Raw genomic sequence first — 144,179 nt, 5'->3', positions numbered from 1 at the left:
TATTGGAATATTGATCAGGATGACTGGGGAAGAGCTATATGGGAAATACCTCAAAATAGTTACAGAATGTGAAATGCTCCTATGAATGCTCACTAGCTGGCATTCACTGTAGAAGAGGCTCTTGATAATCAGGTAGGGAAAAGAATACATTCTGTGGATATCAATCAGCCTCTTTTTCCAGCCATTCCAGTGCCTCATCAATAGGGGCATGGTGGCAGGATGAAGGCTATATGTAAACTGTCTCTTACCACGTAACTATCCACGGTCTTAACAATGTTAATTGTCTCTGACCAAGGCTACTCTGGCTGTTGCTACTGATGAATGCCTAACCTGCCAACAACAGAGAACAACAGTGAGCCCCTAATATGGCATCATTCCTTAGGGAAAGCAGCCAGCCACCTGTGGCTAGTTGATTTACTTGGATCCCATTGCATCATGGTGGGAGAAGATACGTGTCTTCACTGAAATAAACGCGTACTGTGGATGTGAATTTGTCTTCCTGACCTGTAACATTTCTGGCAGTGTCACCATCTGTGGACTCTACACCATATTTACCTTAATAGCATTCAGCACAACTACTTCTGATCAGGGAAATTATTTCACAGCAAGAAAATATATAGGATGATGAGGTCATGCCTGTGGAAATCACAGGTCTTACTACATATTCCTTCACTCAATCAGCCAATAAAATAACAAAATTGCCTTCTGAAAACTCGGTCACGGTGCCACATACGAGACCATACTCTGAAAGAACTGGTTTCTATCTTACAGGATGGAGTACAAAGTTTGAATCAGAAAATGATATTGTAATATCTCTCCTACAGCCAGAAAACACTTACCCAGGAGTCTTGAGGTGGTAGTGGAGAGAAAAGCCTCCCCTTAATACACTTAATGAGCCACTCAGATAGTTTTTCTTCTCATACCCACTACTGTGAGTTCTGCCGTTTTGAAGATCTTTATTTCCAGTGGAGGAAATTTTCTGCCGGAGGACACACTGATATTTCCATGGATGTGGCCATCTGGGACTCCTCATTCCACTAAGCCAGCAGGGAAAGAAAAAGTTTTATCTGCATGCTGGGGTGATTACCAAGGTGGAAATTGTGTTAACACTACCTAATGGGAGAAGGACTATGCCTAGAACATAAGAGAGTCTCTGAGACATCTCTTAATTCTTCCATGTCCAGTAGTAAATTCAATGAAAAGTACAGCATCAAAACCAAGGCAGAATAGCTAAGGATAAAGACTCTTCAGTATTGAGGGTTTGTTTTACCCCATCAGGTAAAGAACTCAGACTGGCTGAGGTCCTGACTGAGAGCAAAGGAATCACAGAATGGATGGTGGAGGAAGGAAGTGATAAATATCAATCTGCTGGGATGTCCAGTTACAGAAATGAGAGTCTAGCAGCTGTATATATTTCCTTCCTTTCTTAATAAGGGTATATATATATATATATGTGTGTGTGTATGTGTGTGTGTGTATACATACATATATTCAGATATATATTCATATGTATTAACTATATTCTTATTTTCTCCCTTTATTCTCACTATTTTAAACAACTTTTGTTGTTTTGTCATGATTTCAATTTATTCTTCAGGTAGCAGCATATTTAGATGGGGCTGTGACAGAATTTGAGGAGTAATTAATGCAACCCACAGATGGATGCAGTGTATCTCTTTATTTGGAGAATGGCTGAGAACATCTTCATGTGAATACTTGTATCTTGCTAGACAGGCTCATAGATTTGTTTTCTCGTAGCATGGAAAGACAAATATGCATGGAAGGAGGTCTATGGATGCTGAGTAGCCTAAAGGGTGGATTTTGGCAGTTATTAAATTTTTGTCTCTCAGGTCCAAACTCACCTCTTTATACTTGGTTGTGATGGGATTCTGCAAATGATGTTTCTGCTGTGCCAACTGGCTCTATGTTAGTTTCCAATAAGGGATGGTAGAAAGAGACTGTAAGGCTAATGAAGGAAAATGGAAATTACTACTTCCAGTTTATTCCTTTGGGCTTCCTATGTGATTCCTGTCCACTCACTCTTTCTGTGAACACCACTCAAGCAATCCTTCCTCATCCTGGCAGAATTTCCTTCCCATAGGAGCTGCTGAATCCAGTTTGCAGCTTTTCCAGCACTTTACTGCACCCTCCCTCAGACTACCAGCACCCACAGAAGCTGGCTGGCTCCCCCTCCTTAAACACAGCCCCAGCACAACCTTCCCCTCATGTTCAAGGGGCCATTTCTCTGGGATCAGAGACACACCACTAGCTGGACAATGTACTTTCTTTAAGGTCTGAATTTCAGCTCTATGGGACCCCTTTTCTAAGTTTCTAGGCTTTAATCATTTGAACCTCTTTCCTTTGTTTCTAACCCTAGGAATGAAGATGCTTCCTGCAGTTGCTGTCTCTGTCATATCATAGGATTCTCTTTTTCCTCTTTCAGTTATTTAATTAACAAATTTATACCTAGTTAACAATTCTTTATATTAAACTTTTCAAGAGACTGCCATAGCTTCTATCTCCTGATCAGACCCTGATTCATATGCTCATCCACTTAGATCTTAATTTTAAATATTGTATTTTTTTAGTTCTCAAATATTCATTTGTTATCCTTTTATAGATTCTATTCCCAAGCAAGAGAGTCTTGAACTCACTGTTATAATAAGCTCTTTAAATTGAGTTGCTTCCGCTTAATGATCTTTAAGAAGTTTAGTTCCTCTAGAGCTTGATTTGGCAAACTGTGACCCATGGGCTCTCACCTATTTTTGTAAATAAAGTTTCATTGAAACACAGGTATGTCTGTTAATTTATGTATTGTCTATGGCTGTTTTGAGTTATAGTGGCAGAATTGGGTAGTCACAACACAGACTGGAAGGCTTGGAAAACCTAAAATATTTCTTCTTTGACTCTTTACAGAAAAAAAATTGCTGACCCTTGTGCTAGAGAGCTCCAGTCAAGGCTAGTATAAGGTCTTATCTACCCGACATTTCTGTTTTGTGCACCAAACTGTGTTTTCTGTAACAGGATGAAGGAGAGTATTTCTTGGTGTTTTATCAGAGGCTCTAATATTGACTAAAATGTCCTAGAATATCTATGCTAAAAAATTACAAGTTTTGTAGTTTTGTTTGCCTTAGCACATCACCCTCATTGACATGGAGATTTATCAGAAGAAGCCAAAAGAGATCATTTATTTGAAGAGAACAATCCATATATTCTATATCTCTCATCATCCAAATGAAGAGAAAAGGGTCTATAGAAATTGACATGTGCCTCCTAGAGATTGGGGACACAGCAACTGGACTTGACTTATAGCTGAAAATTCTATAAGGTCAAACATGGTTGTAGAATGATTAGAGCAAAGAGGACCACTTAGGAATGGCTGCCCTTCCAGGATTCACTGGGCCGAGTTTCATGTTTCCCATGGGCCAGACATGGATACTATAAAGGAATTTGACATGCGCCATCTTAAAGGAAACTCCTACAGAGCACCTCATGGAAGGGGAAAGTAATCCCAGCAGATAATGTCTGGGTGCAGTACAGCATCTGAAACCAGGAGCATAATGATTTCTTAAGATTCAGTACCATGTAAGGAGGCAACACTCATATAAGGGAAATTCAGGTGGGAGGGCCCAGACGAAGAGATGTCAATAAAACTCACAAAGGTGCCCTGCAGTAAAGGGTTAACTCAGCAAGCTTGGGATGCTCATACCCTGCATATTCCTAAGAAAGGTCTGGCCCCTGACTGGCTCTTGGAATATCCTACCTTGTAATAGAGTCTTTGTACACCTGGGGCCTGGAGCCACATCAGAAGATTTCCACTAACAGTGTGATTTATGGTGAGCCATATTTTGTTCACATGGGCCCTAGAGCCATGCTGTATCAGTTTGACCTCTGAGACGGCTGGAGAATAAGTAGTTATGATCAATCACATGGGTGCTCCATGTCCATATGACTAATTCCCAATAAAAACCCCAGACATCAAGGCTCCAGTGAGTTTTTCTGGTTGGCAATACATCATACATGTTTTCATACATTATTACTGGTTGAACCAAGTGCTGTTCGTATGACTCCACTGGGAGAGGACAACTGAAAGTTTGTGCCTGTTTTCTCCTGGACACCATTTCATGCACCCTTAGCCTTTGCTGATTTTAATCTGTATCCTTTCAGTGGAATAAAGTGTAACTGTGACTAAAATCTTGCCTGAGTCCTCTGAGTATTTCTTGTGAGTCATCAAACTTGAGGGTGGCCTTAGAGACCACTGACATAGATGGCTATGGAAGAATGAGTCTGTATTAAAATATCTGCTATGATTGACAGCTTTCCACAGCCAAAAGAGAAGTATAGATGACATTAGCTACATATACAACCATAAAGGAACCAAAACCAGCTGAGATGAGGGGGAGAAGAACAAGTCTGCAGCAAAACAACCTTTCCTCTGTCAGGTTTTCAGGCTTCAATGGGGTCTGAAAACAGTGAGTGGGAGAAGTTTTACATTGAATGACAGAGTCAAGCTTTGTTTTTAGCCTGGACTGGACTTAACATGTGAGTGACGATAGAAACTATGACTTTTGGCTAAGGTTTTATACTTGAAAGGGAAGAATAACTCAACAAAACAGGGTTGTAGGGGCAGTGGTGAAAAAGAATAAATTTGCTTTTTGCTTTCATGCCACTAAGTCCAACTTTTTGAATATAAGGTGCATTTGTATCACACCTAGACAAAACATTTTTATTTTATACCATCTTAAAATGCAGGCATCCCATATCTACATTAAACTTCCCAAGGAGGGAATTAAAAGCAAGTGACCACTCACTTGGCGAAGTGGGATGATTCAGACAGAGAAAGACAAATTTGTATGATATCCCTTATATATGGAATCTAAAAAAGCTGAACTTGTAAAATGGAGTAGAATAGCAGTTACCAGGGGCTGGGGAATTGGAGGAATTGAGGGAGATCTTGCTTGAAGGTACAAACTTGCAACTAGTAAATAAATATGTTCTGGAGATCTAATGCACAGCATAGTGATTATAATCAACAGTACTGTGTTATAAACTTAAAAGTTGCTAGGAGACTAGATCTCAGTTGTTCTGAACACAAAAAAGAAATGTAGCAATCATGTTGCAATACATAAAAGTATCAAACCAACATGTTGTACATCTAACACTTACACATCGTTAATTCCGCCCCATTTGTTTTTCTATGATTTATCCTTTTATGGGCTTTAAAAAAAACATGTTTTCTGAAATAAATACATTTTTTGCAATATAGCAACAGAAAGTCACACAGCAATCTTAAATCTTGTTGCTTACAAACTAAAAAAGCTATGACAGAAAAAGGTGAAATAAATGAAGTAAAGTTTTATTTGCTGGAAAAAAAATGTAAACAAGTGACTACTGTCAAAACATGGGATTCCTGATAATCCAGACATAATGAGTAACACTTAGCACCCGACTAGGACTATACCTGGGGAATGAGAAAAATGTAAAACTATTCTGCATTGTAAGTGTTTTCTATATTTGTCCTTCAAAATAAACTATACTGTACACTTTACATTGAGCCTTGTATTTTCTAGGTCATGTGTTTTCTCTGTTATTCATTTACTTATTTGAGACGCTGTGTGGCATATGTTTAAGAAATAGTCTGGTTCTAATGGGTGCTGCAACGGGAGGACACCTAGACACCTGTTATGGGTGCACAGCCAAATATTTAACACACCAGTTCATTCTCTGTTCATTCTTTCCCAAATACAATTTTAAGTCATGCTAAGCCACCAGCCATAGGTAATGAGGTGTTAGAATTTTCAAATATTTATTTCATTATTCTGGAGTTTTTATGTCTCTGGACTTGCTATACTTAATCTTGACAGTTGTGATATAATCAGAAATCAAAATCTTTCTTTCCAAGCACTATTCTTGTATCTCAACAAAATTCCCATGGTCTTGGTGATATTTGGAACATATTTTGAATCCATTTGTTTACTCGTCCAGCAAATACTTGCTAAATATCAAGAACTGAGCAAAGTAGTCTCTCCTGGTGAGCAAGTCTGCATTTTAAGTATTATGTTCTTCTTGGTTTAAAATCATGCTAGACAATAGGCAACAATACCAATATGGGGAATCAGAACATGCTACATTATGAAAGAGAGAGGAGGAAGAGAGGAAAACTAATAAAGAATTAAAGAAAATATTTGAAAATTAAGTCTGACTGCATCAAAGAGACAGTCATGTTTTGAGGATCTACATTGTCTAAGATACTTTTCTGCATTTTAGCTTTAATTTTACTAATTTAATTTTCTATATTATTGCTTTTTAAAAATGTGTTTAACAGTCTTGCAAATTGATCAATTGCAGATCCTCTTAAGTATTAATAATCAAAACCTTTTCTTGCTTACATGCAATATCCTCTTTCTTTGAGAGTTTACCCCAGTTGTTAGCCAAAGTCATCTTGCTATTTAAAGCTCCTCTGGAATTGTATTTTCTCCTTTTGCTTCACCATGCATTACTTTTTTTTTTTTCTCTCTTTGATCCTTGGTTATATTGTTTTTTTTAGTGTACTCATTTTTTATTGAACTTAAATCTTGCACCTATGTGATTGCTCATGATTCTTTTGTCTTTCAGGAATTTATTTTCTTGCTAAGAGATTTTTATGAAACGCAATTTGCTGTACTGCTACTGCCATGTCCTAGAGTTCCTGATCTTTTCTGAAATACATCTTTGCTTTTCGCTTCTATTAATAACTGGACGAATGTTCCAAAGATTTACATTCCAAATTCGAAGGCTGCTAGTTAGGCTCTTGTTTTATGATTGAGGCACTTAATTGTTCCTTGATGCATTTTGTTTGAAATATTAACAAGTCATGACTTGTATTAGGAAATTACCACAAATGGCCTGAGAGTTTCAGATGACTTTATTTCTGTGTTCATATGAGCATTATTTATTTTTTATAAAGTTTTAACATTATTACTCAACATATTTACGGTTCTTATTTTCTTGCCCCTTTCTAGTTTTAAATGAATCTTACAATATTTACCCTTCATTATAAATTAAATCTATATGTATTTTTATGTGTATAAATATATCTATAGTAATACATATTCATAGATATTCTATAAGTATTTGTATATCAAATCAATATACTAGAAATTATATGAGATAACACTAAAATGCCTAGTATTTTGCCTAACATAAAATGCATTATCCATATATTCTAATTTTACTGTTAATTATATCTTCATTATTCTGATGGAAACAGCAAAGTCTTTTTCTTTTAACTTATTCCAGGCAGATATTTTCAATAAGGCTCAATGACCAATCACAAAACAGAATAAAAGAAGTTGGGATACACGAAGGAGATGTGCATGGAGTCCTATTTGTTGTCTTGGGAAAATCACAATCCTTTCAGGCATGTTTATGGGAACGTAGGTTTCCTTAGATTCAGGCAACACTTCAGCTTCCTCAGGACACTGAGAGAAGCCTGTTTCAGTTTGCTGTTCCATAAAATCAGAAGAAATGGGTGGCCAGATGGATAGAAAAACACGAGCACATTAGCAAGAATCTTTGCCACAAAACTGTCTAGAATGGCATAGGCTGAATTTATCATAATATGAGTCAAACAGTACAAGAAGAAGAGGAGTAGGAATGAAATCATACACTTCATGGCTCTCACATGGGCCTCTGTGCTAGAATCCCTAGAACCTGTGCCCTTCATCTGCCTGGTGTGGCTCCATAAGGACAGGATTAAAAGGAGTAGGGAGGCCAGTGGCACTACAAAGGGGATGATGAACATTATGTCAAAAAGCATCTGAGAAGTTAATAAATCATATTTTCTCACTGTGAAGTTCCAGGTCACATTTTGTTCAGTGTTTCCCTGGTTTTTGATCAGGCTCCTAACTACTGTCTCCTTAAAGAAAAGGTGCAAACAGAAAGAGAGGGCTTCCCCCAGCACAAGAGTGAGAAGCACCTTGTGAATTCTCCACTTCATCCAGAGGAAAATGGGATTAGAAAAGTTGGCTATCTTGAGGAAATAGAAGACACTGAGGCAGGTGGTACAGATCACACAGAAATGATTGGATCCTGTCCAGAGGATTTCCAAACTTCTCAGTACATTATTATTGTACCATATTTCCTCATTGATTGATTTTAAGCCTATAAATGAAACTATTGTGCACAGCAGAAATATTCTGGAAATAGCCAAGCAGGTGAGAATAAAGTCAATCAGGGAGAACTTCCAGCTCCTGATCCAGTCCATACAGTTAACCAATACAATGAATCCATTTCCCAAAATGCCCATCATGAATTCTCCAGCATAAAGGATCATAAATATCTTCTTCAATGTGCTTGCCATGTCTGCCGACAGGGAATCTCGGCCTTCAGTTCTCCACTGATTTATAAATGAGGTGTTACAGATTTGTGCATCTGAAGCTCTCATGTTCAATTTGCTTCTTTTTCCTGTATTTTGATGTCCACTGGCAAAGAAAAGAATGCCTCCGGTGTTCTCTGAAATCTTAAATTTCTTTGGGAAAATCACCTTTATTCTTCTCCAGATCTCAGACAATGATTGTTCTAGGCAGATATATTACCTGCTGCTGTGAGTTTGCTTATAATTTCCATGTAAAGCTGTGCATTAGAATTTGAATGCTGGTTTGTTAAAACACAAAATAGAGATACATATTTAAATAAATGAGAAAATATAGAGGTGAGAGCTAAAGGGTGTTGGGTTTCTTTGTGAGATGATGAAAATGTTTTAAAATTGAATATGTTGATGGTTGCACATATCTGTGAGTATATTAAAAACCATCAAATGGACCTTTAAATGGGTGGATTTTATGGTATGTGAATTATATCTCAATAAAACTGTTTAAGAAAACACCAAACATATAGCATTTTTTCCTCATGGACCCTGAGTATAATATCTGTATACCTTTTTCATAACTTTCTTTACATTGGAGTGATCCTATTTGCTTAGGCATCTTTAATTCTGATGAGATATAAATAAAACATAACCATCATTATTTCACTTTTGTTGGCTATTAATTATTGAGGAGCTTTTTAATTCTCATTGAAACATGACAGGATAGGTTACGCTGTAGCATCCAAAATGTCAGTTTCATAAAAGGTTCATTTCTTGGTTCACATTACATAACCAATTGAGTTTAAAAGTGCAGGGTGGGGCAGGGGCAGTTCTTCTCCGTGTAGTCTCTCAGAAATGCAGGCTAATGGAATATCTAACACCCAACATCTGGCCTTCAAAGTCCATCACTGGGGAAGAGATGGACATAGAGGTTCATGCTCAACCTCTTCAATAAATCAGCCCAAAAGTACACATAATTTTGCTTAAAGCCCCCATTGTCTTGAACAAATCACATACCCGAGCTAATTGCAAGGGTCTGGGAAATATAAGGTGCACATGGACATTTAGAGAGTGGCAAGTGTCTCTTCCACCGTCTGCACTTCTAGTCATAAAGTACAATTTTACTCCCTCTTCCTTCATGTAGAACATTCTCTCATCTCCCTAAGAAAGATAACCCAAGACAAAGCTGGATAAGTACAGCTCAGATTCTCAGATCTCTGGTCTGGACTTGGCTCCTCTTGACACAGACATTTACAAAGTAACATGATGAATTACCTGTTCCTATCCACCCTCGCCCACACATCCAGTATGCAATGGTGCAGCAGGGACAGGCCAACTGCAAATAAACAAGCATCTTTTTCTTAGTTCTCAGAAATGTTCACATCTCTGTTTTATTTTCCTCATAGATTCCTCTATATAATAGAGACCATCTTAATGCTGTCATGTTATGTGGGAATCTGACCTTTCTAGTGAATCATTTTTATCCAATTTAAAGATTTCACTGGAAAACACTCTTTTAGTTTTATTTTTACCCTGAAGCACTAATCAATTAAGAAATTTAAACAGAAAGTATGGAGTCCACATCCTTAAACTGATTTCTGCAGTTTTGGAATATTTTACTTGATGTCAGAACACTTAGTTTTATCTTTGTCCTGAACTGCTTTAATGAACTGAGAGTATGAACAATATAAGGGCCGTATGCTTTAACTGATATTTTCTCAAAGAGAGATTATTTTTAAGTTTTATTGACTTACGACTAACACAATAAATTGCATATTTTAAGTGTACAATTTGCTAAGTTTTTTTTTTTATAATTTTATTTATTTATTTATTTTTTCCCCCAAAGCCCCAGTAGATAGTTGTATGTCATAGCTACACATCCTTCTAGTTGCTGTATGTGGGACGCGGCCTCAGCATGGCTGGAGAAGAGGTGCATTTGTGTCTGCCCGTATCCGAACCTGGGCCGCCAGCGGAGGAGCTCGCGCACCTAACCGCTAAGCAGTGGGGCCTGCCTGCTAAGTTTTGACTTATGTACACGTTCAGGAAAACTTCACCAAAATCAAGGTAATGAACATATCTATCGTTCTCCAAACTTTTCTCACGCCCATTTGTAATCACTTTCTGCTGCCTCTTGCTGCTTCCACCATCCCCAGGCAAAAACTGCTATGCTTTGTGACACTGCTGATCAGTTTGCATTACCTAGACTTACAGTAGTAATATTTTTGTCTGGTTTCTTTCACTCAGAATTATTTTACATTCATCCAGGATGTTTCTTATATCAATAGTTCATTACTTTTTATTGCTGAGTAGTGTTTAATTGTATGTATACCAGACAAGATCTATTCACCTACTTATGGGCATTTGGATATTTTCCAGGTTTGGCTGTTACAAATAAGCTTCTGTGAACACTCATTTATAAGTCTTTGTAGGGACATAAGTTTTTATTTATTGTGGGTAAATACCTGGATGTAGAATGACTGGGTCATACAATAGATGTATATTGAACATTTTCAAAAGCTGCCAAACTGTTTTCCAAAGTGGTTGTACCATTTTATATTCCACTAGCAACGTATGAGAGTACCAGGTGCTCCATATCCACGCCAACACTTGGTGTGGTCAGTCTTTCCGAGCATCATTTTACATGCTTATGTGCTGTTCTGTTTTGGAAAAGCATCTATGCAAATCTCTGCCCATTTTCAACCCGGCTTTTTGTTTTCTTATTCTTGAGTTCTGAGAGTTCTTTATATATCCCAGATACCAGTGAGTTGCAAATACTTATTCTTGCTTTTGGCTTGCCTTTTTATTCTCTTAACAATGTCTTTATATTTTATTTATTTATTTTTTTAATTTCAGCTTATTTGAGGTATAATTCACAAATGATATTGTAAAATGTTTAAAGTGTTCATCATGGTGATTTGATATATGTATACTTTGTGAAAGTATTCTCCCCCATCTAGTTAATTAACATATCCATTACCTTACATACTCATCTTTTTTTTTTGGTGAGAACATTTAAGTTCTACTCATTTTGCAAATTTCAATTGTACAATATAGTGTTGTCATCTATAGTCACCATGTTTTACATTACACCCTCAGACCTTATTAATCTTATAGCTGAAAGTTTGTACCCTTTTACCAAACTCTGTTTCCCTGACCCTCTCACCTCCAGCAACCACTTTTCTTCTCTCTCTTTCTATGAGTTTGATTTTTTTTTTTAGATTCCACGTATAAGTGATACCGTGAAGTATTTGTCTTTTTCTGGCTTATTGTGCTTAACATAATGCCCTCAAATTCCATCCAAGTTGCTGCAATGGCAGGATTTTCTTCTTTCTCATGGCTGAATAATATTCTTTTGTGTGTGTATATATATATATATGTATACTACATCTTCTTTATCCATTCATTCATTGACAGACACTTAGGTTGTTTCCATATCTTAGTATTGTGAATAATGCTGCAATAAACATAGGGGTGTAGATATCACTTCAATATCCTTAACAGTGTCTTTTAAAGATCAGGAGTTCTTAATTTTGAAGTAGTTAAATTATTGCTTATTTAATGTATTTAAGAAATCATTTCCTAATCCAAGGTGACAAAGATTTTCCCTTACATATTCCTCTAGAAGCTTTACAATTTTAGGTTTTACTTGTAGGTCTATAATCTGTTTAGAGTACATTTTTGCATGTGGTGCAAGATATAAATTGAAGTTCTGTTTTTTCTTTTACATATGGATATCCAGTTATTGCAACATTGCTATGTGAAAATATTATCCTTTCTCCACTGAATTGCCTTTTCATATTTGTCAAAAATGAATTGTTGGGGCCGGCCCGATGGCATAGCAGTTAAACCCGGTGTGCTCCACTTCAGCAGCCTGGGTTCACAGGTTCAGATGCTGGGTGCTGACCTACACCACTCATCAAGCCATGTTGTGGTGGCAACCCACATACAAAATAGAGGAAGACTGACAACAGATCTTAGCTCAGGGCCAATCTTCCTCACAAAGAAATGAAGTGTTGACATGTGTAAGTCTATTTGTTAACTATCTATTCTGCTCTATAGTTCTATTTGTGTATTTTCGTGCCAATACCACACTGTTTCAATCTGTGTAGCTTTATAAGTCTTGAAATCGGGTGGAGTAAGTTCTCCAAATTTGTTTTTCTTTTTCAAAGTTTTTTATTTTATGTTTCTTTGTCTTTTTGCTATTCTGTTCCTTTGCATTCCCATAGATATTTTAGAATTATCATGTTAAATTTTACAAAATACTTCTTCTGGAACTTGATTAGGATTGCACTAAATCAATAGATAAATTTGAGGAGAAATGACACTTTAAAAAATACTGAGGGAGGGGCCGGCCCGGTGGTGTAGCAGTTAAATGTGTGCGCTCTGCTGTGGCGGACTGGGGTTCAGATCCCGGGCATGCACAACTCACCCCTTGTCAAGCGGTGCTGTGGCAGCATCCCATATTAAGTGGAGGAAGATGGGCACGGATGTTAGCCCAGGGTCAATCTCCCCAGCAAAAAGAGGAGGAGTGGCAACACACGTTAGCTCAGGGCTAATCTTCCTCACAAAAAAAAAAAATACTAACGGGGCTGGCCCTGTGGCCTAGTGCTTAAGTTCGGCGTGCTCCACTACAGTGCCCCAGGTTTGCAGGTTCAGATTCCCAGCACGGACCTACAACACTCATCAGCCATTCTGTGGTGGTGACCCACATACAAAATAGACGGAGGTTGGCACAGATGTTAGCTCAGGGCTAATCTTCCCCAGGCAAAAAAATGAGAGAGATTGGCAATGGATGTTAGCTCAGGGGGAATCTTCCTCAGAAAAAAAGAAATACTGAGTTTTCTAATGATAAATAATGTATAGCTTTTAATTACTTATGTTGTCTCTAATTTCTCTCAGCAATGTATTATAATTTTCAGTGTACAGATTTTGAACATTTTATTATATTTATCCCTAAGTATTTCATATTTTTATGCTATTGCAAATGATATATTTTTTTAAAATTTTTTTCTAATTGTTGCTGGTATAGAGAAATAAAATTATTTTTCTATATTTACTCTATATCCTACAACCTTGCCAAACTCACTTATTCTAGTATTTTTTTGTTTTAGGGTCTTTTTCTTTTTTAGATTCCATGGAATTTTCTACTCAGATGGTCATGTCATCTGTGAATAAAGATAGTTTATTTCTTCTTGTTAAATGTGGATGCTTTCTTTTTTTTCTTAACTTATTGCACTGGCTACAATCTCCAGTACAGTGTTAAACAGAATTGTTGGCAGTTGACTTCCTTGCCTTGTTCCTGATCTTAGGATAAAGAATTCAGTTTTTCTTTCTTAAGCACGATGTTGGTTCTAGCTTTTTCATAGGTTCCCTGTATCAAATTGAGGAATTTCTCTTCAAGTCATAGTGTGCTGGGAGGTTTTTATTTTTTTACTTCATATTTTTTGTTGAGCTACTTTTTTTTTTATCATGGTAATGTTGGTTTATAACATTATATAAATTTCAGGTGTATATCATATTTTGATTTCTGTGTAGATTAAATAATGTTCACCACCCCAAGACTAATTACAATCCATCACCATACACATGTGCTTACTCAACCCTTTCATCCTCCTCCCTCCCTCTTCCCCTCTGGTAACCACCAATCCAATCTCTGTGTCTATGTGTTTGTTTTCTGCTACTTTTCTCTTCTATTTATGAATGAGATCATATGGTATCTGACTTTCTCCTTCTTACTTATTTCGCTTAGCATAATACCCTCAAGGTCCATCCATGTTGTCACAAATGGCCAGACTGTATTCTTTTTTATGACTGAGTAGTATTCCATTGTGTATATATACTGCATCTTCTTTATCCATTCATCCCTTCATGGACACTTAGGTTGCTTCCAAGTCTTGGTTATTGTCAATAATGCAGTGATTGCAGTGAACATCTTTATGCAATCTTTATGCATTTGTTCTTGCACATTCTTTGGATAATACCTAGAAGTGGAATAGCTGGATCATAAGGTAGTTCTATTCTTAATTTTTTGAGGAATCTCCATACTGTTTTCCATAGTAGCTGCACGAGTTTGCACTGCCACCAGCAGTGTATGAGAGTTCCCTTTTCTCCACATCCACTCCAACACTTATTATTTCCTGTCTTGTTAATTATAGCCATTCTGATGGGAGCAAAGTTATCACTGTAGTTTTGACTTGCATTTCCCTAATAATTAGTGATGTTAACATCTTTTCATGTTCCTGTTGGCCATTGCTATATCTTCTTTGGAAAAATATCTGTTCAGATCTTTTGCCTACTTTTTAATTGGGTTGTTAGTTTTTTGTTGTTGAGATGTATGAGTTCTTTATACATTTTGGATATTAACCTCTTATCAGATATATGGTTTGCGAATATGTTCTCCCATGTGTTAGGATGTCTTTGTGTTTTGTTAATGGTTTCCTTTGCTATGCAGAATCTTTTAGTTTGATGTAGTCCCATTTGTTTATTTTTTCTATTGTTTCCCTTGCCCAGTTAGACCTGGTACTTGAAAATATGCTGCTAAGACTGATGTCAAAGAGCATACTGCCTATGTTTTCTCCTAGATGTTTGATGTTTTCAGGTCTTACATTCAAGTCTTTAACCAATTTTGAGTTAATTTTTATGTATGATGTAAAATAAGGGTCTACTTTCATTCTTTTGCATATAGCTGTCCAAATTTCCCAGCACCATTTATTGAAGAGACTTTCCTGTCTCTATTGCATGTTCTTGGTTCCCTTGTCGAAAATTACCTGTCCATAGATGTGTGGGTTTATTTTGGGCTCTTGATTCTGTTTCACTGATATATGTGTCTGTTTTTGTGCCAGTATCATGCTGTTTTGACTACTATAGCTTTGTAGTATATTTTGAAGTCAGGGAGTGTGATTCCTCCAGCTTTGTTCTTTTTCTTCAGGATTGCTTTGGCTATTTGAGGTGTTTTGTTGTTTCATATAAATTTTAGGATTCTTTGTTCTATTTTTGTGAAAAAAGTCATTGGAACTAAGATAGGAATTGCATTGAATCTGTAGAGTGCTTTAGGAAGCATGGGCATTTTAACTATGTTAGTTCTTCCAATCCAAGAGCATGGAATATCTTTCCATTTCTTTGTGTCTTCTTCTATGACTTTCAACAATGTTTTATAGTTTTCAGTGTACAGGTCTTTCACCTCTTTTGTTAAGTTTCTTCCTAGGTATTTTATTTTTTTTGTTGCAATTATGAATGGGACTGTATTCTTAATTTCTCTTTCTGCTACTTTGTTGTTAGTGTACAGAAGCAAAACTGATTTTTTGTATGTTGATTTGGTATCCTGCAACTTTATCGTATTCATTTACTATTTTTAAAAGTTTTTTGGTGGATTCTTTAGGGTTTTCTCTATATAAAATCATGTCATCTGTAAATAGTGACAGTTTCACTTCTTCCTTTCCAATTTGATTCCTTTTTATTTGTTTTTTTGCCTGATTGCTCTGACTAGGACCTCCAACACTATGTTAAATAAGAGTGGTGAAAGTGAGCAACTTTGTCTGTTTCCTGTTCTGAGAGGGATAGCTTTCAGTTTTTCTCCATTGACAATGATATTATCTGTGTGTTTGTCATATATGACCTTTATTATCTTGAGGTACTTTCCTTCTATACCCGTTTTATTCAGAGTTTTTATCATAAATGGATACTGTATCTTGTCAAATGTTTTCTCTGCATCTATTGAGATCATCATGTGATTTTTATTCTTCATTTTGTTACTGTGGTGTACCACATTGATTGGTTTGCAGATGTTGAACTATCCCTGCATCCCTGGAATAAATCCCACTTGATCATGGGGTACAATCTTTTTAACGTATTGTTGTATTCGATTTGCTAGTATTTTGTTGAGGATTTTTGCATCAATGTTCATCAGTGATATTGGCCTGTAATTTATCTTTTTTGTGTTATCCTTGTCTGGTTTTGTTATTAGGGTAATGTTGTCTTTGTTGAATGAGTTAGGAAGCTTCCCCTCCTCTTCAAGTTTTTAGAAGAGTTTGAGAAGTACAGGTATTAAGTCTTCTTTGAATGTTTGGTAGAATTCACCAGGGAAGCTGTCTGGTCCTGGACTGTTATTTTTTGGGAAGTTTTTGATTACAATTTCAATCTCCTTACTGGTGATTGGTCTATTCAAATTCTGTATTTCTTCTTGATTCAGTTTTGAAAGGTTGTATAATTCTAAGAATTTATCCATTTCTTCTAGATTATCCAGTTTGTTGCATATATCTTTTCGTAGTATTCTCTTATAATCTTTTGTATTTCTGAGTTGTCAGCTGTAATTTCTCCTCTTTCATTTCTGATTTTATTTGAGTCTTCTCTCTCTTTTTCTTGGTGAGTCTAGCTAAAGGCTTATCAATTTTGTTTACCATTTCAAAGAGCCAGTTGTTAGTTTCATTGATTTTTTTTCTATTGATTTTTAGTCTCCATTTCATTTATTTCTGCCCTAATTTTTATTATTTCCTTCCTTCAACTGATTTTGGACTTTGTTTCTTCTTCTTTTTCCATTTCCTTTAGGTACAGTCTTAGTTTGTTTATTTGAAATTTTTCTTGTTTGTTGAGGTAGGCCTGTATTGCTATAAATGTCCCTCTTAAAACTGCTTTTGCTCTATCCCATAAATTGTGGCATATCGTATAGTCATTTGTCTCCAGGTATTTTTTGATTTCTCCTTTGATTTCTTCATTGATCCAATCACTGTTCGGTAGCATTTTGTATAATCTCCACATATTTGTGGCTTTTCCAATTTTCTTCCTGTAGTTGATTTCCAGTTTCATACCTTTGAGGTCAGAAAATATGCTTGGTATTATTTCAATCTTCTTATATTTATTGAGACTTGTTTTGTAGCCTAATACAGGATCTACTCTGGAGAATGTGCCATGTGCACTTGAAAAGAATGTGTAATCTGTGGTTTTTGGAAGGAATGTTCTATATATATATACTAAGCCCAATTGGTCAAATGTGTCATTTAAGGCCAATGTTTCCTTATTGATCTTCTGTTTGGGTGACCTATTCATTGGTGTTGGGAGCTTTTTATTATGAATAGAAGTTAAATTTTATTGAATGATTTTTCTTCATCTATTGAGATAATCATGTGATTTCATTCTTCTTTAATCTGTTAATATGTTGAGATACATTGATTGTTCTTTAACGTTACACTAACCTGACATTCTTGTGATAAACTCTACTGTGTCTTGATATATTATCCTTTTAATATACTAGTACATTTGATTTACTAATATTCTGTTAAGGGTTTTTGCTTCTCTGCCTGTGAATAACTCTTGTCTATAGATTCTTTCTTGTGATATCTACACCTGATTTTGTTAATGGTAATGTTGGCCTCATGAAATGATTCAGGAAGTGTTTCCTTCTATTCCAATTTTAAGAAGATATTGTGTAGAATTATTGTTATTCTTTCTCAAATATTTGGTAGAATTTGTCATTGAAATCATCTGGGCTTGGAGTTTTCTCTTTAGGAAAATTTCAGATTATAAATTTAATTTCTTTAGTAAATTTCTATTCATGTTATCTATTTTTTCTTGAGTGAGTTTTCATATTTTGCATAGCTGAAGGAATTGGTCCATTTCATCTAGGTTGTCAAATTATGGGCAAGAGTTTTTTCATAATATTACTTTGCTTAATGTCAATAGTCTATAAGGATATGCTTTTTTTATTCCCGATATTCTTAATTTGTGTCTTCCATCTTTTATTCTTCATCAGTCTAGCTAGTATTTTATGATTGTATTGCTCTTTTTTTAAAAAAAAACCTAACTTTTAGTTATTTGTTTTCTCTATTGTTTTACTGTTTTCAATTTTATTGATTTCTTATCTATTTCTTTTATTATTTCCTATCATTGCTTCCTTGGCTTTAATTTGTTCCTTTTTTTACTTATTTCTTAAGCAGGAATCTTAGCATATTGATATAAGACCCTTCTTCTTTTCTAATACTGTCATGTGTCACATAACAATATTTCCATCACCAACAGACCACATGTATGATGTTGATCTCGTAAGACAGTAATGGAGCTGAAAAACTCCTGTCACCTAGCAACAACACAGCTGTAGTAACATCATAGCACAACACATTCCTCATGTGTTTTGGTAATGCTGGTGTAAACAAACAAGAGAATAGGAAACTGCGGGAGGAGAAAAAGAAGAAGAACCCTCAAGCAAATTCACAGTTAAGGGTTTAGCAGACACTTCTTCAGATCTTAGTGAGCTCCTTAAAAATTTTGAAAACATGGACCCCTTCATTAATAGAAAGGAATGTTCATGGTGCATTATCTGCTTACAAGCAAATCTATGATGAAAAAAAGAAACAACCAAGCAAACCACTACAGACGTATTTCTGAAAACAGTGACACCTCTTCAAGAAGAGCCTCAGGCAGATCCTTCAGGAGGTGTTCCAGAAGAAGACATTGTCATCATAGGAGATGACAGCTCCATGCATGAATACCTTTCAGTGGGACAAGATGTGGAGGTAGAAGGCAGTGCTATTGATGATCCTGACCCTGTGTAGGCCTAGGCTAATGTGTGTGTTTGTGTTTTAGTTTTTAACAAAAGTTTTAAAAAGTAAAAAAAAAAATTAATTTAAGTAGAAAAAAAGCTTATAGAATAAGAATATAAAGAAAATATTTTTGTATATTTTCTTGTATGTTTTCATGTATATTTGTATACATGTACAATGTATTTGTATTTTAAGATAATTGTATTACAAGAGCCAAAAAAGTTTTAAAAAACTAAAATTTTATAAAATAAAATAGTTACAGTAAGGTAAGGTTAACTTATTATTGAAGAAAGAAATTTTTTAATAAATTTAGTGTAGCCTATGTGTACAGTATTTATAAAGTCTACAGAAGTGTACAGTAGTGTCCTAGGCCTTCACATTTAGTCACCATTCTCTCAGTGACTCACCCAGAGCAAACTCTAGCCCTGCAAGCACCATTCTGGTAAGTACCCTATATGAGTGTACCATTTTTTGTCTTTTATACTATATTTTTAATATACCTTTTCTATATTTAGATATGCTTAGATATTGCCTACAGTACTCAGGATAGTAACATGCTGTATAGGTTTGTAGCCTAGGAGCAATAGGCTATAACATATAGCATAGGTGTGTAGTACACTATACTACCTAGGTCTGTGTAAGTACGCTCTATGATGTTTGCACAATGATGAAGTCACCTAACGCATTTCTCAGAATGTCTCCTTGTCGTTAAGTGACATGTGACTGTATAAGAATTTTATGCCATAAATTTCCCTCTAAGCACTGCTTTGACCACAACCTTCTGATTTTGATATGCAGTATTTTTATTTTTATTTTCATTTACTTCAAAATGTTTATAATTTCCTTTGAGACTTTCTCTTTGATGTATTTAGAAGTATGATGTTTAATTTTAAATATTTGCAGTACCTAGACTGTTTTTCTCTTGTTAATTTCTCATTTAAATCTCTTATGATCAGATAACATAGTTTGTATGATTTCAATTATTTTCACTGCTTTAAGGCTGATTTTATGGGCCAGAATACATCTCTCATGATAAATGGTCCATGTGCACTTGGAATATGCATTATGCTTCTGTGAGTGGAGTGTTCTATTAATGCCCATTAGGTCAAGTTGGTTGCTAGTGTTTGAGTCTCCTACGTCCTTACTGATTTTCTGTCTACCTGCTCTACTGATTACTGAATGAAGACAGTTGTAGTTTCCAAGTGGATAGTGGATTTGTGTTTTTCTCCTTTCAGTTCTATCAGGTCATACTTCATGTATTTTGGAACTCTCTTGCTGTGTGTGCATATTTAAGACTATTATGTCTTCTTAGGTATTGACTTTTCTGTCATTTTTTAAATGTTTTATCCCTATTAACTTTTCTTATTCTGAAGTCTGCATTGTGTGATATTAGTATAGTTTCTCCAGTTTACTTTTATTAATGGTACCATGGTATATCTTTTCTATGCTTTATTTTCATCCTCTCTATATAATTATATTAAAATGAATTTCTGTTACACTGCATATATTTGGGCCTTGTTTTTTATTGAATTAATCTGACAATCTCTGTTTCCCCCTTGGTTTGTTTAGACCATTTACATTAAATATGTTATTAAAATGTCGGGGGGCCAGCCCAGTGGCGCAAGTGGTTAAGTGCGTGCACTCTGCTGCTGCGGCCCAGGGTTCTCCAGTTCAGATCCTGGGCGCACACCTAGGCACTGCTTGTTGATCCATGCTGTCGTGGCGTCCCATATAAAGTAGAGGAAGATGGGCACGGATGTTAGCTCAGGGCCAATCTTCCCCACAAAAAAGAGGAGGATTGGCATCAGATGTTAGCTCAGGGCTGATCCTCCTCACAAAAAAAAAAAAAAAAAAAAGAATTAAAAAATAAAAAATAAAATAAAATGAAATGTTGGGACTTAGATCAATGAATGTATTATTTTTTTATGTTTTTTTCTCTCTGGGTTTTATTTTCCACTTGTCCTCATTTCCTGTCTTTTAAAATTTTTTAATTGTTTATAGTACTCCATTTTATCTATTAGCTTTTTGACTTTAAACTTCATATAATTACTTTAGTGGTTGACGTAGGGATATGATATTCCTAACCTGTCTCAGTCTATTGAGAGTTAATATTTTATCAGTTCAAGTAAAACATAGAACTCTTATCACCATATAGGACCCTGTGGCCTCCCTTTTATGTTATAGTTGCCATATGTGTTATATTTACATTCACTGAAAGCTCTCAGACACTATGATTTTTTTTTTGCTCTCTATATTCATGTATATTTAAAGAATTTATGAGAACTAAAATAGTCTATTCTATATGAACATATATTTACCAATTCCATTGCATTTTCCTTTACTGCTGAAGTTACAAGTTTCCCTGTGTTATCATTTCTTTCTGTTCAGCCTTAAGATGCTCTTTTAGCATTTCTTTAAGAGCAGTTCTACTGGTGAATAATTCTCTTAAAATCCCTCCATTTGAAAATTTATCAATATCACCTTCATTCCTGAACGCTATTTTTTCTGGATGTAGACTTCTGGGTTGAAAGTTCTTTATTTTCAGCACCTTAAAGATACCACACTGTCCTTTCTTTGAATTTTTTTCTTTTGAATTCGTTTTCAGCAGTTTAATTATGATTTGTCCAGGTGTAGTTTTCTCTGAGTTTATTCTTTTTGGAATTTACTGAGCATCCTGAATCTGTAAATTTATGTCTATTACCAATTTTGGAAGTTTCATGCGTATTTTTTCAAATATATTTTCTACAATACACCTTTCTCCTCTTTCTTTGGCACTTCAGTGACGTCAGTGTTTGTCCATATCTAATCTGTGAGGTTACAGCGCTAGTGCACAGTATTTTTATCTCACTCTGGGCTTTCAATACCCTAAGGGAGAAACTTGAGTCTTGATCTCTGGACACTGCTCCCCAAGGCGGGAATGATTATTGGGGTTTGGAATGAAAGAAGGGCCTTGCCCTCGGTCAAATGCCTGGATCCGTGCTGTCACGTGATTCAGAGCTTGTGTCTGTTGGGGGTAGGCGTGAGGGAGGGACTGAGGTGCATCTGCAGAATATCCCTCCCAGCTCAAGTCACTTGCCAGAAACTGGTCTCATTCTGGAGGAAGTGGATGCAAAGGCTTTTGAATCTCCTTAATGCTGTCAGGAAACTTTTCATACTTTCTGCCAGGCCTACTTTTCAATGTTAATATAAAAATTAATTTAATATAATCAAATTAATACCACGTATTTTACAGGAGGGAAGGATAGGGAATTCTTTCTTCTATTCTAATCAGATCTAATATGTGATAGTTAGTTTTATTTTAGTTCTTTTTTAGAAGAGGTCTTAAGAGGTCTAAATAAGTGAGATCAGAGTAGTGACCAGGAGTCATCTAGTCATTCATTTATGAATTTATATATAATGTAAATATATAAAATATAATATTTATATATGATAAATAACAGCATCTCCTATGTGCTAGACTGTGCTAGGTGGGGGATAAATTTGAGGGAACAATTTTTGTTCTTCGAAATTTACCCCTTTCTTAGGATTGCAAAGAAATTAAATATAAAATGATAGTTGCTTCTGACATCTGAAGAGAGAAGAGGGACCTAATTTTCTACATATGACCCTCAAGAGTACAACTTGCACAAGCAGGTTGAAATTACAGGAAGGCATAATTTAGCTGCTGAAAAGAATAAGTGTCCCAACATGAGCTGTTCTTCTCCAGGTAGTGAGTTCCCCATCACTAGGGATGATAGACCAGTTGATAGTTGTGTCATATAAGAGAAAAATACCCTTATATTAAAAAAAAAGACCTTGAATGTATGACTGAGTTGAGTACCATTTAAAATACCTTCAACCATGAGAGTACATGATTCCATAACATCAGATAGCATATGTAAAAAGCAAAGTCAAAATATTACATTAACACAATAACAGAACTATAACACTTATTAATAAAAAACCATGCAATTATAGCTTTATAATTTTATGAGATCTCACCTTAATAGAGACCTGGTTCCTCTCTGAAACCCACTGTGTTAAGGACTGAACTATATTCAAGTGATGAGACAGAATAACTTATCTCCATGAAGTGAAACCAAATTGCTCTCATATGGTGACCAACATAGTGGTCACTGTGGTCATGGTGCCATGAGTCTTGGATGAACATCTAAAAGGGTGTCCATAAAGTTAGATGGTCAAAAACAAGTCAAAGCTTCTCGAGGAAGCAGGTCACTCCTGCCCCTTCAATACCTTCATAACTCTTGGTCCAGCTCTCTTCAAAGACTGTGGAAATTCAACTCAGTACGTTTAGAGGTCGATTCTAGTACTTTGCTGGGGTAGAAAAAATCTCGTATTGTGACTGAGGTGGATAAAATCTCCCTTCTTTCATGACTTACTGCATTATTGTCTCTTTTGAGTCCTACCGTTTGCTGGTGTTAATTGGCTGCAAGTTTTTCATGAGCTTCTCCCCAAGCTCCTGACTATTGTGTATGGGTTACATTTCATTGCACAGGACTTGCAACAGAAATTTAACTTCCAGAAAAAGAAAATGTTCTCCAGTGTGTGTGTGCATGTGTTTTCCCCCTGTGTTTAGGGTGAAGCTTATGCAGTGTCACACTTAACAGGACAAAGCTGGCAATGAGGAGATCAGGGAGATAACAGGGTGGGAGCGGGGGATAAACAATAGAGTGGTTGAGAGCATAGGCCCTAGCATCAGACTGCCCACTGGTTTGCTTCCTGATTCTATAACACTTGCTGTGTGTCCTTTCATAAGTTCCCTAACCTCTCTGTGCCATAGTTTCTTCATCAAAAAAAGAGAATAATAAGATTACCTTACATATGGTATTAGATTAAATTAATATATGCCTATGGCACATAGTTGAGCACTTGATAAATATTAGATGTTATTACTGAGAGGTTTCTCTCAGTATTGTCTGCTCTGTGGTTTCTGAGGAGCAGGAATTAGCTGTGACTTCTTAAGCGAAGAAAACTGAGACCTAAAGGCATCGTGAGAGTTTGACCCTGTCATGGCACTTGTGCATAAGAGATAAAGACCTGCTTTCCAGGTAGTGGTAGGACATTTAATTGAGCGCTGAGGTTGACTTCAGTGAGCTAGTCCCAAAACTTTGTATTTTCTCAGCCTATTTTACATCTATTGTGAGGTTTAAAGTCTGTGCTTCAGTGGACACATTGCAGGTTAATACTGCCCCCTAGAGGACTGGGAAGGTCACTAGCAGGAGTCCACACAGCCAAGAGGTACTCGCTGTTAATGGCATCCCTATAGCGTGAATACCTTCAGGGGAATCGGGAGTCATTTAATCTCTCGACTTCTAGGCTCCTCATCAGAAAAATGGGGATAATAATGACTCCCGCAGAGGATCATGGTGAGATTCAAATGAGGTAGTAGCCCATGTGAAATGTTGTAATATAATTTGGGATGTTTCTAGTAGTTATAGTAGTTAGAAGTACTAGCAGTAATTGTTATTAGTATCATCCACAGTTCTCTTTCAGGATCCTGCCGCGGTTACCATACCATTTGCAATTAGAGTCAAAGTAGCCAGTGGGCTCAAGTGGGCCTTTACGAAACTGAAAGCTTGGTTGGAGGTTCCTGGGCTAAAGCTTCATGACTCACCATGACACTTGATCTGAAACTCAGTCTCGCACTCTGACACAAAATAGCATTTCAGGGGCTGAGTAAAGCATGATTTGGCTTCAGCCCAGATGACAATCTTGCAATCTTGGGTCAGGAGGAAGTCACCTCAATGATCTAGTAGAACTAGAATTTCTCCCCTGTCCCTCTGAGAAGCAGATAAATGAACCTAATTTCGCAAAGGACCTTATCAGAGTTTTCCTCCAAACCTCCTCCTTGCTTCTCCTCCCCCAGTTCCTTCTTCTGGCATTCTCTCCAGGGGCATTCTCGTTGTGTGGACCAGGCCTTTTTTTACAACCACCTGGGAATGCCGCCTTCAGGGACTTGGGGCTAAGGGTTCTATAAAAGCCCAGCGGAGCTCTGGGCCCAGCAACCCCGGGACGTGCCACCTGCCTCCACACCTTTGAGAGCCTCCTGCACTCCCCGCTGGCACCATGCTCAGGACTGCCCTGGTCCTCTCTGCCTGGTTCGCCCTGGCTGTGGCTTACCCTGTCAAATTTGAGCGTAAGTGGGCTGTTTGGAGAAGAAATCTTTTTGTGGTATGTGCACATGTGTATGAGTACAGAGAGAGAGGCAGATAGACAGAGACAAAAAGAGATCTGCAACGAACATTGTAAAGTGAAATGGGTAACATTTATGTCAAGTTGGTCTCAAGGTGGGGATGGGCAACTGAGCTCTGAGGCCTTGAGTGGTTGAGTGGCTAAGCTAAGATATGGGTTGTGTGTTTGAATTGACTTCATAAAGGTAATAAGGCTGGGCCAGATGGGCTTAAGGTGGGTGATTACAGAACTACTGAGGGTTTTCTGTGGTCCTATTTACTACTGAGTGCTAAAGAAGCTTTATTCTATTTAATTCAGGTAAAGAGTCCTAGGGGTGCTCTCATGTGATAGTAGAGTAAGATTCCAAGTGCTTCAGCGGCTAGCTCAGTCACATGCAGATCAGTGGGTCTGGAATGGAAACTTGTGAGTCACATTGAGAAAGTAAAGAAACGGGTGTCCTCATAAACCAGAGAAAGGAAGCTTTCCCCCAAAAGGCTTTCTTTTTCTAGTCCTTCCTGAATTCAATTCATTTCTCAGGAGGATGCGTGTTCATTAATTTGCGTTAAAATGGTTACTTTTCCCCATCCCCTTCCTCCCAGTTTTCCTTCTGGTAGCTCTCAGTTTATCAAATGCTGGGTTTGGGGTTCTTTACCGCATATTAATGAATGATAAAGCAAAATGACTAAATTAGAGAGCTAACGATTTTGGCCTCATTGGCAGGGTGCCCATAACCTGCTGAAATAGGCAGCCACAGTAACTATGTATCTTTGACTATAGTCCAAGAAGACCCTGGTTGTATGCCCAGCAGGCTTATACAGTTATGATGCTTTTATGGTTAGCAAGCCCCAAAACATCTGGATTGTGCATTCTATGGGACAGACTGGAAAATGAAGTCCTAGACATAGCCCATTAAATGACAAAATAGCAGGAGTAGCCCATTTTAGAGTCAATGCCATTCTTGCTCGTGCACTTTGGAAATAGCTGTTTTCTTTGCTCTGACTCCCTTTTATTTTTGTTTAGTTTTCAGGAACTGGAAGGACTATAGAGGGGGAATCTTTGAAATTTTTATTTTGTACCGGTCTGACCAATTCACATTTAGAGGCACAATATCAAATGCTCCTTCCTAAACTGATACCCTCAAAGGAGTGTGGCGTAGGGGACACTGAGCATACTCCTGGGTGGCAATTAGTCTTCTGGATTTTCTAGCAGTTAGCAGAAGACAGACTTGTGGTGAGACCGCATTTGATTCAATATACCCTTTTAAGTTCCATGTTTTCCCCAGAAAAAGATCTAGCTTAGAATGGGAAGGGTACAGAGATAGTGGAAATATTCTTGCTAGAAAGTATTCGAGCTGTTTTCTTTTTTGGTTCCTCTAGAATTCATCACTGACCAAGTCATTATCATTGACCAGGAATCAACCTCTGACCTAGAATTGACTACTGCCATAGAGTCAACTATGGGCCTAGAGTCAACTACTGCCCTAAAGTCAACCATGGCTCTAGAGTCAACCACTGCTGTAGAGTCGGCCACTGCTCTAGAATCGACCACTGCCCTAGATTCTACCTCTGTCTTAGAAATGACCACTACCCTAGAGTCGACCACTGCCCTAGAGTCAGCCACAGCTCCAGTGTTGGCCACTGCCCTAGAGTTGACCACGGCCCTAGAGTCAACCACTGACCTACCAGACTCAACCACTAATCTAGAGTCGACCACTGCCCTAGAGTCTACCCCTGCCCTAGAGTCAACTACTGTCCTAGAGTTTACCAGTGCCCTAGAGTCGACCACTGCCCTAGAGTCAGCCACTGCTCTAGAATCGGCCACTGCCCTAGAGTCTACCTCTGCCCTAGAATTGACCACTACCTTAGAGTCGACCACTGCCCTAGAGTCAACCACTGACTTACCAGACTCAACCACTGCCCTAGAGTCGACCACTGCTCTAAAATCAGCCACTGCTTCAGAGTCGGCCACTGCTCTAGAGTTGACCACAGCCCTAGAGTCAACCACTGACTTACCAGACTTGACCACTGATCTAGAGTCAACCACTGCCCTAGAGTCAACCCCTGCCTTAGAGTCAGCCACTGCCCTAGTGTCAGTCACTGTCTTAGAGTCAACCACTGACCTAGAATCGACCTCTGCCCTAGAATTGACCACTACCCTAGAGTCAGCCACTGCCCTAGAGTTGACCCCTAGCCTACCAGACTTGACCACTGCCCTAGAGTCAACTACTGACCTACCAGATTCAACCACTGCCCTAGCTTCAACCACTGACCTACCAGATTCAACTACTGCCCTAGAGTCGACCACTGTGCTAGAGTCAGCCACTGCCATGCCAGACTCGACTACTGACCTGCTAGAGTCAACTACTGCCCTAGAGTCAGCCGTTGCCTTAGAGTCAACCACTGCTCTTGAGTCGACCACTGCACTCGAGTCAACCACTTCCCTAGAGCCAACCACTCGTGTTTATTTGAAGAACACACAGGCTTTTGGTAAGTGAGGGTTCTGGCTTCAGAGGAGGTCTGGGCAGGATTTGGTGGGCTCCCATCTTTTGCATTTCTGAGAGAAAGCCTGCTGTCCTCCAGAGTACTTGATTCCTAGCATAAGCTTGTGACCACACCCATCTTCCATTTTGTTTTCCTAGAAATGTCTACTGCTGTGGAATCAGACATCCTCAGCTTTGAGAAAGAAGCCACTGAGGCTACAGGTAAGGATTCTTGTCTTCAAAAACACAGAAATTTCTCCCTGCCTCCCTTTCTTTGTTTATAGCTCATTGCATAGGGATATCCTATGGTAACTTACACATTTGGGGATACTTTTGCTGCTTTGTTCTCTGAGGTGGAGTAAACTTTGCTGAAAGTTCTTTGAAACTTGAGGAAAACTGGAGCATTTTGCAAGAATGTCAGGAGATGAAACCAGTTGAACACCAGCATAGCTCCAGCCCAGAGCTCTGCCCCACCTGATCTCCAGGACCAGCCGTCTGGGCTTCTCTAGAGAGGACGAGCTCCTTGGTATCTCCAAGGGGTTGATGGATGTGGTGGAAAGAACAAGGTTAATAATTCCCTTTTCTTTTTCAGTTGATTACAATTCAATTCTCATGGGGAACTTTTTAGATCAAGATTATGATGTATAAATCTCATTTGAATTTAAGCTGAACAGAAGAAAAAGGAATTTAAGAGCTTCATTAATTAAGCAGTGTCTCTATCTCTGTACATCCCTCTCTCAAGTCTCCATCATTTTTCATTTTTCTGTCTAGCACTTAGCCAAGGGGTCATAAGATTTCAATGCCTTCCGTTTACAAAGAAACCCCAGTAGTTCGAGGGATGCCTGGGACTTTTGCTAAGAAAGACCCTTGGGCCTTACCTATAAAAACAAATTTCTAAAAAATCTGATTCTTGTATATACAAATAATAGCTAATATGTATTGAGATCTACTATATTCCAGCACTACTCTAAGTGTGTTGGAGGATTTTAAGTAGTAGTGGAGGAATCTAGGAATTGTATTTTAGTGGAAGTTGAAGGTCCTGTTAAAAAAGGTTTGGTTCTCTGGCTTTAAATTTGTGCTTTTCCACTAATTATCTAATTTGTAGAACTTATCTCCCTGGCAAAATGGTTCTCTGCCTCAGTGTTTGTTTTGTTCCAACAACCCAGCATGTAGTGGATGGTTATTAAGTTACCTATGTCTTCCTTCCTCTTACAACCCATGGGGCGTCAAGAAAACTTTCATGTTTGACTACAAGAGCAAGAAGCATTCTCATGGCCCAGATCCATCTAGTCATTTCTGCTAATATCCTGGACCCCACCTGTTTCCTAACTTGCCTATCAGGAGATGTTTTCTGATTGTGGCAATTACTAATAAACTGAGACCCTTTGGTTTTTAACAGAAAGAGAAAATCCATGGAGGTTTTAACCTTTTAAATTAAAACATTACTTCCTTACTTCTAGCAAATGTCACCAGTGTTTATTCGGAAGAGCCCATGACTAGAGTACCAGGTAAGGCCAAAAATCCTTGTCTTTTTTGCCTATTCTTGGTCTTTGAGGAATATTTAGTTGGGATGCTTTCCAGGACAGACTCAAGAAGTGAGTCTCTGGTAGGTACTCTGCCTCTGTTTACACCCTTCTCAACAAACTCTCACATTCACTTAGCTCAATGCACTTTTGGGGGAGAAGAGAGAGTATGGCTCTTGCACATGAGGATATGACCAATTTATGTGCTACTCTCAGGGCTTCCAAGTGTGAATGGAGACCAACCCTTTACCCAAATCCTTCTCATGGAGACCATTTGTGTTCCATTTCCACTGGTAAGATTCAGGCATGGCAGAGTGCCTTGGCAGTTAGGAGAAGGAAAGTTTCAGTGCCACAGACTCAGTGGAGTCCTACGTTAACTAGCGCTACTTGAGGCTGTTGGCTGAATGCTAGACACACTGAATGCTAGACACACATTACTGGAAATGAATAAAAACCTTTTCTTCACTTAATTGCAGATGAGCCCAGCACTTCCGTGGGAACCAATGAGTCTGTCTCAGTGCTTTTTTGTAAGTTTCTTCTCTTGCCCCTGATATTGTATTGGAGATCTGAAACCATTTTCAGTTCTGGTTTTAATCCACCGGGAAAGGATTCCAAATGTAATGGCTTTCCCAGATGTTGAGATAAGCTATAAAATCTAATGTAGAGGTTAAAGACAACCTCCTTTCTCTCTGAGATTTATCTTCCAAGTCTAATTATCAGGATTTTCAGTAACCAAATAGGAATAGGGTAAATAAGTCCTCTCCTTTTAGCTTTCCAAGATTCCTTTCTTCCTGACTCTCTAGGATATGGATCCTAGTCCAGTCCATGGAATCTTTTTAAGGCAGAGCCTGAAGAAAAGGCATCAGATTTTCTGATGCATAGAAGATATAATTTTGTTAAAAATTGCAAAGCCTTGTGCTTTGTATCAGGAGGTGCCAGTTTTAATACTTGGCCTCACTCTTGGCTATTTTGGAAGCCACTAAAATGATTTCTTCGTGAAGAAAAACAGATACCCAGACTGTGTAAATATCTCACTTAAGGCACAAGGAGAGGGAGGGAGGATAAGGAATTTACACCTTCAAAAATTAAGTCACCCAGTGACTTAAGCCCAAGGTCACAGTGGTAAATGGGAAAGATGAGGCTGATCTTTTGAGCACTAGGTAACTCCCATTTCATTTTTTCTTTCTTTTTTTCTCATTTTCAGAAAATGAATCAAATGCTCCATTAGCTGTCCACCCCCCTGCTACCCACTACTTTCTAAGAAGATTCTGAGCTTCAGAACAAGCCTACTACTATGAAATACAGAATTGCATAATCATAGCAACTAATGAAACATAGATCGGGCTTCCCAGCCCAGGAGAAACAGCAATACATTGACCTTGGGCTGGGTGGAAAGAATTTGACGTCATGGGAGGGACATTTCTTAAACATTTCTAATTTAATATGAGTTCAATAAATATTCATTTGAATTGAATTTTGAGAGTTGTTATTATTTCACAGGGGAACAGATTTCTTAGTTGCCTTGGATTAGTACCAATAATAATTTTATTCCCCTCTGGTAGATATTTTATAACAAGGCTCCATATCTTGACAGGGGTCACAGGAAAGCATCAAATGAACCTGTGGGAAGTATATTTATCTATTACTGCTATAGAAAATTGGCACAAATTTATTAGCTTAAAACAAAACAAATCTGTTACCTTGCAGTTCTATAGTTCAGATGTCAAAAATAGGTCTCACTGGGATAACATCAAGGCATCAGCAGGGCATCAGTGTTCCTTTCTAGAAGCTCTGAGGAAGAATTCGTTATTTGCCTTGTCATATCTAGAGGTTGTCCACACTCTGGCTCATTGCCTCCTTCCATCTTCAAAGACAGCAATGGCTGGTTAAGTCTTTCTCATATCATTTCACTCTGACACTGACTCTTCTGCCACTCTTTTCCACATTTAAGGACCCTGGTGGATTACATTGGTCCCACTTGGAAATACAGGATACGCTCTCTAATTGAAGTTCAACTGATCAGCAACTTAAGTTCTCCTTTGCCTTATAATTTAACATTTTCATAAATTCCAGGAAGTAGAGTTAGAATAAACTAGGATCTGGACATCTTTGAGAGGTCGATTCCTTCCTACCACAGACAGGATAGGAAATCTTACTTCTCTCAGCTTTGTTTCAGTGGGAGATGGAGACAGTTACCCATGCTTTGGTAATGTTTAAACTAGATTTTTGCAAAAGGATATGTATCAGTTTATGTAAAATTAGTTGGTATTGCAGGTATTTGTACTGTGCAGTGTGTTTACGCAATAGTGTAAATGACGCGCTAAAATGGTAGAAATATACTTTGAAGTTGCTCTACATATGTAAGTTGGAGCAATGAGTCCCTTGTAGTGACATGCAGACGTGGAAATGGGGAGATGTGGATTCTAGTTCTAGCTCACTACTTACTGAATCACATGCAAACCTCAGCTTCCTCTTGGAAAATGAGACAGTTATAGCAAGTCAATTTGCAAGTTTCTTTTACTCTTTAATATATTTCAACAAATAATGCCACAATTTTGGGAATCACTAACTTACAGAATTAACTAACTAGCTTATCTCAGAGAGAAATATTTCATGTTTACCAGTGATTTTAATACAATATGCAGTAAGAACCCTCACTCATACAAAAAATTTGTACCAGAGAACAGCAGACTTTAGGATTCCTTATCCTGGCTCCATTAAGCCCCTTGTCTCAGGGATTTTCTCCTTAACAGGAAAGTAGTTGCAAGGCCTCCACTTGATCTTTTATAAAACTGTAAAACTACATCTGTTCTGCTGGTCACTATTTTTCTAATTTTTCTTCCTGTTTTCTTGTTAATTTCCAGCAGATTTAGCATGGAAATTTATGAAAGATGATTAGAATGATTAACAAAGGTTAGCCAGGAAAAAGTGTTAGTGGATTCAAAGTAGGCACTCAGTGTCTATCCAGTATGGAAAAAAGCTTTTATTTCAAGTTCCAATGATCAATTAAGGGTAGATGCCTAGGGATGAAGGAGGTTGGTGCCAAACCTGGAGATTGATTGAACACAGAGGTATAGCATGTGTGCTGAGTATTTTCTGAGCCTGGTATAAGTGGTAGTTGAAGTTATTTACAGGTTTAGATGAGATCACTTAGGAATAGGGTATATGTTAGAAGAAATAAGGCAATTCTCTGTCTTTTCCTTTCTGCTATTGATCACACCCAGTAATTTTTTTTTTGTTTCAGATATTTTATTTTTAAGTTCTAAAATTTCTGTTTCATTCTTTTGTATAGTTTCTATTTCTCTACTGAGAAATTTTTTCTTTCCATTCATTTTGAGAGTGTACACTTTTACCACACGGAGGATAGCTATAACAGCTGCTGGATAAATTTAATATCTAAAGCATTTGAGGGTTGGCATTCATTGATTGTTTTATCTTTTGAGAATTGGCCAAGTTTTTCTGTTTTTAAAAAAATATGCAGAGTAATTTTTCATATTATCCTGGACACAGGGAATGGCTCTGTTTCCAAAGCCCAAAAAGTTCAATAAGGAAAATTTTGGACATCAGAGGGTAGAGTCACTCATGATAAATCTGGATCTACCCACCAGTAGCAAATGGCAGGAGAGTTTGTCCCACTAACACATTTTCTACCTGCAACTTTCAGTGGATGATTGTCTCTGGCACTTATGAGACAAAAGTATAAGTATTTAACATCATACTGCACATACAGATGTAAAAATAACAAAAAGGAGTGCATTGAATGATCCCCAAAGGCCTTATCCAACAAAGTCTAACTTTTTTTCTTTAATGCACTGTTTGTTCAAACTTTATCAGTTGAACTCAGTCACTTTTTTCTTTTTCCCTATAGAAACAGCAAAGTTAAAACATTTGCTTATTAGGGGCCATAGTAAGAGACTCCGCTGTCTTCTGGCTGTGATTTGTGGAATGCGGGAGAACCAGGCTAAGCTGAGAGGAATGGCTGGAGTATCCAGGGATGCTCTTTTCTCTTGACTTCTCACCACAGTGTCTCCCTCCTTTCCTGTGCATCTCCTGGGGTCTTGGGGGTCTGCAGGCTCAGGGTTTCTCTTTTTCTGCCAGCACACATGCCACTGTGGCTCCATCCTCAATTCCTCAACACCTGTTTTTATCTCTGTGCCCAGCACTTCTTCCCCCCACAGGACCAGCAGAATGGTGACTTAAGCACCTATATCCAACAGAGCTGTGCAAGTCTGAGTCCTTACCTTCCTCAATATTTTGCCACATATTTGGAAGGGTGCACAAGGTTTTTGTTCTCCACTAGGGGCAAAGAGATCTCAATCTCAGCCAGAATTCCTAAAGAAGCTGAGATCAGAGTAGAGGGGAAGAAGGAAGCAGACGGATACAGATACTTGGTATGGAAACTTATGGATACTTACGAGCACAGAGATACTGTGCCAGCAGGCAAAACACATTTACTTTCAAATTCAAGCCCTGCAGTGGCTGCTCATGGCTCAACTGAAAAAACATCCAATGTTTTAGGTCTACCAAAAGGTGTATACCAGCTTTTGGGAATCCTTAATACTTCCACCTCTTATTACCTGTAGTGGAGAACAAAAACTAAAAGTGCCATTTGGGATGCTTGTTTCCATTCTACCACCTTACTCAGTTTTTAACCACTTCTCAATCCTACTCATTGTTGAGCAACAAAATGGAAGACTATTTACTGACCAAATGACCATGAAGTTTGATCAACATGCCAGCTACCAATTCCCATGGACTTCCTCAAATCATATTAATCAGCCTGCAAAGCCTTCAACATTCCCTCCGGAAGGCCATGGCTTTGCCAGTGCTCCAACCTTATTGCCAAAATTGCTGTAAGCTAATAAGTCAGCCTGCCACTTTTGGTACAAAAGACACTAGAGTATTTATTATTCACGGCAGAAGCAGCAGCAGCCAGAGGAACATCATAGCACTGGTTCCCCGAGCTTCAGTCCTCTCAGGGAGACAAGATGAGGGCCAGATGTCACTTGTGCATGCAGTGGGGGCGCATCACAAGAGAGGAATCCTGAAGTTAGGAAATTCTTATCTTATAAACTCTGAACACTATGGGTGATCTGTCCATCTTCCCTTCTGAGGACAAAAAGAGACCTTATCTTGACACTGGAATGTAAGCAAATGTTTCTGGGGAAAGGAAGGAGCTCTATCTTTAAATGGATCTCCCCTCCGACCAAGAGGGACATGCTATTTCTAAATTCCAAGGCTCTGTGCCATGGCCAGGTCTAGAGTGAGGCAAAGGAGGCACCAATGGCAAAAAATTTAATAAGGCACTAAATCAAGTGCTGACTCCACACTTGAAGGGCCCTAAGACCAAGAAGCTCACTGAATTTTGCCCCTTAGGTGAGTGTCCCTTACACTCCTCACCCTAGTCCAGGTCCTGCTGTTTGTCAATCAAACATGCCCTTTATTCAGGAGATAAGACCTAGGCCATGCAGAAATGCAATAAACACAAAGAGAATGTCTCCCAACATCTACACCAAGACCAGGGTTACATAAGGTACCCAAGCTGGGTCTTCAGCTTGAAGACGGCAACCTCCATAATAGTGTGAGCCAATTCCTTATAACAACCATCATACATTTCTGGTGGGAATATAAAATGGTGTACCCACTTTGGAGAACTCTTTAGCAGTTTTTAATACAATCAAACATACACTTACCGTATGATATGAGTTTTTCTCTTGGGTATTTATCTAAGAGTAATGAAATCATGTATTCAGAAAAAGACACATATGTTGAATGTTGATAAGAGTTTATTCATAATGGCAAAAAATTGGGAACCATTCAAATGTTCATCAACAAGTAAAAGAATTTTTTTTCAAATGTGGTGTGTCCATGCTACTATACATCAAGAATACTACTCAGGAATAAAAATGGACAAATTACTGATAGACACAACAAAATAGGTGAACCTCAAAAGCCTTGCTTAAAGAAGCCTCACATTTAACAGTAAATATTGTGTGACTACATATATGTAAAATTCTAGAAATCAGAGTTCCTTTATAGTGACTAAAATCACATAAGTAGTTCCTTGTGGGGGCAGGGATGGTGAGGTGGAGGATGGACTGCAAAGGACAGAAAGAATCTCATTGTGGTGGTGGAAATGTTCTATATCTTTATTGATGTAGTAATCACACAGGCATATATATTCTCAAAACTCCAACAGAAATGTACACTAAAAATGTTGCGTTTTTATTTTATGCAAATTATACCCCAATAACGTTTATTTAAAAAGACAGAGGTGTTCCAGTCCAAGATGGTGACATAGGAGGCTCTTGAACTCCTCTCTTCCCACAGACACAGTGAATGAACAGCTACACATGGAGTAATTCCCTCTGAAAGAAATCCAGAAACTAGTTGAGTGACTCATACACATTAGGCAAATGAGAAAATGCTCACATCAAAATGGGTAGGAAAGACAGAGAAACACTCTGGCCATAAACCTTACCTCTGGCACAGCACCATACAATCAGGAGGGAATGATCAACTCCCAGCTTCTCCCTGAGGAGTGAAGAGTTTGGATCCCACATCTAAAGCTCCAACTTTTAAGATGCCCACCTGAGGGCCAGACCCTCAAAACACCTAGCTCTGAAAGCCAAAGGGCTTGCATCCACAGGACCCACAAGAATATAGTCAACAAAGAAAGTTCTTAACAGACACTAGAGGACTCACTGTGGCTATCACCCCAGGGTTCAGCAGGGAGCAGGCAAAAAACATCCACCTCTCAGTCTTCCCCTGATAATGGTCTATTTGCATACTTTAAAAGAGGCTGCCTGAGAGTCCAGCTTCTAATTCAGCACACTTCTAAGGGCAGACTGAGGTCCTCCCTGGAGACCAGGAAAGTCAGCAGATACCTTCTCCATCCTCTTCCTTACGCCTGCTCAAAATTGCCAGTATCTCCCTAGAAGGAGCTTGTACACATGTCTGTGCCTCAGCTTTAGTGGCTGTCAACCGATGGATGGGTCCCTGGATTGCCTGCCTCTGATAGCCAACAGGGCTTACTACATTCACGAGTCTCACAGGACTGTAGCAAACAAAGAAACAATTCTTAACTGACTGTCCTCCCAGGGCTCAGTGCTGAGGGAGCAATCAAAAACACACGTCTTTCCAGTCTTTCCCTGAAAGAAGTTTATTTGCATACTTTAAAAGCTGCTATTTTAACACACATCTAGAGGCTGACTGAGATCCTTCTCAGATACCAGCTCCCTGGAAGGAGTTTGTACACACATCTGGTACCCCAGCTTTTGTGGCTACTGCCCCTGGAACAGGCCTCTGGATTGCCTGGCTCTGATAGCCAACAGGGCTTACACTTATGAGACCCATAGGACTGTAGCAAACAAAGAAGCAACTGCTAGCAGGTGCAAGAGCACCCCACCCCATGGCTATACACCTGGGCTAAGTGCAGAGGGAGCAGGCAAAAATGTCCATCTCCCAGTTTCTCCCTGGTAGGGGCCTAACTACATACTTTCTCAGCTGCTGCCTGAGGGTTTGGTTTCCAATCAATCTTCATCTAGGTGCCGATTGCAATCCTCCCCTTTGGGACACTGAGGGGTCTTGGCACAACCTCAACTACTGGGAGGCATCAAGAACAAAGACAGTGGCTTGGACAATTACAAAAGTTTGAGACACAACAAGGATCATGGGTCGGGCTGATCAATGAGATTCATCTCCTATACAAAATCACTCTGTCAGGCACATAGAGTTGAGGAAAATGAAGAAACAAAGGAATATGTTTCAAACAAAAGAACAAGATAAATCTCCAGAAGCAGATCTTAAATAAAGAGAGATAAGTGATTTACCTGATACCAAAATAATGCTCAAAAATATTTTGAGACAAATGAAAAAGAAAACACAACATCCCAAAACTTATGGAATGCAGCAAAAGCAGTTCCAAGAGGGAAGTTTACAGAGATAAATGCCTACATTAAGGAACAAGACAGATCTCAAATAACCTAGCTTTACTCCCCAAGGAACTAGAAAAACAAGAACAAACTAAGCCCAAAGTTTGCAAAATACAAAGATCAGAGGTGGAAATAAATGAAATAGAGACTAAAAAGACAGTAGAAAAGATCAATGAAACTAAGAGCTGTTTTTTGGAAAAGATAAACAAAATTGACAAACTAGCTACTATTACCAAGAAAAAAAGAGGACTCAAATAAATAAAATTAAAAAATGGAAGAGGAGACAGTATAATTGATATGACACAAATACAAAGGATCATAAGATGCTATTATGAAAAATTATATCCCAACAAATTGGACAACCTAGAAGTAATGGGTAAATACCTAGAAAATCAACAATAAAAAGCTAAAAACTTTTCCTCTAAGATTAGGAACAGGACAAGGGTGTCCATGCCCACCACTCTTATTCAACACTGTACTGAAAGTCCTAGCAGGAGCAATTAGGCAAGAAAAAGAAATAAAAGGCATCCAAATTGGAAAGGAAGAAGTAAAATTGTCTAAGTTTGCAAATGACAAAATATTATATATAGAAAATCCTAAAGATTCTACCAAATATCTGTCATAACTAATAAACATATTCAGTAAAGCTGTAGGATACAAAATCAATAAACAAAAAACAGTAGTGTTTCTATATAATAACAACAAACCATCAGAAAGAGAAATTAAGAGAAAAATTGCATTTATAATAGCATCAAAAAGAATAAAATACTCAGGAATAAATTTAACAAAGGTAGTGAAAGTTCTGTACACTCAAAACTATAAAACATTGATGAAAGAAATTGAAGAAGATTGAAGAAATTTATTAATGGAAAGATAGCAATGTTCATAGATTGGAAGAATTAATTTCATGAAAATGTCCATACTACTCAAAACAATCTACAGACTCAATGAAATCTTCATCAAAATTTCAGTGGCATTTTTCATAGAAATAGAAAAAACTATTCTAAAATTTGTATGAAACCACAAAAGACCTTGAATTTCCAAAGCAATCCTGAGAAAGAAGAACTAAGCTGGAGGCATCACACTACCTGCTTTCAACCTATATTACAAAGCTATAGCAATCAAAACAGTATGGTACTGGCATGGAAACAGAAACATAGATCAGTGGACAGGAATAGAAAGCACAGACATAAATCTATGCATATATGGTCAATTAATTTTTTGACAAGGGTGCCAAGAATACAAAATGGGGAAAGGACACTCTCGTCAATAAATGGGGTTGGGGAAAGTGGGTAGCCACATGCAAAAGAATAAAACTTGACCCATATCTTACACCACTCACAAAAATGAACTTGAAATGGATAAAGATTTAAATGTAAGACCTGAAAACAAACCTCCTAGAAGAAAACATAGGGGAAAAGATCTCTGTCATTGGTCTTGGCAGAGATTTCTTGAATAAGACATCAAAAGCGCAGGCAACAAAAACTAAAATAAACAAGTGGGATTACATTAAACTAAAGGTATATATATATGTACACACACAGACACACATACACACAATGGAATATTATTCAGCCATAAAAGGAAGAAGGAAATCCTGCCATATGTGACAACATAGATGAAACTTGTCAGCATTATGCTAAGAGAAATAAGTCAGACAGAGAGACAAATACCAACTGATGTCACTTATATATGGAATCTAGAAAACTCCAAACTCATAGAAGCCAAGAATAGATTGGTGGTTGCCAGGTCAGGGGAGTTGGTGGGGAAATGAGTGAGGGTGATCCAAGCGTACAAACTTCCAGTTATGAGATGAATAAATTCTGCAGATATAACATACAGCAAGGTGACTATAGTTAACTATAGTGTATTGTATAGTTGAAAGTTGCTAAGAGAGTAGATCTTAAAAGTTCTCACCATACACAAACAAACACAAAAATGGTAGCTATGTGAGGTGGTGAATATGTTAACTAATCTTCTTGGTAATCATTTTGCAATATATGTATATCAAATTATCACATTGTACACCTTAAACTTACGAGATGTTATATGTCAATTATATCTCAATAAAGCTGGGGGAAAAAGTCAAGTTTACTGACCTCAACCTGTCCTCTCAAGCAATATCAAGGAAAGAAAGTAAATTAGCAAAATTCTGAAAATGTGGAGACTCACGAAAGATTGTTTAATTTGACATTGAGATAAATAAAACACTATTTTTTATAATCTTGATTATAGCATAATAAATAGCTATTTTGCTGGATAAATAAAAAGTAATTTTTACTTAGTAAATATATAATTTATGAATTATGAATGTCTATATTTTGTTACTCAAACTTTGCTAGCTGATCTATAGAACTCAGATGTTTATAAAAATAATTTAATTGCATCATGGATAATTTGTAAATTTCATTCACAACTTAAAATAGCTATGTAGATATTTTCTATCTTGTTGTTATGATGGTATATTTGTCAAGGTAGTATAGAACATATTTCTTTTAACAGATTGTCAGCTTTATTTATAACTTTTAAGTATTTGGATATGTGGTTTATGGGCTTCCCTTTGCAGGTATGAAGAAATCCTTTATACCTTTTTATTTCAGGAAACAAGATGGTCTTCCTGTCTATCCAGAGAAAAGGGTTTGGGGATGCTGGACATAACTTGTTAATATCCAGAATCTGCACAAATAAGTCACCTCAGAGGTAGGACAGTGCTTGCATATGAGAAAATATTATAGTCCTTTAGAACTTGTGAAATTGCACATAATAGAGAGATAGAGAATGGATAGCAAAACCATGATTTGGAGCTGCATCTTCCTGGAGTATCTCCATAAAAAGATGAATCATATCAAAGAAAAGTGGTACTCCACTTCTATGGGAGAAGGAGAATAGATACTAGGGAAAAATTATGGAAAGACTTTTTTCAGAACTTCCAAACAAAAATGAGAAGGAGGCAACGGATGGGAAGATGGGTTTGACTTTCTAAAGTAACTTCCTTCAATTGTGGAGATAGTCATATGGAGCACACCGTTTTTTGTTGTTGTTGTTTGTTTCTTTGTTTGCTGGGGAAGATAGCCCTGAGCTAACATCTGTACCAATCTTTACATGTGGGACACCACCACAGCATGGCTGATGAGTGGTGTAGGTCCACGCCCGGGATTTGAACCTGTGAAGCCAGGCCGCTGAAGCAGAGTGTGCCACACTTAACCAGTATGCCATGGGCTGGCTCCTGGAGCACACAGTTTTAATATTTTCTTTCACTTGCTGTCACTCAAGATATCTTCAACTCTTGAGTAAATTCTTATACATCCTTACAACTTTCTGTTCTAATAGTACAGAAAGGATAATTTTTCTTACAGTAATGGACTGGTCAGTAAAAAGTCAAATAGAACTATTGATAGTGAGCATTCCTCTATTGTTCTTGATCCCAGAGAGAATGCATCATTTCGCCTTAATTAAATATGATACTTGCTGTAGATTATTTGTGGATTCCTTTAGAGATTAAGAATTCTCACAAATAGTGCTAATTTGTTGGCTTTTCTTTATGTATCCCTGAGTTATCCTATCATGTATCCTTTTATCTGTTATTGTGCAAATTATAATAATTAATTTCCTAGTGTTAAACAGAACTTGTAATACTGGGACAAATCCACATTAACTTTGATGTATGATCTTTTTTTAGCTATTACTAGATTCAGTTTGCCAATGTTATGTTAGGATATTTTCATCTGTATTTAGGAGGAAGATGGGCCTTTAATTTTCATTTCTCATATTGTGCTTGTCAGAGTTTGGTATTAATATTTTGCTAGCCTCATAATATTTGTTGAGAAATATTTCTTTTCTGTTTTTCTTTCTTTTTGCTGCCTATTATTATTATTATATATAACAAATATATGGAACACTTTCTGAAGTATAAATGCTCTATTATAAAGTACACACCAATGTAAACACCTCCCAGGTCAAGAAAAGGAACTTTATAAACCCCGTAAACCCGATGAATGCCCCTTCCTCACCATAACCCCGCTCTTCTTCCCAGAGGTAACAACTCTCCTAAAGTTGTGCTCTTTGTCTTGTTTTACTTTATATTTTTTACGTTTGAATATATATCCCTGAATACTAGTTTAGTTGTGCCTGGTTTTGGATTGCATATGAATGGAATAATACTGTACATATTCTTTTTGCATTTAATTAATTTTGATCAATATTATGTTTTTAAAATTAATCATGCATGTAGAGATAGGCCATCTATTTTATTGCTGAATAATGATAATAGGGGTATCAGTAGAATGAGTATTCACAAGCTATTAATTCTAATGGAAACACACATTTGGGTTTTTTTTGAGTTTGGGGCTTATTATGATGATTATGCCATAAACATTCTTAAACATGTAACTTATTCTTAGGCACATGAGTGTACATTTCTATGATCTTGGTCTAAAACTATTCTGTTATCTATTTCTCTGCCTTTATTTTGGTTGTTACAATTTTCTAGGTATTTATCAATCAGCTATTTATATTTTTTATATAAATTTGGTTATAATATCCTATTATATTTTTACTATCTGCAGAATATCTCCTTTTAATTCTTCATATTGCTATTTGCTTTTCTTTTCATGATTTGTCTCACCAAAAGTTTATCAATTTTATCTGTGTATTCAATAAGCAAACTTGTCTTGGTTGATCTTCAAATGTATTATCTTTCATTAATTTCTTCTCTTATATATACTTTACTTATTTTGACTTCCTTTCAGCATGTTTGCTGTTATTTTCCAAATTTTCTGAAATGGATACATAGGACACTGATTTATATCCTTTCTGTTTTTCTAACATATTTATTCTAAAGATATACATTTTCCTCTAATAACCTTTAACCATTTGCCGCAAGGTATTTATTATACTTAGGTTTAAATATTTTCTAATTAGCATTATGATTTTTCTTCAACCCATGAACAATTTTTAAAATATGTGTTTAAATGTCCATTTACATGGAACTTTTTATTATCTCTGTTATTAATTTCTAGAAAATTGAATTAAAATCAGAGATCATCCTTTGAAGCTTAATAGCTGATGGTATCTATTGAAATTTATTTCATGGCATGTAGATGGTCAATTTTGTAATGGTAAATGGTAATGTTTTGTAATGGTAGATGGTAAATGTTTTGTTTTTGCTGAAAACAATGTGTATTCTGTAATTTTGAGGTGCAATGCTTCATATATCCATTAAATTTATTTGTTAATCTTATTTAAATCCTATTTATCCTTTCTGAATTTTGTCTTCTTATTCTATCATTTATTGAGATTTAATGCTAAACTATCCTCTGAGTATGGATTTTTCTATTCGTCTTTGAAGTCTTGTCAATTTTTGATTTACATATTTTGATACCATGCCATTTGCTGCATACAACATTAGAACTGTAGTATCTTCACGGTAAATTTAACTTTAACCATATGAAGCAACATAATCTACCCTAATGCTTTTTCCTTAAATCTACTTTGACATTAAAATACTTATACTAGCTTATTTTTGCTAGTATTTCATGGTATAATTTTCCAAGTTTTACTTTTTATTGTTCTGTATCATCAGGGTTTAGATGTGTATCTTATAAGTAGCATAGAGGTAGCAAAATAAGAATTAAGGCTATGCACTTAACATTCCATTTCTTATAATTTTATTATAGAATTTATCTTGTAGGATTCTCCTCTCCCTTTGACATTATATATTATCATATGAGCTTTTTGGCCAATAAAATATTGCGGAAATGATGTGTTGCTTCTGACTGAGTGCATTTATTCACCAGTTCAAGACACTGCAGGTACCTTGTCTTGAGATAAGAAAGATTCTGTCAGCCCCTGATGGCCATGAGACTGCTATGAGCACTGGACATGTAGCAAAATTTAAAAACAAAAACTTTTCCCATGTGAAGTCTGTGAGATTTTTGGGGTCTTGTTATCGCAGCATAGCCCAAACTATCTTCGCTAGTATGGAATTGTCCTCTGCAGGTGGGGTGATGCTGAAACAAAATATCTAAAATATGTAATATTGACTTAATATTTGATTAATTGCAGCGAGTGGCAAGAAAATCATTATTGTTCGCCGGAACACATGTTGAGAAGCGGGAAAACATTTGGTAAACTGTCACCTGTGGGTACTCAGAAGATAGATAACATATTTGAAGATTTTGTAACTCTAGGCAGAGAGGATTGTATTGAATAATACTAGTGGCACATTTGACAACGTATTTTTTAAGAAACTGAGCTCAGAAATAACTATCTACTTTGAAAGCAAGAACAAAAATTACTAGAAAGAGTCTAGAAATTTGAGGTCTTACAGGGCTGGAAGAGGTAACTGCTTCTCAACATCAGATAGTATATGAGTATCAAGTCTGGTTAAAACTCATTCTTCAGGCTGAGATCATTCCAAGAGTATGGCTGTCACACCCATGTTAAAAGTTCTAACTGGATTAAATTTACAGATTAAAGTCCAACTAATAGCTATTATATCCAATAAATGCTTTTATTTTGACAAAGTAACTCAAGGCAGAGAGACTAAATATCTGATTTTCCTGCTAAAACCTCATATGCTCACAGTATCTGCTGTAAAGTCTAGAGATACAGGTACAGAGGTGGAAAAGTGGTAAAATATAGCAAATATAAGGAGGATAACTAGAAAAGCACTGTGACTTGTCTGCTGGCATGTAAAGCTGACTGGAATCAAATAAGTAAAACAGTGAGTTTTTCAGAGTTATACTTCTGAAAGAACCCACCAGCCAAGACCAGGTTGCATGTGAAACCCTTTCCAGAGATACATTTTGACATATTACAAAGAAAAATTGGCGAACACAGAAGATATGTGAGAATCTCTTGAGGATTATACTTTATTTTTGTCTAGTTTTAAATGTATATCTCTATTTATAGGAGATTTATGTTCTTCCCTTTCAGGACAACTTATCCCTGGGCCTAAGTGAGACCTGCCACAGCTAGAAGATCCTAGAAACATAACAATAATAACCATATAAACCCTCATTTTAGCTATAGAAAGAGTTTAGTGGAAAAAGGGGGCCATCACCAAGAAAGAGAAAAGTCTGAGGCAGGTGGCAAACCTAACAAATGTGTACAGGAGCCAGTCTGTAACCCAAGCAAACTATCACTCTTCCAATTTTATCAGTGCTATAAAGATCTGAAAAGAGCTCCAGTAGAAATGAATGGATTAGTGTGAACATCAGGAAATATATCCTGGAGTTTAGACCAGCTAGTCATTAAAGTAGCTCATCCTGTTCTTTCCCGTCAAGGCATTGATAAATCCCCAAGTTAGTACCACCATCAAATGTCTTCCTCTACACTTGGCTTCCATTCAGAGAGAAAAATCCCAGATTTTATGATAATGTCTCATGAGTTAAGAGACTGATATTTAATATTTACTGTTTTAGTATTTCTCTGTTACTATTTCATTTGATTTCACTAAAAAAAAAAAATCAGTCTACTATAGGATAGGGCGACATCAGTCTTTATGAAATGATAACTCCCGTTTTTCAAATGACTCAGCTAGCAATTTCCATTCTAGCAAATCTTTTATTTTCTTTTATTAGAGTCACAGGTTATAATCTTCCGTACTCAAAAGAGTATCCAAGCAGTGAAGTATAGTGTTCTCACATGCAAATATGTGCAGATTTCCTTTCACTGTTTTCATTGCTTGGTTCACCTTAAAATGCAAACTATGAGCGCATTATAGTGCCCAATTAGGAGACTAACAGCAGATTGAAGAATGGAATTGGCAGGAGATTTCTGAATTGAGAGGCGGCAATTTGGCATCACCATCACAATCAGCATCAGCATTTATTAGACTTGAAAGCTTTTAGTAGCAGAAGTGAACTCAAAACCAGGGCTTTGGATTCAAAATCAGATCCCTCATTCCATTAGTCATAAATACTTTTGTAAAAATAAATTTTTAAATATTGAAGAGCTACTGAATTTACATTCTAGGAAAAAAATATTGATAAGTTAAAAGAATATATTCTATTCCATCTAAATGAAGCTTAGTTATGTGTGAGTGTGTGTACAAACCCCTACAAACGTTATAGAAACCTTATCTTTCTATACCCATAAATCATAAACTTTAGTTGTTCAAGTTGTTTTACGGGGTAAAGATGGTTTTCTATGATCAAAAACGTTTGGAAACATCACATACTATATCCTTCTACTGGATTTTAACAAAATACCTTATCCTCTTAAGCACTCTGAGAGGTTCTGCAGCACAGAAAATTGTTTAACTTTGCTTAACCTAGCATTTCTCAAAATTATTTTGAAAAGGAGCACTGTTTCCACACAACATTCATCAACATCATGCTGGCAAAGTGATCCTGAGAATACCCATTGGGCAGCATTGCCTTACAACATTCCTTTTAATATTTGTGTGGTATGGTGTATACTTATGTATTCTGTATTTATTTAAAGAATATTCTTTTAAAAATCAGTATTTAAAAAAATAAAAATAAAAATCAATATTTTGGATGCTTCACAATATTTCATGTGATAAATCCTATGATAAAATCTCTATTTGTAGGATGAAGTCCTAGAAGCAGTTCAAATCTATGCAAACGAGTTAAAATCTATGAGTTAAAATCTAAAATCTATGCAAATATTTGATTCTTATTAATGCCCTACAAATGGATACATCAGTATAAGTTCTCACCAGCAGTAAATGAAGGACTGTTCATAAATTTACATACATGCTAACTCCAAATAGCAATCAAAAAAAGGAAAATGTGGCCAACTTGAAATTCAAAAAAAGAACATCTATTATTCGTTTTACAGTAGTACTGTGTTTACTTTTTTGTTTAAATGTGAGGCTGACTTTTTGTTTAATGTATTTTTTAATTTGAAAATTGTGTTTATGTGCTTTGCCTAATTTATATATATGTGCTTTGCCTAATTTATATATATTTTACAATTGACATTTTATTAATTGTTTCTATCATATACATTGCAAATACTTTTAAAAGTTTAAAATTACTTTCCAGAGAGGACCCCTCCTATTTATGTGTATTTATTGGCTATTTATATGCCCCTGGGGTGACACTAGCAGCAGGAGGAGAACCACGGAGGGAAGGGGGATCCCTCCTCTTTCCTGTTGCTGCTCTCTTCCTCCCACTGGCCTGTCGGTTCTGTTGCCTGCGGGGGTCCCGGGGCAAGTACAGGAGGTTTCCAGGCCTCTGGTTTGAGATAATAACGGTGAAGACAGAACACTGGAATGGCCACGTCGCCAGTGCCTGGCAGGGTGACCCTGCACTAGTCAGTCTCTATCTTGAGAGTCAGTTTATCCTTTCACAAAAACACACAGTTGGGCTAGAAGGAACCTTTTTACTCTTCTAGAACGTCTAGAACAGAAAAGATGTTCTGATAGCCTCCTCCACCTCCGCAGTCCCCCGGGGCTCTCTTCACTTCATTGCTGGTCTCAGGCTGGCCCAGGCCACCCCAAGCTCCATCTTCCCATCCCTCCTGGGAGGAAAAAGTACCCCTGTATTTCTTTTTTTTTTTTAATTTTTTGTTTATTGCAGTAACATTGGTTTATAACATTGTAAAAATTTCAGGTGTACATCATTGTACTTCTAAAACTATTATTTATCTTAAATGTTTAAAAAATATATATTGATATCATAACAGTAATTATTGCAGAGTTAATATTTCCTCACCTGTTTAACATGATGCATTTATAACACACAACATAGATGTACACAAGCAAGTGTACTGTATTCTATTCTATACTCTACTCTCTCCATTGCTTTGGTGTTCCCTCATCTTCACACACTGTTTTATAATATTTACAATGACATGCTATGTTACTCCTTTAAAAGGAGTCAGAGGACATGACAGGTAAGAGCCTAGACATAGAGCTCTAATGGTTTGACTTAGGATGGACTAATTATATTACTTTTATCAGCAAATGTAAATTCATCAATCTTTATAGCTTGAGCTTCCCTAAACTGAAGCTATAAGTCTTATTTAGACTTTCTTGTAAGAGTTTTAAAAAACTGTTTTCAAATTTAAAATGATAGTATATTGAATGTAGCTTCTCTTTATGTTATGAATTAGAAATATAATTTTTGTTCCTATGTTGAATGCCAGTGGTCTCAATATCATTAGTTGAATAGTGTATTTTTTTTTTATTTCTAGTTCCGTCTCTATCATATGAAATCACTTCACAAGAAATCCTTTTGGAATTCTGGTTAGAATTATATTGAATATGTGAATTAATTTGGGCAGAATTGAAATCTTAGGAAATCGATCCTCGAGCATATCTCTGTTCAGATCTTTTAAGTCCCTCATTAAGGTATTATATGACATTATATACTTATATAATACATAATGTCATTCTAACTTTTGTGAAACTGACTTATAATCACTTTATGGTTCTTGTTATCAATGTGAAAGGAATTATTTTTAAATTATTCATTTGTCTTAGTCCATTCAGGCTGCTATAAGAGAATACCATAGTCTGGGTGGCTTGTAAACAACAGAAACTAATTTCTCACAGTCCTAGAGGCTGGGAAGACCACTATCAAGGCACTGGTAGATTTCTTGTCTGGTGAGGACCCTCTGCCTGGTTCATAGACCTCCAACTTTTCCCTGTGTCCTCACATGGTGGAAGGGGGAAGGGAGTTCTCTGGGGTTTCTTTTATAAGGGCACTAATCCATTCATACAACTCTGTCCTCATGACCTAATCACCTCCCAAGGGTCCTACCCCCAATTACTATCACATTGGGGATTAGGTTTCAACATATGAATTTGAGGGGGACACAAACATTCAGCCAGTAGCATCATCCTAATAGATTACTGTTGATGAATAGGTGCACTTTTGGTCTATATGCATTGACATTGTATCCCACAAACTTGTCAAATTTTCTTATTCTAAAAGTTTTCCTGTTGATTTTTTTTTTTTTTTTGGTGTGGAAGACTGGCTCTGAGCTAACAACTGTGCTAACTTTCGTCTATTTTGTATGTGGGATGCCGCCACAGCATGGCTTGATGAGCAGTGCATAGGTCCATGCCCAGGACCCAAACAGCAAACCCTGGGCTGCTGAAGGAGAGCGCGTGAACTTAACAACTACCCCACTGGGCCGGCCCTGGTTGATTCTTTTAGATTATATAGGTAGACATCAGCATATAATAAAAAGAAATTTCCATTCAATTTCTATGTAATTTATTAATGTTTCTTGTCATGATTTCTTGGTTAAGTTTTCTAGTAAAATGATTAACAAACAAGTATTTTTGTCTTAATCTTGACTAAAAGGAAGTACAGATCTTCCTCGACTTACAGGAGGTTACATCTCAATAAACTCATTGTAAGTTGAAATATTGTAAATCAAAAATCCATTTAATACATCTAACCTACAGAGCATTGTAGCTTAGCCTAGCCTACTTTAAATGTGCTCAAAACACTTACATTAGCCTAGAGTTGGGGAAAATCATCCAATACAAAGTCTATTTTATAATAAAGTGTTGAATATCTCATGGAATTTACTGAATACTGTACTGAAAGTGAAAAACAGATTGGTTGTATGGGTACAGAATGGCTGTAATTATATCGGTGGTTTACCCTCCTGATCTCATGGCTGACTGGAAGCTGCGGTTCACTGCCACTTCCCAGCATCACGAGAGAGTATTGTACCACACATTGCTAGCCCGGAAAAAGATCAAAATTCAAAATTTTGGGTACAATTTCTACAAAACATGTATCACTTTCACACAATCATAAAGTAGAAAAATTGTTAAGTAGAACTATTGTAAGTTGGGGACCATCTGTATTTCTATGTTACACTATCAGCTATAAAACTTTTGCGTTTGTTTAGTGGACACCTATTCAAGTCATTGAAGTTTACTTCTACTTAAACTTAGCTTGGGTATTAATCTTGATTAGGGGTTAAATTAGGTCAAATAATTTTTCAACATCTATTGAGATGACATTATGTAAATTAAAATGATCTGTTTTCTAGTTTTAAATTATCTTCATATTCTTGGAATAAATTTTCTCATTTATGATATATTTTTAAAGATATATTGTGAGACTGATTTTTTCACTTTTTTGAATTTTGATAATAGATTCAAAATCTTTAATTCTAAAATTCTATTAAAGTTTTTTATTATTAATATAAAAATTTTTGGTGATCTATGATATGCTAACACTTGGACATTTTGACAGAGTTTTGCAATTTGGGGGATAAAATTATTCACAACACTGATTATATAAAGTTCAACTCTCTGTGTAGTTATCGCCCACTTTTTGTCTGATTGTTGATTTTTTTTTCTGCCTTCTATTTTTATCAGTCATCAGACTTTTGAGTTTATTGATCTTTAAAAGGTTTTGGTTGTGCTACTAGTCTTTATTGTACTTTAGTTTTCTATTCATTTAAAGTCTCCTTTTATTTTTATTCACATCTAAAAGCATAATGACTGTAGCTTCAGATTTGGTGGGTCCAAACAATATTTTTTCCGTTTCCCAACTGTGTGACTTGGGGAAGTTAGTTAACCTTTCTTTGTCTTAGAGTCTTCATCAACCTAAGGGAGAAAGACTGTTTTCAGAATTAAATATAATAACACACACATACTGCCTAGGATGGTACCATACACAAAATAAGCAAAAAGTAAATATTAGCTCCTTCTCAACTTCTTTACACTCTGGGGGATTACCCTGTTGTTCATTTTCTTAGTTCTTGAATTGAATATGTGTCTCATTCATTTAGAAAAATTTTTCTAATATATGAGATAATAGATGTGAATTTTTAGCTTTAGCTGATTTTCTCAAGATTGATTACACAGAGCTTTTTTGTTATTGAGTTCTAAATGTTTGTCTCTTACTGAGAAACCTAATTAACAGAGAGTAGTTTAATTTCCAAGCTTTTTAAAATTAATTTAACATTTTATTGCATTATATTCTATGCAATATCTGTTCTAAAGAATCTGTTGAGAGAGACACTCTTTGTTAGCGCATTCATGGTCCAGGTGTGTAAATGTTTCATGAATATTTGAAATAATCGTGTGTAGATTTCTATTGAGTACAGATTTCACATAAAAGTATTTGATCAATTTTGCTAATTGTGTTCTTCGAATTTTTCATGTCATTATTAGTTCTGCTTGATATATCAGTTTATGAAATGTGTGTTAAAGTCTCACTATTTGTGGACTCATTAGTTTCTATTTGTGATGCTTTTAGTTTTGCTTCATCTATTTAGGGAATGTATTGTTAGGCGTGTTAAAATTTATGATCATTGCATCTTTTCCATGGATGTTTCCTATTATTATTATTACTCTGAAATAACCCTTCTTTAACTGTTGTTACTGTTTACTTTAAATGTTCGTTTGCCTGATGCTTTTGTTTGGGTAGTATATTAGTTATTATTCAGCTGGATATGGCAAAAATGAACAAATAAACAATCAATTGAATGCTAGTAACTTAACCATGTGGAAGAGTATCTATCTCTTCCATAAGTAAAAATTACACAGATAAGCATCAGTGGCACAAATATGTCCAACTCAGCAGTGAGATTCTATCATTAACAAAGCGTGGGATACTAGATACTGGGAGGCAAGCGGCAGTCACTGTGATCATTAGTATTTGGTACATTTTTATCCACTTATTTTCAATCGCTGCGGCTTTCTGCTTTAGGTATACCTCTTGTAGGTAGAATATAGTTATGTTTTGTTTTCTTGTTTAAACTGAAATTCTCTGTCTTTTGATAGGAAATTATTTAAATTCGTTGGAATTTGTGATAACATTGGACTTGTTTTGCCATCTTAGAATTCTGCTAGTTGTCACTCTTTCTCATTTTTTCTGTTCTCTTTTCTTACTTTGAGATTAGATTGATGGGATTCTTTTTATCTCTTTCTCCGTCTACTTTCAATATCTGTAGTATTTCTACATCACAAACACCTCAGAAATTATTGGATTAAAACAGCAGTTTATTATTTTGGGGGGGGTGGTTTGTGGATTGACTGGGTTTGGCCAGGCAGTTCTTAATTGGGGGCTTTCATTTAGATGCCTTCAGATGATGACTGGGACCAGAGTCATCTGAAGGCTCAAATGGGCTGGAGGTCTAAGCCAGTTCAACCCAATGGCTGGCAATTGATGCAGATTGTCAGTGAGGAGCCCAGCAGGACCTACACATGGAGATGCCTACCATGACCTCTGTCCGTGGCTTGGATTCTTGCAGTATGGTGACTTGGTTCCAAGAGTGAATGTTCCAAAAGACAGGGAGTGCATAATGCCAGTATCATAAAGCTGGGCTTAGAAACAGCATTATGCCATATTCAACTGATCAAAGCAGTTACAGAACCTGCCCAGATTCAATGAGAGGGAAAATAGACTCCCTTCTCGTTAAGAGAAGTGTCAAAGAGATTGTGACCATTTGTAATCCACTATACTATCTATAATTTTCAGAATTATACCTTCTTTTCCTATTTACTCAAGTTACCTAACCTTGTTACAATACAAATATTTTTCTTTTTTAAAAAAGTGAAATATAATATAGTTCCATGCTGCTACATTTTGGAGGAAAATCCAACCAAGTCTGATTATTTTGTATCCAGTTATGCTTGATCTTCCCCTATATTTTTAAATATTCCACTAATTTAAGATAGATTCTACAAATGTTCTAATATTGGAAGCCTGTCTCTATAGGAGAATTATGTGTCAAATAACATTTGAAAAAACGTTAACAGAAACTATTAGATATTACAGAAGATAATGAATATATTATAACTGTAGCAGAAGATTCAAAGATTTTAACAGATAGAGACAAAAATTAGAAAACCAATGTCTTGAATATATGTTAAAAATGCTTAATACTATATTCATATATATATATGCATATTTTGTAACTTAAAGCAAAAAGCACATTCTTTCCTAATGAAATTTATTTAAAGAAAATAAAATGGAATTATACAATATACTTTTATAAATCAGATTATCATAACCCTAGAATATAATTTAAAAATGGAAATCAAACTACTTGTATTCTTAAAATATTTATATAATGTAAATATCTGATCAAATAGAGAAGTCACATTTACTGACAATTTTGAAAATAAAATTTACTTTTTGCAAACAAAAAAATAAAATTTTGAAAATAGACGTAAAAACTCATGTGATTTGGTTGACATAATCAGGAAATTTTAGATGTTTGAATGTTTTATTCTACAAGGAGTATTAAAAATAAATTCAGTAAGAAATAAATTCAAATAATTAGAAAAGGAGAAATAAAGTAAATCTGAGAGAGCAGAAATAAGAATAATAAAAAATAAATAAAATTTAATATTAAATGGATAAAAAAAATTACTCATAAACTCAGTATTAATAGTAACAACTTCTTGAAAATGCAAAAAATTGACAAAAGTGTGTTAAAATACTTGAATTAAGAAAAGAAACAAATAGATAATCTTAGGAGTAACCAGGTAAAGTCCAAGAAAAGAGCTTAAAAAGAGGAAACATTTTTTTCTACATTCTGAAAAAATCAACTTGAAAAGTGGAAAATGGTCGGTTTCTACAGATATAAAATACAAAATGACATTAAAATATATTAAACATAAGTTAAAGTACTTAATAGCTAAGTAAAATATTATGAAATTTAACAGATGATTGACTCTTCCCAAAAGTTGCTGGATATAAGTAGTTTCATGTAAGATTTCCTCAAATAACAGTCCTTTAATATAACAATTTATACAAAATATTGAAATGTCACAAGTTTTTGAATAAAAAGAAATAATCTTGATATGACTACTTTGACAAAGATAATAACTAATAAATCCCACTTTACAAAAACAAGTAAAATACTTTTAAACAAATTCAAATGGTATATTATTAGTTAGATGATGACCAAGTAGGCTTTATACCAGGAATGTTAAAGAATGTTCATTATTTCTTTTAATAAATCAGAAGAGGAAAAAAAAGATATGATCATCTCAAAAAACATCAATGTTGTTTTTGATAATCTGTATTTTTTAAAATAATTTTTGTAAGAAAAATGTAGAAACTTTCTGAACATAATCAAAATTATGTATCTCAAAGTAACTGCTAATCTTATGTGTATCTGTGACACACTACAGAATTCTCTAAAGAAAAAGGAATAAAATAAGAATATCTATCAATGTAGTGTATATTTTTACTTAACATTAGACAAGCAAGCACATAAAAGAGATATACATATTAAAATGGAAGGAGTAAAATTATCTTTACACACAGATATGTTTTATTACCCAGAAAAGAACAGAAAATCAATTAAAGAAAGTAAAAAAGTAAGAAAAAATATTGTAACAGTTTAATACCATAACTGGTATTTTTAAAATTAATCAATTTTTTAAAATCTTTGTGATTACACAATAACCAGCTAGCAAATATCATAAGAAAGCAATCATTTATAAAGGAACCAATAGACATGTTCTTCTATTTTTTTTTGATACTATTGTGATAGCAACCACCAGTTTTTTGTTTTTATTCTGATTTATTTCTGCTTCAGATTATAAAACCAGCTTCTTTCCTGGGGATGTGCTCCCCTGGGGATGTATTCTCTGCACCAGAGGAGTCAGTCTGCTGCTCCAGCTTCTGGAAGTGCTTGAATTCATGGAGTGTAAATATAAATTTGTAAGCTGGGTCTGGGAAATCTCTGTAATAGGTAGGCTTCAAGTTTGGTAGGACTAAGCTTGCTCCTCCAGTCCTAGTATACATAGGTCACTCGATTATTCATTCACTTATTGATTGATCGAATATTTATTGAACTGCTTTGTGTGCAGGCTCTCTTTTAGGTCTCCAGGCTACAATAATGAACAAGACTAGCAAGTTTGCTCGTCACATGGATCATACATTCTACTGTGGAAACAGAGAGTAATAGACAGCATTTCATTATATTCAAAAGTTACCAATGTTACCCCCCAGGCTTGTGTATCCTTTATGTCTCTACTTGAACTTGATTTTAAATAAACTTTGACATATTGGATTAAGTCCAATCTTCTTTCCACCATCAAATCGATCCTGTAAAAGTCACGTGTCTTAAATTCATGTGTCTGTTGTTCATATACTTTTCTAGTCTTTTCTTAACGTCCATTCTGTTTTTTTTTTCACTCACCAGTGACCCAAGTGCATGATCAAATAAAACATACGTTTAAAAAATCAGCCCACAAACTAAAATTTCAAATTCACTGACAATTACAAGCTAAAAGGTTAGAAGTTTATGCATTGAAGTTTAAATCATTTGGGTACATATTTAAAGATTACAATGGGAAATATCAATCAATGAATTTCCAAGGAAATTTGCAGTTTTCTGATAATGTACAAATAAATAAATATATATATATCATGAACCATGGAATGGAAAGGTAAAAAACTTGAATGAGTGAGTGAAATACAAGTTGCTTCTTGATTCTGAAAAATTTCTAACAAATATTTGTAAATCGATTCTTAAAATTGGACAACTGATATGCATAAAAAGTATGACATTTATTAAGTATGTGTCTACCATGTATATTGTTGACATTTTAATTAAAATTTTCCAAAGAAGTGAAAACTGAAATATTATTTATATCATTTTTTTGCTGGCAAAAGCTCTTATAATTAGATAACCCATTTAATTAGATAACCCATTAATAATTTTATAATTAGATAACCCATATTTGTATGAATATGCTAAATATATATACATGTAACTAACATTTAATAAGCATAGAAAAGAACCTATGCCTGATAAACATTTTAAAATATTCAGTATCACACATTACAGAAGAACACCAAAGAGAGGTGAAGTACCATACACAAATTCCTTAACTTTTTCCTTCTAGATTATATATGATGCTCTAAAGAGTGATCTACGAATCTTTCCCAGCTTTCAACCACACCTCAGCTGCCACAGCACAGAAAGTGAAGCCTTTCTTAGTTTACTGTTTCCCAGAATCAGGATAACTGAGTGGACTGAAGGATAAACATGTGCAAAAGCCTGACCAAGCATAATGGCTAGTTTGTTCTGCATGATCTCAGAATGGAAAATTGTTATAAGAAGAGACAGGAAGTGAATAGCATATAGTAGGAGGAACGATATCACATTTTTCATGGCTCTTATATGGGCCTTGACGCTGGAGTCTTTGAATCCCATTGCATTGTGCTTCACATTCTTGAGATGTTTCCATAGGGAGAAGATTAATAGGAGAAAAAAATTCAGGGATATAGAAAAGGGTATGAAGGATCCCACAATGAATGTAATCAAGTTTGAACAGTTTTCAATGTCACTCCTTTTAGAACTTAAAGTCATATTTATTTCATATGGATGTATGTGGATAATAACATGTACCATTACCATGGTAAGATTTAAAGGCAAGAATACTAATGTTCCCAGAAACAATACCAGAATTACCATTTCAACTCTATGTTTTAGGTAAAGAAAAACAGGATTTGAAAAATTGGCTATCTTGAGAAAATAAAAGAGGCTGAGGCCTGTGGCAAGCCAAATGCTAAAATGATGGACCACGGTCCAGGCAATACTAATAAGTATAGTTTTCTTTCTATTCACATATAAAGATGGATAAAACTCCCTTATAAACCACATCACCATTGTTATGAAAATCAGACAAATTCTGGAGATTGCCAAAGCAGTGATGATTCAATCTGCCAAGGAGATCTTTCGTTTCTTGAGCCAATCAATACAGTTCACCAGTGTTATAAATCCATTCCCCAAAATACCGATTATGATTTCTATATTTACTAAAATGAAGATGAAGCTATGCAAGGAGCTTACCATGTCTGCAAAGAGAGAGCTTCAATTTCTAATTGCAATGTTGACAATTTCTTGATTTACGTTTAAATGCTATATATACTTATTTCTTGGATGTGCAGTTAATATCTTCCTTTAAAAAAATTGTAGGCTCAAGCTCAAGGCAGAAAGAACTAAGGTGTGCTAATGGGTCGGCACATAGCTCTCGTTATAAAGATCATTTTCTCCTGGACAGCTAGCTGCACTCTGATCCAGGTACTGTATGTTCTCAACATAAAGTGAAATTTCTCATACTTGATGGTGAAAGAGGAACTCAACTCTCATTTGCTAACATGCAAATAAAGACATATTCTCTTTCATTATTTTGCAATGCTTGCTTTATTTAATCTCTACACAATTTGCTCACCAATTTGAGTTATTATCAATCACATTCAAAAATGCAATGCATAGAGCTCTGACATACAGCAAAGATTTACATTAGTAGATGCAGTTTGGTGAACACTAAAATTGTCACCACTGAGGCATGATGAAGGAAGACTGAAGGGACATTTCCATAGGTTATCCAAATCTTTTGCTATCCAAGGCATTCAAGTTTCCTGAGTGAACCCAGAGAAATCACAACTCCTGAATGGGATGCTGATAATTTATATTTATTTATCGGTGAATTGTTTGCAAGTGCCCAAACACACACCTTGCACAACAACTTTGTGGGATCATTGTGCAGGAATGACTGTCTTCTTTTTGGCAATAGGAAAATGAAGCTCAGGAAAATTATGTGGATTCAAATCTCTTTATTTTCTCTCTAATAATTCCGACTTTCACTCCTTCATTAATATTCATTAAGCTTCTCTTGATGTTAAAAAATCATTAATATTCATTAAGCTTCTCTTGATGTTAAAAATCATATTAGATATCAAGATATTTTTAAAACATGGTTACTCTTGATATTATTTAATACATAACTTATAATATTCAGCAAACTTTGGGAACCATTTATAGGGCTTGTAAGAAGTGATAGAACTCTATCTTTACCCCACAAAGTAATCTTTCAGTTAAATCGGGCAATATTGAGAAGAGGAGAGGCTCATCTGCAGAGCTTGCATTGTCCTCATTTTGTGCCTCTCTACCACTCAGTAATACCCACTACCCTATCAAAGGCGTTTGGATTTTATTCAGCTTGTTCTAACATCTCTCTAACAACATCTGCTCTCTGACTGTTAAATCAAACTCCAATGCAAGTAAGTAATTATAGGTTACCTAAACAAGATGGTGGAATAAAATCATTACTTCTTGAAGAAGTATTCTTACTTCTTGAAGAAGTATTCTTACTTCTTCAAAAACTTTCAAAAAAGCAATATTGAAGCAATAAACTAAATCCACAAAATCCCATAAAATGGTCAGTATTACCCTCCAACTTAAAGGAATCCAAATTGAAGCGTTAAAAAGACAAAAATGAGGAATTTTAAGGAAAAATTCTCAAGAGTAGAAGCCCCCACACAGCACCGAGGCAGAGGTAGGATGGGCATTCCAGGCTTGGGATCTTCCAGGACATTGAACTGAATTTGAGGAACACACCAACTTCCACAAAAGTGTAAACAGAGATGAGATAATAGATTGAGCTTTGAAACTGAGCTTTCATGGGAGTTTAGAAGAAGAAAGAGAACCTAAGTCCCAAGGAAGGTAGGACTCACCCCAAAGGAGCTCTTTGTGGCTACTCTCCCATCCCCTTACCAGACACACACATATGCACGCATGCACACATGTGCACACACACTTACACATGTACAGCATTCTGCATTCAAAAAGTAGCCCTTGGAAAGACAACTCAGTTTCACATACGGTACATAAGCCAAAGAGGAGAATTTCTACACATTGTATTGCAATAAACAGAAAGTATGGGATACCAATAAACAAAAGAGGAATAAAAAGTGAAAACATCGGATTCTTCTAAAGTCGCAAAGAGAAGATTTATCAGAATGCATATGTGTGTGTAGTTTTCGTCCTGAGTATTTTTTTTACTTTTGGGGGGAAGATTGGCCCTGAGCTAACATCTGTTGCCAATCTTCCTCTTTTTGCTTGAGGAAGATTGTCCCTGAGCTAACATCTGTGCCCATCTTCCTCTATTTTGTACGTGGGATGCCACCACAGCATGGCTTGATGAGCAGTGTGTAGGTTAGCACCTGGGATCTGAACTCGTGAACTCCAGGCCACTGAAGCAGAATGCACAAACTTAAGCACTGTGCCACTGGGCTGGCCCCCACTCCTAAATTGTTTTTAGTACTAATTGAGATATAATGAGCTGCACATATTTAAAGTGTACAATTGGATAAGTATCACATATTTATATATCTGTGAAACCATCACTTTAATCAAAATAACAAACATACACACTACTCCCAAAAGCTTCCTTATGTCTTGTAATTTCTTCTTTCTACCCCTCCACATCCCCCCCAAGACCATTCCCAGGCAACCACTTTCTCTCGCTATGGATTAGTTTCCATATTCTAGAATGTCATTTAAATGGAATCATACATCATATACTCTTTTTTGTCTGGCTTCTTTACTCAGTATAATTATAGTATGAGTCATATATGTGGTTGTGTATATCAGTAGTTCATGCTTTTTTTGTTACTGAGTAGTACTCCATTGTATGGAAAACACCAAAATTAATTTATCCATTCACTTGTTGATGGATATGTGGATTGGAGAGAATATAAAATGGCACGACTACTTTGAAGCAGAGATACACAGTTTCTTAAAAAGTTAAATATACACCTATTGTATGATTCAGACATTCCATTTCTTGGATTTACCCCAGAGAAATGAAATCATATGCTCATGCAAAGACTTGATATGCATGCTCATAGTAGTTTTATTGTTCATATCCCCTGAATTTTAACTGAAATAAGAAATCAGTTAGTAAAGAATTTTATCTCTAAGGAGGTATTTTATGACAAAATAATTACTAATTAGTGGATAAAAATTAACTTCATTGAGTTTTAATGGATTTTCCTTTAAAAAAAAAGAAATTCAAATAAAAAAAACTAGAAGTTATCCAAAGAATTTTGGCTTAAGAACTTCCACTTTTCAGAAAAATGGAATAATTTGGACCAGATTTACACTCCCATCTAAAAATTTAAAAAATCAGGCAAAATATACGAAATAACAGATTTCAAGATGCTAAACATTAGGCAATGAAGGACACTGATCCCTGAGAGACAGAAAACAAATAAGGTGAGCCTTATGATTGACCAAGATGATAGCCTTGAGAAAGTTTCAGGGCATAGTGTAGGGGCAGGAACTTAGCTAGAGCCCAGTGAACTTCTCAAGTTGAAGAAATATTGCTGAGAATCCAGGAGACCAAGACTGCAAGAATTTTCAGCATAGAGTACCAGAAAGGAGAAATAACTCCAGAGATCTGTGGAGGGTCCCCATCAAGTATTTGGCAGACAACCAATAGACACAGGCCTCTGAGGAAACTATCCAAGGCTGGGAAAGAACCATCCAAGGGATTATAGGAAACAGTGCCTTGCACACACAAAAGGAAGGGAAGAGTGCCTATTGCCACCAGTAAGACTAGATGCTATAGACTGAATGTTTGTGTTCCCCTTAAATTCATATGTTAAATCTTAACTCTCAATGTAATTGAATTCAGAGGAGGGGTGTTTGGGAGGTGATTAGCTCATGATTGTGGAGCCCTTATGAATGGGATTAGTGTCTTTATAAAAGAGACTCTGGAGAGATCCCTCGCCCCTCCTGCCATGTGAGGACACACCAAGGCCACCATCTATGAACCAGTAGGTGGGACATCACCAGACACTGAATCTGCCTGCTCCTTGAGTTTGGACTTCTCAGCCTCTAGAACTGTGAAAAATGGATTTCTCTTGTTGATAAGTCACCCAGCCTATTTTTGTTGTTGTTGTTATAGCAGTCCCAATGGAATAAGACACTGGTATACCTCATATTTCATAGGGCACTGGGTAAAATACACATAAAAGTCTTGCCTCATCAGTGGGAAATAATTAGCTCTTTATTAACACTGTTCTGGTCTGCCTAACAAATTTTAAAAGCAAGACCCAAAAGAATCAAACTGATTTCAGGTAATTTAACTGCATCCCAGAACAAAGCTCATAAATATCTATAGGAATACAAAAATATCCAGCATTCAACAAGGTAAAATTCACAATGTCTGACATCCAATCAAAGATTATCAGGTCCGCAAAGAAGCAATAAAATATAGCCCAAAATGAGGAGAAAAATCAACAAAGCCAAACTAGAACTGGCACAGATATTAGAGTTAGCAGACAAAGACATTAAAACAGTTATTGTAACTCTATTCCAGGTGTCCAGAAAGTTAAGATACAAGGAGGGTATAAATAAGACCCAAATTGAACTTCTGGGATTAAAACTACAGTGTCTGAGATAAAAAAAAAAAAAAAGATACTGGATGGGACTAACAGCAGATTAGACACTGCAGAAGAAAATATTAGTAAACTTGAAGACATAGCAGCAGAAACTATCCAAAATGAAACACAGAAGGCAAAAGAATTTTAAAAAATAAAACAGCATCATTGATCTTTGGAGAAATTCAAGGGGCCTAATGGATGTGTAATTAGAGTGATCTAAAAGGCAAGGCTTGGTAGAAGAAATAATGGCCAAAATTTTCCCAACTATGATGAAAACCATAAACCCATAGACCCAAGAAGCTCAATATACTCCAAGAACAAGAAAAAAAACAAAAACTACACCATGGCACATCATAATCAAATTTCTCAAAAGTAGATTTTAAAGAGAAAATATTAATAATAGCCAGAGAAAAAGAAGTTATGTTCAGAGGAAAAAAATAAGGATGGTAGAAGATGTCTTCTCAGAAATAGGGTAAGCAAGAATCTACTGTAGCATCTTTAAAGTAATGGAAGAGGAAAAAAACCTCTCAACCTGGAATACTCAGACAAAATATTTTTCAAAACTGAAAAGAGAAATAAAGACTTTTTCAGACATAAAAAGCAAAAATAATTTATCACCAGCAGACCAACATCCTCAAGGCAGGAAGAATGTGATGGTGGATAGAAATAAGAATCTATTCAAAGGCGTAGACAGCATCAGATATGGTCAACTACATGGGTAAATATGTAAGAGTTTTTTCTTTTTATTTAAGTCTTTAATTGTTTAAAAATAATAATGTATGATGGGGTTTTTAATATATGCAAAAGTGAAATATATGATACATTTTTCTAGAATAAAGTAGTTAATAATAGTGACAACATTTTTGAAAGAGGATATGATAAAGAGGAAGAGGATGTTTAGTTTAAATTCTTCTAAATTGGACACTGGTGTTACCACCACCTAGGTTAAAAAAAAAAAAAATGAAGCTCACTGGATGCCCCTTCCTGATCACACCACTTAGTCTACTCTCAAACAGAACCTGTCACCCTTTGTGGAAATAATTTTTATAGTATCCTTTTTCGTTTTCCTACCTAAATATGATTTCTAGATATTATAGTTTAGTTTTGCCTGCAACTGAGTGTTAGGAAATTGGAATAATTTATATGAGTTTTTTTAGGGGGGCAAGACTAATTCCTTTTATTTAAAATTATTTTTGTGTGAAACAATCATCCACGTGGCGGTATGTAATTGTAGATTTTTTATTTTTGTTGTTGAATAGCATTCAACTGGATGAATTTAGCACATTTTATTGATCTATTGTTGATGGAATATACTCTTATAATAATTCTGTTATGAATATTCTCATATGTGGCTCCTGGTGAACATAAACACCATTTTTTAATATTTATTAAATGATTTCATAATTTTAGGATTATTCAGAATGTCTATTCCTGATCACTCTCCATAAAAATCCAGTATGCCAACTTAATCGAGTTATGCAATAACTCTATGCAATAACTCATTCCCAAACTGGAGGTTAACATCTGACATATTATTAACAGGGAGCATTATCAATAAGATATCTTAGTATTTATGAAAGTATTAACAAATTATGAAGTATGTATAGTTCCTGTGAAATGAAAATAACTTCTCTGTTTAATAACTAAATGTCACATAAATGTGTATATGTTCACACAGCATATTTTAAATGTTTCTTATTTTAATGTCTTCATTAAATTGATTTATTTAATGGATTTATTAATTAATAAATGAATCTGAAAGGAAAGTAGGCTGGAAAAGCAAATTAAGTCACACCAAAACAAAAAGCCTTTGAGTTGAAGAAATTTCTCTTGGGAAGCAAGCCTTAAACAAATAACTCCTCACATATGAGTTTGTATGTGTTTTCCCTAATAAGAATTTCAACATAAAAAAAAAATTTTAACATCATTAACCACAGGTCATGGCCATGGTTTTTCTTTTTCACGCTTTTGTCTTCTTCCTCCTTCTTATGCAACTTGAATTTCCTAAGCTTTTTACTTTCTTGTATTAAATTCAATCTTCCTTATCTGTACCATCAAGTCATTATTATTTATAGTCACACATACATCAAGTTTACAAAGACTCCTAGTTTGTTTTCTGCTGGAAGACACATAATGCCCCACTTATGTCTTGTTTTTCAGCCAGCACCTCAGCTGCCACAGAAATGACGGAAAGGCCTGTCTTAGCTTCTTATTTCCCCAAATCAGGATAAATGAGTGGTTTGAAGGACATATGATTCCAATAGCCTGGCAAAGCATGAGCACCAGTCTGTTCTGCAGCCTATTAGGACTCCAAATTGAGATGACCAGAGCCAGGGATTAACCGGCAAATAGCAAGAGAAAGGAGACCACGGTTTGCCTGGTTCTTACGTGGACCTTGGTGCTGGGATCTTCGGATTCTTAGCCATTGAGCTGCATCTTCTTGAGATGTTTCCATAGGGAAAAGATTAACAGCAGAAAAGATGTCAGGCATGCAGTAAAGAGTATGAAGTTTGCTACTGTGAATATAGTCGTGTTTGAAAGGTATAAAATGTCCCTCAATTTGGTCTTCCGAGTGATGTTTCTTTCATAGTCATTCATGCACATACTGTCATCTATACTTACCACTACCAGATGAAAAACCAAAGACCAAAGTCCTCAACAGCATCATGAGAACTACACTTTTAGTTTTCCACTTTAGGCGAAGAAAAATAAAACTGGAGATATTGGCTATCTTTAGCAAATAAAATATGCTGAGGCTAGTAGCAAGCCAGATGCCAAAATGGTTGGTTAGTGTCCAGGCGATATTAATAGTTCTTGCTTCTAAACTATATAAAACTGGGTTAAATACAATTGAATGCTAATTTACTAATATCCCCCAGAGCAAACCAATTCTGGAGACAACCAGGGCAGTTAGAATTCAATCAGCTGAGGACATCTTTTGTCTCTTGAGTCAGTCAATGCAATTCACTAGTGCTATGAAGCCATTGGCAAAATTTCCTAGAACAAATTCTGCAACTACTAGGTTGGAAAAAATGCTCTTAGTAAACTTATCATGGCTTGGGGAAAAAAACACTCAGCCTAATGTCATTGCTTATGATTCCTTAATATTCTGACTTAAAGTTCCACGAGGACCTAGTTTCTGGATGTGCAGTAAAGTTTTCATTTTCTTTTAAATTCTGAGATTAATGTCAAGCAGGAAACACCAAGGTATGCTAACGGATGGACTCAAAGCTGTCTTTATGAAAAACATTTCCAAGACAAGTTAAACAAAATCTTGTTCATACACTATGTGTTTGCAATAGGCTAGAATATTTCATAGCTGATGTTAAAATGAATGCTAAACTCTCATTTGCTAACATTCAAATAAGGACATATTCTCTTTCACTGTTTTGCAATTTTTGCCTTTCCTAACCTCTACATAATTTGGATTCATCAAGCTTAGATGTTAGCTAGTAAAATTTTAAAATCTAATACATAGAACATGGAGCAAATGTCTAAATTGGTAGATGGATCTTAGTCATCTAGCGATGACCTTAATGGATCATTATCACTGAGGATTTATTTTAACAAAAATGTTAGATCCACGTAGAAAGACTTAAAGGAACCTATCCATAGGTTTTCCAAATTTTCCTATTTAAAACTTCCCAGTTTCCCTAGGGCCCCCAGGACGGCTAAAACTCCCTAAAATTGGGTGCTGATAACTAGTGCTTATAAATATCTTTATTGTTTACACACACACACACACACAAACTACACATTTTGCTTGGTCTCCTGAAAAATTCTAAGGAACAGTAAGACGCAAATTATTGTCCAATAATTTCCAAAATAAAAAGTGAATATCATGGAGCTCATCTAGATTTAAATCCCCTTCTCTTTCATCAAGCTTTTCAGGCCATTATTAATATTTATTGAGCATATCTCTCATACTTTGTTTTGTAACAAAGATGTCTATCTTGAGTCTAATATTAAAATATTAATTTTTAATTAAAATATTCAGGAATTTTACAAATATTCCTGAAACTCCATTGTGATTTTGACTGGAATTGCATTAGCACAAGGATTTGGACACCATTACTATCTTAGGAAATTGATTCTATCTACTCAAGAACATGTTATCTATCTACATTCTTTTAGATCTTCTCTCTTACGTTCTTCAATACAATTTAATAAATGTGTCAATAATATATGATATTTTACTTCTGAGACTTATTTCCAGGCACCGTATAGTTTTTGTTGCTCCTGCGAAAAAGTTCAGTTTCATATGTCATATTCTAATTAATAATTACTGGCAAATAGATATACATGAATACCATATTTGGCTCTTTTGCTAACCTTACTTATTTTATTCGATAAACTTATCACTTATTTCTTTGTGTATTACTTTGGATTATCCATAGGTAAACATGTTGTCTGCAAGAAAAAAGATCTGTTTTGTCATTTTCATTCAAATTCTCATGTGAGTTACTTCCTTATCTTTTCTCACTGCATTGGCTAATACCTCTAATACAAAGCTTTTCTTAATCCTGGCATTAGTGTAAGAGATTCTACATTTTAGCATTAAGCATATTGTTCCTGCGTTTGTTTAATATACACTTTTTATCAGGTTATTGCAATTTCCTTCCACATATATGGCTTCAGTGAAAAATTTGGTCAAAAAATATATGATCATCTGTTAACAGTCAGAGTTCCATCAGGAGACAGACCACACAGAAATTTGATGAGGAAAAGTTTGACATAAATAATTATTAACTGTAACAGAGGATTGGAGTCCTGAGGGATTGACTAGAAAAAAGTAAAAAGGTCTCTGCAGAATATAGAAATAGCAGATATAGGAACAGTCATTGTCCCTAGGTCTAAGATATGGCACCCAAGGAGAAGCTTCTACTCATCCAGGCTAAAACCCAGACCTTGTTGAAGATGGCAGAGCTATGGCACACAGAGCTGTGCCACCAGAAACTGCTAGAAATCCACTGTCTAGACCTTACCAGAAATCTACCTCCTTGGTGTTGGGAAAGCTGTTCACTGCAAGATATCTTATCAGAGGTGCTCTGCTGTGAAACTGCTCAAGGGGCATGCTGGGAAAAGGTGCTGACTGCTGGGTGCTATGGATCAGAATGTACCCCGGAGCCTGGCACTGGAGAAGCTGCTGTGCTACTTAGGCACTAAAAAATGTCCAATTTACTTGAATGTTTAATTTTTTGCTGAAATAGCGTGCTAATATAATTCACTTTTTGTTTTACTATGTAGAGTTATTATGTTTCTAATATTATGTGTATTTTCTTTTGGTCTATTTATTGATTTTTCACAAAGCATCCTTTGGCTTTAACCTCATCTATATTTTATTTTAATTTAATTTTAATGTCATTAATTTCTTATTTCATTATTATATGCCGATTATAAAGTAGTTAATTATGCAAGCTTGGGAATCAGACTCTTGTGCTAACATTTCAATTTTTTCCATTTCCTAGCTGTGTGATCTTGGGCAAAGCACTTAACCTTTCTTATTCCTAGTTTCCTATGTACCAAATGTGGTATAATTGCTTTCAGGATTATACGTGATAAAACATGTAGAGCACTGAATATAGTTTTATTTATTTATTTATTTTTTGAGGAGGATCAGCCCTGAGCTAACATCAATCGCCAATCCTCCTCTTTTTGCTAAGGAAGACTGGCCCTGTGCTAACATCCGTGCCCATCTTCCTCCACTTTATATGGGACGCCACCACAGCATGGCTTGACAAGCGGTGCGCCCAGGTTATGCCCGGGATCTGAACCCCGGGCCGCCCCAGCGGAGCGCGTGCACTTAACCACTACGCCACCAGGCCTGCCTTATAGTTTTCGATATACAATAAAACTAAGTAAATGTTATTCTATTCCTAACTTATTTCTATTTTTTAAAGATTATTTTGTCATTCATTTTTATGTCCTTTTTTTGACTGCTTTTTTCCATTCAATGTAAATTCACTGAGCATAGGTAATAAAAGATTGTTTCACATCTTCCATCAACATTTTGCTGAGTATTTAAAAAATTACGTGTTGACAAACACTTAAAGTGTGACATCGGATTCACCTGTTTTTTCTTGTATCCTTAATGTGCTTCAGGCCAAAGTGCATTCAGAGGAGATTTCAGAGCTGGATTGTACACATAGCCCAGTGTTCGAGAATTTGCAGCAGCCTATGTGTTTTAGAATATGTTTATTCAAAATCTGTTTCTCCTTTATTGCTTCATGCTCATTTGCATTTGCATTTTCCTTTCATTGCGCTATGGCATTTGGCTTGATTCCACATTCATTAACCTCTCAGCATTTCTATCTTCTTGAGTTAAGTAATTGGCTCATTCATCTTTTCAAACAACTTTTTTAAAGAAATGCATTCATAGTATGAATTTTCAAGCTTAGGCTGAAATTTTCAAGGTTTGATTTAGATACTGCTTTTGTTCTTGTTCAGTTCTAAATTTTGGACTGACCCCAACATATTTTTTTGTTTGGTTTCACCTATGATTGAATCAGTGAGTAATTTACTTTTCAAATTATGGAATACCATTACTACTACTATTATTATTATTACTATTGTTTAATTAAAATGTTGAATTGTGGTGATTAGAGAACATATTTTGTGTGGTAGCATTCTTTTTCACTTATTGAGAATTTTTTGCCTATTACATGATCTATGCAAAAGTTAAATATTTCTTTGAAATGATTGTGCATTCTCTGTTGGTATAGGACTCTATCAGATTAAACTCTATTAGATCAAACTTAGTTGTGTTGCTCACATCCTCTTTATAATTATAAATTCTGCTTGATCTATCACCTTGTGAAATATTTAATATTTTCATATATATTGATATAGCACTTTGTCCATTTTTTAAAATTTATTTATTTAACTTGGTACTATATTTTTAAAAGCATTCATGCCCCTAATTATTGTCTCTTGTTTATAGTTGTTTCCTTGTATTAGTTTAAATATCTCTCTTTAAATATTGATGAATTTTACCTTAAAATTGTTGCATTGATATTAGTGTTGCTCCACCAACTCTTGTTTGGTTGGTACTTTAGTTCAGAGTTCAGCTTCATAATAATATGAAGCCAAATACATGAGGAAAAACATATTAGTGATTTAATTAGGTAGAAGTTTATCTATCTCTCACCTGAAAAAACATCCAAATTTAAGTCATTTGGACACCAAGATGCACAAGATAATATTAGGGTTCTGTTGCTAGCCTAGAAGGAAAGGCTGAATATCAGAAAGCATCTAACCGTCCTTTGATCGTTTGTATTCTTACATCTTTGTTTATGTATTTTCAACGATTTTTCACTTATTTCTTTTAGGTGTGACTCTTGTGTACAGGATAAAATATATAAGATTTATAAACTTAGAAATATGTAAGATTTTATTATATAAATATGTCACAAAATATTATATATACATACATATACATTTACTAATCTAAAATTTGAATGTTTCTGCCTTTTAATGACTAACAATTCATTTAGTGATTTCTGATAACTTTGGACTCGTTTCTAATGTCCTCCTTGTGGTTTTCAGTCATGCTTTCTCTTTTCTTCTCTAATTCTCTTCGTCTGCTTTGTCTTAGGTTGATGGAACTAATGTTATTCCTTTTTCCCAGCTATCTATTTAGGAGTTTACTTACTTTTACTATTTTTGTTGTTAAGTAAAACACACTTGTTAATATATGTAATATGTTTCTTTTTCTAATCATGCCTGAGTTAAACCACTACTTCCTTTCAATACAGGCTAAAGCCTTGGCATGTAATAACACCACTTTATACTTGTCATTTCTTCTAATATGTGTTATGCAGATTTTTTTTTGTTTTATTAATTGGATTTACTGAGTTATAATTTATATAGAATAAAATTTAGCAATTTTGAGTGTGTAGTTCATGCTATGTAGAATTTTAATACTAGCTTGCTTTAAACTACAGAATATCAATTTCATCACAACTATACACAGCCAACGCTTACTTATTTTCTCAGCCTATTTCAACAGTTCGTCTGCTCATCATTGCTCCTTCCGTCCCAATCCTTCTTTTTAATTTATTTTTTATCTTTGTATTAGACTGCTTGGGCTGCAATAATCAAGTACCACAGACTGGGTGGCTTCAACAACAGAAATCTGTTCTCTCACAGTTCTGGAGGCTGGAAGTGAAAAATCAAGGGGCCATCAGTGTTGATTTCTGGTGGAGACTCTCTTTCTGAATTGCAGATGGCGGACTTCTTGCTGTGTCTTCACATTGCTTTTCCTCTGAGACTCCTGATGTCTCTTCCTCTTCTTATAAGGACACTGATTCTACTGGATTAGGACCGCACCTTTATGACCTCATTTAACCTTAATTACCTCCTTAAAGGCCCTATCTCCAACTGCAGTGACATTGGGGGTTAGGGCTTCAACATATGGATTTTGTGGGGGGGGGCACAATTCAGTCCATAAAAGTCTTACTGAAGTAGATCCATTAGTAGCATTTGTTGTAGAAGGTGTGTATAGTAAAGATCCTCAGTTTTTTAATTTGGAAATAATACTATTTAATTCAATCCCGAGAACAAACTTTCAGCTAACAATTCAGGATTATAGTTATATTCTTTAGCACTTTGAAAATATGAATCAATTGTCTTCTGGCATATCATTATTATTATTTGCTTAGGAAGATTGCCCTGAGCTAACATCTGTTGCCAATCTCCCTCTATTTTGTTTGTGAGTCACCACCTCAGCATGGCAGCTGATGAGTGGTGTAGGTCCACACCCAGGAACCGAACCTGGGCCACCAAAGCGGAATGCACTAAACTTAACCATGGGGCTGGTCCCTGGCATATTATTTTTTGATAATATTTCTCATGTTTTTCAAATTGATATTTTCCCTCTTTGGAGGTTACCTCTCATTACTTTGTATTTACCATCTGTATTTTAATTTTCCTTTGATGTTTGTAATTTTATTACAGTACATGTAAGTGTGAATATGTATATATTTCATTGAAGCTATGCATAGACTAGAAGGCATACTATTGTTTTGTGTACCACTATTAACATTTATCATTATTTTAATTGGTCAGAAAGAGGAAATACACAATCATCTTAAATAAAAAAACACACATTTGATACTTCTGATGCAAGTTTTATTAGAATATCACACACAGAAAGACAGAAAGAGAAAAATTCTCTCTGAAGATGATTTTTAAAAGTATTTACCCCAAAGCTAAAGTCAGTGTTATGCTTAGTGGTGAAACACTAGCAAGGTCTCCATTTGCAAAGATACCAGTTATCACCACAGTTATTTAACATTTTGAAGGTTCAAGTCATTTCATTATACAAGCCCACACTAAAGAAAAAAAGAATTGTAAATAATTCAAAGGAAGAAGTAAAATAATCATTATATGCACATGAAATCATTTTCTATCTGCAAAAGACAAGAGAATGAGCTTTAAAAAGAGCACATACAACAGTTTAGTAAGGCAACTGGCTCCTAACTCAACAAACAAAAACAATTACATTTTTGTAGACACATTAACCAAGTATCAAATATCATAGAAAAAATAAGAACATTTAACATAAGCACCAAAATTACATATTTTTGACATGCTTTTTCCACCAGATTCTGGATGTGTTTGTGAGCAGTCTCCTCCTGTTGATGCTTCATCTGAGTTTGGGAGAAATCCCCACTCTCCTGGGGATTGTAACTCTAGCTCTGTGCTTGCGTCTTCGTGCACTACTGGCTAAGTCATTTAACATCTCAGAACCTCAGTTTCTTTACATGAAAAATGGTATTATGCACATGTGAAGTAATAACAAATTATGAAGTATACAGATTACCTAGTACATATTATAACTTCCATTTTTTTAGTGGCTACCTGTTACACAAGCCCATTTTTTATCTTATTTTATAGCCTATGTTTCTTATTAAAATGTTGCCAACAGACATATAGAAAAGATGTTCAACAGGCATATATTTGTTCGATGAGTAAATGAATGAATGAATGAATGAACTACATTAGGAAAACAAGAAAATCTATTTCAAACATAAAGCCTATACTTGAAGAGATTTTTTTTGTGAATGTAAGACATATTAAAGAACTGTTTATTTCTAAGAATATACGCGATTCTATTGTATTCAAGATTTAATAATATTGAACGTAGGACAACATATGACCATGATTCGCTCTCTTTTACCTCACCTTTAAACTTAATTTATTCTAAAATTTTCACCTTTTTTATTAGTTTTCATTTCTACCGTACAACCAATATTAATAACATATACTGATATGCAAAGTTCATGCTAATTATATGTTGGTTACTCATGAGTTACTCTAAATTTCTGTTCTTATGACCTAGTTGTTTTCCACCCACCAGTAAAATAGAGGTTCATGATGAAATAAAATAAAGCAAAAACACTAATCTCTCAAAAGTTATATACAATTAAAAGACTATAATCAGCCAAGATTTGGTAGTCTATACATTAAAATTAAAAAGTATTGTGTTGCATATTTTAAAACTACATTGGCAAAGAAAATTTATTTCCAAATGTGAAGTATATATTCCTAATAATGATAAATATAATTCAAGAATTCTTGTATGTGAAACTAATAGTATAGAAAGTGTAATTGAAATAAAGCAACTTCATGATTCTGAGGAATTTCTAAAAATTATTTGTAAATTGGGTCTTATATTTGAGACAATATATTTAGTATATGTGATTTCCAATAGTCTATATTTTGTTCTTCATTTTTAATTTGAAATTTTAGGCACATACTCTAGATTAGGAATTTATTTTTATGTGTATAAAAGTATAAAGTTCTATTTTTAGTAACAGTCACATATTTACACACATATATCTTATATATTATAGGTTTCTCATTTTAAAATCTCAAGAAGATTAATGATTGACATAAAATCCATATTATTTGTTACTGTAAATAGTTCTTATATTTAAGTGGTCCATATTCATTTCCTTGTGTATATGTATATTACTTGTACATAGACTATAAATACTTGTATATATTCTGCTAAGTTGTAATATTTGGATAGTGTTTATTGCAAACATACTTTTACAAAATTCACAATGTTATGCACAATTGAAGAATATTGGGGAAGTATAAATTTATATTAAACAAGAATTTCTTATCAACTGATTTTCCTCTAACACGTGCAAGATGAATCCCTAAATGATCTATGGGCCTGAAGGTTCTCCATCTTTGACCTCAGCCACCACAGCACTGAAAGAAAGGCCTGTCTCAGCTTATTGTTTCCCAGAATCAGGACATACGAGTGACCTGCAGGATAAACGATTCCAATAACCTGGCAAAACATAATGATCAGCTTCCTCTCCAGAAATGTGGAGTTCCATATTGACGCAAAAAGAGACAGAAAGAAAATGGCAAATAGTAGCAGGAAAGCAATCACACTTTTCATGGCTTTTATGTGGGCCTCGGTGCTAGCATTTCTGGAGCCTTTGGCATTGTGCTGCATCTTCTTGAGATGTTTCCACAAGGAGAAGATTAACAGAAGAAAAGTCACGAGGGACACAGCAAAGGGTATGAAAGTAAACAGAGTGTTAGTGAATAAAGTAAGAGTGGAAAGTTGTGCAAAGTTACTCATCCTAGAACTGCAAGTCATGTTTATTTTATGTTCACTGATCCAGACATTAATATGCATGTTAATCAGTGCAATATTAAACATCAAGAGGACGGAGGTCACCGGTAGTATCACTGAAATCACCTTTTTAACTCTCCACTTTAGGTAAAGAAAAATAGAGTTAGAAAAATTGGCTATCTTGAGAAAATAAAAGATGCTGAGGATTGTAGCAAGCCAGTTGTTGAAATGATTGGTCACTGTCCAGCCAATACTGCTTATTCTTAATGTTTTTCCAGGCAGGAGTAAAATTCTAAAAAACACAGATATATACCAATTTATGGATACTAACCAGAGCAGACCAATTCTGGAGATTGCCAAAGCAGTGAGGATTTGATCAGCTGAAGAGATCTCTTTTCTCTTGACCCAGTCAATGCAGTTCACGAGTGCTATGAATCCATTTCCTAAATTTCCAATTGCGAATTCGGCACTTAGAATGATTGTAAGTGTGCTCTGTAAGACACTGACCATTGTCTGTAAGAGAATGCCCCAGCGTGTAATATCACTGCTGAAAATTTCTTAATGCATTCATCTAAAATGCTATGTATAGCTGGTTCTTGAAAATTCAATAATATTCTCTATTTTAAAAAATTGTGCACAAATGTGAAACCAGCATACATCAAGATTTGCCAATGGATGAGCTCATGGCTTTCTTCATGAAAATCATCGTATTGCCCCAGACAGCTCAGCTGAACTTCATCCAGATACTGTGTGCCTTACTAGAGGCTGAAGTCTTATGTAGTTGATGTTGAAGGAAAAGCTAAATTCTCATTTGCTAACATGCAAATGAAGACAGATTCATTTCCATTGTCTTCTCTTTTTACCTTATTTAAATATTTGAGTCAGGCAACTTGAGTTCTGGGCTAGTAACATTACAAAATTCTCACACATATAGCAGACAACAAGAATTTTTTAAACGCTTCAAATTTAGGCCTGTATAGGGATCTATCCATAGGTTATCCAAAAGTCTTCCTACAAAATACTGAGAATCATGCTAATTTATCATTTTACTTTTTACACATGCATGCACACACATATATTTGAATCAAAATCTCCTTCTCTTTCTACTCCAATAATTCAGGCTTTTCACTGCTTCATTGACATTTATTATGTATGTACCTCATGCTTAATACTACGATAGTTGCTAAGGCGTTATTTAAAAAATACTCCCAAGTTTATATTACAAGTATTAAATGTAATGTTCAATAAACTTTGAGAATATTTTTTCTGTGTATGTGAAAAGAGATGGAAATCTCTCTTTAGTCCCTTCAAGCAATCACTGAGTTTGCATGAGATCATCCATAAAACAAGCATCCTCCTCATTCTGTGCCTCTCTCCTGGCCAATAGGGCACATTTCTCCATTGGCACCAAATACCTTCAGATTTTATCCACATCTCCTCACCCTCCTCAGCGGTATCTTCTCCATGACCCTCACTATAGGCACCAACGTAGATAAAGGATGCTCAAGACGGGGAAATAAGCAGCATGACACAATCATTCTTCTTCAATAGCTAAAAAAGTAAACAAGGGACCAATGAAATCAACTCAGCAATAGCTACCAAAGAAAATAAAAAACACGTGTCAAAAACTTCAAAGGTGGCAGACAAGATAAAGATGTGAAGGGTCGACCCAACCCCTGAGTCCTCTGAAACAACACTGAGCAAAGAAAGTGAATCTAAAAAATCTTGGAAATTCTCACAAATGCCCTACAAGTAGCGGAAACACATATTGAGAAGGCAAAATGTGCCAGCATGGACAAATTTTAAGGAAAAAATATAAACAACAAAAGTACAAACATACCATCAGTGCAGAGAGAGGAAAGTCTCCTTGTCTGTTTGCAGGTAATAAATACAAGGTTGGGAAGGAAGACAAAGTACAAACAACCTTGGCAGGGGGTGTGTGGAGTGGGTACTGGTGCTGAATCTTCACGGGTTCTTAGAAAAGAGAGTAGAACTCAGGTCCCAGCAAGGACTACTCACCCCAGAGAAGCTCTCCTTGAAGCCCCCACCACTGCACCTTTCACTAGGGATTGAAAAATACTTCAGGCTTTCATTCAAACAAATCTTTTAAGGAAAGACAATCTTTCCCAAACAAGGTAACAATGGCAACAAGGATAATTTCCCACATATTACATCCAGAAAACAGAATAACAAGTCAATTCCTGAGACAGGAGCAGTGTCTTTATCCGTTTCAGCATCAAAGTTATGTTAAGTATGCGAAGAAGAGGTTAGTGTATTTCACCTTAACTTTTTTATTCATGAAAAGTTTTATATGCTGACAGTACCAAATGCAACTAATCAAAAAATGGATTGCTCAACTATAATTCTGTCTATATAGCTTTCCACTTAGATCATTATATCTATAATGATAACCCTGCCTATCAATCTATCAATACCTATATTGCTATTTTAAATAAAATCATATTAGATGCTGGGTCACCATCACTCTGATTTAGCAGAAATTCAAGCAAAAATATTATTGAAACTCCCTTCTTTTCCTTATATTTTTGGTAGTATTACTTTTAAATGCAACTTTGACATTTGAAAAAAAAAGTATGTTTTCCATGGTGAGATACATAAATATATATATATATATAAATGAGTAATCAGCCTTTATTAATCTCTATTTCACTATCAGTACAGAGACTGGAGGAGATAGCCAACAAAGTAAGCATAACTGGTCAAAAATCCAAGAATTGAGCCCTTGAGCTGTCTGATATTTATACTTTACGGAAAAGAGGAAGAACCAGCAAAGTAGACTGAGTAGAGGTGCCCAGTGAGCACAGATAGAAACCAGGAGAGAACAGTGTCCTGGAAAGCAAACAAGCTTTGCCCAGTGCTGCTAAACTGCAAGATGAAGGCTGAGCATTGGCAACATAGACTCACCGTGGTTTTCCAAAGGTCAGATTCAATGATGTGGCGAGAGCAACAGCCTTATTGGGACAGGTTCATGAGATAGTAGGTGAAGAGACTTTGTAATTTGTTAAATACTACCAACCAAAAGGAAAAGAGGGTTGAAGAGTAGATTCCTCAGGTCAGTCTTTGAGGTGGAAAATCAAAGCCTTCACTCAGTTCTTAGGACTGAGGCAACTCAGAGAACCAGAATTCAGTGATTGAAGTGCAGTCTATGTCCCCTTGATAGAGGATCCCACAAATCCACCACAAGAATATTCAAGATATATTCATGTGGTGCTTCCCCAAAGACTGGCGGCCATTTGCCAGATAACAGTTCCCAGAGGAAAGGGCACGTATCCACATAATCTGGAAATTTTAGGTATGGGGCCTGAAGTAACACTAATACCTGGATGCCAAATACTGGAGTCCATTAGGAGTTTTTGAAGGTCAGATGCTAACGAGAGTTTTGGCTCATGTCCATCCCAAAGTGGACTTAATGGATTTGAAGTTATTTACCTCCTCCTGAATGTATAAGTGAAATGGACAGATTTGGCAGGTGGAAAACTTTCATATTACTTCCTGACCTGTGGAGTAAGGGATATTATTATAAGGAGGACTAAGGGAAAGCTTCTGAGCCTGTCCCCTCTTGGCAAAATAATGAATAAAAAAATCATAACCATATTCTTCAAAGAATGGAATTGATTACTGCCACCACAAAAAACTTGAAAGTTATAGGGAGTGATGGTTCTTTTCATATCCCTGTTGAATTAACCAACCTATATGGCCTCTGCCAAAACCAGATGGATTATACGATGAACGCAGATTACCATAAACATTAGTTGCAGATGCCCTCCATGATGGGGTATCTTTACTGAGCAAAACACAGACTCTAGCATTTTGTATGTGGCTATTGATTTGGTAAATATTTTTTAATTTATACCCATGATGGGCAGAAAATCAAAACAATTTGCCTTAGTGTGGTAAGAACAATAGCACGCCTTCACTGTTTTATTTCTGGGCTATGTCACGTCTCCTGCTCTCAGTTCTCTTGATATTTTGCAATATATCATGCTAATTCAGTATATTAATAATATTGTATTAACTGGTACCTGTGAGCAGCAAGTGGCAAGTTCCTTAAATACAATAAAATACTGTAAAATTAAATAAGAGTAAAATACCAGAAGAAAAGAGAGAAACCCCGAGAAGATTCAGGGACCTACAACATAGGTGATGTTTTTAGGGGTCCAATAGTCTGGTTCACATGTTGAGACATCTTTTTAATGTAAATGGCAAGTTGCCCTATCTTATATGTCCTATCACTAAAAAAGAGGCACAGTGTTTGTTGAGCCTCTTTGGATTTTGGAGCCAACATACACCACATTTGAGAATATTACTTTCACCCATTTATGGAGTTTCCCTAAAGGCTACTGGTTTCCAGTGAAGCCCAGAGCAAGAGAGGGCTCTATAGCAGGTGTAGGCTGTGGTCCACTCTGCTTTGCCCATTGTGCCAGATGAGTCAGCAGATTCAAAGCTGTTAGAGACATTTGTAGAGGGCAAGGAGACTGTGTATGTCACTGGCAAACCCTATGGGAGGGTGGGAGAGTAAATCCCTGGTGAATTGGTGCAAGTCCATCCCCTCATGGGCAAAGAACTACCTTGTGTTGGAAAACCAAAATGGTGAGAGCACAGCATTAAACCAAGCACAGGGCCCCTGTGCAACCGCACTGGTCATGCAGAAAGATTCATTGAATTATATACCACAATTTCTTTGCTATTCTTATAGTGAGTAGTTTTTAGATGGGGATGATTTGAGTCTTCTTATCTGAAGTTTAAAAGAAATTTTAAGAATGGTAGATATAGTAGATGCTTGACAAATCAAGGCCCAGAGGTGGTTTAGGAGAAAACTGAAATATTTCACATCAGATCTCAATTTCAAAAATGGTCTTCCTTAATTCAAAAGCTAGAGGAAATGACTGTTCTAAATATGTAAGGAATCTTATAACAGCATTAAAAAGAGGCCGTGATCATGTTTCTTTCATCTTTATCCCTATTGTAGAATTCAATTTTTTCCAAGATTTTCACCTACTTCTTTTAATCAAATATTCTTCCATATTGTTTATTGTCCAAATATATAAAATTTATTCTCAATGTGTTTGTCACTCTTGAATCATATGTTGTACACCTTTCTTAATAACAGTTCTGATTGCTCTCTATTAACCAAGATGTAAGAATTCATGATGGAATAGTATCTATCCCAAACATACATCCTCAATGTATAATTTAGAATTGAATATCTTTACCATGTAAAAGATTAGAGGTTCGAACAGTGAAATCTAAACACACTATGGTACAAATTACAATGAAAAATAGCAATGATTTCCTGAGAAAAATTGTCAGTTCTTAAAAATGCATAAACATAGACCATACATTTTTCAATTGGAAGATGGTATCATAGACTATGTATGTGAAACACAAATGACTTCATAATTCTGAAGAATTTCTTATAAGATTTTGTAAAATAAGATTGTTTACTTGAAAAAAATTGGTAAAGGTATGTTATTTCCAATCTTTCTTATATTTTTCATACACATGTATATACCTTTATGCAATAAGCTTAGTAAAACTTTTCTAGGTAAAACTTTGAAAATTATTCAATTACATACACTATGGAAAAACCAGTAGGAAGTATAAAATGTTACAATCTCCATCAGCTTGTTTTCTTCTAGAACGTACACAATGCCCCTCTTATTGATCTATGGAGCTGAGGGTTTCCATTCTTTCAGCCTGCACTTCACTTGCCGTAAAACTGACAGAAAGTCCTATTTTAGCGTTTTATTTGCCCAAATCAGAACAAATGAGAGGCTTGAAGGATACAGCATTCCAAGAGCCTCATAAAGCATGAGAAGCAGTTCATTCTACAGCCTGTTAGAACTCCAAAATGAGGTGATTAGAACCAGGAAGTAAATGGTAAATAGCAAGAGAAAGGAGACCACAGTTTGCATGGCTCTTATGGGGACCTTGGGGCTGGGATATTGGGATCCTTGAGCTGCATCTTCTTGAGATGTCTCCACAGGGAAAAGATTAACAGCAGAGAAGACATCAGGGATGTAGTAAAAGGTATGATGTTTACTAGGGTGAGTACAATCAAATGTGAAAGTTGTACAATGTCCCTCAATTTTATCTTCCAAGTGATGTTTCCTTCATATTCATTTTTCTGCATATTGTTGTCTATGCTTACCACTGCAACATGAAAAATCAAAAAGAACAAAGTCTCCAACAGTATCTTGAGAACTACACTTTTAACTCTTCACTTCAGGTAAAGAAATATGAGGCTGGAGATATTGGCTATCTTGAGTAAATAAAATATACTGAGGCTAGTAGCAAGCCAAATGCTAAAATAGTTGGCTGTTGTCCAGGCAATACAAATAATAGTTCTTACTTCTAAACTATATAAAATTGGATTAAACACAATAATATACCAATTTATTAATTTTACTCAGAGCAATCAAATTCTGGAGACAGCCAGAGCTGTGAGAATTTGATCAGCTGAGGACATCTTTTGTCTCTTGACCCAGTCAATGCAGTTCACCAGTGCTATGAAGCCATTGGCAAAATTTCCCAAAATAAATTCTGTCATTATTAGGATAGAAAAAATGCTTTGCAGTAAAATTCTCATGTCTAGAAAAAAAAGCCAAGTGTAATATCACTGATTGTGATTCCTTTAATATTCTGACCTCAACTTCTATGTGCAGCTGATTTCCGAATGTAGAATAAAGTTCTTATTTCTTTCAAATTCTGTTACCCATGTCAAGCAGGAAAGCAACAGGGTATGCTAATGGAAGAGCTCAATGCTGTGTTTATGAAAAATATTGTTACTTCCCAAACGGTTCAAATTAACTCTTATTCATATACGTTATGCCCTTGCCTTAGGCTGGATTATTTCATAACCGATGCTGAAGTGAAAGCTGGATTCTCGTTTGCTAGCATGCAAATAGAGACATATTCTCTTGCATTGCTTTGCAACTTTTCCTTGCTTAACCTCTCCTGAATTTGTCTTTGTCAGTTTGGTTGTCATTTAGTAAAATTTTAAAACTCACTGCATATAATATACAGTGAATATTTAAATTGTTCTATGGAGCTTGGTCATAACTAGGATCGTCATCACTATGGATTTATTTTTTTTTAATGTCAGGTTAACATAGAAAGAATCTCAACTTTTCCTATCAAAGCAGCAAGATTTTCTTGAGAATCCCAGTAAGGCCGATTGCTGATAAGTAACATTTATGTGTAATTTAACTTTTCACAAGATGATAAGCACACACGCGCACACATACACACACACGTCATGGATGGAAAGAATTATTGTCTTATAATTTACAAAATAGGAAATGAGTCTCAGGGAGGTCATCTAGGTTTAAATCCATCTTTTCTCATTCAGGCTTTTCAGCTCATTACTAAAGTTATCAAACATATCTCTTATGAATAAGCTTTTGATAAAGTTTCTCCCTTGAGTCTATTTAATATTTAAATACCAATTATTTAATTTAAGTATTCATATATTTTATAAATATTCCTTGGAAACTTCAAAAGAATGTGTGGTTTCCATTGTAGAATCTACACTTCTCTATGTGCGAATATTCGGTTTTATTCTCTGTTTAATTCATTTTGACTAGTTAATATTTTTAAGATTAATAGATGTTGGAATCTCCCTCCACTTTTGGATTTTATTCAGTTTAAATTTTTGCAGTATAATTGTTTTTAGCAGAGGATCTTGGAGGCAAACGGCCAGGAAGGAAAACCCAGACTCGAAGCATCATATATTTCTGATCTTGGACTCTGTTTTAAAACTACTCTCTGCCTGAATATAATCATCAGTAAATGCAGGTGATATTATTATCCTCTTTGGGTGGTTTTGTTCTCTACTTTATCTTGGTTATTTTGCAAGAATGTACACAATAGTTAATGCTGATCAAACAATATACTTAAAATGGGTATATTATACTGTATATAAATTATAACTCAATAAAGTTCATTTTAAAGGTAAACACAATAAATAGAAATAAGAGTAAAATAAACATTTCAGAAAAACAAAATTCCAGCAGGACCTCACTAATGGAGATTCTAAAAGAGGTGCTCTTCAAGCAGAAGGAATCTGACCCCGGATGGAAAGTCAGAGATACGGAATCAGCCTTACCATCTGCTCTTTTCCCCACTGATGCGTTAAATAAATCTTTGACAGATTCTCCCTTTATATTTTTAGGAGATTCATGTTTTCAACTTTTCAAAAATTATACTTTGACTCTTTTTATGACCAGAGGATAACCAAGTTGATTCATGTGCTAGAGCCAACTTGCTAAACTATGTGGTCCAAGAAAAGTCTGTTATGGGCTGTTTAAGCCCAGGTATGTCTCTTCCAGGCTCCAAGTAAGTTCTAGGGGGCAAAAGAATTAGATTTGCACCAACTCTATGTTTCTTTTTTCTTCCTGAATCTGTGTTTTTATTCATGATTCTGAACGTTGGCCAAGTTTGGTTCCAGTTTCAACCTGTGCTCTGTCACTATATTATTCCTCATTTGTGGCAGCTGTGGTGTAGGGACCCTACAATGGTCCCTGTGATTACTGCTCCCTGATGTTCACATCCTGTACAATTCCCTCCCCTTAAGTGTGGACAGAACCTGTGACTTACTTCTGGCCTGTAGAATATGGCAAGCATGAAGGGATTTTGCAGATAATTAAGATCTCAAGTCAATTGATTTTGAGGTAATTGCAACGAAGTTTATTCTTCATGGGCCTGATGTAGTAAGGTAAAGCTTTAACAGTGATTGGTCCTCTCCTGATTGAGACATATTCTTGCTGGCTTTGAAGAAGTAAGCAGCTATGTTACGAGGTGCCTGTGGAGAGGGCTGCAAGAAAATGAATTCTGCCAAGAACTAGAGCAGGCTTGGCCCTGAATTCTTCTCCAGTCAAGCCTGCAGATGAGAATGCAGTGTTATCTAAACTTTGATTGCTGCTTGGGGAGACCCTGAACCAGAGAATACAACTCTGACTTGCCCAGATTCCTGACCCAAAAAAACCGTGAGATAATAAACATGAGTTATTTGGTTTAAGCCACTAAATTTGAGGTAATCTGGTCCACAGAAATAGCAAATGAATACAGCAGTAGTGATTAAGAATTTGGTTTTTTTGGTCTATTTTGGTAGAGAAGACGTATTTTCTGTCAAGTGAGAAATGCCCCAGAATTTGGTTTGCTAGTCTTTTCTTAATCGATTTGTCTGTTTTTGCAAGAATAAATCTTGTTTCTTCTGGAAAGGAGAATGGTGCTTTCTGTACTAGTGAATTTTGGGGTTCTATATTTATTCTATCCTGAGGCTGATGTTGTGTAATTAAAGCAGCATACGCTCTGTGTTTCTTGACACAACTGACAAGAGGCTTTACCTGTTACTGTATGGGTATTAAATCTTTGCCTACCTCAGAAGAATATACCTAAAATGGATTATAAAGTCTCTTGTATGAAGCGTCAATGGCAGATAGAGATGCTCTTTGGAGCCTGTGGCAGCCCCTATGGAAGAATCACAGTGCAAGCCCCTAAGTTTTTAGAGCAAAGCCCTGCCATTCCCTGCAGCTCACTACTCTCCTTTTGAGAAACAGTTCTTGGCCTGCTACTGGGCCTTAGCAGAGGCTGAACTCTTACCCATGGGCCACCAAGTCACCATGCAACCTGAGCTGCCCATCATGAACTGGGCATTATCTGACCAAGGAAGCCATAAAGTTGGGCATGAACAGCAACACTCATCCTCAAATGGAAGTGGTGTATGGAGGCACAAGTAGGTACAAGTAGGTACATGAAGAAGTGGTAATAAATGCCCATGGCCCCTGCTTCTGCTACACTGCCTCTCTTTCCCAGCCTGCACCTATGGGCTTATAGAGAGTTCTCTACAATCAGTTGATGGAGGAAGAATAGACTGAGGCCTGGTTTACAGATGATTCTGCCTGATATGCAGGTGCCACCCAAGAGTGCACAGCTACAGCACTACAGCCTCTTTCTGAGACATCCCTGAAGGACAGCGATGAAGGGAAATCATCCCAGTGGGAGGAATTCTAAATAATGTACCTGACTGTTCACTTTCCCTGGAAGGAGAAATGGACAGATGTGCAATTTTATACTGATTCATGTGGCCAATGGTTTGGCTAAGTGGCCAGAGACTGGGCAGGAATACGATTGGAAAATTTTTGAAAAGGGAATTTGAGGAACAAGTTTACAGACAGACCTCTCTGAATGGGCAAAAAACATGAAGATATTTGTGCCCCATGTGAATGTTCACCAAATGATGACCTCAGCAGAGGAGGATTTTAATAATCAAGTGGATAAGATAACATATCCTATGGATACCAGTCAGCCTCTTTCCCCCTACCTCCACTGACCTTGCCCAATAGGCTCATGAACAAAGTGGGTATGGTGGCAGCATGGAGATTATGCACGGACTCAGCAACGGGGACTTCCACTCACAAAGGATCTGACTACGGCCAGTGCTGAATGCTGGATCTGCCAGCAGTGGAGACCAATATTAAGTCCCACATGTGGCAACATTCTCAAAGGCGATCAATCAATTACCTGGTGGCATGTTGATTACATTGGATTGCTTTCATTACGGAAGGGGCGACGTTTTGTTCTTACTGGCATAGACAATTATTCTGGATATGGATTTTCCCTTGCTGCACACAACACATCTGCAAAAACTATGATCCATGCACTTACAGAATGCCCTTTCCACCATCAAGTTATTCCATACACCATTGCTTCTGATCAAGGAACTAACTTCACAGCAAGAGAAGTGTTGCAATGAGCCCATGCTCGTGGAATTTACTGGTCATATCATGTTTCCCAGCTTTGCAAAGTAGCTGGTTTGACAGAATGGTGGAATGGCCTTTTGAAGATTCACTTACAGTGCCAGGTAGGTGGTAATAACTTGCAGATCTGGAGCAAAGTTCTCTAGAAGGCCTCATATGCTTGGAATCAGCATGCAATATATAGTGGTCTTTCTCCAATAGCCACAATTCATGAGTCCAGGAATCACGTGGTAGAAATAGAAGTGGTACCATTCACTATTACCCCTAGTAACCCAATAGAAAAATTTTGCTTCCTGTTCCCATGACATTATGCTCTGCTGGCCTGGAGGTCATTGTTAAAAAGGGATGAACACTTCTACCAAGAGACACAAAGATTCCTTGAATTGTAAGTTAAGTCTGCTGCCCAGCCCCTTTGGACTTCTCATGCCTCTGAATCAACAGACGAAGAGGGAGATACTGTGCTGGTTTGGGTAATTGATCCTGACTACCAAGAGGAAATTAGACTACTACTCTATGATGGAGGAAAGAAAGTGTATGTCTGGAATACAGAGATCATCTAGGTAATCTCCTAGTATTACCATGCCTTGTGATTCAGGTCAACGGAAAATTGCAACAATGCAATCGAGGCAGGAATTACTAATGACCCAGATGCTTCAGAAATGAAAGTTGGGGTCAAGACCAGCTGAGATGTTTGCTGAATTCAAAGGGAATACAGAATAGGTAGTGGGATAATGTAATTATAAATGCCAGTCACGACCATGTAACTAGTTACAAAAATGAGGACCGTAATTGTCATGAATATCTCCTCATTTGTTAGGAGTATGTTTGTGTCTGTGTGTGTATATATTTATACAGATATATATAATATCTTTGCTTTCCTCCCTCTCTTATTCCCTTATAATGTAACATGAAATATATTGACTTAATATCATAGTATTCAAGTATTGTTCATTTTATATCATAGTATTCAAGTTATGGAATATCAGGAAGACTAAACATCACCCAAGGATCTTGCCACCTCTTCTAGGAAAGGGTTTAGTATGTTCTCTGTTGTACACAGGACAATTATATCATATTAAGCAGAATTATTACTTGCTATTGGCTTTATTTGGAGATCAAGTGTGATTTACAGAGTTATGTATGGGTCCCTAATTAGCAAAGGAGGGACTAGCGATGGGTAATGTTTTGTGTCAACTTGACTGGGCCACAAAATGTGCTCTGATATTTGGTTAAATATTATACTAGGTGTATCTGTGATGATGTTGTTGGATAAGATTAACATTGAATCAGTAGACTGAATAAAGCAGATTGCTGCCCCCAGTGTGGGTGGATGTAATCCGGTCCATTGAAGGCTTGAGTAGAACAGAAATCTGAGTAAGAGAGAATTCACGCTCTCTGTCTGTAACTATCTTTAAGCTCTACTTCGCCCCTCTCTTGAATTCAGACTCAGACTCAGACTGAAACTTATACCATAGACTCTCCTGGTTCTCAGGCCTTTGGACTCAGACTGGAACCATACCATCAACTCTCCTGGATCTCTATTTGCATATCTTGTGACTTCTCAGCCTCTACAATCATGTGAGCTAATTTCTTTTAATAAATCATTTTCTATATCTACATTAATACCTACATCCTATTGAGTTTCATTCTCTGGAGAATTCTAACTAGTACAGGTACATATTCTGAAATTTGACCAGTACTTTTCAGAAACAGATTATACAAAGGAGTCCTGATCAGAAATTATATGTTTGGATAATTCATAAACATAGAAGGTGGCTATGGTGAAGAATTAAGTGAGTTTTTTCACTTTAAAAAATGTATTTATGTTCTATAGCTGCTGTAACAAATTACCACAAATGTAGTGGCTTAAACAACACAAAATTATTTTCATACACTTCTGGAGGTCATAAGTCTGAAATGGGTCTCACTGGGCTAAAATCAGTGTGTCAGCAGACGCAGTCCTTCTGGAGCCTTTAGGGGAGAATCCATTCCTTACCTTTTCCATTTGCTAGAGGTTGCTCACATTCTTAAGATCAAGGATCCTTTTTTCTTCAAAATCAGTAACCTCAACAATCTCTGTTTTCATCGTCACATCTCCTTCTCTAATTCTGATTCTCCTACCTCTCTTCCACTTAAAAGGACCCTTGTGATTTCAATAGGCTCACACAGATAATCCAGAGTAATCTCCACATTTGAAGGTCAGATATTAGCAGCCTTAATCCCAACTGCAACTGTTAATTCTACCTTGCTTTGCAACATAATCTGCTTCACATTCTGGGAATTAGGACATGGACATCGTTGAGGGGCCATTATTTTACCTATCATAGGAGGGAAGGTCACTAAATGTAAGAAGGATAACATCACTGGCAAGGACTCTACCTACATGAGATGAATCTTGAGGTCATAAGAGGGTGCAAGTGTGTGACAGAATTCATCCCATTGTTACTACAGAGGTTGAGAACAAGTTTGATAATTCTCAAGACTTATCTTTGGGCTTGGCCAAAGCCGTCATGTCATTTAAATCTAGTCATACAAGAAGCTGCTCTATCCCTGGAATTTTCAGCTGTATAAGCCACAAATCTGTTTGAATTGCTTTTCTCTGACCTGAAACTGAAATATCGCTGACTAACATAAGAAAATTCACACCTGTAGTTCCATTTGAACACCAATGGTTATGTTGTGAGATAGACTTAGGTATCTTTTGTCCAGTTAGGTCCTGATAAAGAATCACTTTTACCTCAATTTAGAGCTAATGTTGTGTCATGAAACACACAAAGATTTTGGTGATAAGACAATCCTGGACTTATATACTAGCCTAAATAGGAGATAAAACTGAATCCCAATCCTGGCTCTGGCACTTATAAACTGTGAGTTCTTGGGACCATATTATTTACTAAGCTGACTAGACAAAGCATTAATAGATGATGGAGACATTTCTGGCATTAATTACTGAATTTCAAGATATTCTTGAATGTGGCTCAGATATTAAGAATGGCATGTATTAGATATAAAAATGCATAAAAATATATGAAGTCTACAAATATACTATGGCAACCAAAATGTGAAACTCATTTTGAGTAAAATGATAGAGGAAGCTGGAAAAATGGTAGCCCATGTTCAGTCCTTGTGAAATATTTGTAATTCTGTCTTTTGAGGTTACTTTGAAGACAGAAAATGAATGAAATGATCTTTTGTATCTAGGTGAAAGGATCACAAGACAAAATGTTGACAGCATCAAATGATTGTTTTTAGTTAGATATTATATGACACTAAAAGAAAGGAACTATCAGGTTTACCAACAGAATTTAGAGGAGACAAACAACCCAAGAATTGTAAGACCCACAGCAACCTGATATGCCTGAAGAGGTATGATTAATCTACAGAAAGAGAAGTAAGTTTTGAAAAGAAGTGTAAGCATGGCTTTTGACTCATGTAATGGACAGTAATCAAGTACATAGAAAACACAAAACGTTTTTGAGAGAACTCTATTGTAAAATTACTGCCAGCTTGGACCGAGACTCTTTAAAAGGTAAAAAGATATCTGAGCCCCCAACATTGTACATTCAGGAAGCAGGCTGAGAACACTACACAAATGGAACATTTTCTAATGGCCTCTTCAAAATTATTCAAAGAGAGTGGTGGAAAAAAAGGACATTTCAGAGGGTAAAACCAACAGCCATAGAGAACAATGGACTGGAAAGCACAACGGGAGCCTAACCAAAAAATATGCTCTACTGCCAAAATAGAGGAAAGTAACGTCACCAAGGTGGGGACATAGGAGACTCTTGAATGTCCCTCCTCCCACAGACACACTGAATATACTCAGAGCATTTCCCTCTCAGAGAAATCCAGAAACTGGTTGAGTAATTCCTACACACCTGGCGACTAAGAAAATAGGCACATTGAAAAAGATAGGAAAGGCTGAGACATACACTCATCATAAACCCCATGCCTGGCACAGCACCTTACAATCGAGAAGGAACTCCCAGTTTCTCCCAGAGGAGCAAAGAGCTTGACCACACATTTATCACCCCAACTTTTAGGACTGTCACACAAGGGATAGGCCCCAAATCTCCTAGTTCTGAAAGCTAATGAGGCTTACATTCATGAATCCCACAGGACCATAGCAAACAAAGAAGCACAGATGCACAAGCCCTCCCTGAGGCTATCCTCCCTGAGCTTAGTACAGAGGGAACCTGCAAAAAACCCATCTCCCAGGGATTCCCTGAAGGGGCTTAACTGCATACTTTTCCAGATGCTGCCTCTTAGTTCAGCTTCTCACAAGCCTGCATCTAGCTGCGGACTGGGATCATCACAGGAAACCAAAAGAGCTAGTGGGCACTTCCCTCACATTCTCCTCGGGCCTGCTCCAACAATAAAACCAAATCACCAGCTTCTGCCTGGAAGGAACTTGTTCACACATCTAGTGACCCAACTTTTATGGCTGCCACCTGAAGGATAGGACCTCAAATCACCTAGCTCTGGTAGCCAATGAGGCTCAGCATGCAGGAGTTCCACAGGACGATAGCAAACAAGACAGCAGGATTTAAATGGATGTGTAAGCACTCCACACAGTTATACTCTCTTGCTCAGTGCAAGGAAGAGGGTAAAAATGTCCATCTCCTAGTTTTTCCTTGGGAGAAGTTTGACTGCATACTTTCCCAGCTGCTCCCTGGGGGTCTGGCTTCTAATCAGCCTGCAACCTAGTTGCTGACTGGAATTATCCCAGGAGACCAAAATAGCTGGTGCACACTTCCCTGGCATTCTCCCCCAGCTCACTCCAACAATAAAACGAAATTATCAGATTCTCCCTGGAAGGACCTTGTCCACACATCTAGTACCCCAAATTTTGCAACTGCCACATGAGACACTAGCCCTCAAATCACCTAGCTCTGATAGACAAAAGGGCTTGGCATACATGAGTCACACAGGACCACACTAAATAAAGAAAACAGTTTTAAATGAACACTCAAGCACTTCCCACAGAAATCTCTCCCCAGGCTCAGTGTAGTGGGAGTAGGCAAAAACGCCACCTCCCAGTTTCTCCCTAGAAGGGATTTGACTACATACTTTCCCAGCTGCTGCCTAAGGTTCCAGATAAAATCCACCTGTATGTAGGGGTGACTGGAATCCTCCTGAGAGCCTGAAGAGCTGGAACCAGATTGCAACAAGAACAAAACCAAGTCTCCAGTTTTTCTCTGTAAGGCACATGTCCACACATCTGGCACCACAACTTTTACAGAGGCTAACCAAGGGACTGGCTTTCAAATCACCTAGCTCTGGGAGCTAATGAGACTCAGAACTCATGAGTCCCTCAAGACCACACAAAACAAAGAGGTGGTTATATTTGGGAGCATAGGCACTCCGAACGACTATTCCCCATGGCTCAGCACAGAGTAAGTGGGCAAAACACCGTGCACTTGTTTCTGTGACAGGGGCTAGACTGTATATTTAATTTCCTGACATCCCTAAAGGCACCTAAAGTCTGGGTTTCCTGTTTCTCTGCATCATAGAACTGAAGGGGCAGGCAATTATTATTTATCTGTGAACCCAAAAAGGCGTGTGGGCATTTCCCAAGCCTTTTGGACACTGAAAGGTCTTGACACACCTTCATGTACCGGGAGACACTAAGAACAAGAACAAAGAGAACAGCTTGGGCAATCACAGAAATTTGAGAGGCAACCAGGTTCTCAGGCCAGGATAACAGATGAAGTTCATCTCCTATATGAGACAAGTCTATCGAGACTGGAAGAGGTAGCTTTTTATCGAATATGTAAAAAGAAAAACAGTCAATGAAAATGAAGAAACAGGAAAATATGTTTCAAACAAAAGAACAAGATAAATCTTCAGAAACAAAGCTCAATGAAATGGAGATAAGTGATTTACTAGATAAAGGGTTCAAAATAATGGTAATAAAGATGCTTACTCAAGTCAGGAGAGCAACACATGAACAAAAGAAGAATTTCAACAAAGAGATAGAAAATACAAAAAAAATTCCAAACAGAAACCATAGTCCTGAGGAATAAAATAACTGAACTGAAAAATTCAATAGAATGGTTCAACAGAAGGCTACTCAAGAGGACAAAAAGATCAGTGAACTCAAAGACAGGGAACTAGAAATCCAATCAGAGGAGCAAAAAAAAAAGAAGAATGAAAAAAAGTGAAGATAGCTTAAGAGACTTAACGGGTCATCATCATGTGGACCAATACATGTATTAGAGATGTCCCAGAAGTAGAAGAAAAAGAGAAAGCGTAGAAAGCTTATTCAAGGAAATAATAACTGAAAACTTCCCAAACCTGGGGAAAGAAACAAACATGCAGATCCAGCAAGTCTAGAAAGTTCCAAATAAGATGAATCCAAAGAGACCCACACTGAGACACATAACTAAAGTGTCAGAAGTTAAAGACAAGGAAAAGATCTTAAAAGCAGCAAGAGAAATGGGACTTGTTATGTACAAGGAAACCTCCGTAAGACTATCAGGGCATTTTTCAGCAGAAACATCGCAGGCCAGAAGGGATTGGGATAATACATATATAAAGTGTTGAAAGAAGAAACTATCAACCAATAATAATCTATCTAGTAAAGTAGTCCTTTAGAATTGAAGGAGAGATAAAGATTTTCCCAGACAAACAAAAGCTAAATGAGTTCAAGACCACTAGACTGCCCTTACAAATACTGTTAAAGGGAGTTCTTCAAGCTGAAACTAAAGAAGCTAGTAACATGAAAACATATGAAGGTATAAATCTGACTAGTAATGGTAAGTGTGTAGTTAAATTCAAAATACTCTAACATTGTAATGGTGGTGGTTAAATCACTTGTAATTGTAGTATAAAGGTAAAATAAAGGTATTAAAAGTAAGTCTAGCTACGATAATTTATTAATGGATACCCAATGTAAAACAATGTAACTTTTGACATCAAAAACATAAAATGTGGGAGGATGTAAAAATGTGGAGCTTTTGTATGCATTGAAACTTAAGTTGTTATCAGCTTCAAATCAACTATTAAAAATACAAGGCTTTATGTAAGCTATGTAGTAACTACAAAACAAAACCTTATAGTAATACACAAAAGTTAAAGACAAAAAAAATCTAGGCATACAACTAAAGAAAATCATCAAATCACAAAAGAAGAGAGGAAGAGGAAAAAAAAAGGAACAGAGGAAATATAAATAGCCAGAAAATAATTAACAAAATAACAATAATAAGTCCACACCTATCAATAATTATTTTACATGCAAATGGACTAAATTCTCCAATCAAAAGACATGGAGTGGCTGAATGAATAAGAAAACAAGACAAACTAGAGGCTGCCTATAAGAGATCTACTTCAGAATTAAGGACAAACATTGATTGAAGTGAAGGGAGGAAAAAAGATATTCCATGCAAAGGAAAATCAAAAGAGAGCAAGGATAGCTACACTTATACCAGACAAAATAGACTTTAAGCCAAACATTGTAATAATAGACAAAGAAGATCATTATATAACAATAAAGGGGTCAATTCATTAAGAAGATATAACAATAGTAAATATACATGCACCAAACATCAGAGCACCTGATTCAACAGTGCATTAAAAGAATCATACACCTAGCTAAGATTGTTGTAGTAATGATATCGCAATATACAAATATAACAACAACATGTTGTACACCTCAAATTTACACAATCTTATATGTTGATTATATCTCAACTTTTAAATAAAGGATCATACATCATGATCAACTGGGATTTACCCCTAGGATGCAAAGATTGTTCAACATACAGAAATCAATAAATGTGATAAACCACATTAATAGAAGGAAAGATAAAAATCATACTATAATTCCAATAGATGCAAAGAAAGCATTTGACAAAATACAACATCTTTTCATGTTAAAAACTCTCAACAAATTAAGGATAAAAGGAACATACCTCAGAATAATAAAGGCCATATATAACAAGCACACAGCTAACACCATACTCAAAGGTGAATGGTTAAATGCTTTCCTATCAGATTGGGAACAAGACAATGGTGCCCATGCTCTCCACTCCTATTCAAAATAATACTGGAAGTTCCTGCCAGAGCAATTATTCAAGAGAAAGAAATAAAAAGGATCCAAAAAAGAAATGAAGAAGGAAGACTGTCTGTTTGCAAATGACATATTATATATAAAAAATCATGAAGAATCCACCAAAAAAATGATAGGACTAATACATAAATTCAGTAAAAATGCAGGAAACAAAATAAATATACAAAAATCATTGTGTTTCTATACATTAACAAAAATCTATCAGAAAAAGAAATTATGAAACAATCCCACTTACAATATTATCAAAAAGAATCAAATACTTAGGTATAAATTTAACCAAGGTGGTGAAAAATCTGTACTGAAAACTATAAGACTTTAATGAAAGATACTGAAGAAGACAGAAATAAATGGAAATATATTTCATGTTCACAGATTGGTAAAATCAATAATGTTAAAATGTCCATACTACTTAAAGCAATCTGCAGATGCAATGCAATCCCTATCAAAATTCCAATGGCATTTTTCACAGAAATAGAAATACAATCTTAAAATTTGCATGGAACCACAAAAAAGTCTGAAAAACCAAAACAATCTTGAGAAAGAGACAAAACTGGAGGCATCACTCTTCCTGATTTCAAACTATGTTACAAAGTTGTGGTAATCAAAACAGTATGGCACTGGCATAAACACAGACACAAAGATCAATGGAACACAGTAGCAAGCACAGAAACAAACCTATGAACATATGGTGAATTAATTTTGGACAATGGCACCAAGAATATACAATGGGGAAAGGATAGTTTCTTCAATAAATGGTGTTGGGAAAACAGGATATCCACATACGAAAGAATGAAACTGGACTCCATCTAACATCATACACAAAAATCAATTCAAAATGGATTAAAAATTGAACATAAACCTGAAGCCACAAAACTCCTAGAAAAACAATATAGGGATAAACTCCTTGACTTTGGTCTAGTCAAAGATTTTTTGGATTTGACACAAACAAAGGCAACAAAAGCAAAAATAAATGTGTGACTACCTTAAACTGAAAAGCATCTGCACAAGTAAGCAAGAGAAACAATCATCAAAATGAAAAGGCAACCTATGAAATGGAAGAAAATCACAGATTTGATAAAGGATTAATATCCAAAATATGCAAGGCATTCATAAAAATCAATAACAAAAAAACAAATAATCCAATTTAAAGATAGACTAAGAACCTGAAAGACATGTTCCCAAGGAAGACATACAAATGGCCAACAGGTACGTGAAAAGGTGCTCAACATGACTAATCATCAGGGAAATGCAAATCAAAACCACAGTGAGATATCACCTTGCACCTGTTAGAATGGCTATTATCAAAATGATAAGATTGAAGTTCTAGCAAAGATGTGGAGAAAAGCGAACTCTTGTACACTTGGTGGGAATGTAACTGCTATAGCCACTATGGAAAATAGTATGGAGGTTCCTCAGGAAATTAAAAATAAACTACCATATGATCCAACAATATCATGAATGGGTATATTTGCAAAGGAAACAAAATCGCTGTCTGGAAGAGATATCTGTACTCCCATGTTTATTGTAACATTTTTCACAATAGCTAAGGTATGGAAAGAACCTCTGTTCACTGTTGAATGGATAAAGAAAATGTAGTGTGTATATATATATATATATATAAATTATTTGCCCCTAAAAAAGAAGGAGATCCCACAATTTGTGACAACATGGGTAGCCCTTGAGGGCATTATGCTAAGTGAAATAAGCCAGATAGAGAAGACAAATAATGCATGGTATCACTTATATGTGGTATCTGAAGGAAAAAAAAATAAAATGGCACACTCATAGAAATAGAGCTAGAAAAGTCATGGCAAGGGACTGGGAATAGGGGAAAATGGACAGGTTGCTAAAATGGTACAAACTTTTAGTTATCAGATGAAAAAGTTCTGAGAATCTAATGTATAGCATGGTAGCTGCAATTGGCAGTACTATATTGTATGATTGATTTTTCTCAGAGAGTGAATCATAAACTTTTTCATAAAAAAAAAGGTAACCATGTGAGGTGATGGATATGTTAATTAACTTGATTGTGGGAATTCTTGCATAATGAATACATATGTCAAAGATCATGTCATACAGTTTAAATATATTACAATTTTATTTGTCATTTTACCTCCATAAAGCTGGAAAAAATTTAAAAATAAATAAATTTTTAAAAAACAAAACAAAGTGGAGGGTCATGAAAATATTTTCCACACATTATTTCAGAATTTCTATAAGCCAGAATTGCTGTATGTTTCTATTCTTCCCCTCTTTCAATGGGATTGTTCGTTATGGTTATCCTCTCCTGTTTCAATCCTGTGTACCATATCTTTGCCAGGTAGATAGCTTGTCTTTTGAATTCCTTGATTACTAGATGAAGAGGAGACATAACCAATCTGAATGTAGATCATAAGATCGTGGAATTCAAGCCCAATTCTGTAACTGAATGAGACTTTGGGAGATGCTCAGATAGGAATGAGCATATTTTATATATGGGAGGAACCTGAATAATTTATCCAAGAGGTTAAACTGAGATAGATTGCTTTATTTTCCTGAAATACCTTAATTCTCACTGTAGTTACAGCCTTTGGAAAATACTTTTGTAGTATCCTCCACCATGGGCAGGATGACCGCCTTGCCCCGTGGCTCTGAACTCAATAGTGTAAATTTGCTTTGATGAATTAGGGATTAGTAGACGTGACACAAAGAGATTGGAAATGACTTCCACATTGGGGTTGGCCCAGTATTACTCTTCTTCAATTATCATGAGCACTTGCCCAGGCTAGTACACTGGTCCTAGGAGGAGAATGAGAGACTTGTGGAGTCAAGTTTTACCAGCAAGATCCGACCTAAACTGACAATCAGCCAAACTGTAACTGGCTCCCAGATACAGAGCAAGCTCATTTGAAAATCATTCAAATAGTTGTTCCTTTTATATAATATACTCTTTTGCTTTGGCTATTTATGAGATTTTTCTCCTGGTCTTTTGTTTCTGGTAGTGTTTATAAGTTAATATTTTTTGTTATCTTATCTCATTATCTTATTATCTTAAATCAATGAAATGAAACATTTTACCACTTTCAGAAAAAATCTCAGCAATATTGCTTTCCCTTCATTTTCTCTCTTCTATCTTCCAGAACTTCAGAAGTATGTTAGACTTTATGATTGTCATGTTCATGTCTCTTACCTGCTAGCCTGTATTTTCCATCTCTTTATCTCTTTACGCTTCATTCTGGATAGTTACCTTACAATTCGCTAATTTTCTCGTCCACTTTATTGAGTTGGTTGTTAATTATATCTATTGAATTCTTAATCTCGATTACTCATTTTATCAGTCTCATTATTTCAGTGATAAGGACAATCTCTTGCTCTTCTACTATGAATCATCTTCTATGGGGAAACTGAATAAAATGCTCATAACATGAAGCTTTTAAAGCTTTTTTATTTTTAGTAGTTTAGTTTATTAAATGGTAACAATTCCCTTCTTTTCTCTAACTTCTTCACAGAATAGATAGACTTATGCTCTAGTCACTCTCCACCAAGTTGAAAACAACTGGTAATGGATGTTCTTGCATGGCAGTTTATCTATTGCTGGGTCATGGCCACAGGCTCTGATTATGGGGAAAGACAAGGAGTAGAACTTGATCTCTATATACCATTCCAATAAGCAAAATGTAATACATCACCACAGGGACACAAACCTATTCCGTGACTGAATTTTTCAGTAGTCCTTTTATTCTACTTCCAATGTTAGAAACAGGGCTCTGTGCCTTAACTCTGATTTTAAGATCACCTATACATAATTTGCTCAAGTAATGCACTTAAACTAAACAACACAATTTCTAAATGTATTCAGTTTGACTTGAACTTTGCTATTTACTAAGGTAAGTTATCCACAACGATCTTTAGGAAATTACTTAGACATTGTCCAACATATGTATGTAAACATTTCAAATATAAATCATTAAATGTGATACATAATGATGAGGAGGATGATGATGATGATGGCAGCTAAATGAGAGAACTCTAATTGATACATGTGTCTTCATCCAGTGTTCTAAGAGGCAGAGTTCACTGTGATGGGAGAACACTACCCATCTTCTCCATGGTCTTATGATATGTACATCATTCTCAGCATCCAGGTAAGCTTAAAGAATACCTCCTCTGCTACTTCATCAAGAGTAACTTAAAACCAACATATTTCTGATGATGTTCTTGCCAGTTTTTTCCTTCACTGCAGTCTAAAGATGATGACAAAGGTGACCTCAAACAAACAGTTCTTTGCTTTTATTGCAATTTCATATAGACATGTATATATCCTCTACAGAATAATACAGAATATAATCTTTCTTTGATACTTTAATAGCATTATTAGCAAGCAAAATTCTCCCACCTACTTATTTGCATTCCCACCAACTATGAATAAATCTGAGTTATTTTATTATAGCAGTCAAAGTAGTAATACATATATACAAACATATTCAAACATGACATTAATTATGTATTATGTTTTACAAATTACATTTCTATGTCCATATCTTTTTTCTCTAACAAACAACTAAAAAATTTATAGATCTAATATGTTCATTTCTCTATTATTGTATAGAATTTTATGTTTCAGTATGCCATAATTGACTTATCCATTTTATCACTGATGGACATTTGTATGACTTCTCAATTTCAGCTATTAAAAAAATACTAACATACACATTTTTCCATATATATCTTGCTGCACATGTGCAAAGATTTTTAGTGTATAAAAATAAGAGTGTGATTAATGTGTGTTAAGGACCATCTTCAGCTTAAGAACATAATGTCACACTGTAGCACAAAGTTGTTTTACCCATTTATATTCCTATGAATAGTGTTGAAAAATTCCCACTGCCTCAGATCTTTCTCAAAATTAGTAACACCAGACTGATATTTACACTTTTGTATTTATATAAAATATTATTACACTTATCTTACACTTAACATTTTATAATCCTTTTTCTATTCTAATTTTTAAATTATCTTTAGTTTGAAAAAATTTCATTACCCTTTTCTCTATTACTGTGATTTCATATACATTTATTCATGTTGCATTGTATATTACTTATACATTTGTTAATATTTTATTATATATTTTATAATATTCTTCACCTCAAATGTTTTGTTATCAGCAAAGTGTTAATATAGCAGAGATATTTCCTATAATCAAACACTATGTCAGATCACTGGAGAAAATATGATTAAGTAACAGCAATTGTAAGGCAAGTTTCAATGCTGTTTAACAACACCTAAGGGATCCTGTGAAAGAAATGTTGAAATTCAAAATTAACTTACAAGGTCTTCTATTAAGCTATTTTCCCATAGAATATAGGAAGTCCTTTTAAATTCTTCCTACAAAGCTAAAAGTTTTGGTTTTCTTAGAGAGAATTTAAGGTGCTACAGTAGTCTCAGGTGATCTGTCTTAGCTTACTGATTCCAAAAATTATAATAAATGAGTGGCCTGAGAGAAAGAAAGTTGAAATCACCATGACAGACATCATAACCTAATATCTCTCTACCTTATGGGAGATCCAACTTGTTATTAGAATGGAAGTAAAGTAAATGACAAAGAGGAGGAAGAAGGTTGTCACCATTTTCACAGCCTGTTATGGGCCTCTGTGCTGGAGGCCCTCACGCCCATCAGGTTGAGCTGCAAATTCTTGGTGTCTCGGCAAAGACAGACATAAAAGGAGCAAGGAGGTCAGGGACAGAGGAAAGGGGATGACACAGGTCAAGCTAAGAAGAAGGCTTTTGAGATAGAAAATTTTATTTACATCTAAATGCAAAGTCACATGTCTTTCATGTACCCTATAGGTATTCATCCACAACTCACGAAGAGCATCCTGTATTAAGAAGTAAACAGAAAATAAGAAGAAAGACCCAGGAAAAGCACAAGAACCACTCTGTTCACTCTCCACTTCAGCCAGATGAAAAAGAAGGAGAAGAAACTGGTTGTCTTAAGCAAGCAGAAAACGCTTAGGTAGGTGGCAAAACAGGTAGTTAAATGATCAGTTAGTGCCCAAAGAAGAGTAACCGCTTTTGCTAGTTTCCTGGTGGGGTACAGATGTGGAGACAGCCCCATTATAAATGAACCAAATAGTGTTATCCACAGTTGAATGACATTGGCCATAGCCAAGCTGGTAAAGGTGAAATCAGCTGATGAGATCTTCCCGTTCTTGACACATTCGATGCAGTTTACCAGTCCAATGAACCCATTCCCCAGTATTCCTAAGACCAGTTCTCCTGCTGCCACGGCCAGAAAGGAGACCTTCATTCCTATTGACATTTCTATGAAAATATTTCTACAGTTGTGCCTCACTGACAACTTTATAAACGGTTGCAGATTGACATCCATTTATGATACTTTTTATAAATGTTTTCTTTATAATTCCAGGAAGTACAGTGAAAATTCCGCTCTGTGATATAGTTTCAGAGATCTTCATGAAAGAATAGTTCATTCTATTTATATTGTAATTCCAGTGATAAACCAAACAGTTCTGTTAAGAGATACAAAGCTTCATGAATACCTTTCTTATTACTTACATTCAGCTAGTATATAATTTCCAGAGTAAACACTATTGATGTCCACGTATCCTTGGCACCAGCTGCAAATTTCCATTTGTACTAATAAGGGATAAAGTCAGGTATGTAACCATGCAAATATGAGAGAGATTATTTTCCACAAATTTACCCTTTATCTCCCCTAAGCCACACACCTGAATGCAAATATTTTAGATTTTGAACAGAAATTGCTGGAAAAATTAATTTAAAATTAAAATTAATTGTATAACTAATTAAAATTAATATTAAATTTTAATAATTCAGTCATTATTTGTTACTCATCAATAAGATCCTTCTACTTATCATGTATTTTTACTGATTCAAGTTGATTTATAGAATAATTTAAGGCAATTATTTCTAGTTCAAAGAACACACCCAAGTCCTAGAACAAGTAGCTGTAAATAATTAATACTCAATGACATGTTTGAAACCTTGCTTACAACTTTTACAATTTCCATGAGACTCCACTCAGTCTCGCATTACTAAATCGCCTCTGGCTAGGAGAGAAGGAATTTACCTCAGGAGGTGATCAATGACTTTAATCTCCTGCCTACGTGTTCCTTGAGGCATACCATACCTTGGAATGCAAGCACACATCTCATTCATCCACGCCCAAGCCGTAATCTTTGAGATTAACCAGAACCCATTAACTGGCTTGACTAGATCACCTAATACTTTTTCCTTTGACATTTTTTTAGAGTAGTAAAAACAGTTAAAATTATATATAATGGCCCTGCACAGACACTTGTACTGCAGATCTTTACTGTCCATGGATCCTGTCCCCATACTGAACACAAAATAAAGGTACACGTACAAACGAGCGGCTGGTGTCGGAAGATTCTTTTTCCACTCGTGACTCAGTGGCCCCACATCACTTAATATTGCAGGAGCTAAATCAGATGTTATAAGCAATATATACTGGAAATATACATGAGGAAGCCACAAACACTACAGTGGAGAATCAATTATGGTTTTATAAAGATAAGAACATTTAGTTGGCACTTAGATTCTTTAGAATTTGTAAAGAAATAGGTAAAAGAACTGATATTCAAGACTGATGTAAGGACAAGTACAAATTATCAAAATGATATAAACAAGCTACACCATATTTCCAAACGGAGGAACTTCTTTTGTTTTACAATAACTTATTGGCTGTTTTAATTGAATTATTACTAAGTGCCATCCATCTTCCATGTCCTAAATTCCATGTTGTCCTCTTCTTTCCAGGCTATAGAGAGACTATATTTGCCACCTCCCTTACAGATGGTTGTGGCAATGTGACTGAAATCTGAAAAACGTAATGTGAGTGAAAATAATGTGAGCCCTTTATAGGCCCAGTCCCAAAACTCTCCCCATGCACACCTCTCCATATGCCTTTCTCCTCCTGGCTGTCTGGAATGGAGATGACTCCAAGGCAATGGTGGAAGCCACATGTTAAAGATGGCATACTTTAGATCAGCCTGATTTCCTGGATAACTGCATAAACAAGCTCCTCAGACATATCAGTACTGCTAAAAGAGCAATATTAAGTGTATTTTGTGTTTGAGTCACTCTGTGTGGTGGAGTTACTTGGGACAGCATTTTGTCTACCCGATCTAATGCAGAAATTGGAACTGAGTTGTGCAAATTTGTTTAGAGGCATTTGAATGGTGAAGAAACAAAACCAGGAAATCCATGCAACCTGCAGATTTTGTGATGACATTTGTTTTCTTTGGTTTCCCAGTGCTAATATGGTTTATTCATCCATTTATTTAGTCATTACAATATCTTTGGGCCAACTATTCTATGGGCTGGCTTTTATGTCCTGGGGAGTCAGCAGAAAACAAGATAGACAAGATCCCCACATTATACGGCTTATATTCTACTGAGGCAGACAGATGACAAAAAGTAAATGAATAAATTAGATGTGGAAATGATTTATCTTAAGGTTTACATAATGTTGATAAAGTTTCATAATAGTAAGAATTAATACAGACACGTCAATTCGCTTGTTGAACACGGTGTACATTTCTTTCTTATACTAGAACTTACTATCAAAAATATGTTAACACACTTTCTATTTCATCATTTTCCACAAGATTATAATAGAACATATCTTGAAGATATTCTCTATAATTATTACACAGACATCCCAGATACCATTTTAACATATGCAGAAAAGTCATTGAATTATGTACCATAATTGCTGTTATTCTTTATATGGACATATTTTTAAGATAGGGAAGATTTGTGTGTTCACATCTGAGGTTTGGAAAGAATCTTTAGGCAGCAAGATGGAGGAGATGACTGGCAATTCAGAGGCCCAAAGGTGGTTTAGGGGAAAACTGAATAATTTGATATCAGATCTCAACTTCAAAAAATGTCTTCTTAATTCAAAAACTATAAGAAATGACTTTCCTAACTGCATATGAAAACATAGCAACATTGAAAACAAGTCATAATCGTTTTTCTTTCTTCTTCATCTCAATTTTACAATCTGATTTTTTTCTAAGCCTTTCACCTACTGATATTAAATCTAATATTCTTCAGTACTGTTTATTGTACACATATCTAAAATTTATTCTAAATATCTTTGTCACTCTTGAATTTTATTGTATGCATCTTTTCCAAAGAACAGTTCTGATTGTTCTCCACTAACCATGAAGTACAAATTCATGGTGGAATAATATCTATCCCAATCATATATCCTCAATGTGTAATTTAGAATTGAATATAATTACCATCCAAAAGATTGGAGATTCAAAACATAAAATCTGAACACACTGTGGTACATATGTTTCGTCCTAATTACAATGAAAATAGCCTTGATTTCCTGATAAGTTGTCTGTTCTTAAAAGTGCATAAATATAGCTCATAAACTCTTCAATTAGAAGATGATAATACATAATATGTATGCAAAATAGACATCGCTTTCTAATCCTGAGGAATTTCTTACTATATTTTGTAAAATAAGATTGCTTACCTCAAGAAATTGGTTAACAGTATGGTAATCTTATAATCTTTCTTATATTTTTCGACACCTGTCTTAGCCTTTTGTTTCCCCAAATCAGAATAAATGAGTGGCTTGAAGGATACAGCATTCTAAGAACCTGGCAAAGCATGAAAACTGGTTCATTCTGCAGCCTATCAGAACTCCAATATGAGATGATTAGAGCCAGGGAGTAACCGGCATACAGCAAGAGAAAGGAGACCACAGTTTGCATGGCTCTTATGTGGACTCGGGTGCTGAGATCTTGGGATCCTTTGCCATTGAGCTGCATCTTCTTGAGATGTTTCCACAGGGAAATGATTAACAGAAGAAAAGATGTCAGGGACATAGTAAAGGGTGTGAAGTTTATCAGTGTGTATAGAGTCATATTTGAAAGTCGTAAAATGTCACTCAATTTCGTGTTCCCAGTGATGTTTCCTTCACATTCATTGGTCTGCATATTCTCATCTATGCATAGCACTGCAAGATAAGAAGCCAAAAAGACAAAACTCCCCAACAGTATTACGAGAAGTACCCTTTTAACTCTCTGCTTTAGGTAAAGAAATATAAGGCTGGAGAAATTAGCTATCTTGAGCAAATAAAATATGCTGAGGCTAGTACCCAGCCAGAGGCTGAAATGGTTGCTTACTGCCCAGGCTATATGAAAAATAATTCTTACTTCTAAATTATGGAAAACTGGAGTAAGTACAGTTGTATACCAATTTATTAATATTACCCAAAGCAATCCAATTCTGGAGACCGCCAGAGCTGTGAGAATTTGATCAGCTGAGGACATCTTTTGTCTCTTGACCCAGTCAATGCAGTTCACCAGTGCCATGAAGCCACTGGCAAAATTTCCCAGAATAAATTCAGTCGTTATTAGGATGGAAAAAATGCTTGGTAGTAAACTTATCATGTCTAGAAAGCAAAAGAAGCCAAGTCTAGTATCACTGGTTGTGATTCCTGTGATATTCTGACCTTAACTTCTACGTGCAGCTGCTCTCTGAATGTTCGGTAAAGTCCTTGTTTCTTTTAAAATCTGTGACCGATGTCAAGCAGGAAAGCACCAGGCTATGCCAACGGAGGTGCTGAGTGCTGTCTTTAAGAAAAACATTGCTACTCCCCAAACAGCTCAAATTGACTCCTATTTATACACTGCGTGCCCTTGCCATGAGCTGGATTATTCCATAACTGATGTTGAAGTGAAAGCTGAATTCTCATTTGCTAGCATGCAAACAAGAACATATTGTTTTGCAATTTTTTCCTTGTTTAACCTCTCTATAATTTGTATTCATCAACATCACTTGTTAGCAAAATTTAAAAATCCAGTACAAAGAACATATAGTGAATGTCTAAACTATTAGAGGGAGATTGCTCATAACGAGGATCACCATCACTATGGATCTATTTATTCATTTATTTATCTATTTATTTATTTTTTTGCTGAGGAAGATTCACCCTGAGCTAACATCTGTTGCTAATCTTCCTCTATTTTCCTCTATTTTGTATGTAAGCTGGTCTACAGCACGGCCACCAACGAGTGGGGTAGGTCCACATCCGGGAACTGAACTCAGGCTGCTGAAGCAGAGCGCACCAAACTTAACCAGTAGGCCACCAGACCTGACCTTATTTATTGATTTTTAATACCAGATTTATGGAGAAAGAATTCAAGCTTTTTATGTCAAAACTATCCATGATTTTCTTGTGAACCCCAGAAAGGCCAAGATACTTTAAATGATAGTAGCTGAAACCAACACTTACTATGAATTTATTGTTTGTAAGCTCATAAACACACACACACACAAATTCACACATACATCTCATGGATGGAATTATTGTCCTATAATTTCCAAAATGTAAAATCAGAGTCAGGAGGTCATCTAGGTTTAAATCCCCCTTTTCTCCCATGCAGGCTTTTCAATCCATTATTCAGAGCTGTCAAACATATCTCTCATGCTTAGGTCTGTGATAAAGTTTCTCTTTTGATTTTATTTAATATTTAAATATTAATGTTTAATGAAAATATTAAGAGGTTTTGTAAATATTCCTTGGGCACTTCAAAAGAATGTGTGTTTTCCATTGCAGATTCCAGACTTTTCCATGTATGAATAGCATTTTTATTTTCTGTTTAATTAATTTTTGACTATTTGGTATTTTTTAAGATTATTAGATGTTAAACCAACCTCTACCCTTGGATTTTATTCAGTTTCAGTTTTTATAGCACTTATGATCATTTTTAGTGGAGGATCTTGGGGCCAGACTTCCGGGGTCGAAAACCCAAACTCTCGGCTTCATACATCTCTGATCTTGGACTCTTTCAAAACTATTCTCTGCCTCAGTATAGTCATCAGTAAAATGCAGATAATAACGCCATCCTCATCCGGTGGTCTTTGGGAGAAGTAAGTATACAGTCTGTGTACAGCGCGTTCCCGTTTGCCTGCCTGGTACAGAGCAGGCGTGGAGGCTTGTTACTTACTCATCTGATGCTGTGCTATTTGATACTTCAGAGTTAACCTGTGAGAACTCCCACTCATGAGTACAATGTAGCAGGTTGAAAATGGCAAAGTTTCCTCCTACAACTATAAGGATACAGGGAATCAATTGGCAAAATTATATTTTAATTTAGTCAGAGAGCTGTGCAAGGAAGGACCACCAAATGAAATGAAATCTGGAATGAGGAGAGTCTTTTCAGGTAAAGAGATGATTGATATATTCAGTGTAATCCCTATCAAATCCCAGCAGCCTCTATTTGCAGAAAATGAAAAACTATTCCTAAAATGTGTAGGGAAAGGCAAAGCCCACAGAATAGCCAAAAGAATTTTTTAAAAAAGAACAAATTGGAGGATCACAGTTCCTAACATCAAAGTTTACTACTAGGCTGCATTAATCAGGATAGCATGGTTCTCTCATGAAGACACACATATGTATCAATGAAACAAAATTGAGAGCCCAGATTAACATTTACATTCATGCTCAATTGATTTCAAGAAAACTATCAAGGAAGTCAATGTGGAAATGATCTATTTATCAACAAATGAAGTTGGAACAATTAGATACTCACATTTATACAGATGAATTTAGTTCCTTATTTCATACAATAAACAAAATTAATTCAAAAGTGATCATAGACCAAAATTTAAGAGAAACAACTATAAACTTGAGAAGAAAAGTTTTCTAAACTTGAGTTGGGTGGACCTCTTAGATACAATACCAAAAGCATGATTCATAAAATGAATATACTAATAAATTGGACTGCATCAAAACTGAAAACACTTTATCCTGTGATTACTGCTCCCTGATGTTCACACCCTGTCTGATTCCCTTTCCTTCAGTGTGGGCGGGACCTGTGACTGACTTCTGGCCTGCAGAATATGGCAAGCATGAAAGGATTTTGCATGTAATTAAGATCCCAAATCAACTGATTTTGAGTTAAATCAAAGGGAGATTATCCTTTATGGGCCTGACTTGATTAGGTAAAGCTTTTAACAGAGTGGCTGGTCCTCCCCTGAGTGAGAGAGGTTTTTGCTGGCCTTGAGGAAGTAAGCAGCCACGTTATGGAGTGCCTGTGGAAAGGGCCGCAAGAAAATGAATTCTGCCAACAACTTGAGTGGGCTTGGAAGTGGATTCTTCTCCAGTGAAGCCTGTAGATAGAATGCAATATCATCAAAATATTTATTTCAAGTTGATGAGATCCTGAAGCAGAGAACACAGCTAAACCTTGCCAGACTCCGGACCCCCCAAAATTATGAGATATACATGTGTTTGCTGGTTTAAGCCACTAAATTTGTGGTAATCTGTTACACAGCTGATGGATAATTCTTATAGAAAAATACAGTTTGTCTACATCCTCAGATGTCATTCAACATATTAAAAAATGCACCTGATTGCATTATAACATTGTGAAATTATAAATACACTGTAAATTATATAATTAAAAATATGTATATATTTATTTCCAGACACATAGAAAGATTCTATTCTAAGAATGCGGTTTAAAATATAAGAAAGTCCAATGGGATAACATGGAAATAGATTTTTAAAACGCTCCAAATATTTTTAACATACTTATATTCCTATATTTTCCTTTTTAAGAGTGTCATTTTTTTGAGTTTAAGTTTTCCTTCCTTTTAAAAAGCACTTCAGCTGCCCCCTAATCCTAAGAACAGCTTGCTTCAGCTGGCTGTTTTTCAAAATTGGGATAAATGAATGGCCTAAAGGATGGGCAGATACTATTAATTTACCAAATGTCTATATCAGCTTCTTAGGGGACAATAAATGGCCATGAACTATTATAAGAATCAACACAATAGAAATCAAAAAGAGAAAGGAAAAAGAAGTCACCATTCTCATGGCTTTTCCATGAGCTTCACTGTTGGGATCTTGGGACCCTGTGATACTGAACTTCATCCTCAGGATATGCCTCCAAAGAGAAAGAAGTAACAGAAGAACCGATGCTATGGAAATAGTTATGGGTATGGTGATCTCAACACCGATGAGCACTAAGAAAATAATAGTCCGTGTTTCATCCATGTTAATCCTTCAAGTCTAGTTTGTTTTTAGATTTAAAATATCAGGAATTACTTGGTCTATCACTGGGATGCTAAAAAGAAAAAAGAGCAAAGATCTCAGAAAAATAATAATAACCACCTTTAATCAAAGAAAAAGAGGATGGAAAAAACATAGCTATCTTCAGGGAATAGACGATGCTGAGACAGGTGTCAAACCAGACGCTTAAGTGGTTGATCATTATGCAAAACAGAATATTATCGTTCTAATTTGACCAGTGCTGTGTGGATCTGCAGACAGCACCGGTAGAAATGAGTCAATCACTATCATGATCAAGAAACACATCCTGCTTATTGATAAGCTGGTGAAGATGAGGGTGAGGAAGCTGATTTTCTTGTGTCTTACCCAGATGATGTAGTTCATTATTCCAATCAATCCATTTCCCTAAGTACCAAGTATGAATTCCATAGTTAAGACAACCCAAAAGATGTTGTCCTGTGCGCTTGAGATTTCTTCTGAGTGAAAAACTATCATCCCAGATAGGACTATTGATGAACTGAGGGATTGAAAACTAGTATTTTTTGTGGTGCTTTTTTTGTTTTTGTTTGTTGTGGAATGTGGCTTCCATTCCATTTCAGTAAACACCAGCTTCTATTATCACACTGATCCTCAGCTAACGTTGTGAAAAACATTTCAGTTTTTTTTTAAATGTCTTAGTTTGTGATTTCCTTCACAACAAATGTGCATATTTCTCCTTTTACAGTAATGCCAGTTGTAACCTCTTATGTTCTATATGAGGGAAAGAATAACATTTAGTTTGCTTACATGCAAATGAGAAAGATTCTCTTTCAGTATTTCACCTTCTGCCCTACTCTAAAATGCACATTAAAAAAAACACAAAAATCTCCAAGTAGGAGTTTCTAAGAGCCATCTGCAGAATTAAAATTGGTGTAGAAAACTGAATTTAGAGATAGAAATTCATCATCACCATCACAGTCAGCATCATCATTCACTACTGTACTCAAAAAGGAAACCAATAAAAAACAGCAATAATTCAACTCTACCTAGGGTGAAGGAAGGTAAGTCGTTGTAAATAATTCACAAATTGAGACAACTTGGGAAAAATGAATCTGAGTAGTTGAAGTTTAAAAGAAATATATTATTTTTACCAGAATTATCTTTATTTTGATAATTACAGTAATACTGCTCAATATCCTCTGGATATGTGCTTATATATTACAAGGTATTTTTATCCTTGACATTACATTTGCTTCTTAAAAACATCATTTAGTAGAGATAGAAGAATACTCCATTTTGAAAATATGCAAACTGGAGATCACAGAACTTCAATATTTTGCTCAAGACCATGTAACTACACGTGACACATCAGGCCTTCAATGGGGTCTTTTGATCCAGAGTAGCACTCTTACATTTCTACCATATTTATTGTTGCATCCAAACTGACAGGAGCCAACATGTGTTTTTAAAAATGAAATTTTTTGTCACTGATACACAGTCCCTCAATATTAGAGTTTCTCAAGTTAAATTTCACAAAACATTAGAACTAAAAGTTATTCTCTGAACAGAAAATGATTTTATAGATAAAATAATTTGGGAAACTCCACGTACAGTACTATCTCTTGAATATTAACAGACTATACAGAGAATCCGTGATTTAAAAAAATTCTTTTAATGCCTAATTTTGCTTAACCCAGCATCATCTAAATTATTTGATAATTGAGAATTGCTTCCTTGTTATAACTATTAATACCCTACTGAACCAGTGATCTTCAGAACTTTGGGAAATGCCGCTTTATATCTCTTTTAATGACCATGTGTCATTCTGTTATATTGATGTATTGTAGTGTTTTTAAACACAAAAAAATTTTTTAGGCTTTTATATTAATTTTAATAAACTATTTGCATCGCTAGAACTAATTCTCTTAGCACATCTGTAATTATTCTGTTATGATAAATTTTTAGAATTGGGTCTGAAATATATCAAAAACATATAGTACATAAGCACATCAAATATGTGTGTGTGAAGATAGATATAGATGTGAAATTATGTATATTTATACTAAATTCCCCTCAAGAGAGAATATCCCACTATATGTTCTGTCTCCCAGTGTATGTGAGACAGTGTCCATGTTTCTGAGCCTTTCACTAGTCTGGATACCATTTTTGTATTTTTATAATATAGTTTACCAATAGATAGCCTCCATTCTTTACATCTTTATATACATTTTTTTTTTCAGTTTTTTTTTTCTAGTTATTCATTTTCCCTTACTCTTCTGGGTAAGTCTTTGCCTGATTCTATGAAGTTTCCTAGACCTTAACCTAAATAAACCACTCTGAATGAATGGGGAGGAAGAATTTTGCTATGATGTCTTACATATATGACTGAATTGGGCAAGACTTGATGTCACTTGAGCACATTGTCGCTGATTTGCTGGCTCCCTTTGCTGACTTGGAGCATCAAGCCCTGGCCTGCAGATCATTCAGTTCCACTGTGGTGCCTCATTTACCTTCTTGGTGTCCTGGTTTGGAAACCTGTCCAGCTCTGTGGCGAAGGGCACTAGCTTCCTCCGCATGTCACCTACACATGTGAGGTTTGAGTTAGAAACAGACATGGAATTCTGTTTTTCCTCCAGAGTTACACTTTATCATTGCTAATTCTGGTTTATCATGCTTCTCCTCTGCTTTACATCCAAATTTTCTTCCTGACTGTGGCATTGCTAACCTACCTTGCCTTCACAAACAGACACAAAGGCAGTGTCTTCTATTACAGACTTCTCCATGAGCTTTCACAATTGTGTAAGGTCTAATCCCTATTACAAACTCTTTATTCCATATCACTCACAGTGATTCTGCTTCCCTGAGTAAACCCTAACTGGTGCAAACATTGGTCATCGAAGTAGTTCCAAGGAAACAAAACTTTTAAGATCCATTCTTGGCATTGGATCTGAGTTCTCTGGAATTAGCTTTCTCATACGATTAGATTTAAGGTCGTTCATGACCCTGTTTCCAAAGGTAAAGGGGACACTGGTAATCCGTGGCATGCAGTGACACTCAGTTACTTAAATTATCATCTGGTGGCGCCTATAATCAAGTGTCTATAGAAGACAAGGCTTTGATTGAACAAGTAGTTCTACCATGAAATATATTAGTGAAAATAAGACGTACAATGGGTTGGTTGTTTCTAAGTGTTCTGGAAAACTTAGAGAAAGAAAAGGACGAGTTTAAGATTCTAAATTCCTAGCTTACAGTCCAAGTAAATAATCAGAAATTTTCCTTCATTATTATAAAAGAAATCCTTCTCTCCTGGACAGTATGGCTGAAATTTCTGAAAACCAAACCATATCAAATCCTGCAATAGATGAATCACACTGCAAAGTGAATTCACAACCCTACAACCTCCTGTGTAAATGACATAGCATTCTTTAAGAAGAAGAGAGACCCTAGAAGTTGGGGTGGGGATGTATGGAAAGACTTCAAAGAATGTGGGGATTCTTGAACCCCTCCATTCTACTTAGGCTTCTTTGTCAGATGAAGCAGCCTCCGTTTCCTCACTGAGGAGGGTAGTCTTCCCTTGACTCAAAAACCTGTCATGACTTTTCCCTGAGATGGTTGCTTTGGAGATGAATGCTGACCCACCTCAAGACATATCCCTACGTCCTTTTAGTGCTTTGACCTATAGTCCTACTCAACTCCCAGCAGGGCTCAAGTGATAAGGTACAAAGTATGATGCATGAGATGGTAATACATATCAAAAGAATTATAAGGTTCTGCTGATCTTATATTTTATTATTTATTATATTTTTTATATTTGCTAATTTTTTATTTTTAAATTTTATATTTTATATCAACACACCTGAAGAACATGAATAAGAAGGGATCATAAAGAAAGAAGAAATTAAAAATTGGAATAAACCAAATATAATAATATGGGCTCACTGACAAATATACAAAAAAAATGGCAAAAAAGAGAATCAAATGAGTAGTCCATGTACAAAGAAAATAGTGTTTTTTTTTATTTTCCTGGTTTAATATTGAGATATAGGAGTGCTATAAAAAGAGTATTAAGTAATTTTATTACAAAAAATTTACATATAATATTCAACACAACCAATTCTGAAGAGAAATTTGTTAGGATGAAGTCACCCAAGGAAATATGATACTTGAGTAAATACAGTTCATGGGTCCTATCAAACAATTCCAAAAAACTCCTATCGTGAATTCTCCTCATTCTACCATCAGCAACACATTCTCCAATTCATACCTAAAGAGTGAAAAATCTTACTCTTTAAGGATGCAGTTAATTGTTGGCTTTACTTTGTTCCACATCTCATGAAGTGTGGCACATATGTGATGCTTTATCATACAGTTTTAATCTAGAAATCTTTCAGACATGTTGTGGGCAAAAAATTTGTAATAACATATAAAGGCTTTTCTTCCCCTCAAAGAGTTCTGCTAATCCTAGGCAATAACACTCTAGGAGTGATAATGATTGAAAGGCTGAATTCCATTTGATTATCATGCAACTGTGAGAAAGAATAACTTGCACTGATTTGCAGTTTTCTTTGTGCCCTAATGCTTAGCTCATTTGGATCAAAATACCAGCTTTCCTGAATCTCCACTCACAAAAGAGAAGTTGAAATCTTGCCAGATTTATTCAAGGTACAGGTAGATTTTCTCACTTGAAGGAAAACCAGAGAAGGGTGCAGAAACCTGGAAAAATGACCCTAAGTCTTTTCTAGAAGAGCCTAAACCAATTAAGTCAAGAAAAAAATATCAAGACTAGAATTCAGAGAAACACAGAAAAAAAACTTCAGTAACAGGTAAGCAGTTTAAGATCAAATGCACAGAGGTACAGAGTAATTCCTTAGAAGGATTGCTATTACTGATGTCTTTGTTATCAGGGGAATTATAGTGGATGCATTATTTAAATGTCAATATCTATGAAGAGAGTAGAAACCACAGCCACCTAAAATAGTTGTTCTTTCCCACTCCACCTTCAGACCTTCTGGTTCACCTAGTTATGATTCCTGATGATTTCTATTAAATTCTTGAGGTAAGATCAAAGGCCTCATGATGGTTTTTCTTGCCATTTTCTTCACTAGTATCAGTATTTAATGTGGCCGTGTTATTACTATTTCCAATATTTCTTTCAAACAATTCGGATGAGTATAATCGCAGGTAGAGATTTCATGAGTTGGCAACAGCAGAAAGCAGTGGGAAATGGAGGTGAATCTCTGAGTTTTAGAGTATCTGCAGTTGGAAAGTTTTGTGTTGATTACTTCTGTGACCCTGAATGGCTCAATCATTATTCTTCTAGTTTTCAGAAGGGATGGATAGTGTCTGTGTATTTAGAATTGGGTCACACCCCATTTCTCAGTCATACTTTCATAATTTCAGAGCTGGTTACCTACCCTCAGCCTTATCCAGCTTCTTATATCTTAGAAATTGTCTTGTGTTACTAGTTGCTGAACCTGCAAAACTTTTTTGAGTCAGCTCTATTGTAAAATTGCTGCCAATCTGGACTGAGACTCTTTAAAATGTAAAAAGGTATCTGGACCCCAACCTTCTGTACCAAGAAGCAGGCTGAACACATTACTCAAAGGGGATATTTTCCAATGCCCTCTTCAAAACTATCCAAATTAGTGATGGGGAAAGAAGGACATCCCAGAGGTCAAAGCCAACAGGCATGAGATCAACAGACTGGAAAGCACAACAGGAGCCTAACAAGGAAACATGCTCTACTGCAAAGGACAGGGGCATGAAAATATTTTTCACATGATTTCAGAATTTCTATGAGCCAGAATTGCTGTATGTTTCCTCTTCTGCCCCTCTTTCAATGGGACTGTTTGTTGTGGTTATCCTGTCTTGTTTCAGCCCTTGTACTATATCTTTGACATGTAGATAACTTGTCTTTTTAATTCCTTGTTTTCCAGATGAAACAAAATGTAGATCAGAAGATTCTGGAATTCAAGACTAATGCTGTAACTGAATGAGACTTTGGAGGATGCTCAAAAGGAATGAGTATATTTGTACATGGGAGGAAAATGAATAATTGTAGCCAAAAGGGAGGACTGGAGTAGTCCTGTAATTCTTTTTCCTGCAATTCCTGCAATTTCCTACAATTCTTTCGTCCCCACTGTATCTATACCCTTTGACATGCAATAAAACTTTATACTCCACCATGGCCAGGGTGAACATCTTGTCCCTTGACTCTGAACTCAATCTCGTAAACTTGTTTTGAAAAGTGGAGAATTAGTAGACTTGACACAAGCAGAGGTTTGAAATAGCTTCCACCCTGGGGTTGGCCCGTTCTTGCTCTTCTGCAATCACCATGAGAACTTGACCAGGCTGGTGCACTGCTCCCAAGAGGAGAATCAGAAACTCGTGGAGTTAAGTTGCCCCAGCAAGATCCAGCTTAAACTGCCAATCAGCCAAACCATAACTGGCTCCCAGACACAGCCGTATGCTCCCAGACATACCCACTTTAAATCATTTGAGTAATCTAACACAGTCCAGCCTAGAAAAACTGAATTTGCAGACATATGAGATACAAATTTCTACTGGAATTTGACAGCAAAGTTTTGGGTGGTTTGTTTTTCAGCAAAAGTGAACAAATACAGGTACCATGCTAACCTAACTGTGGAAAATATGTTCACCATTTGCCTCTGGTGTATCAGTAATTCAGGAGTCAAAGGAAAAACAGATGGAGTTTTGTCATGGGACATAGATAATTAAGGATCGAAGAAAGCTTTTGGAAAGTTCTGAGGACTGCAGATACCATTATCTCAAATTTCTGCATATGGCAACTAAAATAAGAAATTTCCCACTTCTCTGTGTTAGCCTTGAGTACCATGTATATGGATGGTGGATTTCCCCCATAAACAACCATAATGATTGATTTTTATGGGAAATTTCTCCTTATTGACAATGTATTATTAAAAATTGTAATGCATGCTTAGAAGCAGACAAAACAAAAATGTGAAGTGCAGTCATTCATCACAAAGCAAACACCCATGTAACCACCATGCAGTTTAAGAAATGGCACATTGCAAACAGCCCAGGTCCACCTCCAGGCCACTTTCCAAGGCACTACACCTTTCTCCACTTCTCTGTAGGTGACCAATATCCATACTTTGTGAGGATCATTTCCTTGATTTTCTTTATACTTTACTACCTAAAAATGCAACTCTAAACTCTGTAGGTTTATTTTGCCTGCTTTTTGAACTTTTGTAAATAAAATGCTATAATATATTATTTTTGTGGCATCTTTTTTATTCAACATTATGTTTTCAAATTTATCCATATTGTTGCATGTACATGTAGTTCATTTCTTTTTGTTTCTCTATATTAGTCCATTGAAGGAGTTTATTAAAACATTCATTCATTCTTAGTTGATAGATATTTGGTCTGTTCCTTTTTTCTTTTTCTTTTCACTAGATCTTTTTTTGTTGAGGTATAATTGACATATAACATTCAAGTGTATAACATAATGTTTCAATATTTGTATTTATTGCAAATGATCACCACAATAAGTCTAGCTAACATCCGCTAACTAGGCTGTTTCTTTTTTAAGCTATTTTCAATAACGCTACTATGATCATTCTTTTACACATTTTTCGATGTCCTTGTCTTGGTATATAACTAGGAGTAGAATTGCAAGCTCCTTGAATATGATACTCTGACTCTCCTCACAGACAATGAAAATTTCAAAATACAATTGAACTAATTTTGCCCTTTTTACATTCACCCTCAGTCTATATGTTGTTATTCTTTTTGTATTAAATTTATTATGTATTTTAACCTCACAAAACAAGATTCTTTTAGACAGTCAACATTCATTTAGGTTTACACACATATTTACCATTTACATTAATTTTCATTCATTTTGGCCTCTTCAACTTTGTATTTGGAATAATGTTTATTCTATATGAAAAATATCCTTTTGAATTTCTCTTTACGAAAAGTCTGCTCTTCTTTTGAAACACACTGAAGATATTATTCCATGCAGTTCTAGCTTCCATTTTTTGTTGAAATCAGTTGTCTTTCAAACACTTGATCTTTTTAATATTATCTGCCTTTTTATCTCTGGCTACATATGAGATTTTTCTCTTAGAGTTTGGTTTCCTGTGATGTTTATATGTTAAATTGTTTTAGTTATCTTGTCTGAGGTTTGATGGTTTCTTCAATCAATGGACTGATACATTGTATCACTTTTGGGGAAATATCAGTAATAATGCTTCCACCTCATTTTTCTCTCTTCTATCTTCCAGAACTCCAGAAGATTGTGAGACTTTCGGACTGTAAACTTCATGTCTGTTACCCTCTAGCCTGTGCTTTCCACTTCCTGTGTTTATGCTTCACTTTGGGTAGTTATTTTCCAATTCACTAATTCTGTCTCCACTGTGTCTAAATGGTTATTAAATCTGTTTATTGAATTCTTAAACTTGAATATTCATTTTCTCGTTCCTCTTGTTTCAGTGATAGGAACAATCTTTTGTTCTTCTATAAGTCATCTTCTATGGGGAAATGGAATAATTTGCTCATAAGAACAAACTCTGAAAGAAAAAATCTTATTTTTAGTAGTGTTAAGAAGTGGTTTTAAAAATAATGTCTCATTTTTAGTAGTGTTAGTAGTGTAACAATTCCCTTCTTTGCCAAACCTTTCTCACAGAATAGAATAAAATCATGGTCTAGTCATTCTCCACCAAGTTGAAAGGAACTGGCAATGAATGTAATGTAAGTAGTTTTTCTTGGATGGCAGCTTGCCTGTTGCAGGGTCATCACCATAGCCTTTTATTCCTGGGAAAGTCTAGGAGTAGAACTTGATTTCAAAATGCCATTCAAATAAGCAAAACAGAATACATCAATGACAATGACACCATCTTATTCCATGGCTTAAAATTTTTCAATAGTCTTTCTACTCTGCTTCTATTGTTACAAATGGGGCTGTGTGCCTTAGAATTTCATCATCACCCAGGATAATTTGCAAGATTAGAGGCTTACTCCTATTTGGTCCATTGACTCCTAAAGCCCTCTCTTTAGGTATATGATTTCCCTCATTAAGTAGTGGATAATAACAACAACAAACAAACACACAGAGACAGAGATTGGATTGGTGGTTACCAGAGGGGAAGGGGGGAGGGAGGAGGGGGAAAGGGATAATTCGGCACAAGTGTGTGGTGATCGGTTGTAGTTAGTATTTGGGTGGTGAACATGATGTAATCTATGCAGAAATAGAAGTATAATGATGTACACCTGAAATTTATACAATGTTATAAACCAATGTTACTGCAATAAACAAAAAATTTAAAAAAATAATAATAAAAAATTAAAAAAAAAGAAATACGAGCTTGTTCATAAACTGGTTTATTTATTTTATGTTTTTTATTAAAGACATTTTATTTACACTAAAAGGTAGATCTCTTTTGTAGTTATCTCCTGATGAGTTTGCAATCATCTATAAATAATTTGCTCAAGTAATACATTTTATACTAAAGCAAATTCAATTTCTAAATGTACTCAGCTTTACTTGAACTTTGTTGTTTACTAAGATAAATTACCCACAATGATAGTCTTTAGGAAATTACCTAGACATTGCCCAAATTGTGTATGGAAACATTTTAAATATACATCACTAGATGAGATACATGATGATAATGATGATGATGGCAGCTAAATGGAAGAACTCTAAATGATAGATGTGACTTCATCCAGTTTTCTAAATGGCAGAGTTCCCTGTGATAGAACACTGCCAATCTTCCCCATGGCCTTATGATACACATATCATTTTAAGGACTAGGGCTTAGCCTGAAAGAACACCTTCATGTACTAATTCGTCAAGAATAACTGAAAATCAACATATTTATGATAATTTACTTACTTTACTTATAAAACATTAAATTTCATAACACTAAGAATTAATGCAGTTGTACAGAATTCAATATAAGAAAGATTATACATTTCTTTCTTATAATAGAACTTGCTATCAATAAATATGACAACACACTTTCTCTCATCATCATTTTTCAAAGACTACAATAAAACTGGTCTTCAAGAAATTCTCTATAATTATTACATACACTAAATAGATGCCATGTTAATGTATACAGAAAGGCTCTTTGAACTATATACCATAATTTCTTTACTATTCTTATAATGAATAGTTTTTAGATGCGGAAGATTTGACTCTTCAGGTCTGAAGTTTAATAGGAATTTTAAGAATGTTAGATGTAGGAGATGTTTGAGAATTCAAGGCCCAGAGGTGGTTTAGGAGAAAACTGAAATATTTTACATCAGATCTCAATTTCAAAAATGGTCTTCCTTGATTGAAAAGCTAGAGAAAATGACTTTTCTAAATAGGTATGGAAACTTATAATAACATTAAAGAGGGACCATGAACACGTTTCTTTCATCTTTATCCCCATTGTTGAACTTAATTGTTTCCAAACTTTTCACCTACTTCTTTATTTTTAAAAAATTTAATATATTTTTTAATTTTTATTGTGGTAACATTGGTTTATAACGTATAAATTTCAGGTGTACATGATTATACTTCCATTTCTGCATAGATTACATCATGTTCATCACCCAAATCACCCAAATACTCATTACAATCCATCATCCCTTCACTTACTTCTTTAAATCAAATATTCTTCCATATTGTTTATTGTACCCATGCATAAAATTTACTCTCAATGTGTTTGTCACTCTTGGATCATATTATGTCCACCTTTCTTAATAACAGTTCTGGCTGCTCTCTATTAGCCATGAAGTAGGTATTCATGATGGAATAATATCTATCTGAAGCATACATCTGCAATGTGTAATTTTCAACTGAATATCTTAACCATGCAAAAGATTAAAAGTTCAAACGATGAAATCTAAACACACTATGATACAAATTACAATGAAAAATAACAATGATTTCTTCAGGTAAGTTGTTAGATCTTAAAAATGCATAAACATAGACCACACATTTTTCAACTGGAAGATGATAACATAGAATATGTATGTGAAACACATATGGCTTCGTAACTCTGAAGAATTTCTTACAATATTTTGTATAATTAGGTTGTTTACCTAGAAAATAATTGGTAAAGGTATGTTATTTCCAATCTTTCTTATATTTTTCATACATACACATGTACATATCTTTATGCAGTAAGCTTAGGGAAGACTTTTCCTGGAGAAACTGAAAATTATTCAACTATATACACTATGGAAAAACCAGTAGGAAGTATAAAATGTTACAGGCTCCATCAGTTTCTTTTCTTCTAGAACATACACAATGCCCCTCTTATTGATCTATGGAGCTGAGGGTTCCCATTCTTTCAGTCAGCACTTCACCTGCCATAAAAGTGACAGTAAGTCCTGTTTTAGCTTCTTGTTTGCCCAAATCAGGATAAATGAGTGGCTTAAAGGGTATAGCATCCTAAGAGGCTGGCAAACCATGAGAATCAGGTCATTCTTCAGCATGTTAGAACTCCAAAATGAAATGATTAGAGCCAGGAAGTAAATGGCAAATAGCAAGAGAAAGGAGATCACAGTTTGCATGGCCTTTATATGGGCCTTGGTGCTGGATCTCGGAATCCTTTACCATTGAGCTGCATCTTCTTGAGATGTTTCCACAGGGAAAAGATTAACAGCAGAGAAGATGTCAGTGACATAGGAAAAGATATGAAGTTTGCTAGAGTGAATCTGTAAGTTGTACAGTGTCCCTCTACTCGATCTTCCAAGTGATGTTTCCTTCTTATTCATTTTTCTGCATATTATCATCTATGCTTACCACCGCACCATGAAAAACCAAAGAGAACACAGTCTCCAACAGTATCATGAGAACCACACTTTTAACTCTCCACTTCAGGTAAAGATAATAAGGCTGGAGATATTGGCTATCTTGAGCAAATAAACTATGCTGAGGCTAGTAGCAAGCCAAACGCTAAAATGGTTGATTATTACCCAGACAATATAAACAACAGTTCTTACTTCTAAACTATATAAAATTGGATTAAACACAGTTGTATACCAATTTACTAATATTACTCAGAGCAATCCAACTCTGCAGACTGCCAAAGCCATGAGAATTTGATCAGCTGAGGACATCTTTTGTCTCTTGACCCAGTCAATGCAATTCATCAGTGCTATGAAGCCACTGGCAAAATTTCCCAGAATAAATCCTGTTGTTATTGGGGTGGAAAAAATTCTTCTTAGGAAAGTTATCACGTCTAGAAAGAAAAAAAGCCAAGTCTAATATCACTGGTCACGATCTCTTTAGGATTCTGACCTCAACTTTTATGAGCAGCTGATGTCTGAATGTTCAGTAAAGTTCTTATTTCATTTAAATTCTGTGACCAATGTCAAGCAGGAAAGCAATAGGGTATGCTAATGGAAGAGCTCAATGCTGTCTTTATGAAAATCATTGTTACTCCTCAAATAGCTCAGATTAACTCTTATTCGTATACTTTATGCTCTACTTGTAGGCTGGAATATGTCGTAGCTGATGTTGAAGTGACAGCTGAATTCTCATTTGCTACCATGCAAATAAAGACATATTCTCTTTCATTGCTTTGCAGTGTTTTCCTTGTTTAACCTCTCCACAATTTGTGTTCATCAGCTTTGTTATTTGGTAAAATTTTAAAACCCACTACACTGAATACAGAGTGGATATTTAAATTGTTATATAGAGCTTGGCCATAACTAGGATCATCATCACTATGGATTTATTTTTTTTTATGTCAGATTCACGTAGAAAAAATTTAAGCTTTTCCTATAAAGCATCAAGTTTTTCTTGGGAATCCCAGTAAGACCAATACTCCATAAAGGCTGATTGCTGATAACTAACATTTATGTATAATTTTATTTTTCACAAGGTGATAAGCACACACACACACACACACACACACACAAGTCTCATGGATGGAAAGAATTATTGTCTTACAATTTCCAAAATAGAAAATGAGTCTTGGGGAGGTCATCTAGGTTTAAATCCATCTTTCTTCATTCAAGCTTTTCAGTTCATTATTAATAGCTATCAAACATATCTCTAATGATTAAGCCTTTGATAAATTTCTCTTGAGTCTATTTAATATTTAAATATTGATTATTCTATTAAAATATTGATACTTTTTATATATATTCCTTGGAAACTTCAAAAGAACATGTAGTTTCTGCTGTAGAGCCTATAGTTCTCTATGTATGGACATTCAGTTTTATTTTCTCTGTTTAATTCATTTTTGAATTCTTAATATTTTTAAGATTAATAGATGTTAGAATCTGTCTGTAATTTTGGATTTTATTCAGTTTCAGTTTCAGTTTCCACAGTATAATTGTTTTTAACAGAGGATCTTGGAGTCAGATTGCCAATAAGGAAAACCCAGATTCTCTGCATCATATATTTCTAATCTTGGAATCTGTTTGAAAACTACTCTCTGCTGAGTATAATCATCAGTAAAATGCAGATGATCATATTATCCTCTTCAGGTGGTTTTTGTTCTATGCTTTATCATAGTTATTGTTTCAGGGATGTGCACAATAGTTAAGCTCATCAAACTGTATGCTTAAAATGAGGTATATTATACTATAGGTAAATTATACCTCAATAAAGTTAATTTTGAAAGTAAATGCAATAAATAAAAATGAGAGTAAAATAAACATTTTCATAAAAACAAAATTCCAGCAACTTCAATAATGGAAATTCTAAAAATGTTGCTCTTCAAGCAGAAGGAATCTGACCCCAGATGGAAAGTCAGAGATATGGAATCAGACTTACTATCTGCTGTTTTCCCAACTGATGAGTTAAATAAGTCTTTGATACATTCTTACCTTATATTTTTAGGAGATTCATGTTTTCAACTTTTTGAAAATTATACTTTGACTCTTTTTATGGGCAGAGGACACCCAAGTGGACTCATGTGCTAGAGCCAACTCGCTAAACTATGTGGTCCAAGAAAAGTCTGTTATGGGCTGTTTAAGACAGGTGTGTCTCTTCCAGGCTCCAAGTAAGTCCTAAGGGGAAAGAGAGTTGGATTCTCACCAGCTCTATGTTTCTCTTTTCTTCCTGAATCTGTGTTTTTATTCATGATTCTGAATGTTGGCCAAGTTTGGTTCCAGTTCCAACCTGTGCTCTGTCAATACATTATTCCTCATTTGTGGCAGCTGTGGCGTAGGGACCCTACCATGGTCCCTGTGATTACTGCTCCCTGATGTTCACACCCTGTACAATTGCCTCCCCTTAAGTGTGGGCAGGACCTGTGACTTACTTCTGACCTGCAGAATATTGCAGCTTCAAGGGATTTTGTAGATAATTAAGATCCAAAATCAACTGATTTTGAGTCAGTTGAAAAGGAGATGATCCTTCCAGGGCCTGATGTAATCAGATAAAGCTTTAACAGAGTGGCTGGGCCTGTGCTGAGTGAGAGAGATTCTTGCTGGCCTTGAGGAAGTAAGCAGCCGTGTTATGAAGTGCGTGTGGAGAGGGCTGCAAGAAAATGAATTCTGCCAACAACTTGAGCGAGTTTGAAGTGGATTCTTCTCCAGTGAAGCCTGTAGACAGAATGCAATATCATCAAATCTTTTATTTCAACTTGGTGTGACCTTGAAGCAGAGAACACAGCTCAGACTTGCTCAGACTCCTGACCCAAAAAAACCGTGAGATAATAAACATGAGTATTTTGGTTTAAGTCACTAAATTTGGTGTAACCTGTTGCACAGCAATAGGAAATGAATACAGCAGCAGTGACTGAGAATTTTGGTTTTTTTGGTCTATTTGGTAGAGAAGGCCTATTTTCTGTCAAATGAGAAATGCCCAGAATTTGGTTTGCTAGTCTTTTGTTAATCTATTTGGTCTGTTTTTGCAAGAATATAACTTGTGTCTTCTGGACAGGAGATTGGTGTTCTTTGCATAGTGAATTTGGAGGTTCTATATTTATTCTATCCTGTGGCTGATGTTGTATAATTAAAGCAGCAAGGTCTCTGTGTTTCTTGACACAATAGACAAGGCTTTACCTGTTACTGTATGATATTAAATCTTTGCCTACCTCTGGAGAATATAAATAAAATAAATTATAAAGTCTTTCATATGAAGTGTCAGCGGCAGATACGGATGCTGTTTGGAACCTGTGGCAGCCCCTATGGAAGAATCACAGTGCAAGCCCTTAGGTTTTTGGAGCAAGGCCCTACCATCCCCTGCAGCTCACTACTCTCCTTTTGAGAAACAGTTCTTGACCTGCTACTGGGCCTTAGCAGAGGCTGAACTCTTAACCATGGTCCCCCAATTTACCATACAACCTGAGCTTCCCAGCATGAACTGGGTATTATCTGACCCATGAAGCCATAAAGCTGAGCATGAACAGCCACACTCATCCTCAGATGGAAGTGGTATATGGAGGCACAAGTAGGTTACATGAAGAAGTGGTAAATGCCCATGGTCCCTGCTTCTGCTACACTGCCTCTCTTTCCCAGCCTGCACCTATGGCGTTACAGGGAGTTCTCTATAATCAGTGCACAGAGGATGAAAAGACTTAGGCCTGGTTTACAAATGATTCTACCAATATGCAGGTGCCACCCACGAGTGGACAGCTGCAACACTACAGCCCCTTTCTGAGACATCCCTGAAGGATAGTGTTGAAGGGAAATCCTCCCAGTGGGCAGAATTTCAAGCAGTGTAGCAGATTGTTCACTTTGCTTGGAAGGAGAAAGGGACAGATGTGTAATTATATAATGATTCATGGGCTGTGACTAATGGTTTGGCTAAATGGTCACAGACTTGGAAGGAACATGATTGCAAAATTTGTGGAAAGGGAATTTGAGGAAGAGGTCTGTAGACAGACCTCTCTGAAGGGGAAAAAAATGTGGAGGTATTTGCATCCCATGTGAATGTCCACCAAAGGATGACCTAGGCAGAGGAGGATTTTAATGATCAAGTGAATAAGTTGACATATTCTGTGGATACCAGTCAGTGTCTTTCCCCTGCCACCCCCGACCTTGCCTAATAGGCTCATGAACAAAGTGGCCATGGTGGCAGGAGTGGAGATTATGCATGGGCTCAGCAACAGGAACTTCCACTCACAAAGGTTGATCTGGTTATGGTCATGCCTGGATGCCTAATCTGCCAGCAGCAGAGACCAATACTAAGTCCCAGATATGGTACCATTCTCCAAGGAGATCAGCCAGTTACCCGTTGGCAGGTTGATTACATTGAACTGCTTTCATCATGGAAGTGGCAACTTGTTCTTACTGCAACAGACACTTATTCTGGATGTGGATTTTCTCTCCCTGCACACAATGCTCTGCCAAAACTACGATCCATGCACTTGCAGAATGCCCTTTCCACCATCAAATTATTCCACACAGAGTTACTTCCAATCCAGAAACTAACTTCACAGCAAGAGAAGCGTTGCAATGGCCACATGCTCATCATGTTCCCCACCTTCCTGAAGTAACTGGTTTGACAGAATGGTGGAATGGTCTTTTGAAGACTCACTTACAGTGCCAGGTAGCTGGCAATAACTTGCAGATCTGGAGCAAGGTTCTCTGGAAGGCTACATCTGCTTGGAATCAGCGTCCAATATATGGTGCTCTTTCTCCAATACCCAGAATTCACGAGACCGGGAACCAAGGAGTGGAAATAGATGTGGTACCATTTACTATCATCCCTAGTAACCCAAGGGTTGGATTGTTTTGCTGCCTGTTCCCAGGACCTTATGCTCTGCTGGCCTGGAGGTCATAGTTTAAAAGGGACGAACACTTCTACCAGGAGATACAACCATGATTCCATTGAATTGTAAGTTAAAACAGCTGCCCAACCACTTTGGATTCCTCACACCTCTGAATCAACAGGCAAAGAAGGGAGATACTGTGCTGGCTAGGGTAAGTGATCCTGACTACCAAGGGGAAATTGGAGTACTACCCCATGATGGAGGAAAGAAAGTGTATGTCTGGAATACAGAGGTCTTCCAGGTAGTCTCCTAGTATTACCATGCCCTGCGATTCAGGTCAATGGAAAACTACAACAATGCAATCGAGGCAGGACTGCTAATGCCCCAGATGCTCCAGGAACAAAGGTTTGAGTCAGGATCAGCTGAGGTGCTTGTTGAATTCAAAGGGAATACTGAATGGGTAGTAGAAGAAGGTAATTATAAATACCAGCTTTGACCATGTGACCAATTACAAAAATGAGGACTGTAAGTGTCATGAGTATCTCCTCTTTACTTGTTATAAGTATGTTTGTTGTTTGCATATATATACATATATATATATATGAAACATATATCTTTGTTTTCTCTCCTCTCTTATTCCCTTATCATGCAAAATAAGATATATTGACTTGATATCATATTGTTCATTTTATATCATAGTAGTTAAGTCAGGGAATATCAAGAAGAGTAAACATCACCCAAGGATCTTGCCTCCTCTTCTAGGAAAGGGCTTAGTATGTTTTTGGTTGTCCACAGGATGGTTATATCATGGCAGGCAGAATTATTACTCGTTATTGTCTTTATTTGGAGATGAAGTATGATTTAAGGAGAAGTGTATGGGTGCCCACTTGGCAAGGGATGGACTTGTGATGGTTAATTTTATGTGTCAACTTGACTGGGCCACAGGGTGCTCAGATATTGGGATAAATATTATACAGGGTGTATCTGTGATGAAGTTTCTGGATAAGATTATCATTTGAATCAGTAGACTGAATAAAGCAGATTGCTGTCCCCAGTGTGTGTGGGCCTCATCCAATCCATTGAAGGCTTGAGTAGAACAAAAGGCTGAGCAATGAGAATTCACTCTCTCTCTGTGTAACTGTCTTTAAGATCGACATTGGTCCTCTCCTGACCTCAGACTCAGACTCTGACTAAAACTTATACCATAGACTCTCCTGGTTCTCAGGCCTTTGGACTCAGAGTCAGCTCATACCATCAGCTCTCCTGGATCTCTATTTTGCATATCTTGTGACTTCTCAGCCTCTCTAATCACGTGAGCCAATTCCTTCTGATAAATCTCTTTCTATATCTAGATCTATATCTATATCCACATCTGTATCTATATCTATGTATATCCGATTGACTCTTGTTCTCTGGAGAATTCTAACTAATACAGGTACCTTTTCTGAAATTTGACCGGTACTTTTCAGAAACAGATTATATGAAGGAGTCATGGTTAGAAATCATATGTTTGGATAATTCATGAATATGGAAGGTGTCTGTGGTGAAGAATTCAAAGAGTTTTTTTAATTTTAAAAAAGTCTTTATTTTCTATTGTTTCTTTAACAAATTACCACAAATGTAGTGACTTAAACAACACAAATGATTATCATATACTTCTGGAGGTCATAAGTGTGAAATGGGTCTCACAGGACTAAAATCAATGTGTCGACAGACACATTCCTTCTGGAGGCTTTAGGGGAGAATCCATTCCTTGCCTTTTCCACCTCCTGGAGTTTGCTCACATTCCTAAAATCAAAGACTCCTTTTTCTTGAAAACCAGCAACCACAATACCCCAATCTCTGTTTTCATCATGACATCTCCTTCTCTGATTCTATTTCTCCTGTCTCTCTTCCACTTAAAGGGCCCTTGTGATTCCAATAGGCCCACCCGGATAATCCAGGATAATCTCCACATTTGAAGGTCAGATGATTAGCAACCTTAATTCCATCTGCAACACTTAATTCTTCCTTACCTTGCAACATAACCTGATTCACAGGTTTTGGGGATTAGGACACAGACATCATTGAGGGGCCATTATTTTACCTACCCAAGGAGGGAAGGTCACTAAATATAATAAGGATAACATCACTGATAGGGAGTCTACCTACACGAGATGAATGTTGGGGTCATAGGAGGGGGAAGCCGTGTGACATATTTCATCCCATTGTTACTATAAAGGATGAGAACAAGTATGCTAATTTTCAAGATTATCTTTGGGCTTGGCCAGAGCTGTCCCGTTCATTTAAATCTAGCCATACAAGAAGCTGCTCTATCCTTCGAATTTTCAGTTGTACAAGCCATAAATCTGTTTGAATTGCTTTTCTCTGAACTAAAACTGAAATATCCCTGACTAATATGAGAAAATTCACAGCCTATAGATCCACTTGAACACCATATTACGTTATGAGATAGACTTATGAATCTTTTGTCCAGTTTAGTTCCTGATAAAGAATCACTTTTACCTCAACATAGAGCTAATGTTGTGTAATGAAACACGCAAAGATTTTGGTGATAAGACAGTCCTGGACTTATATCCTAGCCTAAATGGAAGATAAGACTGAATCCCAGTTCTGGCTCGGGCGCTTATAAACTGGTAGTCCTTGGGCCCATTATATTTACTGAGATGACTACACAAAGCATTAATAGACGATGGAGACATTTCTGACATTAGCTACTGAATTTCAAGATATATTTGAATGTGGCTCAGATATTAAAAATGGTATATATTAGATACAAAAATGAATAAAAATATATGATGTTGGGACATTAAAAGAAAATACATAGAAGATGTGAGAAAGAAAACCAGGCAAGATGACCATGGACTAAATTCAAGCTTAGAGTGGATGTTTAACTGATGATGGAACATATCTTTGGAGTATATTACTTATTCAATGACAAGAAAATGGATCGAACTCATTTAAAAAACAGGTATTTTCAACAAAAATGAAACATATTAACATCTTATATCTTACTATAACAAGGGTCCTCAAAAGGTAAATTTAGAGAAGTAATGCTAGCAAGGGAAAAAACACGAACAAAAAAATGCACATAAAGTGGTTGCCTGCCCAGTATTTTTTAAAGAGAAGAAGACATTGACCAGTCAGACTCCAGGGAAAAGATGAGCAACTTTTGGAGGAAATAACACAATGGAGTTATTGATAAGCAAAATATTATGATAACTTTATACCTGAGATAAATGTGGGGACCTATAGGAAACTTCCACAAAAACACAGAATTTGCAGAATTCCAGAAAAGAAGGCAGTGGCAGTCATCTCTTAATATGAATAAACATGAGCTCTCATATATCCTTAAGATATTCCAGATAAGGTTAGAAAATTGGGACTCAGATATACACAAGAACATAAATGTTGCTTGGAGTTGCTTTTATAATATGTGGGATACTATGGTAGATTGCATCAGGTGGTCCCAATTCTTTAGTCTGTAACTTTGCTATATCCTCTCACCATTAGAGAGATGATCTTTTTTATTCCTTAGCTTGGTGCTCAGCCACATGACTTATTTTGGCCAATTAGATGTTAGCAGATATTTTGCAAGCATAGTCTTGCATTGATGGACTTCTGTCACTGAGGCTTGCATACTGGGCTTTGTTCACCCTTGTGCTTCTTCTGTCACCATGAGAAGCATATGTTCAGACTAGTGAAGTGGTCCAAGGAGGAGGATGAAAGATATGAGGAACCAAGTTCCTCCATCAGGTCTAGCTTTGATCAACTAACCTCCAGTTCATCCCCAGACACATAGTTAAGTCCATCAGAAAACAGCAGAGATGTCTAGGCAAATTTATCCAGGATCACTGTTCTTCAGAGACCTATAAGAAACAAATGTTATTGATGTCTATCACTGAGATTTGTGGCTGCTATGCAGTAAAAGATAACTGGTACAAAAATTGGTATTAAAAGTGGGGTATTATGGCAACAAATATATTATGGCAACCAAAATGTGGCACTGATTTTGAGGAAAATGATAGAGGTGGTTTTAAAAATGTTAGCCCATGTTCAGTCCTTGTGAAATATTTGTAATTCTGTCTTTTGAGATTACTGGGAAGACAGAAAATGAATGAAATGAGCTTTTGTATCCAAGTTAAAAGATCACAAAACAAAATGTTGAAAGCATCAAATGATTGTTTTTAGGTGCAGATTATATGACACTAAAAGAAAGGAACTGTCAGGTTTATAAACAGAATTTAGAGAAGACTAACAACCCAAGAATTCTAAGATTTGCTAAATCTTAAGTATTGTCCCACAGCAAACTGATATGCCTAAAGAGGTATGATTAATCTACAGAGAAAGAAGTAAGTTTTGAAAAGAAGTGTAGGCATGGCTTTTTTTTTTTTTTTTTTTTGTGAGGAGATCAGCCCTGAGCTAACATCTGCCAATCCTCCTCTTTTTTTGCAGAGGAAGACTGGCCCTGGGCTAACATCCATGCCTATCTTCCTCCACTTTATATGGGACGCCGCCACAGCATGGCTTGTCAAGCAGTGCGTTGGTGCACGCCCAGGATCCGAACCGGCGAACCCCAGACCACCGCAGCGGAGTGCACGCACTTAACCGCTTGCACCACCGGGCTGGCCCCTGTAGGCATGGCTTTTTATTCATGGAATAGGTTGGAATCAAATACCTAGAAAACACAAATGGTTTTGAGAGAGCTCTATTGTAAAATTGCTGCCAGCCTGAACTGAGACTCAAACAACACGTTGTACACCTCAAATTTACACAATATTATGTGTCAATTATATCTTAACTTTTAAGAAAATGATCATATATCATGATCAACTGGGATTTATCCCTGGGATGCAAAGATGGTTCAACACATGGAAATCAGTAAATGTGACACACCACACTAATAGAGTGAAAGATAAAAATCATATTATCATCTCAATAGATGCAAAAAAAGCATTTGACAAAAAACAACATCTTTTCATGTTAAAAACTCTCAACAAATTAAGTACAAAAGGAACATACCTCAGAATAATAAATGCTATATATGACAAGCCCACAGCTAACATCATACTCAATGGTGAATGGTTGAAAGATTTTCCTCTGAGATCAGGAACAAGACAAGGGTGCTTACTCTCTCCACTCCTATTCAAAATAATACTGGAAGTCCCTGCCAGAGCACTTAAGCAAGAGAAAGAAATAAAAGGTATCCAAACAAGAAAAGAAGAAGCATAATTGTCTCTGTTTGCAAAGGACATAATATATAAAAAATCATAAAGAATCAACCAACAAAATGATACAACTAATAATCAAATTCAGTAAAAATTCAGGAAACAAAATAAATATACAAAAGTCATCGTGTTTCTGTACATTAACAATAAACTGTCAGAAAAAGAAATTAAGAAAAATCTCATTTACAATAGCATCAAAAAGAATAAAATACTTAGGTATAAATTTAACCAAGGAGGTGAAAAATCTGTACTGAAAACTGTAAGACATTAATGAAAGATATTGAGGAAGACACAAATAAATGGAAGGATATTCCATGTTCATGGCTTGGAAGAATCAATAATGTTAAAATATCCATACTACTTAAAGCAATCCACAGATGCAATGCAATCCCTATCAAAGTTCCAACTGCATTTTTCACAGTAACAGAAAAACAATCTTAAAATTTTTATGGCACTATAAAAGACTCTGAAATGCCAAAACAATCTTGAGAAAGAAGAATAAAGCTGGAGACATCACTCTTCCTGATTTCAAACTATGTTATAAAGTTGTAGTAATCAAAACAGTATGGTTTGGCATAGAAACAGATACATAGATCAATGGAACAGAGTAGTCAGCATAGGAACAAACCCATGCATATATGGTGAATTAATTTTGGACAATGGCACCAAGAATATACAATGAAGAAAGGATAGTCTCTTCAGTAAATGGTGTTGGGAAAACAGGATATTCACATGCAAAAGAATGAAATTGGACTCCTATCCAACATCATACACAAAAATCAACTAAAAACGGATTAAAGATTACACATGAACCAGAAGCCATAAAACTCCTAGAAAAAAAATATAGGGGTAAGCTCCTTGACTTTGCTCTTGACAATGTTTTTTGGATTTGACACAAACAAAGACAAAAAAAAGCAAAAATAAATAAGTGGGACTACCTCAAATTAAAAAACTTCCGTACACACAAGCAAAGGAAACCACCAACACAATGAAAAGGCAACCTATGAAATGGGAGAAAATCACAGATTTGATAAAGGATTAATCAAGGTGTTCATACAAATCAATAGCAAAAAAACAAATAATCCAATTTAAAGATGGGCAAAGGACCTGAAAGACATTTTCCCAAGGAAGACATACAAATGACCAACAGGTACATGAAGAGGTGCTCAACATCACTAATCACCAAGGAAATGCAAATCAAAACCACAGTGAGATATCATCTCACACCTGTTAGAATGGCTATTATCAAAATGGTAAGAGGTAAGTACTGGCAAGGATGTGAAGGAAAGGGAACTCTTGTACACTTGGTGGGAATGTAAACTGCTAAATCCACTATAGAAAACAGTATGGAGGTTCCTCAGGAAATTAAAAATAAACTACCATATGATCCAACAATCTCATGTTTGGGTATATATGCAAAGGAAACAAAATCACCATCTGGAAGAGATATCTGTACTCCCATGTGTATCGTAACATTTTTCACAATAGTTATGGTGTGGAAACAGCCTGTCTGTCATGGATGAATGGATAAAGAAAATGTGGTGTATATATATATATATATATGTAGTGAAATATTATTCAGTCTTAAAAAAGAAGGAGATCCTGCCATTTGTGACAACATGGGTGGACCTTTAGGGCATTATGCTAAGTGAAATAACCCAGACAGAAGAGAAACAATGCATAGTGTCTCTTATATGTGAAATCTGAAGAAAAAAAGGACAAACTCCTAGAAACAGAATAGAAAAGTGGTTGCCAGGGCGTGGAGGTAAGGGAAAAGGGGAGAGGTTGCTAAAAGGGCACAAACTTTCAGTTATAAGAAGAATAAGTTCTGACGATCTAATGTATAGCATGGTAACTACAGTTGATAATACTATATTGCATAATCGATTTCGCTAAGAGTAAATCTTAAGCTTTTTCATAAAAAAAGGTAAACGGGTGAGGTGATGGATGTGTTAATTGACTTGATTGTGGGAATTCTTGCATAAAGTATACATATATCAAAGATTATGTAATATAATTCAAATATATTGCAATTTTATTTGTCCTTCTACCTCTATAAAGCTGGAAAAAATTTTTAAATAAATAAATTTTTATAAAACAAAACAAAGTGGAGGCTCATCAAAATATTTTTCACACATTATTTCAGAATTTCTATGAACCAGAAATGCTGTACGTCTTCTATTATTCTCTTCTTTCAATTGGACTGTTTGTCATGGTTGTCCTCTCCTGTTTCGATCCTGTGTACCATATCTTTGCCAGGTAGATAGCTTGTCTTTTGAATTCCTTGATTACCAGATAAAGAGGAGACATAAGCAACCTGACTGTAGATCATAAGATTCTGGAATTCAAGCCTAATTCTGTGATTAAGACTTTTGAGAGATGCTCAGATAGGAATGAGCATATTTTACATATGGGAGGAACCTGAATAATTTAGCTAAGAGGTTAAACTGGGATAGATTGCTTTATTTTCCTGAAATTCCTTAATTCTCACTGTAGCTACAGCCTTCAGAAAATAATTTTGTAGTATCCTCCACCATGGACAGGATGACTGCCTTGCCCCTTGGCTCAGAGATCAATCATGTAAATTTGCTTTGATGAATTGGGAATTAGTAGACGTGACACAAAGGATTGGAAACGACTTCCGCATTAGGGTTGGCCCAGTATAGCTCTTCTTCAAATACCATGAGAACATGCCCAGGCTAGTACCCTGGTCCTACAAGGAGAATAAGATGCTTCTGGAGTCAAGTTTTCCCAGCGAGATCCGACCTAAACTGACAATCAGCCTAACTGTAACTGGCTCCCAGATACGTTTCAAGCTCATTTAAAAATCATTCAAATATTTGTTCCTTTTTATACAATCTACTCTTTTTCTTTGACCATTTATGAGATTTTCCCTTGTCCTTTGGTTCCCTGTAGTGTTTGTAAGTTAAATTTTTTTGTTATCTTATCTCATTAATTTATGATCTTAAATCAATGAATTAAAACATTTTACCACTTCTGGAAAAAAAATCTCAGCAATATTGTTTCAACTGCATTTTCTCTCCTCTATCTTCCAGAACTTCAGAAGTATGTTAGACTTTCTGACTGTAACGTTTGTGTCTCTTACCCTCTAGCTTGTATTTTCCACGTCTTTATCTCTTTATGCTTCATTCTGGGTAGTTATCTTTCAATTCACTAATTCTCTCTTCCACTGTATCTAGTTGGTTGTCAATTATGTCTATTGAATTCTTAATCTTGATTATTCGTTTTTTCAGTCTTACTGTTTCAGTGATAAGGACAATCTCTTGCTCTTCTTCTGCAAGTCATCTTCTATGGGGAAACTGAATAAAATGCTCATAATACCAAGCTCTTAAAGTTTTTCTTTATTTTTAGTAATGTTAACAAGAAAATGGTAACAATTCCCTTCTTTTCCAAAACTTTGGTCACAGAATAGATAAACTCATGGTCTAGTCATTCTCCACCAAGTTGAAAGCAACTGGTAATGGATTTGTTTGCATGGCAGTTTGTCTATTGCTAGATCATAACCGCAGGCTTTCATTATGGGGAAAGACAAGGAGCAGAACTTGATCTCTAAATGCCATTCCAATAAGCAAAAATTAATACATCACAGGGACACAATCCTATTCCATGACTGAATTTTTCAGTAGTCCTTTTATTCTACTTCCATTGTTAGAAAGAGGGCTCTGTGATTTTAAGACCACCTATAAATAATTTGCTCAAGTAATGCACTTAAACTAAAGAACACTCAATTTCTAAATGTATTCAGTTTGACTTGGACTTTGCTATTTACTAAGATAAGTTACCCACAATGATCTTTAGGAAATTACTTAGACATTGTCCATCTTATGTATGTAATCATTTCAAATATAAATCATTAATTGTGATACATAATAATGACGATGATGATGGCAGCTAAATGGAAGAACTCTAACTGATATATGTGTCTTCATCCAGTTTTCTAAGAGACAGAGTTCACTGTGATGGGAGAACACTACCCATCTTCTCCATGGTCTTGTGATATGTACATCATTCTCAGCATCCAGGTAAACTTAAAGAATACCTCCTCTGCTACTTCATCAAGAGTAACTTAAAACCAACATATTTCTGATGATGTACTTGCCAGTTTTTTCCTTCACTGCAATCTAAAGATGATGAAAAAAGTGAGCTCAAACAAACAGTTCTTTGCTTTTATTGCAATTTCATATAGACATGTATATATCCTCTACATAATAATACAGAATATAATCTCTCTTTCATATTTTAATAGCATTATTAGCAAGCAAAATTCTCCCACCTACTTATTTGCATTCCCACCTACTATGAATAAATCTGAGTTATTTTATTATAACAAAGTAGTGATACATATATACAAACATATTCAAACATTACATTCAATATGCATTATGGTTTACAAATTAGTTTTCTATGTCTACATCTTTTTTCTCTAGCAAAGAACTAAAAAATTTGCAGATCTAATTTGTTCATTTTCATTAATGTACAGAATCTTATTGCATCAGCATGCCGTAATTCATTTATCCTTTTTATCACTGATACATATTTGCATGACTTCTCAATTTCAGCTATTAAGAAAAATAATAGGGGCCGGCCCAGTGGCATAGTGGTTAAGTTCACATGCTCTGCTTCTGCGGCCTAGAGTTCGCTGCTTTGGATCCTGGGCACAGACCTACACACTACTCATTAAGCCACGCTGTGGCAGCATCCCATACACAAAATAGAGGAAGATGGGCACAGATGTTAGCTCAGGGCTAATCTTCCTCAAAAAAGAGAGGAAGGTTGACAATAGATGTTAGTTTTGGGCCAATAATCCTCACAAAAAAATAAAAATAAAAATAATAATATACACATTTTTGCCTATGTACCCTGGTTCACAAGTACCAAAGATTTTTAGTGTATGAAAATGAGTGCAATTAATGTGTCTCAGGGTATACATCTTCACCTTAATTACACAATGCCCTATTGTAGCACAAAGTTGTTTTACCAATTTATAATCCAATGAACAATGTATGAAAATTTCCATTGCCTCAGATTCTTTCCAAAATTAGTAACACCAGACTGATATTTACTCTTTTATATTTATATAAAGTATTATTACACTTATATCAGACTTAACATTTTATAACCCTTTTCCTATTCTAGTTTTGAAATTATATTTAGTCTGGAAAAATTTCATTACTCTTTTCTCTTTCTATGATTGTAATTTCATATACATTTATTCATATTGCACTGTATATTACTTATACATTTATTAATATTTTATTATGTATTTTTAAAATCTTCATCTCAAATACTCATTTGTTACAAGCAAGTGTTATTCTAGCAGAGATATTTCCTTTAATCAGACACTATTGCAGATCACTTAGAGAAAATATTATCAGGTAACAGCAGTTGTAAGGGAAATTTCAGTGCTGTTTAACAACACCTAAAAGGGCCCGATGGAAGAAATGTTGAAATTGAAAATGAATTTACAAGGTTTTCTATTAAGCTATTTTCCCACAGAATATAGGAAGTCCTTTTAAATTCCACCTATGAAGCTGAAAGTTTTGCTTTTCTCAGAGAGAATTTAAGATGCTACAGTAGTCTCAGGTGATCTATCTTAGCTTACTGTTTCCCAAAATTATAGTAAATGAGCAGCCTGAGGGAAAGATAGTTAAAATCACCATTACCAACATCATAACCTAATACCTCTCTACCTTATAGAAGATCCAACTTATTACTAGAATGGAAATAAAGTAAATGACGAAGAGGAGGAAGAAGGTTGTCATCATTTTCATGGCCCTGTTATGGGCCTCTGTGCTGGAGGCCCTCACACTCATCAGGTTGAGCTGCAAATTCTTGGTGTCTCAGCAAAGAGAGATATAAAAGGAACAGAGAGGTCAGGGACAGAGGAAAGGGGATGACACAGGTCAAGCTAGGAAGAAGAAGGCTTTTGAGATGGAAAATTTTATCTACATCTAAATGCCAAGTCATATGTCTTTCATGTACTCTATGGGTATTCATCCACAACTCACTAACAGCATCCTGCATTAAGAGGTTAACAGACAAGAAGAAGAAAGACTCAGGAAAAGCACAAGAACCACTCCGTTCACTCTCCACTTCAGCCAGATGGAAAAGAAGTAGGAGAAACTGGCTATCTTAAGGAAGCAGAAAATGCTTAGGCAAGTGACAAACCAGGTAAAGTGATCAGTTAGTGCCCAAAGAATAGTAACCACTTTTGTTAGTTTACTGGTGGCATACAGATGTGGAGACAGCCCCATTATAAATGAACCAAATAGTGTTATCCACAGTTGAATGATTCTGGCCATAGCCAAGCTGGTGAGGATGAAATCAGCTGAAGAGACCTTCCCATTCTTGACCCATTCAATGCAGTTTAGTAGCCCAATGAACCGATTTCCAAGCATTCTTAAGATGAGTTTGCTTGTTGCTACGACCAGAAAGGAGACTTTCGTTCGAAATGACATTTCTATGAAAATATTTCTACAGTTGTGCCTCGCTGACAGCTTTATAGTTAGACAGTTGCTTATTGACATCCATTTACAGTGCTTTTATACATGTTTTCATCACGATTCCAGAACTTACCTCCAAAATTCTGCCATGTAATATAGTTTCAGAGATCTTCATTGAAGAATAGTTCATTCTATTCGTATTGTAATTTCAGTGATAAACCAAACAGTTCTGTTAAGAGATACAAAGCTTCATGAATACTTTTCTTAGTAGTTCAAGTCACCTACTATGTAATTTCCAGAGTAAATGCTAATGATGTCCACCTATCCTTGGCAGCAGCTGTGAATTTTCCTTTGTGGTAATGACTAAAAGGATGAAGTCAGGTGTGTAAATATGAGAGTATGAGACATTAATTTCTACTAATTTGTACTTTCATCTACCCTGAGCCATATATTTGAACACAAATATTTTAGATTTTGAATAGAAAATGTTAAAATTAAAATTAGTTGTATAATTAATTAATAATAAATTTTAGTAGTTCAGTCATTATTTGTTACTCATCAATAAGATCCTTTTACCTATCAAATATTTTTGTTGATTCAATATGATCTACAGAAAAAATTTAATGCAATTATTTCCAGTTCAAAGAACACATCCAAGTCCTAGAAAAAATAACTATAAATAATTAGTACATAACATAGTAGGAGCTAACTCAGATGTTATAAGCAAAATCTGCTGGGAATATACATGAAGAAACTACAAACGCTGCAGTGGAGAATCAATTATGGTTTTAAGAGGATAGGAATATTCAGTTTGAACTTAAATTCTTTAGAATTTATGAAGAAATAGAAAAAAGAACTGATATTCAAGACTGGTCTAAGGACATGTACAAAATTGTCAAAGTGTCTTAAACAAGATACAACATACTTCCAGGTGGAGGAACTTCTTTTGTTATTGGCTATTTCAACTGAATTATTGCTAAGTGTCCTAAACTCCCGTCTCCTAAATTGCATGTTCTCCTCTTCTTTCTGGGCTATAGAAAGACTATATTTCCCAGTCTTCCTTGCAGATTGTTGTACCAACGTGACCGAAATCTGAACAATGTCAAGTGAGTGAAAATTATGTACACCATTTACTACCAGTCCCCAAAACTCTCCCCATGCACACTCATCCATACACCTTTCTCCTCCAGAGTCTCTGGAAATGAGATGACTCCATAGGCAATCTTGGAAGCCACATGTAAAAGATGGCATTCTTTAGATCAGCCTCGCTCGCTGGATAACTGCATGGAGAAGGCTCCTCTGACACATCAGAACTGCTAAAAGAGCAATATTAAGTGTATTTTGTGTTTAGTCACTCTCTGTTTTGGAGCCTATTTCTGACAGCATTTTCTCTATCCAGTCTAAAGCAGAAATTGGAACAGAGAGCATGCAGATTTGTTTAGAGGCATTTAAACGGTGAAGAAATAAAACCAGGAAATCCATGCAACCTGCAGATTTTGTGAGGACTTTCATTTTCATTGGTTTTTCCAGTGCTAATATGGTTTATTCATCCATTTATTTAGTCATCAGAATATCGTTTGGACCAACTATTCTGTGGGCACGCTTTTATGTCCTGGGGAGTCGGCAGAAAACAAGATAGACAAGATCCTCACATTACACTGTTTATATTCTACTGGAGCTGACAAATGACTAAAAACAAATGAATAAATCAGATGTGGAAATAATTTATCTTAAGGTTTACATAATGTTGTTAAAATTTCATAGTACTAAGAATTAATATAGAGGAGTAAACTTAGTTGTTAAACAAGTTTATACATTTATTTCTTATAATAGAACTTGCTATCAATAACATATTAACACACTTTCTATTTCATCTTTTTCTACAAGATTATAATAAAATAGATCTTGAAGGTATTCCCTACAATTATTATATAGACATTATAGATACCATTTTCATATATGCAGAAAGGGCACTGAATTATGTAAAATAATTTGTTACTATTCTTATTGTGAATATATTTTTAAGATAGGGAAGATTTGAGTGTTCTTATCTGAAGTTTGAAAAGAATTTTTAGGTGGCAAATGGAGGAGGTGATTGGCAATTCAGAGGCCCAAAGATGGTTTAGGGGAAAATTGAATAATTTGACATTAGATCTCAACTTCAAAAAAAGGTCTTCTTAATTCAAAAACTGTAAGAAATGACTTTCCTAACTACATATGAAAACATAACAGCATTGAAACCAGTTCATGATCATTTCCCTCTTCTCTTCAGCCTCATTGTGCAACTTGATTTTTTTCTATGCTTTTCACTGACATATTAGATCTAATATTCTTCAGTATTGTTTTTTGTACACATATATAAAATTTATACTAAATATATTTGTCAATCTTGAATTTTATCGTGTTCCTCTTTTCCTTACAACAGTTCTGATCGCTCTCTATGAAACGTGGTGTAAGAATTCAGAGTGGAATAATTTCTATCCCAAACTACATCCTCAAGTTGTGATTTGGAATTGAATATCATTACCATGGAAAACATCGGAGATTCAAACAATAAAATCTAAAAACACTGTGGTACATAAGTTTGGTCCTAATTACAATGGAAAATAACAATGATTTCCTGAGATAAGCAGTCAGTTCTTAAAAATGCATGAATATAGCTCATAAATTTTGCCATTGGAAGATGATAACATACAATCTGTGTATGAAATACACATTGCTTCCTAATCCTGAGGAATTTCTTACAGTATTTGTAAAATTAGCTTGCTTACCTCAAGAAAAATCGGTTAATGGTATGGTAATCTTATCATCTTTCTTACGTTTTTCAAGGTCTGTCTTAGCTTCTTGTTTCCCCAAATCAGGATAAACGAGTGGCTTGAAGGATAGAGCATTATGAGACCCTCGGGAAGCATGAGAAGCAGTTCATTCTGCAACCTAATAGAAGTGCAAACTGAGATAACTATGGCCAGGAAGTAACTGGCATATAGCAAGAGAAAGGAGACCACAGTTTGCATAGCTCTTATGTGGACTTTGGTGCTGAGATCTTGGGATCCTTGGCCGTTGAGCTGCATCCTCTTGAGATGTTTCCACAAGGAAATGATTAACAGCAGAAAAGATGTCAGGGACAGAGTAAAGGGTATGAAGTATAGTAGCGTGAATAGAGTTATATTTGAAAGGCGTAGAATGTCCCTCAATTTGGTCTTCTGAGTGATGTTTCCTTCATATTCATTAGTCTTCATATTCTCATCTATGCACAGCACTACAAGATGAGAAACCCAAAAGACCGAAGTCCCCAACAGTATTACGAGAAGTACACTTTTAACTCTCCGCTTTAGGTAAAGAAATATAAGGCTAGAGAAATTAGCTATCCTGACCAAGTAAAATATGCTGAGGCTAGTAGCAAGCCAGATGCTAAAATGGTTGCTTACTGCCCAGGCAATACGAAGAACAATTCTTAATTCTAAACTATATAAAACTGGAGGAAGCACAGTTGTATACCAATTTATTAATACTACCCAGAGGAAACCAATTCTGGAGACCGCCAGAGCCATGAGAATTTGATCAGCTGAGGACATCTTTTGTCTCTTGACCCAGTCAACGCAGTTCACCAGCGCTATGAAGCCATTGGCAAAATTTCCCAGAATAAATTCCGTCGTTATTAGGATGGAAAAAATGCTTGGTAGTAAAGTCATCATGTCTAGAAAAAGAAAAGCCAACCCTAATACCACCGGTCGTGATTCCTTTAATATTCTGTTTTCAACTTCTATGTGCAGCTGGAATGTTCAGTCAAGTTCTTGTATCTTTTAAATTCCATGACCGATGTCAAGTAGGAAAGCAGCAGGGGGTATGCTAATGGAAGAGCTCAATGCTGTCTTTCTGAAAGACATGGTTACTCCCCAAACAGCTCAAATTAACTCCTGTTTATACACTGTGTGTGTCCTTGCCATGGGCTGGATTACTCCATAACTGACGTTGAAGTGAAAGCTGGTTCTCATTTGCTAGCATGCAAATAAAGACATATGGTTTTGCAATTTTTTGCTTGTTTAACCTCTCCATAATTTGTGTTCATCAACTTTAGTTGTTAGCAAAATTTAAAAACCTAATACATAGAACATAGAGCAAATGTCTGAACTTTTAGAGGGAGTTTGCTCATAACTAGGATCATTATCACTATGTATTTTTTTTTTTTTAATCCCAGATTCCTGTAGAGAGAATTCAACCTTTTCCTATCAAAAGCATTCAAGATTTTCTTGGGAATCTCAGGAAAGCCAATACACCTTAAATGCTGGTTGCTGAAAACTAATACTTATGTATACATTTATTGTTTATAAGTTTACAAACACACACACAAATTCATACATACATCTCATGGTTGGAATTATTGTCCTGTATTTTCCAAAATGTAAAATCAGAGTCAGGAGATCATCTAGGTTTAAATCTCCTTTTTCTCCTGTGCAGGCTTTTCAACCCACCATTCAGAGCTATTAAATATATCTCTCATGCTTAGGTCTTTGATAAGGTTTCTGATTCTATTTAATATTAAACATTACTATTTAATTGAAATATTCATGGATTTTGTAAATATTCCTTTGGCACATCAAAAGAATATGTTTTTCATTGCAGATTCCAGATTTTTCCATATATGAATACACAGGTGTTTCTTTCTGATTAATTCATTTTTGACTATTAGTTTTTAAGATTAATCGATGTTAAAATCAACCTCTACCCTCGGATTTTATTCAATTTCAGTTTTTATAGCACTTAGAGCTGTTTTCAGCATAGGATCTTGGAGCCAGACTGCCAGGGTGGAAAACCCAAATTCTCGACTTCATATGTCTCTAATCTTGGACCCAGTTTTAAAACTACTCCCTGCCTCAGTATACTCATCAGTAAAATGCACATAATAATGGGATCCTCATCCAATGGTCTTTGTGAGTAGTGAGTAGACTGTTTGTGTAAAGTGGGTTCCTGTTTGCCTGTCTGGTACAGAGCAGGCATGGAGGCTTGTTACTTACTCATTTGATCCTTTTATTTGATACTTCAGAGTTAACCTTGTGAGAACCCCCACTCATTAGTACAATGTAGCAGATTGAAAAAGACAAAATTTCCTCCTACAACAACAAGCATACAGGGAATCACTTGCCAAAATTATATTTTAAATTCATCAGAGAGCTGTGTATGGAAGGAGGACCAACTGAACTGAAATCTGGAATGAGGAGAGTCTCTTCAGGTAAAGAGATGATCTACATATTCAGTGCAATCCCTATCAAATCCCAGCAGCCTCTATTGCAGACAGTGAAAAACCATTCCCAAAATGTATATGGAAATGCAAAGCACCCAGAATCGCCAAAAGAATTTTTAAAAAAGAACAAATTTGAAGGATTACAGTACCTGATATCAAAGTTTGCTACAAGGCTGCATTAGTCAGGATAGTGTGGTTCTCTCATGAAGACACACATATATACCAATGAAACAAAAATGAGAGCCCAGATTAATATTTATATGTATTGTCATTTAATTTCAAAAAATGTATCAAGGCAATCAATGGGGAAATGATATTTTTTTTCAACAAATGAAGTTGGAACAGTTAGATATTCACATTTATAAAGAGGAATTTAGATCCTTATTTCATGCCATATCCAAAATTAACTCAGAATTGATCATAGACCTAAATGTAAGAGGAACAACTATAAAATTTAGAAGAAAACATAGAAGAAAAATTTTCCAAACTTGAGTTAGGTAGACCTCTGAGATAGAATACCAAAAGCATGATTCATAAAATGAATAAACTCATAAACTGAACTGCATCAAAACTGAAAACTTGAGCTCCCCATGATTATTTCTCCCTAATGTTCACACACTATATGATTCCATCTCCTTCAGTGTGGGAAGGACCTGTAACTTACTTCTGACCTGCAGAATACGGCCAGCATGAAGGGATTTTGCAGACATAATCAACTGATTTTTAGTTAATTGAAAGGAGATTATCCTTCATGGACCTGATGTAATCGCGTAGTTTTAACAGAGTGGCTGGTTCTGCCCTGAGTGAGAGAGGCTCTCTGGCCTTGAAGAAGTAAGCAACCATGTTATAAAGTACCTGTGGAGAGGGCCTCAAGAGAATGAATTCTGCCAACAACTTGAGTGAGCTTGGAAGTGGATTCTTCTCCAGTGAAACCTGTAGATAGAATGCAACATCATCAAATCTTTTATCTCAACTTGGTGAGATTTTGAAGCAGAAAACATAGCTAAACCTTACCTAGACTCCTGACCGCCCAAAATTGTGATATAATACATGCGTTTGTTGGTTTAAGCCACTAAATTTGTGGTAATCTGTTACACAGCTGACGGATAATGCTTAAAGAACAATACAGTTTGTCTACATCCTCAGGTGTCACTTGATGTATAAAAAATGCATCTGATTTCACTATAAATTTGTGAAATTATGAAGACATTGTAAATTATATAATTATAAAAATTTTTATATTTAATTCTAGACATGTAAAAAAGATTCTATTCCAGGAATAGGTTTTAAAATACAAGAAAGTCGAATTGGAGAACATAGAAATAGATTTTTAAAACTCCTAAAACATTCTTAGCATACTTATTTTCCCCTTTGAGAGTCATTTCTTATTGAGTTTAAATTTTCCTTCCTTTTAGAAAGCCCTTCAGCTGCCCTCTAATCATAAAAGCAGCTTGCTTCAGCTTGCTGTTTTTTCATAATTAGATAAATGAATGGCCTAAAGGGTGGGCAGATGTTATTAATTTACTAAATGTCCACATCAGCCTGTTAGGGGACAGTACATGGCTGTAAACTATTATAAGAATCAACACAATAGAAATCAAAAAGAGAAAGAAGAAACAAGTCACCATTCTCATGGCTTTTCCATGAGCTTCACTGCTGGGATCTTGGGACCCTGTGATATTGAAATTCATCCTCTTGATATGCCTCCAAAGAGAAAGAAGTAACAGAAGAAGCGATGCTATGGAAATAGTTACGGGCATGGTGATCTCAACACTGAGGAGCACTAAGAAAATAATAGTTTGTGTTTCATACATATTAATCTTCCAAGTCTTGTTTGTTTCTATACTTTAAATATCAGGAATTATTTGGTCTATCACTGTGATGCTAAAAAGAAAAAAGAAAGACCTCAGAAAAATAATAACCACACTGCTAATTCTCCACTTTAATCAAAGAAAAACAGGATAAAAAAAATGTAGTTACTTTCAGGAACTAGAAGATGCTGAGAGAGATGTCAAACCAGACATTTAAGTGGTTGATCATCATGCAAAACAGAATATTAGTTTTTCCAATTTGACCAATGCTATGTGGATCCACAGACAGCACAAGTAGAAATGAATCAATCAGTGTCATGATCAAGAAACATACTCTGCTTGTGGATCAGCTGGTGAGGATGAGGTCAATGAAGCTGATTTTCCTGTGTCTTACCTAGAAGATATAGTTCATTATTCCAATCAATCCTTTTCCCCAAACACCAAGTATGAATCCCATAGTTAAGAGAACCAAAAAGATGTTGTCCTGTGAACTAGACATTTCTTCTGAGTGAAAAATTACCATCCCAAATAGCCCTACTGATGTATTGATGGATTGAAAACTAGGCTATCTGTGGCGCTTTTTTGTTTTCATTGGGCTTCCATTCCGTGTCAAGAAATATCAGCTTCTATTGTCACACTGGTCCTCAGCTAACACTGTGAAAAAACTTCAGTTCATCTAAAATGTCTTAGTTTGTGATTTCCTTCACAACAAACATGGATATTTCTCCATTTATAGTATTGCCTGCTGTAACCTGTTATGTTCTAATATGAGGGAAAAAACAGAATTTAGTTTGCTTACCTGCAAATGGAGAAAGATTTTCTTTCAGTGTTTCACCTTCTGCCCTGCTCTAAAATGCACATTACAAAAAACATGAAAATCCTCAAGTAGGAGCTTCTAAGAGCCATCTGCAGAATTAAAATTGAATTTAGAGATGGAACTTCATCACCATCACAATCAGCATCATCATTCACTATAGCACTAAAAAACGAAACAAATAAAAAGCACTATCAACTCAATCTACCTAGGCTGAAGGAAGGTAGGTGGTTGCAAATAATTCACAAATTGGGAAAACTCGGCAGAAAGGAATCTCAGTAGTTGACATTTAAAAGAAATATACTATTAAACTAGTATAATCTTTATTTTGATAGTTATAGTAGTACTGATCCACATTCTCTAGATATGTGCTTATATATTGCAAGGTATTTTTATCCTTGATATCACTTTTGCGTCTTAAAGACATCATTTCGTAGAGATAGAATAATACTCTATTTTGAAAATATGCAAACTGGAGATTACAGAACTTAAATAGTTTGCTCAAAATCACATACCCACAGGTGACAGATCAGGCCTTCAATGAAGTCCTTTGATCCAGAGTAGCAACCTTACCTTTCTACTATATTTGTTGTTGCATCCAAACTGACACAGGAGCCTACGCCTGTTTTTAGAAATTAAATTATTCCTCACTGATACACAGTTCCTCAATACTAGTGTTTCTCAAGTTAAATTCGACAAAACATTAGAATGAAAAGATATTCCCTGAACAGAAAGGGATTCACAGACAAAGAAATTTGGGAAACCCCACAGACAGTACTCCCTCTTGAATATTGACAGAGTATACAGAGAGCTTGTGATTAAAAAAAATTTTTGTAATGCTTAATTTTGCTTAACCCAGCCTTACCGAAAATTAATTGATAGCTGAGAACTGCTTCCTTGTAACATCTATTAATACCCTGCTGAACCAGTGACTTTTGGAGCTTTGGGAAATGCTGCTCTGTATCTCTTTTAGTGACCATGTGTCATTCTGTTATATTGGTGCATTACAGTGCTTTTAAGACTTAAAAATTTTTTTACCCACTTATATTAATGTTAATAAATTATACGCATCTCTGGAACTAATTCCCTTTGCACATCTGTAATTATTTTTCTTATGATAAATTTTTAGAATTTGGTTCAAAATATATCAAATACATATAGTACATATGTACATCAAATATGTATGTGTGTATAGATAGACATAGATGTAAAGTATATCTATATTTCTATTAAATTCCCATCAAGACGGAATATCCCACTATACACTATTTCCTGCAGTGTATGAAAGACAGTGTCCATGTTTTTGAGCCTTTGAGTAGTCTGGATATCATTTTTGTATTTTTATAATACATTTTGCCAATAGATGGCCCTCATTCTCTGCATCTTTACACTTTTTTTTTTATTTTCAGTTTTTCCTCTAGCTATTCGTTCTCCTTTACTTTTCTGGGTAAGTCTTTGCCAGACTCTATGATGTTTCCCAGACATTAAGCAAAATAAACGGATCTAAATGAGGGGGGAGGAGGCATTTTTGCTATGATATCTTACATATATGGCTGAATTGGACAAGACTTGATGCTGCTTGAGTACATTATTGCTGATTTGCTGGCTCACTTTGCTGACTTGGAGCATCAGCCAGGACTCCAGTTCATCCAGTTCCACTGGGGAGCTTCTTGGTATCCTGGTTTGGGAGCCCGTCCACTGCTGAGGCAAAGGGCACTAGTTTCCTCTACGTTCACCAACATATATGAGGTTTGAGTTAGAAACAGACACGGAGTTCAGTTTTCCCTGGAAGGTTAGAGTTTTTATTGCCACTTCTGGTTTATCCTGGGTCTCGTTTGCTTTACATCCAGATTTTCTTCCTGACTGCCAGCATTGCTGACCCACCTTGCCTACCGACCCACAACCAGAAACAAAGGCAGTACCTTCCATTACAGACTTCTTCACAAACTCTCACAATTGTGTAAAATCTAATCCCTATTACAAACCTTGTATTCTACATCACTCACAGTGATTCTCCTTCCCTGATTAAAACCTAACTGATGCAAACATTGGTCATGGAAGTAGTTCCAAGGAAATCGAACCTTTAGGATATGTTCTTGGAACTGAACCTCAGTTCTCTGGATTTGGGTTTCTCTAATGATTAGACACAAGGTCATTCAGGACCCTGTTTCCATTGGTAAAGGGGTAATTCATGGTATGCAGTGAAACAATACTAAAATTTTCATCATAGACAACTATAATCAAGTGTCCATGGAAGGCAAGGCTTTGGATGAGCAAGTAGTTGCTACCATCAAACATTTTAGTGAAAATAAGAGGTACAATGGGTTGGTTGGTTGTTTCTAAGTGTGCTAGAAAACTTGGATAATGAAAATGATGAGTTTAAGACTTTAAATTCCTAGTTTAAGTAAAAGATCAGAATATTTCTATAATAATTATAAAAGAAATCCTTCTTTCCTGTAGAGAAGGGCTGAAATTTCTCAAAACCAAACCATATCAAATCCAGGAAGAGATGAATCATATTGCAAAGTGAATTCACAGCACTACATTGTTTAAAAAGAAGAGAGACCCTAGAATTTGGGATGGGGATGCAGGGAGAGACTTCAAAGAATCTGGGGGACCTTGAACCCCTCAATTTTACTTAGCCCATTTTGTCAGACGAACCAACCTCTATCTCCTCACTGAGGAGTGTAGTCTTCCCTTGCCTCAAAAACATGTCATGACTTCTCCCTGAGATGGTTCCTTTGGAGAGGACTGCTGACTCTCATCAAAACATATCCTTACGTCCTCTAAGTGCTTTGACCTATACTCCTACTCAACTCCCAGTAGGGCTCAAGTGATAAGGTACAAAGTGTGATGCATGAGAAAGTAATATAGGCCAAAAGAATTGTAAGGTTTTGTTAATTTTATACCAACACACACCTGAAGAACATGAATTGGGAAGGGATCCTAAAGATAGAAGGAATTAAAAATTGAAACAAATTGTCTTGAGTTACCAGTGGCTGAACCTTTGGTGCTGACTCTATGCTAGCATGGCAGTGGAGCCACAGGGAGTGAGATTGGAGACCACAACTACCGAGATTGGAGATTGTAGAGTAGGACATTTGAAATTAAAGAGTATAATACAACCTCCCAGATAAATTTCCCAAGAATAAGTTATGTTCATGTCCCAGTCATGTTGTCATTTTGGCATACCAAAATAAAGATATTCTTGGAAATGGTAAATATGCTCAATATGGCTGAAACTGATCTGCCTATTAACTGCAGCGCATGGATGGGTAAATATTCTGGAATCTAACCAGTCCTTTTCAGA

At 35.9% G+C, this 144,179-nt stretch overlaps 4 protein-coding genes and 3 pseudogenes across 4 annotated transcripts; 1 reads left to right on the top strand and 6 right to left on the bottom strand.

The window, feature by feature from the left end:
• Nucleotides 1-24,945: 24,945 nt before the first annotated feature.
• LOC131415580 (uncharacterized) lies at nt 24,946-29,692 on the top strand. Its single transcript, XM_058557411.1, has 5 exons — nt 24,946-25,015; nt 26,427-27,536; nt 27,689-27,751; nt 28,990-29,037; nt 29,529-29,692. Exons 1-5 carry the CDS (start codon nt 24,946-24,948, stop codon nt 29,690-29,692), a joined length of 1,455 nt encoding a protein of 484 aa, XP_058413394.1.
• Nucleotides 29,693-62,211: 32,519 nt separating this feature from the next.
• LOC131415579 (taste receptor type 2 member 66-like) lies at nt 62,212-65,210 on the bottom strand (annotated as a pseudogene).
• Nucleotides 65,211-71,282: 6,072 nt separating this feature from the next.
• Nucleotides 71,283-72,245, bottom strand: TAS2R14 (taste 2 receptor member 14). Its single transcript, XM_058557410.1, has one exon. It carries the CDS (start codon nt 72,243-72,245, stop codon nt 71,283-71,285), a length of 963 nt encoding a protein of 320 aa, XP_058413393.1.
• Nucleotides 72,246-77,488: 5,243 nt separating this feature from the next.
• LOC131416320 (taste receptor type 2 member 20-like) lies at nt 77,489-78,345 on the bottom strand (annotated as a pseudogene).
• Nucleotides 78,346-100,135: 21,790 nt separating this feature from the next.
• On the bottom strand, nt 100,136-101,044 carry LOC131415577 (taste receptor type 2 member 43-like). Its single transcript, XM_058557409.1, has one exon. The coding sequence runs from the start codon at nt 101,042-101,044 to the stop codon at nt 100,136-100,138; it is 909 nt and encodes a 302-aa protein (XP_058413392.1).
• Nucleotides 101,045-115,989: 14,945 nt separating this feature from the next.
• Nucleotides 115,990-120,668, bottom strand: LOC131415576 (taste receptor type 2 member 50-like; annotated as a pseudogene).
• A 15,120-nt stretch (nt 120,669-135,788) lies between these two features.
• On the bottom strand, nt 135,789-136,697 carry LOC131415781 (taste receptor type 2 member 30-like). The gene has a single exon (XM_058557595.1). It carries the CDS (start codon nt 136,695-136,697, stop codon nt 135,789-135,791), a length of 909 nt encoding a protein of 302 aa, XP_058413578.1.
• Between the last annotated feature and the right edge of the window lie 7,482 nt (nt 136,698-144,179).

This window comes from Diceros bicornis, chromosome 17, assembly GCF_020826845.1.
Source record: "Diceros bicornis minor isolate mBicDic1 chromosome 17, mDicBic1.mat.cur, whole genome shotgun sequence".
NCBI classification, from domain to species: domain Eukaryota; kingdom Metazoa; phylum Chordata; class Mammalia; order Perissodactyla; family Rhinocerotidae; genus Diceros; species Diceros bicornis.
This window is presented reverse-complemented; position numbering and strand designations above follow the sequence as displayed.

Coding starts and splice junctions, on each gene's coding strand:
- LOC131415577 (XM_058557409.1), bottom strand. CDS start 101,044: ATGATAAGTTTACTACCAAGCATTTTTTCCATCCTAATAACGACTGAA.
- LOC131415580 (XM_058557411.1), top strand. CDS start 24,946: ATGCTCAGGACTGCCCTGGTCCTCTCTGCCTGGTTCGCCCTGGCTGTG. Junction 25,016..26,426: donor TTACCCTGTCAAATTTGAGC/GTAAGTGGGCTG, acceptor TGGTTCCTCTAG/AATTCATCACTGACCAAGTC. Junction 29,038..29,528: donor GCCCATGACTAGAGTACCAG/GTAAGGCCAAAA, acceptor ACTTAATTGCAG/ATGAGCCCAGCACTTCCGTG.
- LOC131415781 (XM_058557595.1), bottom strand. CDS start 136,697: ATGATGACTTTACTACCAAGCATTTTTTCCATCCTAATAACGACGGAA.
- TAS2R14 (XM_058557410.1), bottom strand. CDS start 72,245: ATGGTCAGTGTCTTACAGAGCACACTTACAATCATTCTAAGTGCCGAA.